The sequence below is a fragment of the Leptodactylus fuscus genome, unplaced genomic scaffold (genome assembly GCF_031893055.1).
Source record: "Leptodactylus fuscus isolate aLepFus1 unplaced genomic scaffold, aLepFus1.hap2 HAP2_SCAFFOLD_222, whole genome shotgun sequence".
Lineage (NCBI taxonomy): Eukaryota > Metazoa > Chordata > Amphibia > Anura > Leptodactylidae > Leptodactylus > Leptodactylus fuscus.
In genome coordinates, this window is record NW_027440245.1 from 20,508 (window position 1) to 164,686 (window position 144,179).

Sequence of the window (144,179 nt, forward strand, 5' to 3'; positions counted from 1 at the left end):
GTGCAGGGGCCACTATGGGGCATAATACAGTGTGTAGGGGCCACTATGGGGCATAATACTGTGTGCAGGGGCCACTATGGGGCATAATACTGTGTGCAGGGGCCACTATGGGGTATAATACTGTGTGCAGGGGTCACTATGGGACATAATACTGTGTGCAGGGGGCCACTATGGGGGATAATACTGTGTGCAGGGGCCACTATGGGGCATAATACTGTGTGCAGGGCCACTATGAGGCATAATACTGTGTGCAGGGGCCACTATGGGGCATAATACTGTGTGCAGGGGCCACTATGGGGTATAATACTGTGTGCAGGGGCCACTATGGGGCATTATACTGTGTGCAGGGGCCACTATGGGGGATAATACTGTGTGCAGGGGCCACTATTGGGCATAATACTGTGTGCAGGGGTCACTATGGGGCATAATACTGTGTACTGGAGCCACTATGGTGCATAATACTGTGTGCAGGGGCCACTATGGGGCATAATACTGTGTGCAGGGGCCACTATGGGGCATAATACTTTGTGCAGGGGCCACTATAGGGTATAATATTGTGTGCAGGGGGTCACTATGGGGGATAATACTGTGTGCAGGGGCCACTATGGGGCATAATACTGTGTGCAGGGGCCACTATGGGGCATAATACTTTGTGCAGGGGCCACGCCACTATGGGGAATAATACTGTGTGCAGGGGCCACTATCGGGGATAATACTGTGTGCAGGGGCCACTATGGGTCATAATACTGTATGCAGGGGCCACTATGGGGGATAATACTGTGTGCAGGGGCCACTATGGGGCATAATACTGTGTGCAGGGGCCACTATGAGGCATAATACTGGTGCAGGGGCCACTATGGGGCATAATACTGTGTGCAGGGGCCACTATGGGGTATAATACTGTGTGCAGGGGCCACTATGGGGGATAATACTGTGTGCAGGGGCCACTATGGGGGATAATACTGTGTGCAGGGGCCACTATGGGGCATAATACTGTGTGCAGGGGTCACTATGGGGGATAATACTGTGTGCAGGGGGCCACTATGGGGGATAATACTGTGTGCAGGGGCCACTATGGGGCATAATACTGTGTGCAGGGGCCACTATGAGGCATAATACTGTGTGCAGGGGGCCACTATGGGGGATAATACTGTGTGCAGGGGGCCACTATGGGGGATAATACTGTGTGCAGGGGCCACTATGGGGCATAATACTGTGTGCAGGGGCCACTATGAGGCATAATACTGTGTGCAGGGGGCCACTATGGGGGATAATACTGTGTGCAGGGGCCACTATGGGGACATAATACTGTGTGCAGGGGCCAGCAAAGGACATAATACTGTGCAGGAGCCACTATGGGACATAATACTGTGTGCAGGGGCCACTATGGGACATAATACTGTGTGTAGAGGCCACTATGGGACATAATACTGTGTGCAGGAGCCACTATGGGACATAATACTGTGTGCAGGGGGCCACTATGGGGCATAATACTGTGTGCAGGGGGCCACTATGGGGGATAATACTGTGTGCAGGGGGCCACTATGGGGGATAATACTGTGTGCAGGGGCCACTATGGGGCATAATACTGTGTGCAGGGGCCACTATGAGGCATAATACTGTGTGCAGGGGGCCACTATGGGGGATAATACTGTGTGCAGGGGGCCACTATGGGGGATAATACTGTGTGCAGGGGCCACTATGGGGCATAATACTGTGTGCAGGGGCCACTATGAGGCATAATACTGTGTGCAGGGGGCCACTATGGAGGATAATACTGTGTGCAGGGGCCACTATGGGGCATAATACTGTGTGCAAGGGCCACTATGAGGCATAATACTGTGTGCAGGGGGCCACTATGGGGGATAATACTGTGTGCAGGGGCCACTATGGGGCATAATACTGTGTGCAGGGGCCACTATGGGACATAATACTGTGTGCAGAGGGCCACTATGGGGGATAATACTGTGTGCAGGGGCCACTATGGGGCATAATACTGTGTGCAGGGGGCCACTATGGGGGATAATACTGTGTGCAGGGGCCACTATGGGGCATAATACTGTGTGCAGGGGCCACTATGGGGCATAATACTGTGTGCAGGGATCACTATGGGGGATAATACTGTGTGCAGGGGCCACTATCGGGGATAATACTGTGTGCAGGGGCCGCTATGGGTCATAATACTGTGTGCAGGGGCCACTATGGAGCATAATACTGTGTGCAGGGGTCACTATGGGGGATAATACTGTGTGCAGGGGCCACTATGGGGCATAATACTGTGTGCAGGGGTCACTATGGGGGATAATACTGTGTGCAGGGGCCACTATGGGGCATAATACTGTGTGCAGGGGTCACTATGGGGGATAATACTGTGTGCAGGGGCCACTATGGGGCATAATACTTTGTGCAGGGGCCACGCCACTATGGGGCATAATACTGTGTGCAGGGGCCACTATGGGACATAATACTGTGTGCAGGGGCCACTATCGGGGATAAAACTGTGTGCAGGGGCCACTATGGGTCATAATACTGTGTGCAGGGGCCACTATGGGGTATAATACTGTGTGCAGGGGCCACTATGGGGCATAATACTGTGTGCAGGGGCCACTGAGGGACATAATACTGTGTGCAGGGGCCACTATGGGGCATAATACTGTGTGCAGGGGCCACTGAGGGACATAATACTGTGTGCAGGGGCCACTATGGGGCATAATGCTGTGTGCAGGGGCCACTATGGGGTATAATACTGTGTGAAGGGGCCGCTATGGGGGATAATACTGTGTGCAGGGGCCGCTATGGGACATAATACTGTGTGCAGGGGCCGCTATGGGACATAATACTGTGTGCAGGGGCCACTGAGGGACATAATACTGTGTGCAGGGGCCACTATGGGGCATAATACTTTGTGCAGGGGCCACGCCACTATGGGGCATAATACTGTGTGCAGGGGCCACTATGGGACATAATACTGTGTGCAGGGGCCACTATGGGTCATAATACTGTATGCAGGGGCCACTATGGGGTATAATACTGTGTGCAGGAGCCACTATGGGGCATAATACAGTGTGTAGGGGCCACTATGGGGCATAATACTGTGTGCAGGGGCCACTATGGGGCATAATACTGTGTGCAGGGGCCACTATGGGGTATAATACTGTGTGCAGGGGTCACTATGGGGCATAATACTGTGTGCAGGGGGCCACTATGGGGGATAATACTGTGTGCAGGGGCCACTATGGGGCATAATACTGTGTGTAGGGGCCACTATGAGGCATAATACTGTGTGCAGGGGCCACAATGGGGCATAATACTGTGTGCAGGGGCCACTATGGGGTATAATACTGTGTGCAGGGGCCACTATGGGGCATTATACTGTGTGCAGGGGCCACTATGGGGGATAATACTGTGTGCAGGGGCCACTATGGGGCATAATACTGTGTGCAGGGGTTACTATGGGGGATAATACTGTGTGCAGGGGCCACTATGGGGCATAATACTGTGTGCAGGGGCCACTATGGGGCATAATACTGTGTGCAGGGGCCACTATGGGGCATAATACTTTGTGCAGGGGCCACTATGGGGAATAATACTGTGTGCAGGGGCCACTATCGGGGATAATACTGTGTGCAGGGGCCACTATGGGTCATAATACTGTGTGCAGGGGCCACTATGCGGTATAATACTGTGTGCAGGGGCCACTATGGGGCATAATACTGTGTGTAGGGGCCACTATGGGGCATAATACTGTGTGCAGGGGCCACTATGGGGCATAATACTGTGTGCAGGGGCCACTATGGGGTATAATACTGTGTGCAGGGGTCACTATGGGACATAATACTGTGTGCAGGGGGCCACTATGGGGGATAATACTGTGTGCAGGAGCCACTATGGGGCATAATACTGTGTGCAGGGGCCAATATGAGGCATAATACTGTGTGCAGGGGCCACTATGGGGCATAATACTGTGTGCAGGGGCCACTATGGGGTATAATACTGTGTGCAGGGGCCACTATGGGGCATTATACTGTGTGCAGGGGCCACTATGGGGCATAATACTGTGTGCAGGGGCCACTATGGGGTATAATACTGTGTGCAGGGGCCACTATGGGGCATTATACTGTGTGCAGGGGCCACTATGGGGGATAATACTGTGTGCAGGGGTCACTATGGGACATAATACTGTGTGCAGGGGGCCACTATGGGGGATAATACTGTGTGCAGGGGCCACTATGGGGCATAATACTGTGTGCAGGGGCCACTATGGGGTATAATACTGTGTGCAGGGGCCGCTATGGGGGATAATACTGTGTGCAGGGGCCGCTATGGGACATAATACTGTGTGCAGGGGCCACTGAGGGACATAATACTGTGTGCAGGGGCCACTATGGGGCATAATACTTTGTGCAGGGGCCACGCCACTATGGGGCATAATACTGTGTGCAGGGACCACTATCGGGGATAATACTGTGTGCAGGGGCCACTATGGGTCATAATACTGTGTGCAGGGGCCACTATGGGGCATAATACAGTGTGTAGGGGCCACTATGGGGCATAATACTGTGTGCAGGGGCCACTATGGGGCATAATACTGTGTGCAGGGGCCACTATGGGGTATAATACTGTGTGCAGGGGTCACTATGGGACATAATACTGTGTGCAGGGGGCCACTATGGGGGATAATACTGTGTGCAGGGGCCACTATGGGGCATAATACTGTGTGCAGGGCCACTATGAGGCATAATACTGTGTGCAGGGGCCACTATGGGGCATAATACTGTGTGCAGGGGCCACTATGGGGTATAATACTGTGTGCAGGGGCCACTATGGGGCATTATACTGTGTGCAGGGGCCACTATGGGGGATAATACTGTGTGCAGGGGCCACTATTGGGCATAATACTGTGTGCAGGGGTCACTATGGGGCATAATACTGTGTACTGGAGCCACTATGGTGCATAATACTGTGTGCAGGGGCCACTATGGGGCATAATACTGTGTGCAGGGGCCACTATGGGGCATAATACTTTGTGCAGGGGCCACTATAGGGTATAATATTGTGTGCAGGGGGTCACTATGGGGGATAATACTGTGTGCAGGGGCCACTATGGGGCATAATACTGTGTGCAGGGGCCACTATGGGGCATAATACTTTGTGCAGGGGCCACGCCACTATGGGGAATAATACTGTGTGCAGGGGCCACTATCGGGGATAATACTGTGTGCAGGGGCCACTATGGGTCATAATACTGTATGCAGGGGCCACTATGGGGGATAATACTGTGTGCAGGGGCCACTATGGGGCATAATACTGTGTGCAGGGGCCACTATGAGGCATAATACTGGTGCAGGGGCCACTATGGGGCATAATACTGTGTGCAGGGGCCACTATGGGGTATAATACTGTGTGCAGGGGCCACTATGGGGGATAATACTGTGTGCAGGGGCCACTATGGGGGATAATACTGTGTGCAGGGGCCACTATGGGGCATAATACTGTGTGCAGGGGTCACTATGGGGGATAATACTGTGTGCAGGGGCCACTATGGGGCATAATACTATGTGCAGGGGCCACTATGGGGCATAATACTGTGTGCAGGGGGCCACTATGGGGGATAATACTGTGTGCAGGGGGCCACTATGGGGGATAATACTGTGTGCAGGGGCCACTATGGGGCATAATACTGTGTGCAGGGGCCACTATGAGGCATAATACTGTGTGCAGGGGGCCACTATGGGGGATAATACTGTGTGCAGGGGGCCACTATGGGGGATAATACTGTGTGCAGGGGCCACTATGGGGCATAATACTGTGTGCAGGGGCCACTATGAGGCATAATACTGTGTGCAGGGGGCCACTATGGGGGATAATACTGTGTGCAGGGGCCACTATGGGGCATAATACTGTGTGCAGGGGCCACTATGAGGCATAATACTGTGTGCAGGGGGCCACTATGGGGGATAATACTGTGTGCAGGGGCCACTATGGGGCATAATACTGTGTGCAGGGGCCACTATGGGACATAATACTGTGTGCAGGGGGCCACTATGGGGGATAATACTGTGTGCAGGGGCCACTATGGGGCATAATACTGTGTGCAGGGGGCCACTATGGGGGATAATACTGTGTGCAGGGGCCACTATGGGGCATAATACTGTGTGCAGGGGTCACTATGGGGGATAATACTGTGTGCAGGGGCCACTATCGGGGATAATACTGTGTGCAGGGGCCACTATGGGTCATAATACTGTGTGCAGGGGCCACTATGGAGCATAATACTGTGTGCAGGGGTCACTATGGGGGATAATACTGTGTGCAGGGGGCCACTATGGGGCATAATACTGTGTGCAGGGGTCACTATGGGGGATAATACTGTGTGCAGGGGCCACTATGGGGCATAATACTGTGTGCAGGGGTCACTATGGGGGGATAATACTGTGTGCAGGGGCCACTATGGGGCATAATACTTTGTGCAGGGGCCACGCCACTATGGGGGCATAATACTGTGTGCAGGGGCCACTATGGGACATAATACTGTGTGCAGGGGCCACTATCGGGGATAAAACTGTGTGCAGGGGCCACTATGGGTCATAATACTGTGTGCAGGGGCCACTATGGGGTATAATACTGTGTGCAGGGGGCCACTATGGGGCATAATACTGTGTGCAGGGGCCACTGAGGGACATAATACTGTGTGCAGGGGCCACTATGGGGCATAATACTGTGTGCAGGGGCCACTGAGGGACATAATACTGTGTGCAGGGGCCACTATGGGGCATAATACTGTGTGCAGGGGCCACTATGGGGTATAATACTGTGTGAAGGGGCCGCTATGGGGATAATACTGTGTGCAGGGGCCGCTATGGGACATAATACTGTGTGCAGGGGCCACTGAGGGACATAATACTGTGTGCAGGGGCCACTATGGGGCATAATACTTTGTGCAGGGGCCACGCCACTATGGGGCATAATACTGTGTGCAGGGGCCACTATGGGACATAATACTGTGTGCAGGGGCCACTATGGGTCATAATACTGTGTGCAGGGGCCACTATGGGGTATAATACTGTGTGCAGGAGCCACTATGGGGCATAATACAGTGTGTAGGGGCCACTATGGGGCATAATACTGTGTGCAGGGGCCACTATGGGGCATAATACTGTGTGCAGGGGCCACTATGGGGTATAATACTGTGTGCAGGGGTCACTATGGGACATAATACTGTGTGCAGGGGGCCACTATGGTGGATAATACTGTGTGCAGGGGCCACTATGGGGCATAATACTGTGTGCAGGGGCCACTATGAGGCATAATACTGTGTGCAGGGGCCACAATGGGGCATAATACTGTGTGCAGGGGCCACTATGGGGTATAATACTGTGTGCAGGGGCCACTATGGGGCATTATACTGTGTGCAGGGGCCACTATGGGGGATAATACTGTGTGCAGGGGTCACTATGGGGCATAATACTGTGTGCAGGGGCCACTATGGGGGATAATACTGTGTGCAGGGGCCACTATGGGGCATAATACTGTGTGCAGGGGCCACTATGGGACATAATACTGTGTGCAGGGGCCACTATGGGACATAATACTGTGTGCAGGAGCCACTATGGGACATAATACTGTTTGCAGGGGCCACTATGGGACATAATACTGTGTGCAGGGGCCACTATGGGGCATAATACTGTGTGCAGGGGCCACTATGGGGCATAATACTTTGTGCAGGGGCCACGCCACTATGGGGAATAATACTGTGTGCAGGGGCCACTATCGGGGATAATACTGTGTGCAGGGGCCACTATGGGTCATAATACTGTGTGCAGGGGCCACTATGCGGTATAATACTGTGTGCAGGGGCCACTATGGGGCATAATACTGTGTGTAGGGGCCACTATGGGGCATAATACTGTGTGCAGGGGCCACTATGGGGCATAATACTGTGTGCAGGGGCCACTATGGGGTATAATACTGTGTGCAGGGGTCACTATGGGACATAATACTGTGTGCAGGGGGCCACTATGGGGGATAATACTGTGTGCAGGAGCCACTATGGGGCATAATACTGTGTGCAGGGGCCACTATGAGGCATAATACTGTGTGCAGGGGCCACTATGGGGCATAATACTGTGTGCAGGGGCCACTATGGGGTATAATACTGTGTGCAGGGGCCACTATGGGGCATTATACTGTGTGCAGGGGCCACTATGGGGCATAATACTGTGTGCAGGGGCCACTATGGGGTATAATACTGTGTGCAGGGGCCACTATGGGGCATTATACTGTGTGCAGGGGCCACTATGGGGGATAATACTGTGTGCAGGGGCCACTATGGGGCATAATACTGTATGCAGGGGCCACTATGGGGTATAATACTGTGTGCAGGGGTCACTATGGGACATAATACTGTGTGCAGGGGGCCACTATGGGGGATAATACTGTGTGCAGGGGCCACTATGGGGCATAATACTGTGTGCAGGGGCCACTATGGGGTATAATACTGTGTGCAGGGGCCGCTATGGGGGATAATACTGTGTGCAGGGGCCGCTATGGGACATAATACTGTGTGCAGGGGCCACTATGGGGCATAATACTTTGTGCAGGGGCCACGCCACTATGGGGCATAATACTGTGTGCAGGGGCCACTATCGGGGATAATACTGTGTGCAGGGGCCACTATGGGTCATAATACTGTGTGCAGGGGCCACTATGGGGTATAATACTGTGTGCAGGGGCCAGTATGGGCATAATACAGTGTGTAGGGGCCACTATGGGGCATAATACTGTGTGCAGGGGTCACTATGGGACATAATACTGTGTGCAGGGGGCCACTATGGGGGATAATACTGTGTGCAGGAGCCACTATGGGGCATAATACTGTGTGCAGGGGCCACTATGAGGCATAATACTGTGTGCAGGGGCCACTATGGGGCATAATACTGTGTGCAGGGGCCACTATGGGGTATAATACTGTGTGCAGGGGCCACTATGGGGCATTATACTGTGTGCAGGGGCCACTATGGGGCATAATACTGTGTGCAGGGGCCACTATGGGGTATAATACTGTGTGCAGGGGCCACTATGGGGCATTATACTGTGTGCAGGGGCCACTATGGGGGATAATACTGTGTGCAGGGGCCACTATGGGGCATAATACTGTATGCAGGGGCCACTATGGGGTATAATACTGTGTGCAGGGGTCACTATGGGACATAATACTGTGTGCAGGGGGCCACTATGGGGGATAATACTGTGTGCAGGGGGCCACTATGGGGCATAGTACTGTGTGCAGGGGCCACTATGGGGTATAATACTGTGTGCAGGGGCCGCTATGGGGGATAATACTGTGTGCAGGGGCCGCTATGGGACATAATACTGTGTGCAGGGGCCACTATGGGGCATAATACTTTGTGCAGGGGCCACGCCACTATGGGGCATAATACTGTGTGCAGGGGCCACTATCGGGGATAATACTGTGTGCAGGGGCCACTATGGGTCATAATACTGTGTGCAGGGGCCACTATGGGGTATAATACTGTGTGCAGGGGCCAGTATGGGGCATAATACAGTGTGTAGGGGCCACTATGGGGCATAATACTGTGTGCAGGGCCACTATGGGGCATAATACTGTGTGCAGGGGCCACTATGGGGTATAATACTGTGTGCAGGGGTCACTATGGGACATAATACTGTGTGCAGGGGGCCACTATGGGGGATAATACTGTGTGCAGGGGCCACTATGGGGCATAATACTGTGTGCAGGGCCACTATGAGGCATAATACTGTGTGCAGGGGCCACTATGGGGCATTATACTGTGTGCAGGGGCCACTATGGGGGATAATACTGTGTGCAGGGCCACTATGGGGCATTATACTGTGTGCAGGGGCCACTATGGGGGATATTACTGTGTGCAGGGGCCACTATTGGGCATAATACTGTGTGCAGGGGTCACTATGGGGGATAATACTGTGTGCAGGGGCCACTATTGGGCATAATACTGTGTGCAGGGGCCACTATGGGGCATAATACTGTGTACTGGAGCCACTATGGTGCATAATACTGTGTGCAGGGGCCACTATGGGGCATAATACTGTGTGCAGGGGCCACTATGGGGCATAATACTTTGTGCAGGGGCCACTATAGGGTATAATATTGTGTGCAGGGGGTCACTATGGGGGATAATACTGTGTGCAGGGGCCACTATGGGGCATAATACTGTGTGCAGGGGCCACTATGGGGCATAATACTTTGTGCAGGGGCCACGCCACTATGGGGAATAATACTGTGTGCAGGGGCCACTATCGGGGATAATACTGTGTGCAGGGGCCACTATGGGTCATAATACTGTGTGCAGGGGCCACTATGGGGGATAATACTGTGTGCAGGGGCCACTATGGGGCATAATACTGTGTGCAGGGGCCACTATGAGGCATAATACTGGTGCAGGGGCCACTATGGGGCATAATACTGTGTGCAGGGGGCCACTATGGGGTATAATACTGTGTGCAGGGGCCACTATGGGGGATAATACTGTGTGCAGGGGCCACTATGGGGGATAATACTGTGTGCAGGGGCCACTATGGGGCATAATACTGTGTGCAGGGGTCACTATGGGGGATAATACTGTGTGCAGGGGCCACTATGGGGCATAATACTATGTGCAGGGGCCACTATGGGGCATAATACTGTGTGCAGGGGCCACTATGGGGTATAATACTGTGTGCAGGGGCCACTATGGGGTATAATACTGTGTGCAGGGGTCACTATGGGACATAATACTGTATACAGGGGCCACTATGAGGGATAATACTGTGTGCAGGGGCCACTGTGGTACATAATACTGTGTGCAGGGACTACTATGGGATATAATACTGTGTGCAGGGGCCACTATGGGTCATAATACTGTGTGCAGGGGCCACTATGGGGCATAATACTGTGTGCAGGGGCCACTATGGGACATAATACTGTGTGCAGGGGCCACTATGGGACATAATACTGTGTGCAGGGGCCACTATGGGAGATAATACTGTGTGCAGGGGCCACTATGGGGGATAATACTGTGTGCAGGGGCCACTATGGGGCATAATACTGTGTGCAGGGGCCACTATGGGGCATAATACTGTGTGCAGGGGCCACTATGGGGTATAATACTGTGTGCAGGGGCCACTATGGGGCATAATACTGTGTGCAGGGGCCACTATGGGGGATAATACTGTGTGCAGGGGCCACTATGGGGGATAATACTGTGTGCAGGGGCCACTATGGGGGATAATACTGTGTGCAGGGGCCACTATGGGGCATAATACTGTGTGCAGGGGTCACTATGGGGGATAATACTGTGTGCAGGGGCCGCTATGGGGCATAATACTATGTGCAGGGGCCACTATGGGGCATAATAAGGCCCATAATAAAAAGGCCCAAGCAATGCGCCTGCCTAGAGTGTGGCTGCATGTGTTTACAGCTGCTGAAACTAAACTGATCTTTCTCTATCCCGTCCTTTTTTCTTCACTTTTTTCTATTACTATAAGGAGTATTAGTATAAGAACTTACCATGGGCTGGAATTTGATGCAGAAACTCTTATAAAGAAATCCTTTTTGAGCCTTTTTGTCTGAAGCATGCCTCCACACAGACAAGGAAGACTGGTTTACACTAAGGAGACACTATTACACCTTAGAAGCATGCTGCAGGACAAGCTGGACAAGCATGCTCTTACCATCCCCCACAAACTAATAAGGAGACTTAGAAAACGCGGAAAACGAGCCGGCATACTGAGACGCGAAGGAAGAAAACGCAAAAAGCATGTGATCCCGTCCATCATTATGGGGAATGTGAGATCAATTGTGAATAAGATGGATGAACTGACAGCACTGACCAGACATCAACAGGAGTTTCGTGAGTGCAGTATGATGCTGTTTACAGAGACTTGGCTTACTGAAATCACTCCGGACATACTTGCCTCCGTGGAGGGCTTCAAACTTCTTCGGGCGGACAGAACACTGGAGAGCGGTAAGCGAATAGGCGGAGGAATTGCAATATTTGTCAATGAGAGATGGTGTAATCCAGGACATATTGTGGTTAAGAAACAATTGTGTGGAAAGGATATTGAACTGCTAGCCGTGGGCATGAGACCTTTTTACCTGCCAAGGGAACTATCACATGTTATTGTACTAGCTGCCTATGTCCCCCCCTCTGCTAAAGCTAACGCTGCCTGTGAAGTCCTCCATGCTGTTGTGAGTGAGCTGCAATCATCTCACCCCCATGCCCTGCTCCTAGTGTCTGGAGACTTCAACCATGTCTCAGCATCCACTCTACCAGGCTTCACACAGTATGTAACCTGCCATACAAGAGACAACAAGACGCTGGACTTGCTCTTTGCCAATGTAAGGGATGCATATAACTCATCTGCCCTACCACCCCTAGGCAGATCAGATCACAACCTGGTACATCTGCGACCCACATACATTCCACTGGTGCGCAGAGAACCGGCGGTTACCCGTACCGTGAAGATTTGGTCAGAGGGAAGTGTCGAGTCTCTAAGGGACTGCTTTGATATAACTTTATGGGAAGTGTTTCAAGACTCATTTCCAGAGGACATTGAGGGACTCACACATTGCATAACGGACTACATTAATTTCTGTGTGGACAGCACGGTACCAACTAGGAAGGTGAGGTGTTTCTCCAATAACAAACCATGGATTAACTCTGAGATTAAAACTCTCCTCAAGCAAAAAAAGAGAATTTTTAGGTCTGGGGACAAAGATGGCCTGGGAGCGGTGCAGAAACAGCTGAGACAATTGATCAGGGAAGGGAAAGCCAACTACAGACGGAAGATGGAGCTACAGATGGGGGAGGGTAGAATCTCTGAGGTGTGGGACAGCCTTAAGGCAATTTCAGGACACAAGGAAAAGACAAGGCACCGAACAGTAGGGGACAGGAAGTGGCTTAACGAGCTTAATCTATTCTTCAATAGATTCGACTCCAAGCAAATGCTCCCTCCACCAGCATGTCAGCCAACCGCCCTCCCCTCACACACCAAGACCCAACCCCCACCGACCTGCGGTCAACTGCAATCTGACTATCTGATCCTGCAGGAGTCTCAAGTGTGTAAGGAAATGAAGAACATTAGAGCGAACAAAGCGGGGGGACCTGATGGTATAAGCGCAAGAGTTCTTAAAATGTGCAGTGACCAGCTGTGTGGTATTATAACGCACATGTACAATATGAGCCTGAAGCTGGGGGTGGTACCTCAACTGTGGAAAACATCTTGCGTGGTACCAGTCCCAAAGAAACCCAACCCGATGGGCTACAATGACTACCGACCTGTAGCACTGACATCACACCTAATGAAGGTCCTAGAGAGACTGGTCCTGACACACCTACGCCCCCTAGTGAGCTCCGCTCTGGACCCCCTCCAGTTTGCCTACCGGCCAGGCATTGGGGTAGATGACGCCATCATCCACCTTCTTCACAGAGCTCTCTCTCACCTGGAGAAACCCGGGAACACTGTGAGAATAATGTTCTTTGATTTCTCCAGTGCGTTCAACACCATTCAGCCAGGACTACTGAGGGAGAAGCTGAACCTTGGTGGTGTGGACCATCACCTGTCCAACTGGATCCTAGACTACCTGACAAACCGCCCTCAGTATGTGAGAGCCCAGGACTGTGTGTCTGACCCTGTGATCTGTAGTACGGGGGCACCTCAAGGTCCAGTTCTTGCCCCATTCCTCTTCACACTGTACACTGCTGACTTTAGGCACAACTCATCCAGCTGTTACTTACAGAAGTACTCCGATGACTCTGCTATAGTCGGCCTTATCACTGATGGCGATGATAGGGAATACAGAGACTTAAACCGGGATTTTGTTGAATGGTGCCAGCAGAACCAGCTCAGGATTAATGCTGGGAAGACCAAGGAGATGGTGGTGGACTTTAGTAAACGGAGAGGTGCTCCGACCCCGGTGGAGATCCAAGGAACATGTATTGAGATAGTCAGGACCTATAAGTACCTGGGCGTGCTCCTCAATAATAAACTAGACTGGGCTGATCACCTGGAGGCGCTGCACAGAAAGGGCCACAGCAGACTCTACCTGCTCAGGAGGCTGAGGGCCTTCGGAGTCCAGGGGACACTTCTTAGGGCCTTCTTCAACTCTGTGGTTGCCTCAGCCATCTTTTTCGGTGTGGCCTGCTGGGGAAGCAGTATATCAACCAGGGACAGAAATAGACTTGACAGGCTGATCAGGAGGGCCAGCTCTGTCCTGGGGAGCCCCTTGGACCCAGTACAGGTGGTGGGTGACAGAAGGATACTGTCTGTGGTGACCTCCATGCGGGAGAACAAATCCCACCCCATGTATGGGACCCTGATGGGACTTGGCAGCACTGTAAGCGACCGTCTGCTTCACCCCAAGTGTGAGAAGGAGCGCTATCGCAGGTCCTTCCTTCCAACCATGACCAGGCTGTATAATCTACATCAGACCAAGCGAAGATCACTCCGCACAGAGAACTAATGATTATGAGGATGACCATGAGGTCTTCCTCTTTCTCTTCTGTTTTTCCTTAGCTGCCATGGACTCCTAGTATATCTTCTCTTCTCAGCTTATCTGTGTCTACGTCTGTAACATATTACTCTGTATTATCCTGTATCTGTATTACTAGGCTGCTGTAACACGCTGAAATTTCCCCAAGGTGGGACTATTAAAGGATTATCTTATCTTATCTCTTAATACTGTGTGCAGGGGCCACTATGGGGTATAATACTGTGTGCAGGGGCCACTATGGGGTATAATACTGTGTGCAGGGGCCACTATGGGGCATAATACTGTGTGCAGGGGTCACTATGGGACATAATACTGTGTGCAGGGGCCACTATGGGGTATAATACTGTGTGCAGGGGCCACTATGGGGCATAATACTGTGTGCAGGGGTCACTATGGGACATAATACTGTATACAGGGGCCACTATGAGGGATAATACTGTGTGCAGGGGCCACTGTGGTACATAATACTGTGTGCAGGGACTACTATGGGACATAATACTGTGTGCAGGGGCCACTATGGGGCATAATACTGTGTGCAGGGGCCACTATGGGAGATAATAGAGTGCGGAGGAGGGGGCCGGTCGAGGTCTTCGATGTCTGCGCCGGTTTGGGGGGGGGGGGGGGGCGCCCATTTCAAAAGTTCGCCACGGGTCCCCGCCATTCCTAGTTACGCCACTGCACACTATACACTCACCCTACACACAGAATATATACACAGACAAAGTATACACACAAACTATACACACACTATATCCACAGACTGCCCCACAGTGACCTTTGCCCTGTCTGTATACCAGCACACCAGACACTCTCCCTGTGACTCGCACTCTGCACTCACAGGCTGGATAATGTGACGAGGTTTGTCCCTTGCGCCTCCCTGTAGTGTGTGACGTCACCAGGAGAGGCCTCCATAACACAGAGAGAGAGAGAGAGAAAGAGAGAGAGCAGCGAAGAGAAGATATAGAGAGACCCCGGGAGAGCGACCGTATACTGTGAGTAGTGACGTCATCAGCACCTATACATTGTATCCACAGAGTCTGCAACATTGTAACAATCCGGCTGTCAGTCATCGGAGGCAGCAAAACAAGGAGGAGGGGACAGAGACAAGAGATCTACAGCCCAGCATTGAGAGAACTACAAGCCCCAGCAGTACAGGGGGAGGGGGCAGATGCCACAATGCCTGAGAGATGGCCTGCACTTCCCTCACTGCATGCTGGGACTAGTAGTCCTACAGGGACAGGAGAGTCAGAGATTCTGTTTCCCTTTAGTCTTCTGTGAGTGTGGCGGACACACGGACCCTTCACCCTTTGCAAATGGAACTACATCCCCCACCGTGTACTGCTGAGACTTTTAGTCCGGCCCCATGTAGGGCTCACCATGCAAACGCCCCCTCTATCAGTAGAACATAATCCTCACCCCGTCCTGTAACGCTCTTATGACTATGTCACTGATTGTCTCCGATGTTCTCCTGAGACGTTGCGGTGCGTTGGATGAGACTTCTCTTCCTTACACTTGTCAGTAGGGACTTCTTGGTTTGGTGCAGGAATATTTTGGGGTTATTCTCTCCCACACGTATCTCCTGTAGAGCCTTCAGAGCAGGTAAAAAGTAAAACCTCCCCTACCATAGACTGGTGCCGGCATCGGGAGCCTCCCTGCTGACGGTCTCCTCTGCTGCCTGAATGGCAGGTTCGGAAATGGCCTCATATACACTTCCATAATTCATCGTGTTACATTTTTTGTTCTATTCCGTTCTCATCTAGTTTCCACCATGGGCAAGTCGTATTCTCACATGCCGCAGCATACGGCAAAGGACGGGCTGAGCGAGGGCGGTCTGCCCTCTGAAGATACCAGCGCTCTGGTCCAGTCGGACACTCACGAGGACAGCAGGAATGGAGACGTCTCCCATTTCCCGTATGTGGAGTTCACCGGGAAGGACAGTGTGACCTGCGCCACGTGCCAAGGAACAGGACGCATCCCGAGAGGTAGGATGTGGGGGTCATTCACTGCGGGAAACACTTAAAGGAGTAGATGGGTAAACTGGAAAACCCAGAAGGGGTCGAAGGAAGGGGCAAAATGAGAAGGATTTTGGGATTATTGCTTCTCCCAATCCATCCCTTATAGGCACTGACTGGGCCGGAAATGAAGCAGCTTCAATGGCCGCCATGGCTGATGGTCAGAGGTCACATCTTAGATACCAGTGATGTCATCGGTACCCAACACGTGACCACTGAGGGCAGCGACTGGCTGCATTTACCTATGGCCTGGCCCTTTGTCACCATAGAATGGGGGTCCCATCGCCATAATGGAGGACCGTGGGTAGTCGAGTATTGTACTCTAGTCACAGCCAAAGCTGCATTCGGAATTCTACCAACACAAGTTGTTATATTGCAAACAAGTGTCAGACTTTCCGGGCGACCAATGCCATATTGTAGGAGTTTCAGCGTATTTGTGGAAGTTCTATTTAACCCTTGTGTTGCTTTCTCTTAAGCAACGTTGCAACTTCCTTTAAATATTGTGTTTGCTGATTGAGTAACTTTTTGCAAAATTGCTGTTTCTTGTTTGTACAGAAATCCAAAACACTTGGTGAGAAGTTACTGTAAAGTAGAAGGCTTTGATGGTTTTTGTGAATATAGGTGCGGCGGTCCCCCCTTCAGGACCCTAGTGTGTGGAGAGTGTCTGCCGCAAAACCACGGCCGCAAAATAACGCGGCGTATACGATCCAGGCTCCCATTGAAATCAATGGGAGCGTATACGGCGTTCAAAATCTCACACGGCGTATACATGCCAGGTCACGCGGCACGTTACTCCGTGTGAATGCACCACATAGGCAGCTCTTGCTTTAGTCAATGAACGGTGTAATAATTCCTTTCCCCACTGGTGGCGCTGCAGCTGTGACAGATATGAGCTGTCCATATATTACATAGACAGAAATGGCAGGCTGTGGGACCCCAATGCTATTTTCCTAGTAGGTCCTTCTACTATGATAACATAAGGAAACCCAGTGTCTATATGACCTACTAGCATCTGTCGCGACGTCGTCTGCGGGTTGGTGTTGGCGCTGAGCCGCTTATATTTAGCCAATTGCTGTTGTGGATGATCCGCCTGCTCCCGCGTCTCGGCTCTGCTACATCGCAGCATATGCACAGCATACTCAGTTGTATGTACATCTCTGCATATGGAGAGCGTACTCAGCTGTGCTACAGCGCAGCCTAAGCTCTGCTACATCTGCCCATTTGGATTATAGGAGTGTTCTTATGTTAGTGTCTGAGCAGCTTCTGTGTTGTAAACAGCTGAACGGATGTTGCAGAAATTGGCCAGAGTTCGATCAGCCTGCTCCCGCGTGTTGGCTCTGCTACATCGCTGCATATGCATAGGATACCCAGCTGTATGTACATGTTTGCATATGGAGAGCCTACAGAGGTGTGCTACAGCACTGCCTAAACTCTGCTACATCGGGCAATTGTGATTACAGGGGTTTGGTTATGTGACTGAGCAGCTTCTGTGTTACAAAGGGCTGAACGGATGTTGCTGAAATGTGCCAAAGTTCTCTTCCCCCTCTCCCATCAGAGGCAGCACAACACATTCCCCGTCTTACTCACTGAAACTCTCCACCCGATATACTCCTCTTGCCCACACACAGCCTGCATGTTCTGTAGTCTCCTGATCTTCTATGAGACTCCAATTTCTTCAGTTTCACAGCTTCATCCTATATAGCTCCGCCCACCAAATAGTGTGTAGCTCCGCCCACTGCCTAGCATGATCCTATCTGAGAATGGCTCAAGGACCTGTGATGATGTCATCACAGGTCCTTTAGTGCTGTGTGAACCTAAATTCCTTCACTGCGGTCGTGTAGTGACGTCATTTACCGGGATAAAAAGTAGCTTATGTTTTAATAGGGGTTCCTATCTATGTATGTTGCAAATTTCATGCAAATCCGTTCAGCCATTTTTGCATGATTGAGGAATAAACATCCGAACTCACAAGCATCCAAACAGAAAAACTTATTTATAATATTAGTAGGATAGGATAGGATTAGGACTTGTGAACATTATATGGGGATCTTAAAATTTTCCATTTCACTATTTACAAAAAAAAAAAATTAAAAATCCTGCAATTTTCACTCTGACCACTAAGCCTAGTCATGAATCAATACTCTCCAATTGTATGGGGGCGTTCTTTGCAGTAGTCACTCATTTACATCACAAGCTGGATTACAGTAGAAGATAACACCTGTATAGATAACACCTCTGAGCCCTCATTACATCACTACTGACAATAGATGATGTCACAGCTTATCTCCTCCCTGGTCAGCAATCAGGTGATTTCCCATATACCCCACCAGGAGAAGGTGGAGATCCCAGAGGTCCGCCATAACAATACCCCTTTAAATTCAGATCTGCCCTCCTGCACCTTGTATAGGTCCCTACTGCTGACTTCCAGATTGCATATACATTGAATGGCGTGTAAGTAAATTTGGGCAGTGAATTATTGGAACAAGCGTGCTGTGAAGATTGGGTTTCACGGGAGTAATAAGATTAGAAATGCTTATCAGGGTGTGATCAGATGTGATGAATGAGCAGAGCCGGGAATGTTAATACGATGTGATTTGTGACCGTGTCACATGTGCCTGATACTTGCAGCGACATGAATGCTGCTCTGTTTATCACACTGGACTAATACAGTAAAATTCCACTAAAGGCGTTTTGCATTAAAGGAACAATGCTTTCTCCTATAAACAGCGCCACACCTGTTCACTGGTTGTGTCTGGTATTGCAGTTTAGTTCCATTACTGTAGGTGGGGCTGTGCTGCAGTACTACAAATAAGCTGTGGATAGGGACGGCGGTTTTGGAGATAAGCAGCCATGTTTTGTAATCTGGTGCAATCCGTGTCATGGCGGATATGTGCAAGATTATCAAATATTCTGGATCTGGGGTCCTCAAACTACGGCCTGCGGGACACATGCGGCCCGCCGAGGACAATTTTCGGGCCTGCCGGCAGGGGTGTGCCATCACCTGGATCGCTCACTAAATGGGAATCTGGTACAGGGTTCCCCATTAGTGAGCGATCGCAGCTTTCACTAGTATGTGCAATTGTACATGCCACTGAATGCTGTCAACATAAGCTGTGGTCCACGCGGACGCGGCCTACACTGACTACAGAGTGACCTCTGACCCAACGCAAGCGCAATGACATAAGTCATGTGTGTGTGAGGATATACTGAGGAGCATATAATACTGTGTGTGTGAGGATATACTGAGGAGCATATAATGTGTGTGGGGATATACTGAGGAGCATATAATACTGTGTGTGGGGGTGGGTGTACTAAAGAGCATATAATACTGTGTGTGGGTGTGTACTTAGGAGCATATAATACTGTGTGTGGGGGTGTACTGGGGAGCATATAATACTGTGTGTGGGTGTGTACTGAGGAGCATATAATACTGTGTGTGGGGGTGGGTGTACTAAAGAGCATATAATACTGTGTGTGGGTGTGTACTGAGGAGCATATAATACTGTGTGTGGGTGTGTACTGAGGAGCATATAATACTGTGTGTGGGGGTGGGTGTACTAAAGAGCATATAATACTGTGTGTGTGAGGATATACTGAGGAGCATATAATACTGTGTATGGGGATATACTGAGGAGCATATAATACTGTGTGTGGGGATGGGTGTACTAAAGAGCATATAATACTGTGTGGGGGGTGTACTGATGAGCATATAATACTGTGTGGGGAGTGTACTGAGGAGCATATAATACTGTGTGTGAGGGGGTGTACTGGGGAACATATAATACTGTGTGTGAGGGGGTGTACTGGGGAGCATATAATACTGTGTGTGGGGGTGTACTGGGGAGCATATAATACTGTGTGTGGGGGTGTACTGGGGAGCATATAATACTGTGTGTGGGGGTGTACTGGGGAGCATATAATACTGTGTGTGAGGGGGTGTACTGAGGAGCATATAATGCTGTGTGTGAGGGGGTGTACTGAGGAGCATATAATGCTGTGTGTGAGGGGGTGTACTGAGGAGCATATAATACTGTGTGTGGGGGGTGTACTGAGGAACATATAAAACTGTTTGTAGGATGAGTACTGAGGAGCATATAATACTGTGTGGGGGGTGTACTGAGGAGCGTATAATTCTGTGGGGGGGTGTACCGAGGAACATATAATACTGTGTGTGGGGGGTGTACTGAAGAACATATAAGGGTCATTCCGTGTCAAGTGAACCAATGATTTTTCCCTCTATATTTTTAATTCTTTTGAGATTTTGTTATTTGGTAATAGTGTGTCAGAGAATGCAAAATGTGAAGAAAAAAAAATTCTAGAAATTTTTTTGGATTTTTAATTGATTTTCAAAGTTCAGAAAAAGTGCGAATTTCTGTGTTGCCTGCCTTTACATTTCTCCTCATAACTTAAGCTAGAAAAAAGATAGAGAAACAAAATAAACGCCATTCTACTCAGAACTATACAGGCTTTCACCAAATATGTCACAAGAGTATCTTTGTTAATATTTTACCCATGTGAACGCAAACGCAAAATTTTAAAACGCATTTCCGAAAAAAAACGTTTTATTTAAAAATTTCAAAAAAATGCACATGGGCCTGCTATGCCCTTAGCCACATCTGTACCAAAATTCAAGCTGGGATTGCGATGGGATAATATTTTAAAATATAACTATTACAGTGTCATTCCGAAGATCTTGAATTCAGATCTGTTCAGCCTGTGGTCTAAAAGTGTGGGGTCTATATGTGAGATATGTACAGAGAATGATCCACCTCACAAAATGTTAATGTTACCTAGTGTCAGACTAGCAGTATACAGATCCTGTAATATGACACTGGAGTGGGACCATCTCTCTCAGAGGTGTGTTTCTGGTAGGACACTTATTGTAGTTCACCTCAGATAACCACAAGACGGGAGGTTCCAATCTTCATGTTTGATGCATGTCCCTTATTATTAAAGGTAGAATAGAGTAATTAATACAGAAGTCATGTTGTTATGTTCTCATATTGCATTGCTCAGTACAGTGGGGCAAAAAAGTATTTAGTCAGTCACCAATAGTGCAAGTTCCACCACTTATAAAGATGAGAGGCGTTTTCCACCATATTTTCCACCATAATTTGCAAATAAATTCTTACAAAATCAGACAATGTGATTTTCTGGATTTGTTTTCTCATTTTGTCTCTCATAGTTGAGGTCTACCTATGATGTAAATTACAGACGCCTCTCATCTTTTTAAGTGGTGGATCTTGCACTATTGGTGACTGACTAAATACTTTTTTGCCCCACTGTATATGTTGATGCAGTCACTGATGTAAGGAATGACTGAGGACTTGATGCTAATGTACAATTACTAGGTAGTATGGAAGGACACTTATTGTAGTGCACCTCAGATAACAAGAAGAAGGGAGGGTCCTAATCTCCATGTTTGATGCATGTCCCTTATTATTATAGATGAATGTTAATAAAGAATATAACATATATTATAATATATATATATATATATATATATATATATATATATATATATATATATATATCTTAATAAATTACATGTTTAGTGATATAATAAAAAACAATTGTTACATGTAGAAATAGGTGTTATAAATATTGGTTCTTGTACTCTTGTTAACATATAATTAGGATGAGACTATATCGCACTTGAGGATATGAACAGCTTTTTTCTTTTGGTTTGTTCAATGCATTCAGGTTGAAAATGCTTATGTTTTTTTATTGTTGCATATAAATGTTGAATTCAGCAAGTTGTGAAATTTGAAAAGAAAAAAGGAAGAAGCTCACACAAACAGAAAATCAGATGATTCAAGGCTTAAAAAAAAAATTGATCCCAATTTGGACCCAAGTTGAAAACCTGTACAAATATAACCAAGAACACAAGTAACACAAATGCACTTTTTCACAATTTTAAAACATACGTTTTTTTCACAATTGCGCATCAAAATTTTGAATTTGATTTCTCCAAAACAAAATATAAAGAAACATCGTCTTGTGACATATCAAATGAAAGCCGGTACCGCTCTGAGAAAAATGATGCCTCTCTCACCTATTTATCTTAATTCTAGCCCAAGATATGTTAAAAAATGTAAAGCCATACCAGGCCAAAATTCACACTTTTTCAAAACTTTAGAAGTCTATAAAAAATTAACTGATGAAGAAAAAAATTCAAAACTTTTTATTTGTAATTAACTTAAGTTGTACTTCATAAAAAATAAAAATAAAAAAAATCTAAAGACGTCAGGTAAAAAAAATATTCCTATTTGGATCACTTGATATGGAATGACCCATAATACTGTGTGTAGGATGAGTACTGAGGAGCATATAATACTGTGTGGGGGGTGTACTGAGGAGCGTATAATTCTGTGGGGGGGGTGTACCGAGCAGTGTATAATACTGTGTGTGGGATGCGTACTGATGAGCATATAATACTGGGGGCGGCCTGCTGTGGAGCATATACTACTGTGGGGGGGAGCTACTGTGGAGCATATAATCTTAAATTTTGTAAAAAGTTTGAGGACCTCTGTTCTGGATTTTTGTATGTTCATAGGTACATCGGAGGGAATTATCATGTTTCGTAGGCGAGGGATTAAAAAATTCTAAAAAAATTTGGGTCAAGTTCTTTTTTTTAATGTTAGATTTTTCTGAGAGGGGTTGGGTTTGGATGTGTGGACGGAGCCTCCGATCCCTTCAGATTTACAGCAATTTACCACCATGAACGATTCCTGACGCGTCAGCTATGATCGAAGAGATTGAAGAAATGTTACTGTCTATACAATATCTTTATTACATTATTTAGAAAGAATATTTTTTGGGGTGGCTTCTTCTGATTGGCTCCTTCATATTCGCACAAGCCCTGCCGGAAGTGAATACCTGGAGAGAGTCTAAATTACAGACTATAAATGACCTAGAACCCAAACTCCAGGGACGTAAGGAAGAGTCACAAACATGCCGAAACCATTGAGGGGGAGGAGCTTCAGTAAGGGGAGGAGCCTATATATGGAGGTGTTGACAGTGGGGCATTGAGAAATTTGTCATCGTCCCGGCTCATGATGTTTTAAGGATCTTCTATAACCGTCTCTTCTTGCTTTGACTTGTATTACAGGTCGGGAAAACCAGCTTGTGGCCCTGATCCCCTACAGCGATCAAAGGTTACGCCCCAGAAGAACGTAAGTGACATTGCAACATTTTATTTACTTATTTTTCATGTTTTATTTATTTTTCCTCCCAGGCATACACCTAAGGTAGCTCACATAACCAAAAATTTTAAAAAGTAGATGTAGGATGGTTCACACCCAGGGACCATAGTGGGCACGCACATGGGGCTACTGGTTTGATCTACTTAGATGAGTTCTGTAGATGTTGGGTTGCCATGCTATTGTTTCAGTGTCTCTGTCGCCGCCCTTGTGGTTCACAGATTGTAAGGTTGTTTCCCTTCGTTCATTACAGAAAGCTGTACGTCACCGTATCGGTCATCGTCTGCTTGCTCCTTTCTGGCCTGGCGGTATTTTTCCTCTTCCCGCGCTCGGTAGACGTGCAGTATGTCGGCGTCAAGTCTGTCTTTGTGACTTATGATGAGAGCGGGCCATCCGTGTATCTTAACATCACGGTGAGTATCTGTAGGGTAGTGGTACTTCTTAAACCCGCTGGGCCAATAACATCACAAGGCACTATATGTAAGGGGGACATTTTTACATGGCCAAAAATCCCAGTAATGAAAAAAATTATCATTTATTAGAATTTTTGGCCATCAGGAAATATTAAAAATTCTAAAACAATGTTTAATATTTCCAACTCTTGGCCACTAGAGGGAGTATTTTCTATGTACTGTTGTATGTCAGTACACAACACAGTAGATGGTACACAACATCATCAAAGGTCCTTAAGCAATCACAGGGCCACATATACGCGCCAGCTTATGAAAAGATAAGACTGCCATTCTAGTTGCTCTAGTTCATATAAACTGCAATTTATCAGCTATAAATGTGGCCGTGCAGACCTGTATTTATATCACTACTGCTGCTTAAGGACCCGTAATGATACCATCAAAGGTCCTTAAGCAACTAGATAGGCAGCAGCATAGGAGATGGAGCTCCTAGGGGCTGTGTACATTGACACAGTACACAGATGCTCCCCCTAGTGGCCTACAAGTGGTAATTATTATTATTATTATTAAAATATATATTTTTAATATTTCCTGAAATGTGGGAAAAATAAATACCGTATAAGCTGAGTTTTTCAGCACAGTTTTTGTGCTGAAAAAGTGCGCCTCGGGTTATACTCGCGTCAATACGGTAATTGAAAATGTCACATGACTGGTCCGCAGTGAAAGACATCTGTGGGAGGCCTCTGGAGCAGCAATAGGTGGTCGGTGAGGCAGAGTTGTCTCCAGGACCGTCCAAAGATGTTTCCAGGGCATCTTCTCTGCCTTGGAGACAGCGCTGCCTCACCATGCACCTATTGCTGCTCCAGCGGACTCCCACCAATGTCTTTCACTGCGGACCAGTTCAATTACCACTCGATTCAATACGGTAATTGACTCGACTGTATGGACTCGGCTGCAGCGGGCCTCCGCTCCAGTCCCGGCCCCCTTCCCAGGATACATCACACGCTGGGTGACGTGGCCACGTTAGCTCAGGCACGCACCTGGCGTGTGTTGATTACATCTTACTGCGTCTCAGCACAGGCGGCGTCATCACGCCCCCTATGCTGAGACGCAGGAGCATCCGCGGGAGAAGATGAGCAGTGGCGGCAGCGAGAGCAGCAGTGCGAGGTTGGTAAGTATCAGAACTTAATGTTTGTTTGTTTTATAATAGGCCGCTACCTGCTGAAGTATCTCCAGCAGGTATCGGCCTATTTACCAACCTCTCCAGGCCTGCTCACTGCCGCTCCCGCTTCCCCTTGTACTATAGGCTGCGGAGGCCGGCAGTGAGTAGGCCCGAGCCCCGGCCGTGATCCCACTGCCACTATTATTATTCTCGGGGGGTCTTTTCAGACCCCTGAGTATAATAATCGGAGACCCAGGGGAGGTGAGAGAACATAATAAACAGTGTTACTCACCTCTGATTTTAATCCTAGCAGGCTTCGGGCCTATATGGTAATATCCCAGACATCATGTGGTCTGAGATATTACCATATAGGCCCAAAGCCTGTGCTAGCAGTACTATATAGGCCTAAAGCCTGTGGTAGTAATAATAGCCTGTTACCGCTAGCACAGGCTATGGGCCTGTATGTCAACAGGCTGCTACTGCTACCATAAGGCTTTGGGCCTGTATGATAAAACCCCAGACATCTGGGCATTACCATATAGGCCCGAAGCTGGCTAGGATTAACATGGGCTCAAACAGAATGTCATGCATTTCCCCCCTCGGCTTATACTCGAGTCAATAGGTTTTCCGTTTTTTGTGGTAAAATTAGGGGGGTCGACTTATACTTGAGTATATACAGTAAGTTTAAAAAAATCCTATAATTAATGAACAGAAACTTACATTAATCTAAGAAAAAGTTGGGTTTTTTTTGTTTTTTTATGGCGTCACATCCCCCTTAAGAATTGATTTGTGAAAAGTTCATCAACTTTCTGCTTTAATTTCTCATCATGTTCAACATTTGTATTATCCTCCAAAGGCTAAAAAATCCCCCAAATCTCTGGACCCATCTGCAGGTCCTACCAATATGGCCTCTCTGGCATTGACTGGACTTCTCTTTTGCTTTTCCCAGAACACATTGAATATAACCAACAACAACTTCTACCCTATAGAGGTGGAGAACGTCACCGGGCAGGTGCAGTATTATAAAACCGTCATCGGCAAGTCAAAGTTAAACAACGTGACCAAGATCGGGCCCCTGGATACAAAACAAGTAAGATGGGCCGAGTAGTCAGAGGGTTTGGGGCTTTGTCCTGTACTGTGTATGGTGATTGGGGATTGAGTAATATTCATGTTGAAATTTCAGATTGACTACACCGTGCCCACCAAGATCGGGAAGGAGTTCGACTACATGTAGTAAGTATATTGTGTGTGTGACCCAAGTCATAAGGTGTCTCCGAGTAGCTTCTGGGTTATTCATTGTGGCCTGTGAACTGGGACCCCACTGATCCCTACATGCCAAACTTCTATTATGTATGTATATGTAATAGTGTTCTATAATATTCACATACAATGTTTTATTTACTTCTCAGCACGTACTGCACACTGCCAAGTATCAAGGTCCACAATATTGTGGTGAATATGCAGTAAGTATAAGACAGTGATATATACAAAGACATAACTGCTATAATACTGCTCCTATGTACAAGAATATAACTACTATAATACTGCTCCTATGTACAGAATATAACTGCTATAATACTGCTCCTATGTACAAGAATATAACTACTATAATACTACTCCTATGTACAAGAATATAACTACTATAATACTACTGCTATGTACAAGAATATAACTACTATAATACTACTCCTATGTACAAGAATATAACTACTATAATACTGCTCCTATGTACAAGAATATAACTACTATAATACTACTCCTATGTACAAGAATATAACTACTATAATACTACTCCTATGTACAAGAATATAACTACTATAATACTGCTCCTATGTACAAGAATATAACTACTATAATACTACCTCCTACGTACAAGAATATAACTACTATAATACTACTCCTATGTACAAGAATATAACTACTATAATACTACTCCTATGTACAAGAATATAACTACTATAATACTGTTCCTATGTACAAGAATATAACTAGTATAATACTACCTCCCATATACAAGAATATAACTACTATAATACTACCTCCTATGTATAAGAATATAACTACTATAATACTACTCCTATGTACAAGAATATAACTACTATAATACTGCCCCTATGTACAAGAATATAACTACTATAATACTGCTCCTATGTACAAGAATATAACTACTATAATACTGCCCCATATGTACTAGAATATAACTACTATAATACTGCTCCTATGTATAAGAATATAACTACTATAATACTACTCCTATGTACAAGAATATAACTACTATAATACTGCCCCTATGTACAAGAATATAACTACTATAATACTGCTCCTATGTACAAGAATATAACTACTATAATACTGCCCCTATGTACAAGAATATAACTACTATAATACTACTCCTATGTACAAGAATATAACTACTATAATACTACTCCTATGTACAAAAATATAACTACTATAATACTGCTCCTATGTACAAGAATATAACTACTATAATACTACTCCTATGTACAAGAATATAACTACTATAATACTGCTCCTATGTACAAGAATATAACTACTATAATACTGCTCCTATGTACAAGAATATAACTACTATAATACTACTCCTATGTACAAGAATATAACTACTATAATACTACTCCTATGTACAAGAATATAACTACTATAATACTGCCCCTATGTACAAGAATATAACTACTATAATACTGCTCCTATGTACAAGAATATAACTACTATAATACTGCTCCTATGTACAAGAATATAACTACTATAATACTACTCCTATGTACAAGAATATAACAACTATAATACTGCTCCTATGTACAAGAATATAACTACTATAATACTGCTCCTATGTACAAGAATATAACTACTATAATACTGCCCCTATGTACAAGAATATAACTACTATAATACTACTCCTATGTACAAGAATATAACTACTATAATACTACTCCTATGTACAAAAATATAACTACTATAATACTGCTCCTATGTACAAGAATATAACTACTATAATACTACTCCTATGTACAAGAATATAACTACTATAATACTGCTCCTATGTACAAGAATATAACCACTATAATACTACTCCTATGTACAAGAATATAACAACTATAATACTGCTCCTATGTACAAGAATATAACTACTATAATACTGCTCCTATGTACAAGAATATAACTACTATAATACTGCCCCTATGTAAAAGAATATAACTACTATAATACTACTCCTATGTACAAGAATATAACTACTATAATACTACTCCTATGTACAAAAATATAACTACTATAATACTGCTCCTATGTACAAGAATATAACTACTATAATACTACTCCTATGTACAAGAATATAACTACTATAATACTGCTCCTATGTACAAGAATATAACTACTATAATACTGCTCCTATGTACAAGAATATAACTACTATAATACTACTCCTATGTACAAGAATATAACTACTATAATACTACTCCTATGTACAAGAATATAACTACTATAATACTGCCCCTATGTACAAGAATATAACTACTATAATACTACTCCTATGTACAAGAATATAACTACTATAATACTACTCCTATGTACAAGAATATAACTACTATAATACTACCCCCTATGTGTATAAGTATGAATATATTACCTTCTTCATGACCTCCTTATATATAGGTGTATTATTCTTTCCCGCTCTCTATAGGGTTACGGTGACTATTTCGTACCTGGGTCATCCTGAGCAGCTTTCCCAAGAAGTATACCAGTACGTAGACTGTGGCGGTAACGCCACCTACCACATCGGCCAGTCCAGCCGCACCATCTTCAAGCAGCCGTAACGTGAATAATTTTGGAGAAGAGGCGAGTGCGGTGTTTCTGCAGCCGTCTGTACGATTTGGCGGTTTCTGTGCACTTGGAGCAGACCGCTCATGCTGGTGCATCTAGACTAGGATCTAACCCTGAAATCTAAGGCCGCGGCCTGTCATACAGTATACTGGTCATGTCATGAGGCCCATCCCTCAGACCACATGTACATATGTCTGTATATAGTAACGTGTTCTCTATGTGTCTAGCAGCGCAGTAATATACAGTGTAAATTTTCCCTTGTTTTGAAATCAGGCGCATTTTAAGTTATTTTTATGGTTTTCTTTTTAGTTTTATGTTCTAGTGTGATCTGGATTTTTGCTTTACTTTTTTTTTTTTTTAGAATTTAGTTTTGTTTGCAAGGAATTCAGTGGTCAAAAAGTTTTATTTCACTATATTGTAATATACACAGTATCTGTTCCTGTGAAAGCTGGGTGACAAGCAATGTAGCTGCCATCAATAGGTTAATAGCAAGAAAAGGAGTCAACATTCATATCCTCAAGGAGCTTGGCGGAGGCTCTCAGTGCTGAGGGAATAGATAGAACCAATGACTTAAATACTGCCATCCTTCATAGCTGCTTTGTGACATTGACAAGATGGACAATTCCAAGGGAGGGTCTGAAACACCTACTACTCATTACATCTGTATCCGCCAACATGTTCTGTGTCAAAATTGACCCAAAAAGTCTTAAATTTAAAAGGAGTGTATAAAATTATAAAAAAACATGGCTGCTTACTTCTTGAAACAGTTGCCACTGTTGTAGTACTGCCCCTATGTACAAGAATATACCTACTATAATCCTGTCCCTATGTACAAGAATATAACTACTATAATACTGCCCCTTATGTGTAAGAATATAACTACTATAATACTGCCCCTTATGTGTAAGAATATAACTACTATGATACTGCCCTCTATGTACAAGAATATAACTACTATAATACTACTCCTATGTACAAGAATATAACTACAATAATACTGCTCCTATGTACAAGAATATAACTACTATAATACTACTCCTATGTACAAGAATATAACTACTATAATACTGCTCCTATGTACAAGAATATAACTACTATAATACTACCTCCTATGTACAAGAATATAACTACTATAATACTGCCCCTATGAACAAGAATATAACTACTATAATACTGCCCCTATGTACAAGAATATACCTACTATAATCCTGTTCCTATGTACAAGAATATAACTAGTATAATACTGCCCCCTATGTGTAAGAATATAACTACTATAATACTACTCCTATGTACAAGAATATAACTACTATAATACTGTCCCTATGTACAAGAATATAACTACTATAATACTGCTCCTATGTACAAGAATATAACTACTATAATACTACCTCCTATGTACAAGAATATAACTACTATAATACTGCCCCTATGTACAAGAATATAACTACTATAATACTGCCCCTATGAACAAGAATATAACTACTATAATACTGCCCCTATGTACTAGAATATAACTACTATAATACTACTCCTATGTACAAGAATATAACTACTATAATACTGCCCCTATGTACAAGAATATAACTACTATAATACTACCTCCTATGTACAAGAATATAACTACTATAATACTACTCCTATGTACAAGAATATAACTACTATAATACTGCTCCCATGTTCAAGAATATAACTACTATAATACTACTCCTATGTACAAGAATATAACTACTATAATACTGCCCCTATATACAAAAATATAACTACTATAATACTGCTACTATCTGCAAGAATATAACTACTATAATACTGCTCCTATGTACAAGAATATAACTACTATAATACTACTCCTATGTACAAGAATATAACTACTATAATACTGCTCCTATGTACAAGAATATAACTACTATAATACTGCCCCCTATGGCAATGTCAGGTTTTGTAGCCTTCCCTCACTCAAGTTAATTAAATAATAAACAAGGATGGCGCTGTTTCCTGAACAAAGCAGTAATTTTTAAATTATCTTCTACATTCCATATATACCTGCTCATCTATATACTCTGCACTGTCAATCAGCAGGTTTATCATTCAGGAGACAGGAAAAGCGGAGTTTAGGACCCTGTAATATCTGACCTTATTGCTTGCCACCCAGTCCTCCCAGAAGGAGATAAATATTCTGGTCACAGATATAGTTAGATACAACTTGACAGCATTAGATTCCGTCTTCTTGGTAATTTCTGTGCTTTTTGTCTTCTTCAGGGTTTAGGAGCTTTTAACACCTTATGATTATTTTTTATGAAAGTCGCCGTTTTTTGTGGTAATTTTAGTTATCTTGTTTGGGTTCCTCTGTAGTTGGTTTTGCCCACAGTGCCTGTTAACCAGTGTAATGATCACTGCACCCTCTGACCACTTTGTATTTCGCCCTCTGACCACTTTACTATTTCGCCCTCTGACCACTTTACTTCGCCCTCTGACCACTTTTCTATTTTGCCCTCTGTCCACTTTATTTGTCCCTCTGACCACTTTACTTCGCCCTCTGACCACTTTATTTCGCCCTCTGACCACTTTATTTCTCCCTCTGACCACTTTACTTCACCCTCTGACCACTTTTTTCTCCCTCTGACCACTTTACTTCACCCTCTGACCACTTTTTTCTCCCTCTGACCACTTTACTTCGCCCTCTGACCACTTTTTTTCTCCCTCTGACCACTTTACTTCGCCCTCTGACCACTTTGTTATTTCTCCCTCTGACCACTTTTCTTCACCCTCTGACCACTTTGCTATTTCGCCCTCTCACCACTTTGTTACATTCACCCTCTCACCACTTTGTTACTTTCCTGATGATGTCACTTCTTTCTACTTGAGTTAACTCTTTGTCTTCGTATGAAGGAGACTTACAAGATGTCCTGTGTATCATGCCCTCTGCAGTGGGTTGTGTGCACTTGTTGCTGAATAACAAGACACAGCACGGTCCGTCAACTCCGCTTACTACGGCCTGTACCTCAGCAAGCTGAACACTTGTTACTTTAATGGGTGGGGAGATAAGTTGCCAATGTACAGGCGCCGCTGATCTCTGATAGGCCCTATAACCACGTGTAGATTAGTCTCCTGGGTCTATGAGCTCATTTCCCCCTAGGTCCACCTTCATCAGAAGCCTCTTATCTATAGGGCGAGTAAATTCTTCTCATGCTCCTTTAATTTTTGCACTACTTTTTCTAGTGCCTTTCCAAAAATATCCATTATTCAGCTCCTCGGAGGGGTAACATTCATAAGGGAATTGACCCCACCCCTCACCCCTCCATAAATGACCATCACCCACTCCTTTGTCTCTCATCCCACCATTGGCAAGGAAGTACAGGCGGAGCTGATGGCAGGCATTATGCCCTTAAAGGGAGTTTACACCCAACCCCAGCATATCATCCCAGCCCTGCAGATAGATAGGTTCGGGTCACCTGAGTCAGACAATGGTTTCCCCTTGTGAATCGCTGCTTCGGTTGCGGAGATATCGCTGGTTTTGTCCATATGCAAATGAGTTCCTTGAAGCAACAAAATAATGGCCGCTCATTCAAAAACAGCAATATCTCCGCAATGGAGGCAGCGAATCACAAGGGGGAAACTCTGTCTGACTCAGGTGACCCTAACCTATCTATCTGCAGGGCTGGGGTGATCAGATGGATTCTGGTCTTGACTCCCTTTAAGACCACAAGGGGTTGTGAACCTAAATTTAGAAAAGTATAATAAAATGTTTTTGGATAGATTCCATGTTCTATATAAAAGCCTGACTAAAACCTTGAGAAACTCCTGTCCCTTCTGTGCACCAGGTGGCGCTGCGCTGCTACTATAAACCCGCCATCTGGTAGCACAGAAGACCGAAACACCATGTCACTTTTTGTAATGACGTTTATATATGGCGCTAGTCTGGAGGTGTGGTTTAGGGTCAAAGGGGGATGTTTTTGGTATGTTTTGGCCTGGCAATAGAACTGGACTTAAAGAGGTTTGTCCTGGAATTATAGGAAACAAAAAAAAAGTCATACACCCCATACTGTCCCCGACAATCCGTTATATAGTCCCAATTCCAATTTTGCTCCTATGCTGGGGCAAAAGCAGCGAGGCCCATACGACCATTGAGACCAGACAGGGTGACATCACCGGTTCCTCTCCCTCCAACTTAGTGATTGGTCTTGGTGGTCGTGTGAGTATCTCTACTTCGGGCCCACGGCACGGGAGGGAAAGGGGACCAGCACTGCAGAGTCGGGGATAGGTGAGACTTTAAGACTCCTGTTTACAGTAATTTCTTAAAAGTAGAGACGTTTACCCCAGCCCTGCCCAAAGGGCGTGTAGACTCCGCCATCTTTATACCATTGGGGTCGGAGTAGTGACCAGTTGTCACTGTACTATTTGCACAATTTAAAAAAAAAATTCTAACTGGGCAAAAATTGGAGGGTTGGAAGAAAATTTTTGAAAAAAAAAATGAGATGTTTCCCATTAAATGACTTGCCCGTTAGGTAAAGCTGCAACTTTTTGAAGGTTTTTGTGAATAAGACGGTCGCACTTGTATTATGTAAAGTGTGAATTGTGCACTGAAAATAGAAAATAGAAAAACGCTTGAAGGAAATATTTTGAAAAAAAATTTTTTGCAATGATTTTTTTGTTAGTGTTTTTGATCCGCTCTGAATAAGGCTCCTTTTTTTAATTATTTTTAATAAAATCTGATTAATAAAGCAAATTTGGGCGATGAACAGCCAGGCGTGATGACTGTCGGAGAAAACTGCCTATTAACCAGTCAGTTATCAAGAAGCATGCCCATCGCAACCAGTCTGTGTTAGATTCCTGTGGTCTTCAGCTCTTTGGCGCTATATTGAGGGCAGTGAGGAGCCAAGGATGCCTAGTAGGGCCTACCCCATGGCTTATCACTCACGTTACCACCCCCATTACCATCTATTTGTCAATTTTGCAGAAGAGCCCCTTTAAGTAATATGGCTGCCATTGAGGCCCTGCCCACTATGTAGTATATGGAAGGAGATGACTGACTGCCCCAATTATTCTCTATGTAAATAGTCGGATCGCGGCTCATGTGTTCGGTCACGTGACTCATGTCTTACGCCACTAATTATTTAACAACACTAATGAGCTTGTGTGTTTGGTAATTGCTCTTTTTGTTTCTATGGCACAAGTAACAATAAAGATTGTTGAAAAGTGACATCTGTGTGTCTTGTTTGTTACCTACGGGCGGCGCCGGATCCGGCTATAAGGGGCGCTGTATATGTCTGCTCTCCATGGGCCGCGGAGACATCAGACTGGGGGAGACATGGAATTTTTTTTTTCTTGTTAATAAAAGTTTCCATAAATTTCAGGCTGATCCCACATCCATTTATTATTTCACTATCTAGTATCTATCTATCTCCTATCTATCTATTTATCTCCTATCTATCTATCTATCTACTATCTATCTATCTATCTATCTATCTATCTATCTCCTATCTATCTATCTATCTCCTATCTATCTATCTATCTCCTATCTATCTATCTATCTACTATCTATCTATCTATCTATCTATCTATCTATCTATCTCCTATCTATCTATCTATCTATCTCCTATCTATCTATCTATCTATCTATCTATCTATCTCCTATCTATCTATCTATCTATCTATCTCCTATCTATCTATCTATCTCCTATCTATCTATCTATCTATCTATCTATCTATCTATCTATCTGTCTATCTCCTATCTATCTATCTATCTCCTATCTATCTATCTCCTATCTATCTATCTATCTATCTATCTCCTATCTATCTATCTATCTATCTATCTCCTATCTATCTATCTATCTATCTATCTATCTATCTATCTATCTCCTATCTATCTATCTATCTATCTATCTCCTATTTATCTATCTCCTATCTATCTATCTATCTATCTATCTATCTATCTCCTATCTATCTATCTATCTATCTATCTCCTATCTATCTATCTATCTATCTATCTATCTCCTATCTATCTATCTATCTATCTATCTATCTATCTATCTATCTGTCTATCTCCTATCTATCTATCTCCTATCTATCTATCTCCTATCTATCTATCTATCTATCTATCTATCTATCTATCTATCTCCTATCTATCTATCTATCTATCTCCTATCTATCTATCTATCTATCTATCTATCTATCTATCTATCTCCTATTTATCTATCTCCTATCTATCTATCTATCTATCTATCTATCTATCTATCTATCTATCTATCTCCTATCTATCTATCTATCTATCTATCTCCTATTTATCTATCTCCTATCTATCTCCTATCTATCTATCTATCTATCTATCTATCTATCTATCTATCTCCTATCTATCTATCTATCTATCTATCTATCTCCTATCTATCTATCTATCTATCTATCTCCTATCTATCTATCTATCTATCTATCTATCTCCTATCTATCTATCTATCTATCTATCTATCTCCTATCTATCTATCTATCTATCTATCTATCTATCTATCTCCTATCTATCTATCTATCTATCTATCTATCTATCTATCTATCTGTCTATCTCCTATCTATCTATCTCCTATCTATCTATCTATCTATCTATCTATCTATCTCCTATTTATCTATCTCCTATCTATCTATCTATCTATCTATCTATCTATCTATCTATCTATCTATCTCCTATCTATCTATCTATCTATCTATCTATCTATCTATCTCCTATTTATCTATCTCCTATCTATCTCCTATCTATCTATCTATCTATCTATCTATCTATCTATCTATCTCCTATCTATCTATCTATCTATCTATCTATCTATCTATCTATCTATCTCCTATCTATCTATCTATCTATCTATCTATCTATCTCCTATCTATCTATCTATCTATCTATCTCCTATCTATCTATCTATCTATCTATCTATCTATCTATCTATCTCCTATCTATCTATCTATCTCCTATCTATCTATCTATCTATCTATCTATCTATCTCCTATTTATCTATCTCCTATCTATCTATCTATCTATCTATCTCCTATCTATCTATCTATCTATCTATCTCCTATTTATCTATCTCCTATCTATCTCCTATCTATCTATCTATCTATCTATCTATCTATCTATCTATCTATCTCCTATCTATCTATCTATCTATCTCCTATCTATCTATCTATCTATCTATCTATCTATCTATCTATCTATCTCCTATCTATCTATCTATCTATCTATCTATCTATCTATCTGTCTATCTCCTATCTATCTATCTATCTCCTATCTATCTATCTATCTATCTATCTATCTATCTATCTATCTATCTCCTATCTATCTATCTATCTATCTATCTATCTATCTATCTATCTCCTATCTATCTATCTATCTCCTATCTATCTATCTATCTATCTATCTATCTATCTATCTATCTATCTCCTATTTATCTATCTCCTATCTATCTATCTATCTATCTATCTATCTATCTATCTATCTATCTCCTATCTATCTATCTATCTATCTATCTATCTATCTATCTCCTATCTATCTATCTATCTATCTATCTATCTCCTATTTATCTATCTCCTATCTATCTATCTATCTATCTATCTATCTATCTATCTATCTCCTATCTATCTATCTATCTATCTACTTTTCTATGCATACATTTACATGGAACTGAGTTGCAATACCAGACACAACCTGTACACATCAGTGGCGCTGTTTGTAGTCTTATATTTTTTTTGGTGGACCCAGTGAATGTATCCCAAACCAACATGGTGTTTCCTCCAACCAAGAGTCCACAGCAGAATCTTATCTGGTTTGGTTAAAAAACATTTATTATATCTTTCCCATGGAATTATATACATCTTCTCCAGACATGGCAGTGCGGCAGGAAAATGTACAGAGAGACATCACTAATAATCTCCTCTCTGATTATGGTTATTTTACCACAATGGTGAGTGCAGATGTAGCAGAGCTGAGTGTGTCATCTATACATGGACTCCAGCACACATTCAGCTCTGCTACATCGGATCAGCTGACATGCTTCCTCTTCTTGTTTACAAGGCTTCATCTTTGTGACCTGTCAGTTCTGGAAATGCCCATTTATATAGATAAATAAAGGGATCGGCGTTCTCTGTCACAGTGATAATATCTCGCTCTGTCCTGGTAACATCTCAAATACTACTAAATATAATCTCCTCCTCCACCCGATCTGCCAAGACATCTTCATTCGCTGCGTCTGCTTGACGTGCTGTGGGATCATCTTGTATCACATGTTCTTCTAAGATACAGTTCTGTGGTTTATTAGTAATGTCTGAAGTTGTCAGAACAATCCGGCGTGTAGTCAATAAATATACAGAGTCATCCTCGTAGTGCCTAAGAAGAAAAAGAAAATTGTACTGTGACATCACTGTGTGTATTATCCTGTACTGTGACATCACTGTGTGTATTATCCCTGTACTATGACATCACTGTGTGTATTATCCTGTACTGTGACATCACTGTGTGTATTATCTCTGTACTGTGACATCACTGTGTGTATTATCCTGTACTGTGACATCACTGTGTGTATTATCCCTGTACTGTGACATCACTGTGTGTATTATCTCTGTACTGTGACATCACTGTGTGTATTATCCTGTACTGTGACATCACTGTGTGTATTATCTCTGTACTGTGACATCACTGTGTGTATTATCCTGTACTGTGACATCACTGTGTGTATTATCCCTGTACTGTGACATCACTGTGTGTATTATCTCTGTACTGTGACATCACTGTGTGTATTATCCTGTACTGTGACATCACTGTGTGTATTATCTCTGTACTGTGACATCACTGTGTGTATTATCCTGTACTGTGACATCACTGTGTGTATTATCCCTGTACTGTGACATCACTGTGTGTATTATCTCTGTACTGTGACATCACTGTGTGTATTATCTCTGTACTGTGACATCACTGTATGTATTATCTCTGTACTGTGACATCACTGTGTGTATTATCCCTGTACTGTGACATCACTGTGTGTATTATCCTGTACTGTGACATCACTGTGTGTATTATCCTGTACTGTGACATCACTGTGTGTATTATCTCTGTACTGTGACATCACTGTGTGTATTATCTCTGTACTGTGACATCACTGTATGTATTATCTCTGTACTGTGACATCACTGTGTGTATTATCCTGTACTGTGACATCACTGTGTGTATTATCCCTGTACTGTGACATCACTGTGTGTATTATCCTGTACTGTGACATCACTGTGTGTATTATCTCTGTACTGTGACATCGCTGTGTGTATTATCCCTGTACTGTGACATCACTGTGTGTATTGTCCTGTACTGTGACATCACTGTGTGTATTATCCTGTACTGTGACATCACTGTGTGTATTATCCTGTACTGTGACATCACTGTGTGTATTATCCTGTACTGTGACATCACTGTGTGTATTATCCCTGTACTGTGACATCACTGTGTGTATTATCTCTGTACTGTGACATCACTGTGTGTATTATCTCTGTACTGTGACATCACTGTGTGTATTATCTCTGTACTGTGACATCACTGTGTGTATTATCTCTGTACTGTGACATCACTGTGTGTATTATCCCTGTACTGTGACATCACTGTGTGTATTATCCCTGTACTGTGACATCACTGTGTGTATTATCTCTGTACTGTGACATCACTGTGTGTATTATCTCTGTACTGTGACATCACTGTATGTATTATCTCTGTACTGTGACATCACTGTGTGTATTATCTCTGTACTGTGACATCACTGTGTGTATTATCTCTGTACTGTGACATCACTGTATGTATTATCTCTGTACTGTGACATCACTGTGTGTATTCTCTGTACTGTGACATCACTGTGTGTATTATCTCTGTACTGTGACATCACTGTGTGTATTATCCTGTACTGTGACATCACTGTGTGTATTATCTCTGTACTGTGACATCACTGTGTGTATTATCTCTGTACTATGACATCACTGTGTGTATTATTCTGTACTGTGACATCACTGTGTGTATTATCTCTGTACTGTGACATCACTGTGTGTATTATCTCTGTACTGTGACATCACTGTGTGTATTATCCTGTACTGTGACATCACTGTGTGTATTATCTCTGTACTGTGACATCACTGTGTGTATTATCTCTGTACTGTGACATCACTGTGTGTATTATCCCTGTACTGTGACATCACTGTGTGTATTATCCTGTACTGTGACATCACTGTGTGTATTATCCCTGTACTGTGACATCACTGTGTGTATTATCTCTGTACTGTGACATCACTGTGTGTATTCTCTGTACTGTGACATCACTGTGTGTATTATCCCTGTACTGTGACATCACTGTGTGTATTATCCTGTACTGTGACATCACTGTGTGTATTATCCTGTACTGTGACATCCCTGTGTGTATTATCTCTGTACTGTGACATCACTGTGTGTATTATTCTGTACTGTGACATCACTGTGTGTATTATCTCTGTACTGTGACATCACTGTGTGTATTATCTCTGTACTGTGACATCGCTGTGTGTATTATCCCTGTACTGTGACATCACAGTGTGTATTGTCCTGTACTGTGACATCACAGTGTGTATTATCTCTGTACTGTGACATCACTGTGTGTATTATCCTGTACTGTGACATCACTGTGTGTATTATCCTGTACTGTGACATCACTGTGTGTATTATCTCTGTACTGTGACATCACTGTGTGTATTATCTCTGTACTGTGACATCACTGTGTGTATTATCTCTGTACTGTGACATCACTGTGTGTATTATCTCTGTACTGTGACATCACTGTGTGTATTATCTCTGTACTGTGACATCACTGTATGTATTATCTCTGTACTGTGACATCACTGTGTGTATTCTCTGTACTGTGACATCACTGTGTGTATTATCCTGTACTGTGACATCACTGTGTGTATTATCTCTGTACTGTGACATCACTGTGTGTATTATCTCTGTACTATGACATCACTATGTGTATTATCTCTGTACTGTGACATCACTGTGTGTATTATCCTGTACTGTGACATCACTGTGTGTATTATCTCTGTACTGTGACATCACTGTGTGTATTATCCTGTACTGTGACATCACTGTGTGTATTATCTCTGTACTGTGACATCACTGTGTGTATTATCTCTGTACTGTGACATCACTGTGTGTATTATCCCTGTACTGTGACATCACTGTGTGTATTATCCTGTACTGTGACATCACTGTGTGTATTATCCCTGTACTGTGACATCACTGTGTGTATTATCTCTGTACTGTGACATCACTGTGTGTATTATTCTGTACTGTGACATCACTGTGTGTATTATCCCTGTACTGTGACATCACTGTGTGTATTATCTCTGTACTGTGACATCACTGTGTGTATTATCTCTGTACTGTGACATCACTGTGTGTATTATCCTGTACTGTGACATCACTGTGTGTATTATCCTGTACTGTGACATCACTGTGTGTATTATCCTGTACTGTGACATCACTGTATGTATTATCTCTGTACTGTGACATCACTGTGTGTATTATCCCTGTACTGTGACATCACTGTGTGTATTATCCTGTACTGTGACATCACTGTGTGTATTATCCTGTACTGTGACATCACTGTGTGTATTATCTCTGTACTGTGACATCACTGTGTGTATTATCTCTGTACTGTGACATCACTGTATGTATTATCTCTGTACTGTGACATCACTGTGTGTATTATCCTGTACTGTGACATCACTGTGTGTATTATCTCTGTACTGTGACATCACTGTGTGTATTATCTCTGTACTGTGACATCACTGTGTGTATTATCCTGTACTGTGACATCACTGTGTGTATTATCCCTGTACTGTGACATCACTGTGTGTATTATCCTGTACTGTGACATCACTGTGTGTATTATCTCTGTACTGTGACATCACTGTGTGTATTATCCCTGTACTGTGACATCACTGTGTGTATTGTCCTGTACTGTGACATCACTGTGTGTATTATCCTGTACTGTGACATCACTGTGTGTATTATCCTGTACTGTGACATCACTGTGTGTATTATCCTGTACTGTGACATCACTGTGTGTATTATCTCTGTACTGTGACATCACTGTGTGTATTCTCTGTACTGTGACATCACTGTGTGTATTATCCCTGTACTGTGACATCACTGTGTGTATTATCCTGTACTGTGACATCACTGTGTGTATTATCCTGTACTGTGACATCCCTGTGTGTATTATCTCTGTACTGTGACATCACTGTGTGTATTATTCTGTACTGTGACATCACTGTGTGTATTATCTCTGTACTGTGACATCACTGTGTGTATTATCTCTGTACTGTGACATCGCTGTGTGTATTATCCCTGTACTGTGACATCACTGTGTGTATTGTCCTGTACTGTGACATCACAGTGTGTATTATCTCTGTACTGTGACATCACTGTGTGTATTATCCTGTACTGTGACATCACTGTGTGTATTATCCTGTACTGTGACATCACTGTGTGTATTATCCTGTACTGTGACATCACTGTGTGTATTATCTCTGTACTGTGACATCACTGTGTGTATTATCTCTGTACTGTGACATCACTGTGTGTATTATCCTGTACTGTGACATCACTGTGTGTATTATCTCTGTACTGTGACATCACTGTGTGTATTATCTCTGTACTGTGACATCACTGTGTGTATTATCTCTGTACTGTGACATCACTGTATGTATTATCTCTGTACTGTGACATCACTGTGTGTATTCTCTGTACTGTGACATCACTGTGTGTATTATCCTGTACTGTGACATCACTGTGTGTATTATCTCTGTACTGTGACATCACTGTGTGTATTATCTCTGTACTGTGACATCACTATGTGTATTATCTCTGTACTGTGACATCACTGTGTGTATTATCCTGTACTGTGACATCACTGTGTGTATTATCTCTGTACTGTGACATCACTGTGTGTATTATCCTGTACTGTGACATCACTGTGTGTATTATCTCTGTACTGTGACATCACTGTGTGTATTATCTCTGTACTGTGACATCACTGTGTGTATTATCCCTGTACTGTGACATCACTGTGTGTATTATCCTGTACTGTGACATCACTGTGTGTATTATCCCTGTACTGTGACATCACTGTGTGTATTATCTCTGTACTGTGACATCACTGTGTGTATTATTCTGTACTGTGACATCACTGTGTGTATTATCCCTGTACTGTGACATCACTGTGTGTATTATCTCTGTACTGTGACATCACTGTGTGTATTATCTCTGTACTGTGACATCACTGTATGTATTATCTCTGTACTGTGACATCACTGTGTGTATTATCCCTGTACTGTGACATCACTGTGTGTATTATCCTGTACTGTGACATCACTGTGTGTATTATCTCTGTACTGTGACATCACTGTGTGTATTATCTCTGTACTGTGACATCACTGTATGTATTATCTCTGTACTGTGACATCACTGTGTGTATTATCCTGTACTGTGACATCACTGTGTGTATTATCTCTGTACTGTGACATCACTGTGTGTATTATCTCTGTACTGTGACATCACTGTGTGTATTATCCTGTACTGTGACATCACTGTGTGTATTATCCCTGTACTGTGACATCACTGTGTGTATTATCCTGTACTGTGACATCACTGTGTGTATTATCTCTGTACTGTGACATCGCTGTGTGTATTATCCCTGTACTGTGACATCACTGTGTGTATTGTCCTGTACTGTGACATCACTGTGTGTATTATCCTGTACTGTGACATCACTGTGTGTATTATCCTGTACTGTGACATCACTGTGTGTATTATCCTGTACTGTGACATCACTGTGTGTATTATCCCTGTACTGTGACATCACTGTGTGTATTATCTCTGTACTGTGACATCACTGTGTGTATTATCTCTGTACTGTGACATCACTGTGTGTATTATCTCTGTACTGTGACATCACTGTGTGTATTATCCTGTACTGTGACATCACTGTGTGTATTATCTCTGTACTGTGACATCACTGTGTGTATTATCTCTGTACTGTGACATCACTGTGTGTATTATCTCTGTACTGTGACATCACTGTATGTATTATCTCTGTACTGTGACATCACTGTGTGTATTATCTCTGTACTGTGACATCACTGTGTGTATTATCTCTGTACTGTGACATCACTGTGTGTATTATCTCTGTACTGTGACATCACTGTATGTATTATCTCTGTACTGTGACATCACTGTGTGTATTATCTCTGTACTGTGACATCACTGTGTGTATTATCTCTGTACTGTGACATCACTGTATGTATTATCTCTGTACTGTGACATCACTGTGTGTATTCTCTGTACTGTGACATCACTGTGTGTATTATCCTGTACTGTGATATCACTGTGTGTATTATCTCTGTACTGTGACATCACTGTGTGTATTATCCTGTACTGTGACATCACTGTGTGTATTATCTCTGTACTGTGACATCACTGTGTGTATTATCCTGTACTGTGACATCACTGTGTGTATTATCTCTGTACTGTGACATCACTGTGTGTATTATCCCTGTACTGTGACATCACTGTGTGTATTATCCCTGTACTGTGACATCACTGTGTGTATTATCCTGTACTGTGACATCACTGTGTGTATTATCCCTGTACTGTGACATCACTGTGTGTATTATCTCTGTACTGTGACATCACTGTGTGTATTCTCTGTACTGTGACATCACTGTGTGTATTATCCCTGTACTGTGACATCACTGTGTGTATTATCCTGTACTGTGACATCACTGTGTGTATTATCCTGTACTGTGACATCCCTGTGTGTATTATCTCTGTACTGTGACATCACTGTGTGTATTATTCTGTACTGTGACATCACTGTGTGTATTATCTCTGTACTGTGACATCACTGTGTGTATTATCTCTGTACTGTGACATCGCTGTGTGTATTATCCCTGTACTGTGACATCACTGTGTGTATTGTCCTGTACTGTGACATCACAGTGTGTATTATCTCTGTACTGTGACATCACTGTGTGTATTATCCTGTACTGTGACATCACTGTGTGTATTATCCTGTACTGTGACATCACTGTGTGTATTATCCTGTACTGTGACATCACTGTGTGTATTATCTCTGTACTGTGACATCACTGTGTGTATTATCCCTGTACTGTGACATCACTGTGTGTATTATCTCTGTACTGTGACATCACTGTGTGTATTATCTCTGTACTGTGACATCACTGTGTGTATTATTTCTGTACTGTGACATCACTGTGTGTATTATCCTGTACTGTGACATCACTGTGTGTATTATCTCTGTACTGTGACATCACTGTGTGTATTATCTCTGTACTGTGACATCACTGTGTGTATTATCTCTGTACTGTGACATCACTGTATGTATTATCTCTGTACTGTGACATCACTGTGTGTATTCTCTGTACTGTGACATCACTGTGTGTATTATCCTGTACTGTGACATCACTGTGTGTATTATCTCTGTACTGTGACATCACTGTGTGTATTATCTCTGTACTATGACATCACTATGTGTATTATCTCTGTACTGTGACATCACTGTGTGTATTATCCTGTACTGTGACATCACTGTGTGTATTATCTCTGTACTGTGACATCACTGTGTGTATTATCCTGTACTGTGACATCACTGTGTGTATTATCCTGTACTGTGACATCACTGTGTGTATTATCTCTGTACTGTGACATCACTGTGTGTATTATCTCTGTACTGTGACATCACTGTGTGTATTATCCTGTACTGTGACATCACTGTGTGTATTATCCCTGTACTGTGACATCACTGTGTGTATTATCTCTGTACTGTGACATCACTGTGTGTATTATTCTGTACTGTGACATCACTGTGTGTATTATCCCTGTACTGTGACATCACTGTGTGTATTATCCTGTACTGTGACATCACTGTGTGTATTATCCTGTACTGTGACATCCCTGTGTGTATTATCTCTGTACTGTGACATCACTGTGTGTATTATTCTGTACTGTGACATCACTGTGTGTATTATCTCTGTACTGTGACATCACTGTATATATTATCTCTGTACTGTGACATCACTGTGTGTATTCTCTGTACTGTGACATCACTGTGTGTATTGTCCTGTACTGTGACATCACTGTGTGTATTATCCTGTACTGTGACATCACTGTGTGTATTATCCTGTACTGTGACATCCCTGTGTGTATTATCTCTGTACTGTGACATCACTGTGTGTATTATTCTGTACTGTGACATCACTGTGTGTATTATCTCTGTACTGTGACATCACTGTATATATTATCTCTGTACTGTGACATCACTGTATGTATTATCTCTGTACTGTGACATCACTGTGTGTATTATCTCTGTACTGTGACATCACTGTGTGTATTATCTCTGTACTGTGACATCACTGTGTGTATTCTCTGTACTGTGACATCACTGTGTGTATTATCCTGTACTGTGACATCACTGTGTGTATTATCTCTGTACTGTGACATCACTGTGTGTATTATCTCTGTACTGTGACATCACTGTATGTATTATCCCTGTACTGTGACATCACTGTGTGTATTCTCTGTACTGTGACATCACTGTGTGTATTATCCTGTACTGTGACATCACTGTGTGTATTATCTCTGTACTGTGACATCACTGTGTGTATTCTCTGTACTGTGACATCACTGTGTGTATTATCCTGTACTGTGACATCACTGTGTGTATTATCTCTGTACTGTGACATCACTGTGTGTATTATCCCTGTACTGTGACATCACTGTGTGTATTATCCCGTACTGTGACATCACTGTGTGTATTATCTCTGTACTGTGACATCACTGTGTGTATTATCTCTGTACTGTGACATCATTTTGTGTATTATCTCTGTACTGTGACATCACTGTGTGTATTATCCCTGTACTGTGACATCACTGTGTGTATTATCCTGTACTGTGACATCACTGTGTGTATTATCCTGTACTGTGACATCACTGTGTGTATTATCCTGTACTGTGACATCACTGTGTGTATTATCTCTGTACTGTGACATCACTGTGTGTATTATCCTGTACTGTGACATCACTGTGTGTATTATCTCTGTACTGTGACATCACTGTGTGTATTATTCTGTACTGTGACATCACTGTGTGTATTATCTCTGTACTGTGACATCACTGTATGTATTATCTCTGTACTGTGACATCACTGTATGTATTATCTCTGTACTGTGACATCACTGTATGTATTATCTCTGTACTGTGACATCACTGTATGTATTACCTCTGTACTGTGACATCACTGTGTGTATTACCCCTGTACTGTGACATCACTGTGTGTATTATCTCTGTACTGTGACATCACTGTGTGTATTATCTCTATACTGTGACATCACTGTGTGTATTATCTCTGTACTGTGACATCACGGTGTGTATTATCCTGTACTGTGACATCACTGTGTGTATTATCTCTGTACTGTGACATCACTGTGTGTATTATCTCTGTACTGTGACATCACTGTGTGTATTATCTCTGTACTGTGACATCACTGTGTGTATTATCCCTGTACTGTGACATCACTGTGTGTATTATCCTGTACTGTGACATCACTGTGTGTATTATCCTGTACTGTGACATCACTGTGTGTATTATCTCTGTACTGTGACATCACTGTGTGTATTATCCCTGTACTGTGACATCACTGTGTGTATTATCTCTGTACTGTGACATCACTGTGTGTATTATCCTGTACTGTGACATCACTGTGTGTATTATCCCTGTACTGTGACATCACTGTGTGTATTATCCTGTACTGTGACATCACGGTGTGTATTATCCTGTACTGTGACATCACTGTGTGTATTATCTCTGTACTGTGACATCACTGTGTGTATTATCTCTGTACTGTGACATCACTGTGTGTATTATCTCTGTACTGTGACATCACTGTGTGTATTATCTCTGTACTGTGACATCACTGTGTGTATTATCTCTGTACTGTGACATCATTTTGTGTATTATCTCTGTACTGTGACATCACTGTGTGTATTATCCCTGTACTGTGACATCACTGTGTGTATTATCTCTGTACTGTGACATCACTGTGTGTATTATCCTGTACTGTGACATCACTGTGTGTATTATCTCTGTACTGTGACATCACTGTGTGTATTATCCTGTACTGTGACATCACTGTGTGTATTATCCTGTACTGTGACATCACTGTGTGTATTATCTCTGTACTGTGACATCACTGTGTGTATTATCTCTGTACTGTGACATCACTGTGTGTATTATCTCTGTACTGTGACATCACTGTGTGTATTATCTCTGTACTGTGACATCATTTTGTGTATTATCTCTGTACTGTGACATCACTGTGTGTATTATCCCTGTACTGTGACATCACTGTGTGTATTATCTCTGTACTGTGACATCACTGTGTGTATTATCCTGTACTGTGACATCACTGTGTGTATTATCTCTGTACTGTGACATCACTGTGTTTATTATCCTGTACTGTGACATCACTGTGTGTATTATCCTGTACTGTGACATCACTGTGTGTATTATCTCTGTACTGTGACATCACTGTGTGTATTATCCTGTACTGTGACATCACTGTGTGTATTATCCCTGTACTGTGACATCACTGTGTGTATTATCTCTGTACTGTGACGTCACTGTGTGTATTATCTCTGTACTGTGACGTCACTGTGTGTATTATCCCTGTACTGTGACATCACTGTGTGTATTATCCTGTACTGTGACATCACTGTGTGTATTATCTCTGTACTGTGACATCACTGTGTGTATTATCCTGTACTGTGACATCACTGTGTGTATTATCCCTGTACTGTGACATCACTGTGTGTATTATCCTGTACTGTGACATCACTGTGTGTATTATCTCTGTACTGTGACATCACTGTGTGTATTATCCTGTACTGTGACATCACTGTGTGTATTATCTCTGTACTGTGACATCACTGTGTGTATTATCCTGTACTGTGACATCACTGTGTGTATTATCTCTGTACTGTGACATCACTGTGTGTATTATCCTGTACTGTGACATCACTGTGTGTATTATCCCTGTACTGTGACATCACTGTGTGTATTATCTCTGTACTGTGACATCACTGTGTGTATTATCTCTGTACTGTGACATCACTGTGTGTATTATCTCTGTACTGTGACATCACTGTGTGTATTATCCTGTACTGTGACATCACTGTGTGTATTATCCTGTACTGTGACATCACTGTGTGTATTATCCCTGTACTGTGACATCACTGTGTGTATTATCTCTGTACTGTGACATCACTGTGTGTATTATCCCTGTACTGTGACATCACTGTGTGTATTATCTCTGTACTGTGACATCACTGTGTGTATTATCTCTGTACTGTGACATCACTGTGTGTATTATCCCTGTCCTGTGACATCACTGTGTGTATTATCTCTGTACTGTGACATCACTGTGTGTATTATCTCTGTACTGTGACATCACTGTATGTATTATCTCTGTACTGTTACATCACTGTGTGTATTATCCTGTACTGTGACATCACTGTGTGTATTATCTCTGTACTGTGACATCACTGTGTGTATTATCCTGTACTGTGACATCACTGTGTGTATTATCTCTGTACTGTGACATCACTGTGTGTATTATCTCTGTACTGTGACATCACTGTGTATATTATCTCTGTACTGTGACATCACTGTGTGTATTATCCCTGTACTGTGACATCACTGTGTGTATTATCCTGTACTGTGACATCACTGTGTGTATTATCTCTGTACTGTGACATCACTGTGTGTATTATCCCTGTACTGTGACATCACTGTGTGTATTATCCTGTATTGTGACATCACTGTGTGTATTATTCTGTACTGTGACATCATTGTGTGTATTATCCCTGTACTGTGACATCACTGTGTGTATTATCCTGTACTGTGACATCACTGTGTGTATTATCTCTGTACTGTGACATCACTGTGTGTAATATTCTGTACTGTGACATCACTGTGTGTATTATCTCTGTACTGTGACATCACTGTGTGTATTATCTCTGTACTGTGACATCACTGTGTGTATTATCTCTGTACTGTGACATCACTGTGTGTAATATTCTGTACTGTGACATCACTGTGTGTATTATCTCTGTACTGTGACATCACTGTGTGTATTATCTCTGTACTGTGACATCACTGTGTGTATTATCCCTGTACTGTGACATCACTGTGTGTATTATCCTGTATTGTGACATCACTGTGTGTATTATTCTGTACTGTGACATCACTGTGTGTATTACCCCTGTACTGTGACATCACTGTGTGTATTATCTCTGTACTGTGACATCACTGTGTGTATTATCTCTGTACTGTGACATCACTGTGTGTATTATCTCTGTACTGTGACATCACTGTGTGTATTATCCCTGTACTGTGACATCACTGTGTGTATTATCCCTGTACAATAACATAGTATACCTCCCCCCCCTTTCTATCCTAGAGCCGTTACCTGTGATCTGTGACTACATGTGACTCCGGTATATCCGGGGCGGCAGGCGCACACATTCGGGGCGGTGCAGCGCCCTCCATATAAACACTTGTAATTGCAGACGGCTGAATAAATAGTAAAAACTCATTAAACACAGAAACATTTTATTTCAGAACCTTCTGTAGATATAAACAGTCCCTGTAATGGCGCAGATCACATATCACTTACGCGTCTGGCACTGCGCCCCTTCCCACTCCGCCGGGCACTGGCAGGTATTTGGGCCGATACAGTCGCCCCCGTTCTTGCACTTCTGGAGACAGATTGCTGGAGGAAAGCAAACGCACAATTAATTATCAAAATAGACAAAGTGCAAAGACTTCACATAAACTCGCACTGTACTGAGCGCAAGATGGATGAGCCTTGATATCAGGGGCCACCGATGATCCCACAGGGCCCGATCTGGCACCATATACACCAGACAAGTTACAATAGTCTTAGGCTTCTGTTCACATAGGTAGAAGAAAACATATTCAAAGAAGTTTTCCTAAGTGGAGATGTTGTGGTTTGGCTTATACCCCGTATCATGTCACAAGCCTTCTAGAAAGCTGGTCATCAATTTACCTAATTTTTTTTTAATTAAACATATGTTTCAGGATTTTTTTAATTTTCAATGTCATTATCTAGATTTTACAAAAAGTACTAAATCCTGCATTTTCAACTCTGGCCACTAAGCCTAATTATAGAGTGACACTTGTCAATTCTGTTGAAATTTTCTTTGCAGCCGTCACCTGATGTACATAAAAGATAGATAACACCGCTATAGATAAAACCACTAATCTAACATTACAGCACTACTAACAATAGATGAGGTCACAGCTCAGGCAACATGGCCACCCCCATAATCATGTACAGAAAATAAAAATCTACCATCCTCCATGTTAATGATACAAGTGTATGATGGGTGTCACATTGACTCTCTCACGTGTGTTGCATCGCTTTCCTTTCCAGCCCGATGGACAGGAGCAGATATTGGGTCCCACGCATTTCCCTCCATTCATACAGGTCGGGTCACAGACACCTGGGAAGCAAATTGTTAACACTCCCAATTACAATGAGGTCAGACAGTGGCACCTGCTCTTCTATATAAACCTGCAGCGCTCCATAATGAACTTGCATTTCTCCCTGAGCAGGTGGGTGGAGACTAGCTGCCATTCACTGCATACAGTAAGAAAAGGAGAGTCTGCTCCATTACTGTCTATGTCACACTCACAAATGGCCTGAACTGAGGTGAGTAAAGTGCTTTGGTTGTGATAGAAAGCTCCTATTTGGCTCCAGCATCAGTCTTTCTTCTCTTATCTCCTCCACTTCCTGCTCTCATCCCCTCCGCCTCTCCATAGACATGTTATATGAGTCATGTGACCTTTAGTCTGTCTCGAGATAGGTAGGTAGATAGATAGATAGATAGATAGATAGGAGATAGATTCAGTCCTAACGCTTCTCACATCTGCATTCTTGTCACAGTTGTATCGAGGCTAGTCAATTCTGTGAATACATTACCTGCACAAACCTCGGCTCTGTCCTGAGATCTTGTTACAATTAGAGATGAGCGAACAGTGTTCTATCGAACACATGTTCGATCGGATATCAGGGTGTTCGCCATGTTCGAATCGAATCGAACACCACGTGGTAAAGTGCGCCAAAACTCGATTCCCCTCCCACCTTCCCTGGCGCCTTTTTTGCACCAATAACAGCGCAGGGGAGGTGGGACAGGAACTACGACACCGGGGGCATTGAAAAAAATTGGAAAAAGTCATTGGCTGCCGAAATCAGGTGACCTCCATTTTAGACGAATAGTGGATTTCAAATCCGGGTCATATGAGAATGTGAACTTTGTGACTATGAGACAGGGATAGCTGTACAGGCAGGGATAGCTAGGGATAACCTTTATTTAGGGGGGAATGTTATTAAAAATAACTTTTTGGGGCTCTATCGGGTGTGTAATTGTGATTTTTGTGAGATAAACTTTTTCCCATAGGGATGCATTGGCCAGCGCTGATTGGCCGAATTCCGTACTCTGGCCAATCAGTGCTGGCCAATGCATTCTATTAGCTTGATGAAGCAGAGTGTGCACAAGGGTTCAAGCGCACCCTCGGCTCTGATGTAGCAGAGCCGAGGCTGCACAAGGGTTCAAGCGCACCCTCGGCTCTGATGTAGGAGAGCCGAGGGTGCACTTGAACCCTTGTGCACCCTCAGCTCTGCTACATCAGAGCCGAGGGTGCGCTTGAACCCTTGTGCACACTCTGCTTCATCAAGCTAATAGAATGCATTGGCCAGCGCTGATTGGCCAATGTATTCTATTAGCCTGATGAAGTAGAGCTGAATGTGTGTGCTAAGCACACACATTCAGCTCTACTTCATCGGGCTAATAGAATGCATTGGCCAGCGCTGATTGGCCAGAGTACGGAACTCGACCAATCAGCGCTGGCTCTGCTGGAGGAGGCGGAGTCTAAGATCGCTCCACACCAGTCTCCATTCAGGTCCGACCTTAGACTCCGCCTCCTCCAGCAGAGCCAGCGCTGATTGGCCGAATTCCGTACTCTGGCCAATCAGCACTGGCTAATGCATTGTATTGGCTTGATGAAGCAGTGCTGAATGTGTGTGCTTAGCACACACATTCAGCTCTACTTCATCGGGCTAATAGAATGCATTGGCCAATCAGCGCTGGCCAATGCATTCTATTAGCGTGAACTGAGTTTGCACAGGGGTTCTAGTGCACCCTCGGCTCTGCTACATCAGATTGCTACATCTGATGTAGCAGTGCCGAGTGTGCATCAGATGTGTAGTTGAGCAAAACTGACTCAGCACTGCTAAGTCTGCATTCGCATAGGAATGCATTGGCCAGCCTTCGGCCAATCAGCGCTGGCTCTGCCGGAGGAGGCGGAGTCTAAGGTCGGACCTGAATGGAGACTGGTGTGGAGCGACCTTAGACTCCGCCTCCTCCAGCAGAGCCAGCGCTGATTGGTCGAGTTCCGTACTCTGGCCAATCAGCACTGGCCAATGCATTTCTATGGGGAAAAGTTAGCTTGCGAAAATCGCAAACTGACAGGGATTTCCATGAAATAAAGTGACTTTTATGCCCCCAGACATGCTTCCCCTGCTGTCCCAGTGTCATTCCAGGGTGTTGGTATCATTTCCTGGGGTGTCATAGTGGACTTGGTGACCCTCCAGACACGGATTTGGGTTTCCCCCTTAACGAGTTTATGTTCCCCATAGACTATAATGGGGTTCGAAACCCATTCGAACACTCGAACAGTGAGCGGCTGTTCGAATCGAATTTCGAACCTCGAACATTTTAGTGTTCGCTCATCTCTAGTTACAATGTATCAATAAGGATAAAATGTATCAGTTTGATGCCCAACCCTGAGAATGTTTATGTGTTTTGTATCAGTATTTTACTTGACAGAGGAGAGATAAGACGTCTGTCCTCCACATGAATGGGCTGCAAGACTGACTGCACCACACTGACCTGCTGCCCAATATTGGTAACAATTTTTCAAAAAACTCTGGTCGGCACCGCACAAAGACTCGGCTTATCTGACCAGCAATTCTTCACTAATGACACACGGGGGCACTTACTTGTCTGACATCTTTTTCCAGTGTAGCCTTCAGGACAGCTGCAGATATTATTCCTCATACACTGACCGCCATTCTTACATGGAGGACTGCAGATGGCTGAAATATCATCAGACACTTACTGGCAAATCATATACGATGTCACAAAGAAAATATCTATTTCTGGTCACAAATTTATTTAATTAAGTCACTTTACTTATCATGTATTATACTCCAGAGCTGCACTCTCTATTCTGCTGATACAGCCACTGTGTACATACATTAAATTACTTATCCTGTATTATACTCCAGAGCTGCGCTCACTATTCTGCTGGTACAGTCACTGTGTACATACATTACATTACTTATCCTGTATTATACTCCAGAGCTGCGCTCACTATTCTGCTGGTACAGTCACTGTGTACATACATTACATTACTGATCCTGTATTATACTCCAGAGCTGCGCTCACTATTCTGCTGGTACAGTCACTGTGTACATACATTACATTACTTATCCTGTATTATACTCCAGAGCTGCGCTCACTATTCTGCTGGTGCAGTCACTGTGTACATACATTACATTACTTATCCTGTATTATACTCCAGAGCTGCCCTCACTATTCTGCTGGTACAGTCACTGTGTACATACATTACATTACTTATCCTGTATTATACTCCAGAGCTGCGCTCACTATTCTGCTGGTGCAGTCACTGTGTACATACATTACATTACTTATCCTGTATTATACTCCAGAGCTGCGCTCACTATTCTGCTGGTACAGTCACTGTGTACATACATTACATTACTTATCCTGTATTATACTCCAGAGCGGCGTTCAGTATTCTGCTGGTGCAGTCACTGTGTACATTACATTACATTACTTATCCTGTATTATACTCCAGAGCTGCACTCTCTATTCTGCTGATACAGTCACTGTGTACATACATTACATTACTTATCCTGTATTATACTCCAGAGCTGCGCTCACTATTCTGCTGGTACAGTCACTGTGTACATACATTACATTACTTATCCTGTATTATACTCCAGAGCTGCGCTCACTATTCTGCTGGTGCAGTCACTCTGTACATACATTACATTACTTATCCTGTATTATACTCCAGAGCTGCGCTCACTATTCTGCTGGTACAGTCACTGTGTACATACATTACATTACTTATCCTGTATTATACTCCAGAGCTGCGCTCACTATTCTGCTGGTACAGTCACTGTGTACATACATTACATTACTTATCCTGTATTATGCTCCAGAGCTGCGCTCACTATTCTGCTGGTACAGTCACTGTGTACATACATTACATTACTTATCCTGTATTATACTCCAGAGCTGCCCTCACTATTCTGCTGGTACAGTCACTGTGTACATACATTACTTATCCTGTATTATACTGCAGAGCTGCACTCACTATTCTGCTGGTACAGTCACTGTGTACATAGATTACATTACTTATCCTGTATTATACTCCAGAGCTGCGCTCACTATTCTGCTGGTACAGTCACTGTGTACATACATTACTTATCCTGTATTATACTGCAGAGCTGCACTCACTATTCTGCTGGTCCAGTCACTGTGTACATAGATTACATTACTTATCCTGTATTATACTCCAGAGCTGCGCTCACTATTCTGCTGGTACAGTCACTGTGTACATACATTACATTACTTATCCTGTATTATAGTCCAGAGCTGCGCTCACTATTCTGCTGGTGCAGTCACTGTGTACATATATTACATTACTTATCCTGTATTATACTCCAGAGCTGCGCTCACTATTCTGCTGGTACAGTCACTGTGTACATACATTACATTACTTATCCTGTATTATACTCCAGAGCTGCGCTCACTATTCTGCTGGTACAGTCACTGTGTACATACATTACATTACTTATCCCGTATTATACTCCAGAGCTGCGCTCACTATTCTGCTGGTGCAGTCACTGTGTACATACATTACATTACTGATCCTGTATTATACTACAGAGCTGCACTCACTATTCTGCTGGTGCAGTCACTGTGTACATACATTACATTACTTATCCTGTATTATACTCCAGAGCGGCGCTCACTATTCTGCTGGTATAGTCACTGTGTACATACATTACATTACTTATCCTGTATTATACTCCAGAGCTGCGCTCACTATTCTGCTGGTGCAGTCACTGTGTACATACATTACATTACTTATCCTGTATTATACTCCAGAGCTGCACTCACTATTCTGCTGGTACAGTCACTGTGTACATACATTACATTACTTATTCTGTATTATACTCCAGAGCGGCGTTCAGTATTCTGCTGGTGCAGTCACTGTGTACATACATTACATTACTTATCCTGTATTATACTCCAGAGCTGCGCTCACTATTCTGCTGGTGCAGTCACTGTGTACATACATTACATTACTTATCCTGTATTATACTCCAGAGCTGCACTCACTATTCTGCTGGTACAGTCACTGTGTACATACATTACATTACTTATCCTGTATTATACTCCAGAGCTGCGCTCACTATTCTGCTGGTGCAGTCACTGTGTACATACATTACATTACTGATCCTGTATTATACTCCAGAGCTGCGCTCACTATTCTGCTGGTACAGTCACTGTGTACATACATTACATTACTTATCCTGTATTATACTGCAGAGCTGCGCTCACTATTCTGCTGGTACAGTCACTGTGTACATACATTACATTACTTATCCTGTATTATACACCAGAGCTGCGCTCACTATTCTGCTGGTACAGTCACTGTGTACATACATTACATTACTTATCCTGTATTATACCCCAGAGCTGCGCTCACTATTCTGCTGGTACAGTCACTGTGTACATACATTACATTACTTATCCTGTATTATACTCCAGAGCTGCGCTCACTATTCTGCTGGTACAGTCACTGTGTACATACATTACATTACTGATCCTGTATTATACTCCAGAGCTGCGCTCACTATTCTGTTGGTACAGTCACTGTGTACATACATTACATTACTTATCCTGTATTATACTCCAGAGCTGCGCTCACTATTCTGCTGGTGCAGTCACTGTGTACATACATTACATTACTGATCCTGTATTATACTCCAGAGCTGCGCTCACTATTCTGCTGGTACAGTCACTGTGTACATACATTACATTACTTATCCTGTATTATACTCCAGAGCTGCGCTCACTATTCTGCTGGTACAGTCACTGTGTGCATACATTACATTACTTATCCTGTATTATACTCCAGAGCTGCGCTCACTATTCTGCTGGTACAGTCACTGTGTACATACATTACATTACTTATCCTGTATTATACTCCAGAGCTGCGCTCACTATTCTGCTGGTACAGTCACTGTGTACATACATTACATTACTTATCCTGTATTATACTCCAGAGCTGCGCTCACTATTCTGCTGGTGCAGTCACTGTGTACATACATTACATTACTTATCCTGTATTATACTCCAGAGCTGCGCTCACTATTCTGCTGGTATACACCAATAGTAGGTTTATATGTATTACATTTTGGGTCTCACCATTCTGACACTGAGCACCATAAAATCCATTTGGACATAGACAGATATTGGACTTCAGGCAGGTTCCACCATTCAGACACACAGGCTGGCACACGGCTGGAAAAAAATCCAGTGAATTATTAATCATATATATATATACTGTATACATAGAGAAACAAAATGCACAGCGATTAGAGATGAGCGAACATCTCGTTATTCGTTTCGAATAGCCGCTCAATATTGGAGTAGCCCAAGATGTTCCCTCTTCTAGCCACCTGAGAGAAACTTCCCCATCAAGGCCACGTTCCTCGATGGTGTGGAGATTTTTCAATATATACGCAGAGGACAAATTTAGTGGGGTTTGCACACTTTGCAAGTCTAAACTGAATAGGGGCTCTGAAAAGAGTAACCTTACCACCTCTGGCATGTGCCGTCATTTGGAAGCCAAGCCCTGGGCTCAGTGGCAGAGAGCAAACGCAGGACAATCGTCGGTCAGCATTGCCAACACTGACTCTTCCACAGTTTCCAGTGCTGGAGCTGCAGTCCAGACCACCAGCCAGGACACCTCAACATCTGCCTCTGACACTTTGGGGAGTTCACCCTCATCTGCACCTTTTCTGGCCTTTGCTCCTTTTGCCTGCACCATCATGAGCCTCTTCCCAGCAACTCCCCATCTCCCAGGCGTTTCATTGCAGGCAGAAGTACAGCGCAACCCACCCACATGCCCAAGCCTTCAACGGGCTCATCTCAAAACTGCTGGCCCTGGAGATGTTGGCGTTCCTGCTAGTGGAGACTCAGGCCTTCAGTGCATCCAATACTGAATTTTTGTCATCCTCGACCCCTGGTATAAGAAAAAAATCTCGTCTTTCGTTCTGGTAGGGGAGAGTTAAAATCACATAAATGATTGCCACAAGCACCTGGTGCAGAATATGATGGAAATGTTTCCGTAAACCCTGGCTGGCGGCAGAGAGGAGATTTCCTCCAAAAGGCTAACAACTGCCATCTGGTCCACAACCACCAGGGGAACACTCTCCAAGGTCTAGGACACGGTAATGCCCCCCCCTCCCCCTGAGCAAACTACTGCCACTGAGGGGCCTAGTGTCACCAGGAGGGCACAGTATAGGCGCATGTTGCCTGAGTACCTGGTCAACCCCAGCCCTGTCCTCTCCGATCCCTCTGCGCCTTACAGGTATTGGGTGTAGAAGTTGGACCTGTGGCCCTTGGGGTGAGTGGAGGCTTCCCCCAGCTGAGGTTTGGGTGAGCTTGGTGTGGGGGTGCAAGTACGCCCCCCAGTTAGCCTTTTGGTGGCATAGAGTGTACACAATGAACCCCAACTGTCACTTGCTGAGCCGCTCTTCTACTTGTAACCACATGATAGCACCTGCGTGTCTAGGCTCTCTTGAGTTAGAGACAGATTGGGGCCCCCCCTGCATTATAAGTTTATGCCCCGTTCAGCCTCAGCCCATAAACAGAGATGTTATTTTATATTTAGCTGTATACCACTTTTATCTGAGAGTGGAATACAACCAGGAAAGCTGCATTCAGCGTATATATACACTATACACAGATTTGCTGTATACCACTTAGGTTTTTTCAGGGGTATACACCGAGGAAAGCTGGATTGAGCGTATATGGGATCCTATATACCCTATGAGAGTATACAGGTTACCTACTCACTGTCAGGCTGTTTTGGGGGATCTTTTCCTTGGAATCTTTTTCTTCAAGACAAATATTACCCAGCACAGAACTATAAGACTCACGTGTGCCGCAGGTGGGTCCGCTCCAGCCTGGCTTGCACTTGCACACGTCGGGGGCCACACATTCACCTCCATTCTCGCAGTGACGGTTGCAGACCACTAAGAATAGAAATAAACTGGGCTGATGATGTCATCAGTGTCACTTGCAAATAATAAAGAAGAGGTGCAAGAAGCTGAATGAAAGAGAAAGTGACGAACATTGCTTTGTGAAGTAACTTTTTCTCTACAGAATACTCCAGTCACATACAAAGCTGCACTCAAGGTTTCTGGTTATTTCTCAGGCTCTGAGCTACTTGCAGCCTCCTAACATAGCTTCTCTCTATGACAATGAGCCTGTGTGTAGTGTAATGTAACTGAATAACTGACTGGCAGCTTTATTGTAAGGTTATGTGCTCCCCTCTGGAGCGCTGATCTCCTCTCTGCTCCTCTGATACACACAGTACAAATATATATATGAAGATATATTCAATACCAGTCTTCATACCCCTGCTGGAGAATGTGCCCAATTTATAACAAGGTACATTTGATATCTTTGCCAGCTGGGGTCGTGACTACACTTTTTTCAGGGAAGTGGCATGGGTGGCACAAAAATGGAAAAACTGCAACTTTTTCATGCTTGGCCTACAAGGCATAAGAAATCTGCCCCATTATTTCCTGTATGAACATGGAAGTGTATCAGAGGCTCAGCCTGACTCCTGCAGACTATACTGTGCGCATCTTAGGAGCAGAGCAGGTGAGTGCTCCAGAGGGGATCATATAACTAGACAGGCTCCTATTCAAACAAGAGCTCATCTTTGCAATCACTTTCTCTGCGGTGGGTGCGGGGAACAAGAAAAGGGATCACTGTGTCAGAGGGATGTGATTAGTAGTTTATGCCACTAGAGGGCGCTCACTGCATATGGATTTAGTTTGTTACAGTATTTTTATTTATAGAAAAAAACACATTACATTTGATTTTTTTTTTCTGTGGTCTGAAAAGACTTACTTGTTTCACATCGGGGTCCAACGTAACCGAAGGGGCAGGAGCAGACGTTCCTAGCCTGACAGGCGCCTCCATGCTCACAGGGCGGATCACAGAAGGCTGAAATAGTAATAAAAATACAAATAAAAAAATAATAAAATATAAAATAACAGAGAATAATAAAATATTCATGTGTGACAGCTGCACCTTAATGGCTGGAATGAATCCATATTTAGTAGAGATGAGCGAGTAGGTACTCGATCGAGTAGGTATTCGAAATACTCGTACTCGTTCGAATACTATCGCCATTCGCAGTAAAGATTCGATTCAGAACTGCGTTGATTTGCCCAATGGTATACACTGTATAGCATTCGGCCAATCAATGCTGGTTCTGCCGGAGGCTCGTCTGTGAGGAGGCGGAGTCTAAGATTGAACCACAATGGAGACTGCTGTGGTCCTGATCTTAGACTCCGCCTCCTCACAGACAAGCCTTCGGCAGAACCAGCGTTGATTGGCCGAATGCTGTACACTGGCCAATCAACGCTGGTCAATTCCTTCCTAAGAGAAAAAGTAAGCTCCCTCGTAACAGCAAGCTGCCAGCTCTCCTGACTAGCAAGGACGAGCCTGCTGCAAAACCAACATTGATTTGCCGCAGGCTCGTCTTTGCTAGTCGGGAGAGCTGGCAGCTTGCGGTTATGAGGGAGCTTACTTTTTATCAGCGCAACTGCAAGCACTGTGCTGTTAAAGCACACGGACCCCATAGACTATAATGGGGTCCTTGCTGCAGAACCAGCGTTGATTGACCGAATGCTGTACACTGGCCAATCAACGCTGGTCAATTCCTTCCTATGAGAAAAAGTAAGCTCCCTCGTAACAGCAAACTGCCAGCTCTCTTGACTAGCAAGGACGAGCCTGCTGCAGAACCAGCGTTGATTTGCTGAATGCTGTACACTGTATAGCATTTGGCTAATCAATGCTGGTTCTGCAGGATGAGTATCAATCGAGTAGTCTAATATTGAGGCTTTACTCAAAATGAACATCGAATCTCGAACATCTCAGTACTCGCTCATCTCTAATATTTAGTAATAGAGCTGACCTATCAGGGGTCAGGGCTGGTAGGAAAAGGTTAGTGTAGCCGGGAACAATTCAGGTCAGAACCAAGTGTGTAATAGAATAACAGGGAGTGTGGCCAGGATGTGTTGTCATAGGGGCAGAAATAAATAGTGATAGTTAGGCTGAGCAAACTTATTATAAGGCACGCTGGCCCTTTAAGGACTATACTGGAAGGATGACTGACAGTAGATGTGGACATAGTCACCGGTGGGGGTCCAGAATCCCCATTGCGGTTCCTAGGATAGGCTCAAATTTTTGCAACCCATCCTGGTAAACTTGGACACATCCAAGCCTGAAACGAGAAGTGGTTTACCCATCTCACTCCAAAGTGGTTAGCCTCACTTGGTTTGGGGGCAGGAGGGGTTGTTTTGGGCGTGGACCCGTCAAGGGGTCACTGTATGACCAAAGGCTATGCAAGTATAACTCAGGGGTGTAACTACTGAGGGTGCACTCAGGTGTCTGAGGGTTCCAAGGTCTATGCTGGACCATAAGGAGACCCCATAAATAACACATAGTAGGTGGAGCCCCCATTATAGATTTTGCACCTGGGCCACCAGCTTCATGTTCTCTGTGTGTTACATTGTAACAACATACTGTATGATAAGGCCACGTTCACATCTGCATCACAGAGTCCATCAGGAATCCTGGACCAAAAAGTCCTGCAAACCCAACGTTTTCTCATCTGGCGATAACTAATGGACTACAGTCAATGGGATCCTTTGGGATCTGTTGTTCGTCATCAGATGGACCATTTTTCAGTTCTTCTGGTCCCTTGATACAGATGTGAACGTTCCCTTTGAGATGAGATGGTACGATATAGTACATGGGGGTTGGCGGTCACCTTCCTCGCAGGTGGCCCCTCCGTAGCCCGGCGCGCACTCGCACACGTTGGGTTTGGCGCACTTCCCACGGTTCCTGCAGTCCGGGCGGCACACAGCTGTAGGAGATCAAGTCTCATTAGAAGGAAGCAGAAAGTCCTCAGCTGTAAACATTTAGTGGGACAAATGACCGTGTGCGGCCGCTCACCCGCCTGACAGTTGTATCCAGAGTAGCCCGGCTTACATTTACAAACATTCGGAGCGCTGCATTCCATATTTCTTCCGCATGGATGGCGGCAAATTGCTGAGTTACGGAAAGATAATTAATGGGTGAATTAGCGTAATACAAACAGAAGGCGGACGACTAAACAGGGGAGAGGGGGAGCGGAATCATCTAGAAAAGTAACGTAGGGGTTTCCTACAGGCTTTACTACATATTGTCATTATCCAAAAATTTTGGGATGATTCCAAAATTTTGGGGGGGTTTCCACATGCTTACAATACATTCCCAGTTTGTTATTATTATCATACCTTTGCAGGTCACTCCATCTCCATAATATCCATAGGGACACCTTCCACATTTGAAGCCTCCGTCTGCTCGGGGTTCACAAGTAACACCCCGGAAACATGGAAGGTCTGCGCAGGTCAATTTCTCTGGAGCCGCAGTAAAGCTTTTCAGCTCCCCTCGATCTTCTGACCTGTTCCCCAGAGAGGTGATATCTTCCAGTTCTTGGTCACCATTGGTGTTCAGTATTTCATTGACTTCATTCTTCTTATTAGCGTGGACCTTGTCTTCTACAGTTGTCCTCTGCTGAGAGATGGAAGTTACCCCTCTGCCCATAGGAAACTCATTGGTCGTTCCTCGGTATCCAGACCTTGACATGTGACTGGTGACCCAACCATTGCGGAGTAGATGAGGAGTTGTTCTGCGCCCGTTCAGTATCTTGGAGAAGGTTGTCCTCTTTGGATCGTTGGCCGTCATAAGGGATGGAAGGTTTTGGGTCGTTGGTACAATGGAGGTTTTTGGTCTTTTGCTACTTTCTGTAGGGCTTGGAGCGTCAGGAAGATCTACAGTCAAAAAGATATATACAGTAGTTACTTGTTGATGTACAAGAGGAACTGGTTTTTGCAAGGTGGCCATACAAATGAGGAAAACATTGGATGAACCTGGTGTTTTTGGTGGGTTTGGTCGACAATCACAAAAATATGGGGAGAAACATCATCTCTCTCCTATATGTTAGAGAAAACGGTTAGGGATGATCAGCATGAGTGATACTTTGTTCATATTAACTCTGGCTGAGGTGTCTGGTGGTATCTTGTTCCCCTCTACCCATTCAGATACATGAGCTGAGCTTGGAGGTGTAGAAGGAAGTAGCGGAGAATAGCTACTGGCCAACATAACTCAATAGATAGATATATAAAGCCACCTCTCCTTTATGGCTGGTGGCCAAGACTTCCACAAAAGAGAAGTTGAAGATAGAAGATCCAGATCATAGGAATAGTCAACTAATATTCCCTCGAAAAGGCAATTGTGTAAAGTAAAGATGAACGGAAGAGAAGAAGAAGACGACCAAGAAAGAAACAAATTTACAAACATTAATCTTAACACTGACTGATCGTAAAAAGAAGAAAAGTAGGAGAAGAGAAGAATATGAAATCAATGAATTAGGAATGAAGAAGAAATAGAGTGAGATGGGAAGGAACAAGGAGGAGAAGGAGGAGAAGAAGGAGAAGAAGGAGAAGGTTAAGAAGAATAAGAAGGAGAAGAAGGAGGAGAAGAAGGAGAAGAAAGAGAAGAAGAAGAAGGAGGAGAAGAAAGAGAAGAAGAAGGAGAAAAAGAGGAAGAAGGAGGAGGAGGAGAAGGAGAAGAAAGAAGGAGGAGAAGTAGAAGAAGGTGAAGGAGAATAAGAAGGAGAAGAAGGAGGAGAAAAATGAGAAGAAAGAGAAGGAGAAGAAGAAGGAGAAGAAGAGGAAGAAGGAGGAGGAGAAGGAGTAGAAGAAGGAGAAGAAGAGGAAGAAGGAGGAGGAGAAGGAGAAGAAAGAGAAGGAGGAGAAGGAGAAGAAGGTGAAGGAGAATAAGAAGGAGGAGAAGAATGAGAAGAAAGAGAAGAAGAAGAAGAAGAAGGAGTAGAAGACGGAGAAGAAGGAGGAGGAGGAGAAGAAGGAGAGAAAGATAAAGAAGAAGATACAATGGAAAATAGAAGAAGAGGAAAAGGAAGGGAAGAGAAAAGGAGCAAGAGGGAGCACAGAAGAAGGAAGAAGATACGAATTGTAGAAAAGGAAGATGACAAAATGTACTTAGGAAATGGAAGAAGATGAATAAAAGGAACAGAAGGGAAAAAGAAGAAAGAGAAGAAGATGATGTAGAATAGAAGAATAACAATTAAGAGGCTGTAGAGAAGTGGGAGAGAAGGAAGAGGAGAATGCCATAGAAAATAGGAAGAGAAAGCAAAGAAGAAAAAGCAATAGTATGATTAAGAATCAAAGAAACTAAAGGAGGAGGAATAAGACAAAGGAGAAAGAGGAAAAATCTACGAGGAAGCAGAATGAGAAAGAAGAACAAAAATAAATTACAAAATGGAACAGAAAGAAGAAGTAGCAGCGTAGGATGAGATGGAAGACGATGGAGATGTGTGACCGCTCTATAGTGTTCTCCATCTGCAGCTTGTGCTCTTATTGTAGCCATCACTTGTATGTTCTTGGTGACTCCTTCACTTCCTTCTGCCTCCTCTTCCTCTCGGCGGTGACTACATTACATCTATACATTAGATTCCTGATTGTTCCATGGATTCCTGCGCGTTCCCTCAGAATAGCGGCCATTTTTCTCCAGGACTTGGATCAAATAAACACACGCGGCTCCACTTTACAGCATTGGGGAGGAATGTGGGGAAACATTCGGCTGGTGGACCTGATATAATTCATTAACCGCTTCAGTAAATTATCTTATTACTAGTCTGTTATTACATGACGGCTCTGGCTAATTGTCCCGCTAAATGGTGCGTGGCGTCCTGGTCAGCAGCTACTCGGCACAGCGCGGCGGTGCTTACATTACGGATGAGGCACCATTATACTTCCATTACTATGGGTAGGTCTCCTCCAGGACGCTCCAGCATGGGGAAGGGGATCATATAGCAAGTCATGAGATAGCGATACGACAATACATAAGGTTTATCTGTAGTCTGTAACGATGGATACACATAGTCCTGTGTAAGAGCTGTATACACAAAACGGTAAGATATAAAGATAAGGTTCTATACATTGTAGCACACCCGCCAGGCTGGTTACTCACCTTTTGGATATGACGGGTGTAGAATACTTTCATCTTTTTCTTCACTTGTTTGTTCTCGGTCACTTGTGTGGATATTATATTTCGCTGGGGTCTCGGTCCTGGGGGTCCGTGTGGTCACAATAACTTGCACTGGGTGATAAAAGAGAACAGCAGCATGCAGGGGACATTACCGGATTATCAAGTCTCTGGTTGTATTTGCAGATTTTTCCAGACCTGTCAGTGAATAGAAGTATCCTGGTGTATGTCTAGAGGGGGCGAATGCGCCGATCACACAGGTGAGGGGTTGTTACAATGTATCAGGATGGTTACTATTCACTGATCTCACAGATGAGGGGTTGTTACAATGTATCAGAACGGTTAATATTCATTGATCTCACAGATGTGGGGCTGCTACAATGTATCAAAACGGTTACTATTCACTGACAGAAAGTGGAGGTCCTGACAATGGGGAGGAGCTGATACACAAAGTATATAAGAAATCGGGAGAACGTGCTATTTACATAAATCTGAAATATCCCTTTAACAAAATGCAGATGTTACAGCAGCCACAACACCCCCTGCAGGCAGATAGCGGGATATATATATATATATATATATATATACTTACCACATATTCTTCCGTCTCCTTCATAACCATCTGGACATGAAGCGCAGGTGTATGAGCCCAATGTATTGGTGCAGGACACTCCAGGGTAACAGGGGGCGGACAGACACTCATCCACATCCTCCTCACAGGCTTTACCTAGGGACAAGACAATGATTGAAATATCTTCATAGATGTAACCATTTAAGGGGGTCGTCCTCCTTTACAGTCCCTTTTTGTCAGATGGGTCCCCATTAAGAGGCAGATTAGACAACGTGCTCATTGCTAGGACTCTCAGCGATCAGCTGTAATCTTCAGCAAGTGTTCACTTTCCCTTCAGCGCCCCCACTGGGTATTTTAAGTATTACACAGTTGGGTCCTCCAGATAGAGAGAGATGCTTCCATGTGTTCCCTTTGGTGCTGTTGGGAGTGGAATCCATCCCCCCCCCCCCACAGGCTTACAATATATTTCTATCTTATTATTTATTCTTATCTATACTGCCCCCTACTGTACAGTCTCCACTTCTCTCCTGAGCTTTTTCTATTGGCTGTGTGGATTTCTACTGGCTGTGTGGAGAATGAGAACTGAGCATGTGTGTCCACCAGTACTCAGCTCATCAGGTGGACGTGCACATTGCTACACACTGTGAACTAAAGGTGGCGCCATTCCATGTAAGTAAGCGCATCATGTTTCACTAGATGTTTTTCTATAGCACCATGTTCGAGATGATCTATACAATGACTATGATACTGTATGGTGGTGCAACGTCTTTAACGTCCAGTGTCCTGAAGATGATCTGCCAGTCCTAGTACATCCCATTGAGATACTGCACAGGATGACTATATTTCCCCATTGTGGGACTATTAAAGGATTATCTTATCTTATCTTATCTCTCTTATTAGCCTATAGTGTATTCTATTGCTCAGTTTTGGAATCTGACCCTCGGATATTTCTCACAATCTTACTATGAGAATGTTTTGCTTCCTATCTTTGACTCTCTACCTTTTAGACCAGCAGGACATTCGCAGTGATGGCCGTTGACCTGGTCCACACATCGTCCAGCACGGCACGGGTTAGGCTGACAGTCATCTATGTCTCTTTCACAGCTGTCTCCTTCATATCCCGCTGCACAGACACAGAGATATTCCCCTTTCCCTGGTGGGAAATTGACATTTGCCGTACACGATCCCCCATTCAGGCATCCGCAGGCTTTAACCGACACCTAAAAAGAGAATAATAAGGATCTATCAATAGGTCATAATGTAGATTTCTAGCGGACCTGTCACCACCTCCTCCTTTTATTCTTTAATAGGCTCCTCTCCATTGACTCCAGCACAGTTGGAATTATTTCTCTATCCCCGACCGTTCCCGAGCAATCAGTGCAGTTAGTTTTGGTGTCTGAGATCCTAACTAGACTCCCTAATGCAAGTGGGTGGTGTCAGGCAGGAGCAGGTAAGGGGGCGTGACTCAGCGCTCCAATTAGAGGAGACAGTGTCTGAGCTCAGAAACACGCCCCCTTGCCTTGTCCTGCCTAACACCATCCTCTTGCCATTAGGGAGTCTAGTTAGTATATCAGACACCAAAACTAACAGCACTGATTGCTCAGGAACGGTGGGGGCTAGAGAAAAAATTCCAACTGTGCTGAAATCAGTGGAGGGGTGGCTATGAAAAGTGCTCAGGTTGGTGGAAGTGGTGAAAGGTCCCCCTTTAATATCTTTTGAGATCATTGGTGCCCCTTTCTGAGTAATGTTACAGGTTTTGCACACATACGACAGGAGAATGTTTCTATTTGCCTTGAGTTGCTCTTTAGTTTATTCCAGGTCATGGGGTTAGGGGGGTTTGCGGTGGGGGTCTTTGTGGGTCACAGAATAACAAATTGCAGCCTGAAGTCTCACAAAGCCTATAATGATACTTGACACAAGGTATATAACTCCTGTCCCTGTTATCTGAGGATCAAGCACTCTCATCGGAAGTGTCGGAGACTTTCATGTCCAGGAGATGTTTCCACATCTTGTGAACTTCAAAGAGATCTTATCTGTGATTCCAGGGACTCTGGAGCTGACAGGAGACACTTCAGACCCTCACAAAGGGAAATGAGTGTGGAGGGTGAACGACAGCCCCCGGCCTCCAAATCCTCCCATATACACTCACCGGCCACTTTATTAGGTACACCATGCTAGTAACGGGTTGGACCCCCTTTTGCCTTCAGAACTGCCTCAATTCTTCGTGGCATAGATACAACAAGGTGCTGGAAGCATTCCTCAGAGATTTTGGTCCATATTGACATGATGGCATCACACAGTTGCCGCAGATTTGTCGGCTGCACATCCATGATGCGAATCTCCTGTTCCACCACATCCCAAAGATGCTCCTCTATTGGATTGAGATCTGGTGACTGTGGAGGCCATTGGAGTACAGTGAACTCATTGTCATGTTCAAGAAACCAGTCTGAGATGATTCCAGCTTTATGACATGGCATTGCATTATCCTGCTGAAAGTAGCCATCAGATGTTGGATACATTGTGGTCATAAAGGGATGGACATGGTCAGCAACAATACTCAGGTAGGCTTTGGCGTTGCAACGATGCTCAATTGGTACCAAGGGGCCCAAAGAGTGCCAAGAAAATATTCCCCATACCATGACACCACCACCACCAGCCTGAACCGTCCATGCATTTCATGTTGTTGACGCCAAATTCTGACCCTACCATCCGAATGTCGCAGCAGAAATCGAGAACTCATCAGACCAGGCAACGTTTTTCCAATCTTCAATTGTCCAATTTCGATGAGCTTGTGCAAATTGTAGCCTCAGTTTCCTGTTCTTAGCTGAAAGGAGTGGCACCCGGTGTGGTCTTCTGCTGCTGTAGCCCATCTGTAGCCTCAAAGTTGGACGTACTGTGCGGCGTTCAGAGATGCTCTTCTGGCTACCTTGGTTGTAACGGGTGGCTATTTGAGTCACTGTTGCCCTTTCTATCAGCTCGAAACCAGTCTGGCCATTCTCCTCTGACCTCTGGCATCAACAAGGCATTTCCGCCCCCCACAGAACTGCCGCTCACTGGATGTTTTTTCTTTTTCGGACCATTCTCTGTAAAACCTAGAGATGGTTGTGCGTGAAAAATCCCAGTAGATCAGCAGTTTCTGAAATACTCAGACCAGCCCTTCTGGCACCAACAACCATGCCACGTTCACAAGGCACTCAAATCACCTTTCTTCCCCATACTGATGCTCGGTTTGAACTGCAGGAGATTGTCTTGACCATGTCTACATGCCTAAATGCACTGAGTTGCCGCCATGTGTATTGGCTGATTAGAAATTAAGTGTTAACGAGCAGTTGGACAGGTGTACCTAATAAAGTGGAATACATACGCGATTAAAGCAGGAGCTGTGAGTTCAGCTCCTACTTTAAAGCTCCGGCCCGGCTTGCGTGTGTAGGCGCGGATGACGTCACCACATCACGCTTACACACGCAAAGCCGGTCCGGAGCTAATCAGGAGCTGAACTCACAGCTCCTGCATCGCGTATGTGACTGGAGAGAGGAGCGTTGGGGGATCGATGGAAAGTGAGTGATAGAAGGTGAGTGATGGAAGGTGAGTGTAAGTGTTTTGTTTGTATTACATATTAAGGTGTGAAACATTAATGAAGGGGGCCCATGAAACTGGGGGGCAAATGAAGGGGAAGGGGGGAACGGCATGACACTTGGGAAGATGAAGGTGGGTGGGGAAGAGAACGGCATGAAACTGGGGACAAAGATGGAGGGGGCCCAATGAAACTGGGGGGGCAAATTAAGGGGAGGGGTGGGAACGGCATGACACTGGGGCAGAGATGGGGGGGGTGGAACAGCATGACACTGGGGCAGAGACGGGGGACATGAAACTGTGGGCAGATGAAGGGGGAGAACGTGATGAACACTGGGGACAGAGATGGAGGGGGGACATGAAACTGGGGGCAAAGGAAGGGTGTATATGAAACTGGGGGAGAGATGGAGGGGGGGGCATATAATTTACAGGTGACTGCTAGGAGGATTGTACTGTGTGGGAGCACATGATAAATGAACGAGAATGGGTGGAATTCCAACAAAAGTGGGTGGAGCCAAATTTGCCGCACATTTTGCTCCTCTTTCTTCTCTTTAAAAATTGGGAGGTATGGCGGTTGGTGACGCCACACTCCTGCATGACATCACTCGCTTCATCTGCGACGCACAGTGTCTCAACTCCCCCGCCCCTCCTTTACAAGGGGGCCCACTGAGGCTCTGTCGCCCAAGGGCCCATAAAAACCTGGAGCCGGCCCTGATAAGAAACATTGTAATATCTTATTGTAGCAATCTGTTTCTTTAGCCGCTTCTTAGATTGCTCTCCTCCCCCTTACCTTCACTCTTACATATTGTCTTACCTATAATACTCTAGCTCATACAAAGATGTCTATGGAGAGGGGAGTGGGAGGAGGAGACTGTTAATTGATTTATTGCTTCATTCTGTGCAGTATGCTGAAGATACAGCAGTGTCAGAAGAGCTCTCACTCAGTGTAGCAGCTGTAGGTATTTGTTCCTTTCCCCCACTCCATAGACTTCTATGTAATAACTAACATATTCTTTTAATAAGAGATATTACATAATTTCCTACATTCACCTGCACTATTCATTTATGAAAAGTTGTTTTATACCTGGAGGTGAACCCATCACCTCTATCGTCGTACCCCATAGGCATAATTCCCGGCAGTCACCACTAGAGGGAGCTGATTAGATAACTCCATACTGTATATACAGTGAGCTCTATAGTAAGCAGTATGCAGTAAGCTCCTGAGCTCCCTCTAGTGGCAGGCAGAATTATATTACTTATCTCTATATCATATGCTATGGTATTGGAAGGTGGACACTACATTATCCTACATGTGACTTACCTCCACTGTTACCGTCGTCTTGGCATTACAGTCATCCAAGACTGAGAACGCGACCTTCTCTGTAGTCAGTGACATCACCTTCCAGATCAGTAATCCTGCCGGGGACAGACTGGCCCCTTCTGGACCAGACTGTAACGTGAACAGGATTGCCGAACCTTCTGGATCTGACCCCACAAACTGGTAGACAAAGTTCTCGCTGTGAAATGTCTGCAGCTGTTCTGGTAAGGAGTGAAGCTCTGGAGGCTGATTATCTGGAAGAGAAAGGATTGTCTTAGAAGAAGATGGGGTAGGGGAGGGGAAAGAAGAGAGGTGACCGAGGATGGAGGGGAAAGAGGCGATTCGACAGGGACTATGATAATAAACTTTCCGTTTTGTGACCATTGCTGATGGTGGTTCTCGTGACATGAGGGCCCCTTATAAGTTTACTGTTGGGGTCACGAGTTAACCTGTTACCAATCATCATTTATGTATCAATGCAGGTAAAATATGGCTTCTTCATTATCTTCATATGGCATTAAGGAGTATCCAGGCCTAGCACAAGGTTAAAGTCTTCCTACCTGGTGGTCTAGGGTAGTGAAGGGTTAATGTTAATGCTCCTGGTGGTCTTGGGCAGAGTGGGGATATTACATCTACATTCCCTGGTGGTCTACGCAACTTTCTGTTTCCTCTCTGCACTGCTCATAGAAAGGAGTACAGGGGATAAAGAGAACCGCGCAGCTGTAACTGTCTGACTGCACAGTTCTCTCTATGATCAGACTGAGATTGAAGAGCGCTCTACCCGATCATTAAGCCAGGGCTCTGGCACACTTATCCAGAGCATGCGTAGATCCTATTTTAACTATTTAACGGCCCCCTGATAACCTGATAACCATATACAGAACATAAAAACAGCTGAACTGGCAAAGTTTAAGGGGATGACCTAACCCTCCTCTGGTGCTCAATGTCAGGGAAAGAGGGGGATTGGGCATGTTGTATTTCAGCATGTCCAGTCCTTTGTTCCCATGGAAGATATGATGCTGCTAGAGGTTTCTAGAAGTGGATTACTTTGCATACACATGCACACATGACCTTGCTAAGCATGCATGTGCAAGGAGAGTTGGAAGGAATAGCTCTTGGCTGGAACATTAGGTATAAGGAGAGCTTGAGAGATGGTGTCCAATGTTCTAGTTCCCCAGTCTGGTACTCAAGGAGCAGGAATCAGTCTTGACAATGGGGACCTTCCTTTTTGGGGTACCTAACCTTCATGCTATTGAGGAATGAAGTGTCCCTATAAACGATTGGACTGTAAATGACGAGATCTTACTGTCCGCGATGGACCAGGTCATCTTGGAGACACTCGGCTTGCACATTAAGCAGGGACTTGTCGGGTTGATGTCTCCTTCGGCATAGCAGAGCCCATCAATGTTGCACGTCTTCTCCTGGAAAAGAACGAAAATGATCTTCACATCGAGGACGGAGCAGAAGGATCGTTCCCATTAGTCGGGGGACAAAGTCGCTCCCACCCTGTGACAACATCAGAACGGTAAGAGACCAGTTGTCAGGCAGCCATGACATCACCCGCCGTTATGGCCAAGTGTCCTTGGATCACAATGTCAAGGGACTCATTTTGTACTTACAGTCGGGTGGAGGGATCTCCAGTTTGAGTTTAATAAATCTTCCTTGTGTCACATTGTATCCAGGTGATAGGGGGACACCATGTGATCAGATTGAGGATGGCCAGCATAGACCCTACTATAACTTACCTTTAGTGTACACAGCCCGTCGGACAGGGGGTCACAGGTCTGGCAGGCGCCGTCATATAAGGTCATGGACTTGAAGTTACTGAATATCTCGCCATCATTGGACACCTGCGGGTAACAGAGAGAATTGGGAATTACTTGGTGTGGTGGTGCTGGAGGACCGACCACTAGGGGCGCCAATGATCACTAAGACAAGGTCAACAAAGTTCTGGTAAAGGGTCCAGTTTTGATGGTTGGAGGTCCCAGCAGTGAAGCCCCCAGGATGAGAAAGTCATGACATGTCCCAGTGACATTATTTCAGGCTTGTAATACTCCCATATAGTACTGTACACTATGATCATGATATGGTCATACAGTGCTGAAAATGACACCACTAAGTGCTATACACTGTGAAAAGGCTATTGCCATATAGTGCTATACACCATTGTAATGATATTGTCATATAGTGCTGTACACCATAATATTGATGCCATACAGTGCTCTATATCATCATAATAATACTGCCATACAGTACAGTATCCCATAATAGTAATACTGACATATGGTATTGTACACTGTGATTAGAATATCGCCATATAGTGCTGTACACAATAATAATAATAATAATACTGTATTCCTTCCAGCAAAACATAAAATGAAATCCTCTACCTTAACTCTCCAGCGTGCGATGGGTTTCTCATCTACAGGATCCATCCCATCAGTCTGCGCCACATCGACAGGAATCTGACAGTCCACAGCTCTGGGGTTCCTGAATGTGGCGTCTGTAAGTACTGGCTCAAGAAGGGTCCATCTGCCTCCACTATACTGGGAGCATGGGAAACACCGCAGCACATAGGGAGGTTTAGTTAGAAAGCACATAGGGGGCAGTATTATATACTAACAAATGTGCACAATATAAAGAGCAATAGAGAGCGGTCACCATACAATTCTAAGTAATGTATGTACACAGTGACTGTACCAGCAGAATAGTGAGCGCAGCTCTGGAGTATAATACAGGATAAGTAATGTAATGTATGTACACAGTGACCGTACCAGCAGAATAGTGAGTGCAGCTCTGGAGTATAATACAGGATAAGTAACGTAATGTATGTACACAGTGACTGTACCAGCAGAATAGTGAGCGCAGCTCTGGAGTATAATACAGGATAAGTAATGTAATGTATGTACACAGTGACTGTACCAGCAGAATAGTGAGCGCAGCTCTGGAGTATAATACAGGATAAGTAATGTAATGTATGTACACAGTGACTGTACCAGCAGAATAGTGAGCGCAGCTCTGGAGTATAATACAGGATAAGTAATGTAATGTATGCACACAGTGACTGTACCAGCAGAATAGTGAGCGCAGCTCTGGAGTATAATACAGGATAAGTAATGTAATGTATGTACACAGTGACTGCACCAGCAGAATAGTGAGCGCAGCTCTGGAGTATTATACAGGATAAGTAATGTATGTACACAGTGACTGCACCAGCAGAATAGTGAGCGCAGCTCTGGAGTATAATACAGGATAAGTAATGTAATGTATGTACACAGTGACTGTACCAGCAGAATAGTGAGCGCAGCTCTGGAGTATAATACAGGATAAGTAATATAATGTATGTACACAGTGACTGCACCAGCAGAATAGTGAGCGCAGCTCTGGAGTATAATACAGGATAAGCAATGTAATGTATGTACACAGGGACTGCACCAGCAGAATAGTGAGCGCAGCTCTGGAGTATAATGCAGGATAAGTAATGTAATGTATGTACACAGTGACTGTACCAGCAGAATAGTGAGCGCAGCTCTGGAGTATAATACAGGATAAGTAATGTAATGTATGTACACAGTGACTGTACCAGCAGAATAGTGAGCGCAGCTCTGGAGTATAATACAGGATAAGTAATGTAATGTATGTACACAGTGACTGTACCAGCAGAATAGTGAGCGCAGCTCTGGGGTATAATACAGGATAAGTAATGTAATGTATGTACACAGCGACTGTACCAGCAGAATAGTGAGTGCAGCTCTGGAGTATAATACAGGATAAGTAATGTAATGTATGTACACAGTGACTGTACCAGCAGAATAGTGAGAGCAGCTCTGGGGTATAATACAGGATAAGTAATGTAATGTATGTACACAGTGACTGTACCAGCAGAATAGTGAGTGCAGCTCTGGAGTATAATACAGGATAAGTAATGTAATGTATGTACACAGTGACTGTACCAGCAGAATAGTGAGCACAGCTCTGGAGTATAATACAGGATAAGTAATGTAATGTATGTACACAGTGACTGTACCAGCAGAATAGTGAGCGCAGCTCTGGAGTATAATACAGGATAAGTAATGTAATGTATGTACACAGTGACTGTACCAGCAGAATAGTGAGCACAGCTCTGGAGTATAATACAGGATAAGTAATGTAATGTATGTACACAGTGACTGTACCAGCAGAATAGTGAGCGCAGCTCTGGAGTATAATACAGGATAAGTAATATAATGTATGTACACAGTGACTGCACCAGCAGAATAGTGAGCGCAGCTCTGGAGTATAATACAGGATAAGCAATGTAATGTATGTACACAGGGACTGCACCAGCAGAATAGTGAGCGCAGCTCTGGAGTATAATGCAGGATAAGTAATGTAATGTATGTACACAGTGACTGTACCAGCAGAATAGTGAGCGCAGCTCTGGAGTATAATACAGGATAAGTAATGTAATGTATGTACACAGTGACTGTACCAGCAGAATAGTGAGCGCAGCTCTGGAGTATAATACAGGATAAGTAATGTAATGTATGTACACAGTGACTGTACCAGCAGAATAGTGAGCGCAGCTCTGGGGTATAATACAGGATAAGTAATGTAATGTATGTACACAGCGACTGTACCAGCAGAATAGTGAGTGCAGCTCTGGAGTATAATACAGGATAAGTAATGTAATGTATGTACACAGTGACTGTACCAGCAGAATAGTGAGAGCAGCTCTGGGGTATAATACAGGATAAGTAATGTAATGTATGTACACAGTGACTGTACCAGCAGAATAGTGAGTGCAGCTCTGGAGTATAATACAGGATAAGTAATGTAATGTATGTACACAGTGACTGTACCAGCAGAATAGTGAGCACAGCTCTGGAGTATAATACAGGATAAGTAATGTAATGTATGTACACAGTGACTGTACCAGCAGAATAGTGAGCGCAGCTCTGGAGTATAATACAGGATAAGTAATGTAATGTATGTACACAGTGACTGTACCAGCAGAATAGTGAGCACAGCTCTGGAGTATAATACAGGATAAGTAATGTAATGTATGTACACAGCGACTGTACCAGTAGAATAGTGAGTGCAGCTCTGGAGTATAATACAGGATAAGTAATGTAATGTATGTACACAGTGACTGTACCAGCAGAATAGTGAGAGCAGCTCTGGGGTATAATACAGGATAAGTAATGTAATGTATGTACACAGTGACTGCACCAGCAGAATAGTGAGCGCAGCTCTGGGGTATAATACAGGATAAGTAATGTAATGTATGTACACAGTGACTGTACCAGCAGAATAGTGAGCGCAGCTCTGGAGTATAATACAGGATAAGTAATGTAATGTATGTACACAGTGATTGTACCAGCAGAATAGTGAGCGCAGCTCTGGAGTATAATACAGGATAAGTAATGTAATGTATGTACACAGTGACTATACCAGCAGAATAGTGAGTGCAGCTCTGGAGTATAATACAGGATAAGTAATGTATGTACACAGTGACTATACCAGCAGTATAGTGAGTGCAGCTCTGGAGTATAATACAGGATAAGTAATGTAATGTATGTACACAGTGACTGTACCAGCAGAATAGTGAGCGCAGCTCTGGAGTATAATACAAGATAAGTAATGTAATGTATGTACACAGTGACTGCACCAGCAGAATAGTGAGCGCAGCTCTGGAGTATAATACAGGATAAGCAATGTAATGTATGTACACAGTGACTGTACCAGCAGAATAGTGAGCGCAGCTCTGGGGTATAATACAGGATAAGTAATGTAATGTATGTACACAGTGACTGCACAAGCAGAATAGTGAGCGCAGCTCTGGAGTATAATACAGGATAAGTAATGTAATGTATGTACACAGTGACTGCACAAGCAGAATAGTGAGCGCAGCTCTGGAGTATAATACAGGATAAGTGATGTAATGTATGTACACAGTGACTGTACCAGCAAAATAGTGAGCGCAGCTCTGGAGTATAATACAGGATAAGTAATGTAATGTATGTACACAGTGACTGCACCAGCAGAATAGTGAGCGCAGCTCTGGAGTATAATACAGGATAAGTAATGTAATGTATGTACACAGTGACTGCACCAGCAGAATAGTGAGCGCAGCTCTGGGGTATAATACAGGATAAGTAATGTAATGTATGTACACAGTGACTATACCAGCAGAATAGTGAGTGCAGCTCTGGAGTATAATACAGGATAAGTAATGTAATGTATGTACACAGTGACTGCACCAGCAGAATATTGAGCGCAGCTCTGGAGTATAATACAGGATAAGTAATGTAATGTATGTACACAGTGACTATACCAGCAGTATAGTGAGTGCAGCTCTGGAGTATAATACAGGATAAGTAATGTAATGTATGTACACAGTGACTGTACCAGCAGAATAGTGAGCGCAGCTCTGGAGTATAATACAGGATAAGTAATGTAATGTATGTACACAGGGACTGCACCAGCAGAATAGTGAGCGCAGCTCTGGAGTATAATACAGGATAAGTAATGTAATGTATGTACACAGTGACTGTACCAGCAGAATAGTGAGCGCAGCTCTGGAGTATAATACAAGATAAGTAATGTAATGTATGTACACAGTGACTGCACCAGCAGAATAGTGAGCGCAGCTCTGGAGTATAATACAGGATAAGCAATGTAATGTATGTACACAGTGACTGTACCAGCAGAATAGTGAGCGCAGCTCTGGGGTATAATACAGGATAAGTAATGTCATGTATGTACACAGTGACTGCACAAGCAGAATAGTGAGCGCAGCTCTGGAGTATAATACAGGATAAGTAATGTAATGTATGTACACAGTGACTGCACCAGCAGAATAGTGAGCGCAGCTCTGGAGTATAATACAGGATAAGTAATGTAATGTATGTACACAGTGACTGCACCAGCAGAATAGTGAGCGCAGCTCTGGGGTATAATACAGGATAAGTAATGTAATGTATGTACACAGTGACTATACCAGCAGAATAGTGAGTGCAGCTCTGGAGTATAATACAGGATAAGTAATGTAATGTATGTACACAGTGACTGCACCAGCAGAATATTGAGCGCAGCTCTGGAGTATAATACAGGATAAGTAATGTAATGTATGTACACAGTGACTATACCAGCAGTATAGTGAGTGCAGCTCTGGAGTATAATACAGGATAAGTAATGTAATGTATGTACACAGTGACTGTACCAGCAGAATAGTGAGCGCAGCTCTGGAGTATAATACAGGATAAGTAATGTAATGTATGTACACAGGGACTGCACCAGCAGAATAGTGAGCGCAGCTCTGGAGTATAATACAGGATAAGTAATGTAATGTATGTACACAGTGACTGTACCAGCAGAATAGTGAGCGCAGCTCTGGAGTATAATACAAGATAAGTAATGTAATGTATGTACACAGTGACTGTACCAGCAGAATAGTGAGCACAGCTCTGGAGTATAATACAGGATAAGTAATGTAATGTATGTACACAGTGACTGCACCAGCAGAATAGTGAGCGCAGCTCTGGAGTATAATACAGGATAAGTAATGTAATGTATGTACACAGTGACTGCACCAGCAGAATAGTGAGCGCAGCTCTGGGGTATAATACAGGATAAGTAATGTAATGTATGTACACAGTGACTATACCAGCAGAATAGTGAGTGCAGCTCTGGAGTATAATACAGGATAAGTAATGTAATGTATGTACACAGTGACTGCACCAGCAGAATATTGAGCGCAGCTCTGGAGTATAATACAGGATAAGTAATGTAATGTATGTACACAGTGACTATACCAGCAGTATAGTGAGTGCAGCTCTGGAGTATAATACAGGATAAGTAATGTAATGTATGTACACAGTGACTGTACCAGCAGAATAGTGAGCGCAGCTCTGGAGTATAATACAGGATAAGTAATGTAATGTATGTACACAGGGACTGCACCAGCAGAATAGTGAGCGCAGCTCTGGAGTATAATACAGGATAAGTAATGTAATGTATGTACACAGTGACTGTACCAGCAGAATAGTGAGCGCAGCTCTGGAGTATAATACAAGATAAGTAATGTAATGTATGTACACAGTGACTGCACCAGCAGAATAGTGAGCGCAGCTCTGGAGTATAATACAGGATAAGCAATGTAATGTATGTACACAGTGACTGTACCAGCAGAATAGTGAGCGCAGCTCTGGGGTATAATACAGGATAAGTAATGTCATGTATGTACACAGTGACTGCACAAGCAGAATAGTGAGCGCAGCTCTGGAGTATAATACAGGATAAGTAATGTAATGTATGTACACAGTGACTGCACCAGCAGAATAGTGAGCGCAGCTCTGGAGTATAATACAGGATAAGTAATGTAATGTATGTACACAGTGACTGCACCAGCAGAATAGTGAGCGCAGCTCTGGGGTATAATACAGGATAAGTAATGTAATGTATGTACACAGTGACTATACCAGCAGAATAGTGAGTGCAGCTCTGGAGTATAATACAGGATAAGTAATGTAATGTATGTACACAGTGACTGCACCAGCAGAATATTGAGCGCAGCTCTGGAGTATAATACAGGATAAGTAATGTAATGTATGTACACAGTGACTATACCAGCAGTATAGTGAGTGCAGCTCTGGAGTATAATACAGGATAAGTAATGTAATGTATGTACACAGTGACTGTACCAGCAGAATAGTGAGCGCAGCTCTGGAGTATAATACAGGATAAGTAATGTAATGTATGTACACAGGGACTGCACCAGCAGAATAGTGAGCGCAGCTCTGGAGTATAATACAGGATAAGTAATGTAATGTATGTACACAGTGACTGTACCAGCAGAATAGTGAGCGCAGCTCTGGAGTATAATACAAGATAAGTAATGTAATGTATGTACACAGTGACTGCACCAGCAGAATAGTGAGCGCAGCTCTGGAGTATAATACAGGATAAGCAATGTAATGTATGTACACAGTGACTGTACCAGCAGAATAGTGAGCGCAGCTCTGGGGTATAATACAGGATAAGTAATGTCATGTATGTACACAGTGACTGCACAAGCAGAATAGTGAGCGCAGCTCTGGAGTATAATACAGGATAAGTAATGTAATGTATGTACACAGTGACTGCACAAGCAGAATAGTGAGCGCAGCTCTGGAGTATAATACAGGATAAGTGATGTAATGTATGTACACAGTGACTGTACCAGCAAAATAGTGAGCGCAGCTCTGGAGTATAATACAGGATAAGTAATGTAATGTATGTACACAGTGACTGCACCAGCAGAATAGTGAGCGCAGCTCTGGAGTATAATACAGGATAAGTAATGTAATGTATGTACACAGTGACTGCACAAGCAGAATAGTGAGCGCAGCTCTGGAGTATAATACAGGATAAGTGATGTAATGTATGTACACAGTGACTGTACCAGCAAAATAGTGAGCGCAGCTCTGGAGTATAATACAGGATAAGTAATGTAATGTATGTACACAGTGACTGCACCAGCAGAATAGTGAGCGCAGCTCTGGAGTATAATACAGGATAAGTAATGTAATGTATGTACACAGTGACTGCACCAGCAGAATAGTGAGCGCAGCTCTGGGGTATAATACAGGATAAGTAATGTAATGTATGTACACAGTGACTATACCAGCAGAATAGTGAGTGCAGCTCTGGAGTATAATACAGGATAAGTAATGTAATGTATGTACACAGTGACTGCACCAGCAGAATATTGAGCGCAGCTCTGGAGTATAATACAGGATAAGTAATGTAATGTATGTACACAGTGACTATACCAGCAGTATAGTGAGTGCAGCTCTGGAGTATAATACAGGATAAGTAATGTAATGTATGTACACAGTGACTGTACCAGCAGAATAGTGAGCGCAGCTCTGGAGTATAATACAGGATAAGTAATGTAATGTATGTACACAGGGACTGCACCAGCAGAATAGTGAGCGCAGCTCTGGAGTATAATACAGGATAAGTAATGTAATGTATGTACACAGTGACTGTACCAGCAGAATAGTGAGCGCAGCTCTGGAGTATAATACAAGATAAGTAATGTAATGTATGTACACAGTGACTGCACCAGCAGAATAGTGAGCGCAGCTCTGGAGTATAATACAGGATAAGCAATGTAATGTATGTACACAGTGACTGTACCAGCAGAATAGTGAGCGCAGCTCTGGGGTATAATACAGGATAAGTAATGTCATGTATGTACACAGTGACTGCACAAGCAGAATAGTGAGCGCAGCTCTGGAGTATAATACAGGATAAGTAATGTAATGTATGTACACAGTGACTGCACCAGCAGAATAGTGAGCGCAGCTCTGGAGTATAATACAGGATAAGTAATGTAATGTATGTACACAGTGACTGCACCAGCAGAATAGTGAGCGCAGCTCTGGGGTATAATACAGGATAAGTAATGTAATGTATGTACACAGTGACTATACCAGCAGAATAGTGAGTGCAGCTCTGGAGTATAATACAGGATAAGTAATGTAATGTATGTACACAGTGACTGCACCAGCAGAATATTGAGCGCAGCTCTGGAGTATAATACAGGATAAGTAATGTAATGTATGTACACAGTGACTATACCAGCAGTATAGTGAGTGCAGCTCTGGAGTATAATACAGGATAAGTAATGTAATGTATGTACACAGTGACTGTACCAGCAGAATAGTGAGCGCAGCTCTGGAGTATAATACAGGATAAGTAATGTAATGTATGTACACAGGGACTGCACCAGCAGAATAGTGAGCGCAGCTCTGGAGTATAATACAGGATAAGTAATGTAATGTATGTACACAGTGACTGTACCAGCAGAATAGTGAGCGCAGCTCTGGAGTATAATACAAGATAAGTAATGTAATGTATGTACACAGTGACTGTACCAGCAGAATAGTGAGCACAGCTCTGGAGTATAATACAGGATAAGTAATGTAATGTATGTACACAGTGACTGCACCAGCAGAATAGTGAGCGCAGCTCTGGAGTATAATACAGGATAAGTAATGTAATGTATGTACACAGTGACTGCACCAGCAGAATAGTGAGCGCAGCTCTGGGGTATAATACAGGATAAGTAATGTAATGTATGTACACAGTGACTATACCAGCAGAATAGTGAGTGCAGCTCTGGAGTATAATACAGGATAAGTAATGTAATGTATGTACACAGTGACTGCACCAGCAGAATATTGAGCGCAGCTCTGGAGTATAATACAGGATAAGTAATGTAATGTATGTACACAGTGACTATACCAGCAGTATAGTGAGTGCAGCTCTGGAGTATAATACAGGATAAGTAATGTAATGTATGTACACAGTGACTGTACCAGCAGAATAGTGAGCGCAGCTCTGGAGTATAATACAGGATAAGTAATGTAATGTATGTACACAGGGACTGCACCAGCAGAATAGTGAGCGCAGCTCTGGAGTATAATACAGGATAAGTAATGTAATGTATGTACACAGTGACTGTACCAGCAGAATAGTGAGCGCAGCTCTGGAGTATAATACAAGATAAGTAATGTAATGTATGTACACAGTGACTGCACCAGCAGAATAGTGAGCGCAGCTCTGGAGTATAATACAGGATAAGCAATGTAATGTATGTACACAGTGACTGTACCAGCAGAATAGTGAGCGCAGCTCTGGGGTATAATACAGGATAAGTAATGTCATGTATGTACACAGTGACTGCACAAGCAGAATAGTGAGCGCAGCTCTGGAGTATAATACAGGATAAGTAATGTAATGTATGTACACAGTGACTGCACCAGCAGAATAGTGAGCGCAGCTCTGGAGTATAATACAGGATAAGTAATGTAATGTATGTACACAGTGACTGCACCAGCAGAATAGTGAGCGCAGCTCTGGGGTATAATACAGGATAAGTAATGTAATGTATGTACACAGTGACTATACCAGCAGAATAGTGAGTGCAGCTCTGGAGTATAATACAGGATAAGTAATGTAATGTATGTACACAGTGACTGCACCAGCAGAATATTGAGCGCAGCTCTGGAGTATAATACAGGATAAGTAATGTAATGTATGTACACAGTGACTATACCAGCAGTATAGTGAGTGCAGCTCTGGAGTATAATACAGGATAAGTAATGTAATGTATGTACACAGTGACTGTACCAGCAGAATAGTGAGCGCAGCTCTGGAGTATAATACAGGATAAGTAATGTAATGTATGTACACAGGGACTGCACCAGCAGAATAGTGAGCGCAGCTCTGGAGTATAATACAGGATAAGTAATGTAATGTATGTACACAGTGACTGTACCAGCAGAATAGTGAGCGCAGCTCTGGAGTATAATACAAGATAAGTAATGTAATGTATGTACACAGTGACTGCACCAGCAGAATAGTGAGCGCAGCTCTGGAGTATAATACAGGATAAGCAATGTAATGTATGTACACAGTGACTGTACCAGCAGAATAGTGAGCGCAGCTCTGGGGTATAATACAGGATAAGTAATGTCATGTATGTACACAGTGACTGCACAAGCAGAATAGTGAGCGCAGCTCTGGAGTATAATACAGGATAAGTAATGTAATGTATGTACACAGTGACTGCACAAGCAGAATAGTGAGCGCAGCTCTGGAGTATAATACAGGATAAGTGATGTAATGTATGTACACAGTGACTGTACCAGCAAAATAGTGAGCGCAGCTCTGGAGTATAATACAGGATAAGTAATGTAATGTATGTACACAGTGACTGCACCAGCAGAATAGTGAGCGCAGCTCTGGAGTATAATACAGGATAAGTAATGTAATGTATGTACACAGTGACTGCACAAGCAGAATAGTGAGCGCAGCTCTGGAGTATAATACAGGATAAGTGATGTAATGTATGTACACAGTGACTGTACCAGCAAAATAGTGAGCGCAGCTCTGGAGTATAATACAGGATAAGTAATGTAATGTATGTACACAGTGACTGCACCAGCAGAATAGTGAGCGCAGCTCTGGAGTATAATACAGGATAAGTAATGTAATGTATGTACACAGTGACTGCACCAGCAGAATAGTGAGCGCAGCTCTGGGGTATAATACAGGATAAGTACTGTAATGTATGTACACAGTGACTGCACCAGCAGAATAGTGAGCGCAGCTCTGGGGTATAATACAGGATAAGTAATGTAATGTATGTACACAGTGACTGCACCAGCAGAATAGTGAGTGCAGCTCTGGAGTATAATACAGGATAAGTAATGTAATGTATGTACACAGTGACTGTACCAGCAGAATAGTGAGCGCAGCTCTGGAGTATAATACAGGATAAGTAATGTAATGTATGTACACAGTGACTGCACCAGCAGAATAGTGAGCGCAGCTCTGGAGTATAATACAGGATAAGTAATGTGATGTATGTACACAGTGAGTTACATAAACAATTGCATATAACATTATTATTTCATGTCATTAGTATGAAGTAAAACTTCCACATCTACATACCTGTTGCTTTGTAAATTCACATTTCAGATTTTCTACCTCCTTGAAGCCCAGCCCAAATACTCTTACAGAAGAGCAGTCATACTTTCGAACATCACAAAGACCAAAATTTTCAAGCTCCGAAATTTCAGGCACCTGGTCTTTACAAGAGTGAGAATAGAACAAGTCATTGATACGTTGTCACCTACTGAGCAAACACGTGATAACCAAACTTACCAGACAAGATACTACAGTCATAGGAGCTATAGCCATCGAAGCAGGCGCAGCCCCACTCCATACACTGCCCATTGGAGCTGCAGAGGTTGGGACATCTCAGTTCTAAGACAATCTTCTCTATAGGGATCTGGAAGGTTCTTGCTTGGTCGTATCTTAAGTCCAATATTTTTCTTTCACACTCATTCTCCAGGAGGGCTAATCCGGCTTCGGTCCATCCTAGGTCATCCTTCAATACTATGTCTGTAATACACATGTCAATCACATCCATGAGACGTTTCTCCAAGAATCCAGCGCACAGTTTTCCAATACTGGAGTTGAAGACCGCCTGCTGGCAAACTGCTGAAGCATATGAATGAGTCAACCCTGAGGGAGTTGGCCAAGAAGGCAGAAGATCAGGAAGGGTGTATGTCGAGTGATCTTCAGGGAAGAAGTAGCTGAATCCTTCCAAGTCTGTTTGGCTCAGACTTTGATAGGGGAACGTTGAGAGATCTTCATAATAATTCTGACGTTTAGCTCGGTTCTTAGTAACATTCTCTTTGCTTGGTCTTCCCATGTGTTGTGGTGGCCTCCTTGAGATGACATTTGTCCTCGATACATTCTTGAAAGAGTTGGTGACCATTCCTTGGAGGCCAACCTCAGTGGATAAGGGATCATACTCTTGGAGACCATCCAGCGAGCGCTTCTTGAGGTCCCGAGTGGTCTCGGTTGAGAAGACATACTCATTGGTAACATCCAAGACTGGTATTAATGTCAGAAACCTCACATTCTCATCGCTGGTGCAGGTGAGGACATCTTGTGGAGCATTGTGGAGAGTGTTTGGTGATTGTTGTGTGGGGTTACTCTCCGGCCTGGATGAACAACCACAATACTTAGTCTTCTCGATAGTTTGGGGAACAGAAATTGGGATTTTGTCGAACAAACTTTCTCCTGCAGGAATCCTGTAAGGACAAGGAACATTTCAGCCAAAATATTTTATGGAGTTCATGTGAAAGGGGTTATTGACTCTGGACTAGGGTTGAGCGATCGGGATCGGAAAAGATCGGATCCTGATTGGGATCGAGCAAATTTCACAATCGGGATCGGCTGGAAAATGGTCGGAAATCGGATTTTGAAATCTCAAGATCAGCTCAACCCTAAAAGTGACTTTTACCATAGAGAAGCATTGACTAGGGTTCAGCGATTGGGATCGGGAAAGATCGGATCCCGATCGGCGATCGAGCAAATTTCACGATCGGGATCGGCTGGTAAATGATCAGAAATCAGATTTTAAAATGGATCCTGAAATCTCAACCCCACACTGGACAATTCCTACTTGTTGACCCAGTAAGCTAAGTGTCCTCCTGCTGGGGTATCCAGTGACGAGCTGTGATCTTGGGGGAAATCTGAGAATAAGTATTCAATTTCCCTGCAGCGCCACCACAGGTGAATGTGAGCATTACACAGTATCCAATTGAATCTATGTAAAGCGGGACAGGACAGGTCCTCCAGAGCGAGAGACACTCTTTGTAATCCCTCTACACTATGATCGAGAGATTCATATCTCCTATAGGCCTCATGCACATGAACATGCCCGCTTGTCATCCATTTTTAACTGGACCAGTCATGGTCCATGATAGAAGTGTGTCTATATCCATTGACTTTCATTGTTCTAACAATGGACATGTTATAGATGTTACAAAACATAGGCCTTTGTCTTGATTTCTGATGTGTACAGGGTCATAAAGTTTTTGTTGACATTGGGGTGTATTTGCCCCATATGGTCCATTGACATAAGGCTCGTTCTAGATTCGCTTCTGTCCCCCCATCTATTGGTTTATGGTCATTCATGAAAATGAGAACCATGACAATAAATTTGACTTCTTACTTCCACTGGTTGATGAAATAAAGGCGCCCGTGTGACGTCTCCTCCAGCTGAACTCCTTTCTTGTCGTGGAAGTCGTTGTTTGGGTTTCCATCGAATGTCCCACAAAGTCCCAGCGTCTTCTGATAGTCCATACTGGACACCCTGAGGGTCAGACTCATCCCCCAGTCACTGACATCAGCCCGGATGAAGGCGCCAGACGAGAACAAAATCTGCAACCAAACACGGAAAATGACGTTTATCTTGTGATATAAAACCTATTCACTGCTCCTGCAGATCAGTGTGTTATTTAAAGGGGAACTCTAGTCCAGTAAATCCATTGCTATACACTGGGGTCCCCCATCCATGAGCCAGAGTAAGGAGTGTCTCTCTGCCTGGAGGACCTGTCCTGTCCTACATTGCTCAGACACATGATTGGACACTGTGTAATACTTCATTTCCCCAGTGGTGGCACTGCAGGGAAACTGAACACTAATGGAGAGATTTCCCTACAGATCACATCTGATCACAGAGGAAATTTTATTGTCAAGGGACCTTTCTAACAAAAAAGGGGTTGTCCAAAGTGGGGAACCCCTTTAAAGAGAACCTTTCACTATTAAAATAAGGGACCTGAGTGTGATACACAAATATCTGTGGATACGACTAACGGCCAGACATAGAAAAGAAGCATCTAATAGTCTTGTGAAGTCAGGGACTCTCTATATAATGCTTGTAAGTAGGGTTGAGCGATCGGGATCGGGAAAGATTGGATCCGGATCGGTGATCGAGCAAAATTTACGATCGGGATCGGCTGGAAAATGATCGGAAATCGGATTTTGAAATCTCAAGATCGGCTCAACCCTAAAAGTGGCTTTCTCTTATAGAGAAGCATTGACTAGGGTTGAGCAATCCTGATTGGCGATCATGTAAATTTCATGATCAGAATCGGGATTGGCTGGAAAATGATCGGAAATCGGATTTTAAAATCGATCCTGAAATCTCAAGATCGGCTCAACCCTACTTGTAAGCAGTAAGAAGGTGGAATGATCCCTGCTGGGACTCACGAGACACAATTGAAGGTCTAGCACCCACTTTGATTTCCTAGCAAGCAGGTCGAAAAATTAAGAAAGGGTCACATCATTGCCACATTTTTTAGGGTAGAGGACCATGTGCCAAAAATGCCCTACTACTGCCCAGAAAACTGGGTATGAGGTCTAAAAAGTAGGGGCTAAGTTTTTGAGGAGGAGAGACTGTTAGGAAGTAAGCTCGAGAGGATAGGGGCAGCTTGAGAGAAGGGGGAAGCCTAACACATGTGATAGAGGGCGCTATTGCTGTTTCTATTGCTTGCATGCCCCCGTATTCCTCTTTGTTACATTGTTGGCATATAGGGGTGCTATAATTTGGTTCTAGAATTTGTACAAAGCTTTACAGAAACATTGTTTCACTTTAAGAATTTCTTCAGTTACCAATGTAACACATTGTAATCTGCCCCATTACCAATCCCCTAAACATCCCTGCACACTGCGAACAGATGGGCCATCTCAGGAATGATTTCATACAACATATCTGGCCTGGAACACTATATCCATGACTCAAGTGATCCCCGATCCAGTATTAGCCTTACATTACATTATTGGCAGGGAACGGCTCGCGCTCTCCAACACAATGGCCTTACAGTCTGAGAGCCCGAGCGTCTCCAATGTGACTCGGATACATTTGCTACAATGTAAATATTACAATCGCCTTGGCCTCGCTCTCCAGCAATTTCCAATAAGTATCTTTACTGCGACCATCTGAGAACATCTGGCAAGTGGATTCCTACTTTCCCACAGGCCAATGAGTTAACCCCTTCGTCGCCATGAATCACATTTCAAAGTCCCATGTTTTTTCCCCTACAGCCATAAGACTGGTAATAAATCACGGAGGGATTCTGAAGCGTTTGGGGGGCCAATAGGTGGGGGGGAAGGCAAAGATGACTAACCTATAGATGTAAGTTGAACATATGGGGCCAAATGAGTGATAATAGCTTACATGAACCTTATGAAAAGCAGACGTATCTGGAATAATAAAATACAGGGTTAATCTCTTATGTAAAGTAAGTCCGCGGTGATTGACAGTTCGTGACCTTTCTGATGACATCACCGAGGTGTATAAAAGTGCCTCATTATCGACATGACGGAAAAATTGCTCAGTTGATGAGTGATGAAGATGAATATAGATAGACAATCTTAAAGGGGTGAGGATGTAAGGGATGGTTAAACAATAGGGAACGTCTATCTGGGTGAGGAAGCAAATTCTAGACAATAGGGGCAGCTGGAGAGGAGTTTTCTGTGCATGAAAGGAGATTGTGAGTTATAGGGAGTCTTGCTGGCAAAATTATCTTTCCAACAGAGATGGAAAACCATCTCTCTAGCGCCACCTATAGGCAGATACACTGCCTGTCAACGTCTAATTCATTGAGGAGCCTTGAAACATGACCGATCCTGAAATCCTGAAATCCCGGGAAAGGGTAGCTACCGAGAGACAGCTCCTTCTGGAGGAGAGCCTCATAGTTGTGTATCGTACTTACCGTCATCTTCCTCCCATGATAAGACTCAGTAATCCTAAAGTTGGGCTCCGATGATTCCTGAGTCTTGACGGCCAGGTGAGGCTGAGATTCGTGGAGCTGACCGCTGCACATGTCAAAGGTGATGATATCTCCTCCTTCCTTGGCTACAAAGCCACAATTGCACGAAGCCGGGTGTTCAACGCTTCCACAATCCCACTGCCGGACGTGAATTTCGAAGTCACGAGATGCGCTCTTATACAGAACAAAGGTCCCCGTGTTAAAGTTATCATAAACTCTGCAAAGACAAAGACGTGTTGTGTTACCTGGGGTTAATAGTGAGGTGTTTCGGATCTGAGATCTGCATCACAAACCTGGACTGACTATAAAGAGTGTCTCTATCACTGGAGGACCCAACATGTCCATGGCTTACACACAGTCCATGTATTTCAATGGGCACGGTGTTATACCTCCCTTCGCCTGTGGGTGTGCTGCAGAGTTAGCAGCACTTCCTTCCAGCTTTCCTTGTACACTATACCCAATGGTTCTATCAAGCTTCTAATATCTAATGCCTTCCTTAGTCTTAAAGGGACCCATATTTTTTATCAATTGGTAAATGCCCATTTTTTTGTAACGGACACCAATATAACATTGAGATCTTGGCACTGTACAGTACATTGTTATACATCACCACCATGTACATTCAATAGGCCCATACAGAACCACTGACTACAGCCCGTCACCTCTGCAGTATAACATGGCGTGAGGTCGTCTGTCAATCACATCTGGTCAAGAAATACCTAAGACGTTGCGAGATGTATAAGATATTACCTGCCATCAAAGGTGATGATATGGGGGTCAGTAAATGAGTAGCAGTACGCAGTAGGGATATCCTTCACTGTGATCTAAATGGAGAATACAGACATTTTCTGCTTAGTATTGTCTTTATATAGGAGCTTTGTTTCCCAGATACAGAGCTCCAAACCCCCAGCACGAAGAGTTAAAGGGTAACCCACCATTCACTTTATATTTCATACATGTATAGTAGAGGAAAAGATAAGAAACGTTGTATTTAGGAAAAATGTATCTTCACTTATTTCCTTCTTTACCATGATCAAATCAGAAGTAACCAATAGAAGTCTATGGAGAGGGGAGAGGGGGAGGAGGAGGATAGTTCCTTGAGACACAATCCAGCCAAGGACTGGATAAATCAGGTGAATTATGATTCAGCTCTTTGTGGCTATGGACAGATCTCTTCATCTCTACGTCCTCAGTCTCACTTCTGCAATCCTTCTCTCTCCATAGACTTCATTTTTTAGCTGATCTGTTTGTGTAATTGTTTATAGACAGAGCATTGAATTCAATGCTAAGGCCAGAGATAAGAGGAGGGAAATAGGAAATGGGAATTTTCCTTTAATTAAATCTATTACAACATTTTTACCATTGATGTAGAAAATAAACCGTAAAATCTGAAATATTATAAATAAATATAAATTATAATATTTCAGCTGTCTGTTTCGGCTCATCACAATAGGCAGAGGACTCCTGAACCCCCTCTAGAATTTTATGGATGTCTCAGTTACAGAGGTGTCAAGATGATCAGCTTATCAAAACAACATGGTTTTGCAATATTGTATCACGAGATGTCTGTATCTATGTGAGGCCATCTAGTGGTTATGTTGGGAATTTCAGTCTGTCAATGGTATGGTTAGCATGTCATGATATTGTATTGAATTGGTTTCATGAGACATTTTAATCCTAAAGTAAGGGAGGAGACATCAGTACAATAATATAACTATGTATACATGCTGATAACATGTCACCTACATATGTGAGGGATAGGGAGCCCCTTTATATAAAGAACAACTATGTAACTATAGCACCTGTACTGGCTCTGGCACGTAACCGTTCCACAGGAAATTGGTGCTAACAATGGGGTCAACTTCAATGCTGGTCACTGTGTCCCCATCCGATGCAAAGTCCATCACTGCGGTATAATAGAGGGCAGCCTGACCGCACGTTCCGTTTTGGCAGCTCGACTGCGGGAGATTCACATCACAAGAGGAAAGTGCCAAATCTGAGTCATGCTTCTCCTCAGCTGTGAAAAACAAAATCATACGAGGTTTTATTATAGCCAAAGCCATTGCTCATCAAATAGACACAGCCAAGACAAACACTGAGCAGTATGTACTGACACCGAATATTCTCCAATACAGTGATACAGCTCATAATAGAAGTCATCATAATAGAGAAGTAGTCTGCCAAAGCAGAAGCCGCCAATGTACAAGATAAGCCACTCAGCAGACTAGGAAAGAGGCAGTATTATAGTAGTTATATATTAGTACATAGGAGCAGTATTATAGTAGTTATATTCTTGTGCATAGGAGCAGTATTATAGTAGTTATATTCTTGTGCATAGGAGCAGTATTATAGTAGTTATATTCTTGTGCATAGGAGCGGTATTATAGTAGTTATATTCTTGTACATAGGAGTAGTATTATAGTAGTTATATTCTTGTACATAAGAGCAGTATTATAGTAGTTATATTCTTGTACATAAGAGCAGTATTATAGTAGTTATATTCTTGTACATAGGAGCAGTATTATAGTAGTTATATTCTTGTACATAGGAGTAGTATTATAGTAGTTATATTCTTGTACATAGGAGCAGTATTATAGTAGTTATATTCTTGTACATAGGAGTAGTATTATAGTAGTTATATTCTTGTACATAGGAGTAGTATTATAGTAGTTATATTCTTGTACATAAGAGCAGTATTATAGTAGTTATATTCTTGTACATAGGAGCAGTATTATGGTAGTTATATTCTTGTACATAGGAGCAGTATTATAGTAGTTATATTCTTGTACATAGGTAGTATTATAGTAGTTATATTCTTGTACATAGGAGAAGTATTATAGTAGTTATATTCTTGTACATAGGAGGTAGTATTATAGTAGTTATATTCTTGTATATAGGAGTAGTATTATAGTAGTTATATTCTTGTACATAGGAGTAGTATTATAGTAGTTATATTCTTGTACATAGGAGTAGTATTATAGTAGTTATATTCTTGTACATAGGAGTAGTATTATACTAGTTATATATTAGTACATAGGAGTAGTATTATAGTAGTTATATTCTTGTACATAGGAGGTAGTATTATAGTAGTTATATTCTTGTACATAGGAGTAGTATTATAGTAGTTATATTCTTGTACATAGGAGTAGTATTATACTAGTTATATTCTTATACATAGGAGGTAGTATTATAGTAGTTATATTCTTGTACATAGGAGCAGTATTATATAACTAGTATAATACTACTCCTATGTACAAGAATATAACTACTATAATACTACCTCCTATGTACAAGAATATAACTACTATAATACTACTCCTATGTACAAGAATATAACTACTATAATACTACTCCTATGTACAAGAATATAACTACTATAATACTACCTCCTATGTACAAGAATATAACTACTATAATACTACTCCTATGTACAAGAATATAACTACTATAATACTACTCCTATGTACAAGAATATAACTACTATAATACTACTCCTATGTACAAGAATATAACTACTATAATACTGCTCCTATGTACAAGAATATAACTACTATAATACTACTCCTATGTACACAGGGCCGCCGATAGGCCAGTACTACTGCTACTGGCGTCAGGGGCCCGGCCAAATTTAAAAATGGGGGGGGCCCGGTTTTGGCCCGCCACCGTGTGCCGGCCCCCTGGCGCCCACAGCAGTCATTCTATGTCTGCTGTTTCAACTCAGATCTGCATCCAGAGGACGCAGATCTGAGTTGCAGACATACGCGGCTGAAGCAAGGAGCTGACCTGTGTCAGCTGCTCTCTTCGCTGCTGCCGCCTCTCTCGCTGACACATATGCGGCTGAAGCGAGGAGCTGACACAGGTCAGCTCCTCGCTTCAGCCGCATATGTGTCAGCGAGACCGGCGGCAGCAGCGAAGAGAGGAGCTGACACAGGTCAGCTCCTCGCTTCAGCCGCATATGTGTCAGCGAGACCGGCGGCAGCAGCGAAGAGAGGAGCTGACACAGGTCAGCTCCTCGCTTCAGCGCTGCCGCCGGCTACCCGGCAGTGTAGACGCGATGTGATGACGTCACATCGCGTCTACAACTGTCCGCCAGTAAGAGAGAGAGGCGCCGAGAGAGCAGCGGGGGAACGAAGGAGAAGGTAAGTCTAATGTGGAACGTGAAACTGGGGGCAGATGAAGGAGAGGACGGCATGACACTGGGGGCAGAGATGGAGGGACATGAATCTGGGGGCAGAGATGGGGGGACATGAATCTGGGGGCAGAGATGGGGGGCATGAATCTGGGGGCAGAGATGGGGGGCACATGAATCTGGGGGCAGAGATGGGGGACATGAATCTGGGGGCAGAGCTGTGGAGACATGAATCTGGGGGCAGAGATGGGGGGCACAAGAATCTGGGGGCAGAGATGGGGGGCACATGAATCTGGGGGCAGAGATGTGGGGACATGAATCTGGGGGCAGAGATGGGGGACATGAATCTGGGGGCAGAGCTGTGGAGACATGAATCTGGGGGCAGAGATGGAGGGGACATGAATCTGGGGGCAGAGATGGGGGGACATGAATCTGGGGGCAGAGATGGGGGGACATGAATCTGGGGGCAGAGATGGGGGGGCATGAATCTGGGGGCAGAGATGGGGGGCATGAATCTGGGGGCAGAGCTGTGTAGACATGAATCTGGGGGCAGAGATGGGGGGCACATGAATCTGGGGGCAGAGATGTGGGGACATGAATCTGGGGGCAGAGATGGGGGACATGAATCTGGGGGCAGAGCTGTGGAGACATGAATCTGGGGGCAGAGATGGAGGGGACATGAATCTGGGGGCAGAGCTGTGGAGACATGAATCTGGGGGCAGAGATGGAGAGGACATGAATCTGGGGGCAGAGATGGGGGGACATGAATCTGGGGGCAGAGATGGGGGGACATGAATCTGGGGGCAGAGATGGAGGGGACATGAATCTGGGGGCAGAGTTGGGGGGACATGAATCTGGGGGCAGAGATGGGGGACATGAATCTGGGGGCAGAGATGGGGGGGACATGAATCTGGGGGCAGAGATGGGGGGACATGAATCTGGGGGCAGAGATGGGGGGACATGAATCTGGGGGCAGAGTTGGGGGGGACATGAATCTGGGGGCAGAGATGGAGGGACATGAATCTGGGGGCAGAGATGGAGGGGGGACATGAATCTGGGGGCAGAGATGGAGGGGGGACATGAATCTGGGGGCAGAGATGGAGGGGGGACATGAATCTGGTGGCAGAGATGGAAGGGGGACATGAATCTGGAGGCAGAGATGGAGGGGACATGAATCTGGAGGCAGATGAAGGGTGTATATGAAGCTGGGGGAGAGACGGAGGGGGGACATATAGTTTACAGGTGACTGTAGGAGGATTATACTGTGTGCGGGCACATGAAAAATTAATGAGTTGTCGGAGTCAACATAACAGTGGGTGGGGCTAAAATTCCCACGGCGCGCAAAGCGCGCCGCACATTTTGTCCCTCTTTTGGTTCTTCAAAAGTTGGGAGATATGGGTACTGGGGGCAATGGAAAGATGTTAGAGGGTGGTCGGGGGGGGGGAGGGGGATTGTTGGGGCATCGGGTGTGCGGCACTGCGGAGAGGAAGCTGGGGCAATAATATATAATATATAAGTTTTTAGCTGGAGAACTACAAAGCACACAATACCTCCAAAGGTATGTGTGCTTTGTATTAATAATGATGTAGGCTGCTATGCTACTACATAGCAGCCTGTTTGGGGGTGGGACTTTCACTTTAAAGGAGTGTTCACATTGCGTTTTTGGCCTCCCTTGCCGGGATACGTTGGTAACCAGTCACAATCAGCTACCCACTTATCCCTGTACGGAGAACTGCAGGCCCCCTTTTTTTAATGGCCAGTTCTTCGTGCAGGGATAAGTTGACAGCTGATTCTGACTGGTTACCAACGTATCCCAGCAAGGGAGGCCAAAAACGCAATGTGAATAAGCCCTGAGGATTTATTAGGAGGGCTCTTATAAATGGTGTTGGCTCTCTATAGGGGCTGTCACACGGAGCAGATTATACCTGCAAATAGAATCTGATTAAGCCTTGTAATGCTGCTAAATAAAGGGAAATGTAATACAGAATGGGTATGTCGCAAAATAAGGTAGTTTTAAAATGGCGGGGGGGGGGGCAGACACTTAGGCTGTATGGGGCCCCAAAATTCCTGATGGCGGCCCTGTATGTACAATAATACAACTACAATAACACTACCTCCTATGTACAAGAATATAACTACTATAATACTACCTCCTATGTACAAGAATATAACTACTATAATACTGCTCCTATGTACAAGAATATAACTACTATAATACTACTCCTATGTACAAGAATATAACTACTATAATACTGGTCCTATATACAAGAATATAACTACTATAATACTGCCCCTATGTACAAGAATATAACTACTATAATACTGCCCCTATGTACAAGAATATAACTACTATAATACTACTCCTATGTACAAGAATATAACTACTATAATACTGCCCCTATGTACAAGAATATAACTACTATAATACTACTCCTATGTACAAGAATATAACTACTATAATACTGCCCCTATGTACAAGAATATAACTACTATAATACTGCCCCTATGCACAAGAATATAACTACTATAATACTGGTCCTATGTACAAGAATATAACTACTATAATACTGCTCCTATGTACAAGAATATAACTACTATTACTACTAGTTATATTCTTGTACATAGGAGTAGTATTATAATAGTTATATTCTTGTACATAGGAGTAGTATTATAGTAGTTTATATTCTTGTACATAGGAGCAGTATTATAGTAGTTATATTCTTGTACATAGGAGTACTATTATAGTAGTTATATATTAGTACATAGGAGTAGTATTATAGTGGTTATATTCTTATACATAGGAGTAGTATTATAGTAGTTATATTCTTGTACATAGGGGTAGTATTATAGTAGTTATATTCTTGTACATAGGACCAGTATTATAGTAGGAGTAGTATTATAGTAGTTATATTCTTGTACATAGGAGTAGTATTATAGTAGGAGCAGTATTATAGTAGTTATATTCTTGTACATAGGAGGTAGTATTATAGTAGTTATATTCTTGTACATAGGAGCAGTATTATAGTAGTTATATTCTTGTACATAGGAGTAGTATTATAGTAGTTATATTCTTGTACATAGGAGGTAGTATTATAGTAGTTATATTCTTGTACATAGGGTCAGTATTATAGTAGTTATATTCTTGTACATAGGGGCAGTATTATAGTAGTTATATTCTTGTACATAGGAGGTAGTATTATAGTAGTTATATTCTTGTGCATAGGAGTAGTATTATAGTAGTTATATTCTTGTACATAGGAGGTAGTATTATAGTAGTTATATTCTCGTACATAGGAGTAGTATTATAGTAGTTATATTCTTGTACATAGGAGGTAGTATTATAGTAGTTATATTCTTGTACATAGGAGTAATATTATAGTAGTTATATTCTTGTACATAGGAGCAGTATTATAGTAGTTATATTCTTGTACATAGGGGCAGTATTATAGTAGTTATATTCTTGTACATAGGGGCAGTATTATAGTAGTTATATTCTTGTACATAGGAGGTAGTATTATAGTAGTTTTATTCTTGTACATAGGAGTAGTATTATAGTAGCTATGTTCTTGTACATAGGAGTAGTATTATAGTAGTTATATTCTTGTACATAGGAGGTAGTATTATAGTAGTTATATTCTTGTACATAGGAGTAGTATTATAGTAGTTATATTCTTGTACATAGGAGCAGTATTATAGTAGTTATGTTCTTGTACATAGGAGCAGTATTATAGTAGTTATGTTCTTGTACATAGGAGTAGTTTTATACTAGTTATATAATACTGCTTCTATGTACAAGAATATAACTACTATAATACTACTCCTATGTACAAGAATATAACTACTATAATACTACTCCTATATACAAGAATATAACTACTATAATACTGCTCCTATGTACAAGAATATAACTACTATAATACTACTCCTATGTACAAGAATATAACTACTATAATACTACTCCTATATACAAGAATATAACTACTATAATACTGCTCCTATGTACAAGAATATAACTACTATAATACTACTCCTATGTACAAGAATATAACTACTATAATACTACTCCTATGTACAAGAATATAACTACTATAATACTGCTCCAATGTACAAGAATATAACTACTATAATACTGCTCCTATGTACAAGAATATAACTACTATAATACTACTCCTATGTACAAGAATATAACTACTATAATACTGCTCCTATGTACAAGAATATAACTACTATAATACTACTCCTATGTACAAGAATATAACTACTATAATACTACTCCTATGTACAAGAATATAACTACTATAATACTACCTCCTATGTACAAGAATATAACTACTATAATACTACTCCTATGTACAAGAATATAACTACTATAATACTACCTCCTATGTACAAGAATATAACTACTATAATACTACTCCTATGTACAAGAATATAACTACTATAATACTGCTCCAATGTACAAGAATATAACTACTATAATACTGCTCCTATGTACATAGGTGCAGTATTATAGTAGTATTATTAGTATTTTAGTCTCTGGCTGCTGAAATTTTTAGAATTTTTTGTTATTCACCCCTTTACAATTGATTACATACAATTTTGCTTTCCATCTCACAGTAATCCCCATTGGTATAATATTCTTCTGTACCGCTATAATGTGTAATCACCAGAATGTTACAGGATACAGATAAGTAGACGCTCAGACTTGGAGCAGACGCCTGTGGCACAAACATGACTAAAGTCGCCAATTTTTTTTTTCAACCTTTAGCAGGAACAATTTATTTCTAGGCTTTGTGGAATTGCTGATGTTCTTGTTGAAAGACAAATCTTTTTGCCCCGAGGATCGCTTTGATCTTTGTAATCACAAACGACGAGTGAAAAAAATGGAAAAGAAACTCCGCACTTGACTTATCTGGTTTTTTTTTATGATAATGAAATGATTTTTATTGCATTCAATCTTCTTACAAGTGGTTATTGGAGTCTAAACTGACAAATCACGTAGATATTTGAGGCCGGCGTTTATTCGGACATGAATGTTTGTTTAACATATGGATTTTATATATAGGGCATCAATTCCACGATATTATTTTTATGGACTTTCAATAGGATTATATGATGTGTGGAAGGTCAGTTTGACGCCATCATGTTATGTAGGACCTCCGAGGTGCCATCTCCGACCTACCTGCATTCATTGTATTGAACCGTAGTGAGATTCTACAATCATTTGACAATTGACTTGTATCTGAACATGATATCGGGATTGTGCTCGTCACCTCCATCTTGTATTCTCTTCCGTCTTCTGAGATGGTGAAAGATTCTGGATCCAGCTGTGAGGACGATAGAGATACCATGAGGACATCCGTTTGTGGAATGAGTTTGGGGACAAATAAACATCTCATCGAAGTTCCAAGAAAATAGACAAAAAAATAAGCATTTTGTTTATTCGCCTTGGTTTACAGAACACAAACATATCAGCAGCGTTGTACACAGTCAGGAATACACAGGGGGTCGTGTCTTTGGTGACCCATCAATTTAAATCAAGTTTTTTGAGATTGAAAGGAAACCTGGGATACGTTGGCGTCCTACTACACGTTCGCACTCACTACTGAAGCCTCGCTGGGTCTCTGTATTCTTTACAGCAATCCAGTCCAAAACTAAGCCCCATATTCAAGATGAAGCCTTATAAGAGGGGCAGTATTGTATTTGGATCAGATTTCTTTTAATGCAGCCCAAATTTGTATTTGCCTTTGAGGCAGCTACTTGGCATTGAGTGTTACTGCTGAGCTTACTGTTAATCGGTATACCTAAGTCCGTATTGTATGTAACTCTGACAGTTCATGACCGCTGCCGTTTTGCTACTCACGGTGGCCGGGGCTGCCTAAATAATTATTGCCTCCTCCACCTACTTCTGTGTATGCCCATAGGACTTCCTTGGCAGAGCTTAAAGGGCTAGCACAGTTTTTTTACTTTCCCAAGCCAATTCACTGTGTTCTCTGTGTATACAAGGCACTACCCCCACAGGGAGGTGTCTGAGCAAGTTGGTATCCTATCTTGCTAAATCCTGCAAAAATATACCAGTTATTGTATTTCTGATTACATGTTCAACATCTGCACATTATCTGACTCTAAATTTGTTCTGCCTGTCCTGACCTCAGCCTGATTACCATATTAATCCTGTGCCACCTGTCCTGACCTCAGCCTGATTACCATATTAATCCTGTGCCACCTGTCCTGACCTCAGCCTGATTACCATATTGATCCTGTGCCACCTGTCCTGACCTCAGCCTGATTTCTGTATCTATCCTGTGCTGCCTGTCCTGACCTCAGCTTGATTACCATATTGATCCTGTGATGCCTGTCCTGACCTCAGCCTGATTTCTGTATCTATACTGTGCTGCCTGTCCTGACCTCAGCTTGATTACCAAATTGATCCTGTTCTGCCTGTCCTGACCTCAGGCTGATTACCATAATTTTCCTGTGCTACCTGTCCTGACCTCAGCCTGATTACCATATTGATCCAGTGCCACCTGTCCTGACCTCAGCCTGATTACCATATTGATCCAGTGCCACCTGTCCTGACCTCAGCCTGATTACTATATTGATCCTGTGCCACATTTCCTATCCTCAGCCTGATTACCATATTGATCCTGTGCCACCTGTCCTGAGCTCAGCCTGATTAACATATTGAACCTGTGCCACCTGTCCTGACCTCAGCCTGATTACCGTATTGTTCCTGTGCCAAGTGTCCTGTCCTCAGCCTGATTACCATATTGATCCATTGCCACCTGTCCAGACCTCAGCCTGATTACCATATTGATCCTGTGCCGTCTGTCCAGACCTCAGCCTGATTACCATATTGATCCTGTGCCACCTGTCCTGACCTCAGCCTTATTACCGTATTGTTCCTGTGCCACGTGTCCTGTCCTCAGCCTCATTATCATATTGATCCAGTGCTGCCTGTCCTGACCTCAGCTTGATTACCATATTGATCCTGTTCCACCTGTCCTGACCTCAGCCTGATTAACATATTGATCCTGTGCCGCCTGTCCTGACCTCAGCCTGATTACCAAATTGATCCTGTGCCACCTGTCCTGACCTCAGCCCGATTACCATATTAATCCTGTGCCGTCTGCCCTGACCTCCGCCTGATTACCATATTGATCCTGTGCCACCTGCCCTTACCTCTGCCTGATTTAACATACTGCACAAACCCAACCTGTCCTGACTGCAGATTGTCCTCTTCTTTGTCAGCCCCCTTGGTGCCACACTCCAGCTTGATATGAGATTAGGTGACATATTACAATCACAATGACCCTATTTCTATCTGAATAGCATCATTTACATTGGCAGCAGGAAAGATTAGAAAGAGTTAAGGCATTAGAGAGATCAGACTACTCAGTGTTGGTTTGTAGTCTGTAACCATTGAGATACACAGGTCTTCATAGGAACTGTAGACATCAAATTTTACATTTCCAATCTAGGCTTTTTGCAAAGTTGTCAATGCTTGAGATCAATAAAATACTACAAAAAGTAATCTTATCCCTAAAGAGGAAGAATTCATTTTAAGACATTTTATTTCTTGCCGTGACTTGATCCTGAGAAGCCACCAACATGTCCAGAAGAAGGAATGTTATCTTAAGCTTGTAATCTACCCAAGAACAAAGGCTATTTTGGACAGTGTATTCCCGGTAATAACAGGCCATAAAAGATTACTTTACTATTTACCTTAATGCCAGCAAAAAATTCTTGGCTCTCCAGAGTCAGGCTGAGAACATCTGGTTGTTCCAGGTTAAAGCTGGAGACGCTGCAGTAGATCTGTAATACAATGCGATGATGGAGTGAGGTGGGACAATAATGAGAAGTCTGATAGTAATATATCAGCATCAAAGCACATGAGAATCCTGGGGATGCGCAAGGGGTAACAGAGGTGAACACAGATTAAGACTGAAGAACCTTGAGAAGATCTTGAGATGGGATCTATGACATGGTGACCTCTTATGGATGGGAAAGACAAACTATAAATATGATAGGACAGGCTTTAATACCTTTAAACGTTAGTCTTTTAGAAGGAATTTAGGCTAGGTTCACTGGGGGTCCCGAATGACGGAGACTCCAGAATAGACGTGAACGTTAGATGGTAACAAAAACGAAGTCTTTCACCAAGTCAATCTTCCAATAGGACTCCAAATTACCATTGAAGTGGCCATTGATATTAGTGAAATGTTGTCCAGATTAGACAATGTGTCCTGACTCATCTTTGGTGCCAGATGTTGGGGTAAGAAGAGTCAAACTGTTGATCCTGGTAGGTGGTTTGGTCTACTCTAACCATCAATATGCATGCAAGTATATGTTGGGACCAGGAGTTGTCAGTTGACCATGAATTTGGTTAACAGTTACCAAAAATGTATTGCCAGCTTTAGACCAGTTTCAGAAGACTAGTGGCGTAAACAGAAGAAGTGGAATCTCCATAAGGTTCAAGGTTTTTCTACCTGTGACAAAAGTGCCTGGTGTTGGTTTCCCCATCTACCCTTTACCAAGACCCTTAGGCTCATTCTACACCTCATGCTTGATAACAATGTAATTCTTGCCCTGGTCCTTGCCACCCAATAGGAAGAGCAATAGAACAAACCAGGGCTGCTTCCCCCATCCAGGTCATCAAAAGATAAAATGTGACTTGGTGGCAAATTCTATTACTATTCTGATTTGTATCCACATTTTGAATAACCAGAACCAAGGTGAAGTATCTTAAACCAAAAGTCGAGTAGTAGCCTTGGCCAAAAATCAAATAGAAGAAATAATTTTCTTACCCGATCTCCAAGTCTGACATTGATGCCATCCAACTCTATGATAGAAAATGTCTGCACTACAGCTTCTTGTCTAAGTTCTTCCTTCTGTCCACCACTCGATAGTCTGGACCATCGTACGATGAACCCTAGAGAGCTGTTCATAGAAGGAGCTTCAAAAGAGCACTTGAGATGAACGCTGGTGCCCACCATTTCTGGCACGATTTCCAGGGTAGATGGAGATTCAGGTAGAAGACTTTGAGAGTTTGATTCACCTAGAAATAAATATTCCAAAAATAATCAGATAAAAATCCCAATAAAATAACTCCATATGATCATTCACCAAATTTACCTGTACATACACCATTGACTTCTATCTCGCCATCATCACATTGGGATCTGGATTCTGGAACCACTGGGAAAAAAAAAGAAATTGTAACAAAAATGTAACAAAAATTTAAATTTTGAATAACGTTCTCCTCTGAAAGATACAACTTTTATGAACTTCTTCAATGGAATTTTCCATAGAATTTTCCTAAAATCTAAGTAAATACATTTCAAGGAGTTGTCGATTGAGAATGGACAGGGATTGGTTCCATTTACATGACTTGGGGCTCGGAATGCCCAGGTCCAGCTTTATAAAATAAATTGAATTTCCCGGACAACCCCTTTAACTTTCTTCTGGATCAACAGAAGGGTTGAAATTAGACACCAATTATGGTCCACTATTTGGTCAAAATATTGATCTGCAGGACATCTCCGCTGCTACATCCATTATGTTCGAATGGCAACCCTAGTCTTAAAAAATTATTTTTTCAAGGACGCGAATGTCATATGGCCATAGTCCTTGGTGCACATACAACTTGACCCAGATACATATTGTCTCTCGTCACAGTCTATAACTAGCTACCCACTCTGTATTCTGTTTCTACACTATATGGCCCCACATACTCACTGGAGGACTGGTTCATGCAAGAACATAACATTTAGATGATGTCATACTCAATCAAATCAACGCTCGTTTCTTAAAGACTATGGAAAATTTTCCAAAATGGAAATGATGCATTATGTCAACATTTCCAAGCCTAATCATCAATGACCTCTCACGAGGAGTCAGAACTCTATGACCTGACTTGGGTTTTTCCCTTTGAGTGCCATGAGTCTCTCCATGTCTCTCCATGTTGTCAGATGCAACTTTTTGTTTAATAAACTTTACCAAATTGTGTAGGATCTGCATTCAATCTGTACCCATGGATGGAGGGGTGGTGATGGAGTAGATGAAGAGGGCTCAGTCCTCCAACCCAACAGTGTCAAATACCCACCATTCACGATTTGTCTCTTCTCCTGTATTGATGACCTTGACCAAATTCCCAAACCGACTATGGATTCAGGGACAAGGATACTCTGCCACCCTTACTGTTCCTCACCACCAGTAGCAGGACTTACCCTCTGCACAGTAGCCCATACACCCCTGGGTAGGCTGCAACAAATACACAAAAAAGTCTCCACAATTTCTAACAGTCACTGGGATCCGGAAGAGGCAACAATCCTTGGTGCTACTGAAGAAGAACTGCCACGTGGCACAAGCTGTGAGCTGCCTCACCTCCCCCGGGGTTGGCAGAGATTCGGATTCCCTTAGAGACAACCATACCGGAGCTTGTGTGCCACAGTGGTTCATCTGCCAGAGGAAACAAGAGAGTGGGGTCAGCTTATTCAGTGTACTAAATACATCATCTTACATAGCCGGCCTATAGATAGGTCACCACTGCTCATGGTCATCTCTTATCCTACGTTTTAGTTATTTCTCAGGTTTTCTATCCTTATATTTGAGTTCTATGTAATTTTTTATGACTTTCTGATCATTAAAAATATTTCTTAACTAGAATCTTCCAGATCCTACTATTACACCCACAAGAAGATATCAAGTACATGGACCATTAGAGAATGGGTGCACTGGAATTACATTGCAGTTCCCTACAAACATGGTGACAGAAGCCCCACTACTCAAACTAATGATGTCATAAAGACAACCATCCTGCGACTTATAATACACTGAAAGATGTTCTAATGTATCTATAACATGGGAAATAATTGGATCAAATATTTATAAATAATGATGATGATGGCAAATATTGGTGAACCGTCATATAATAACCACAAAGATCTAACACACAGTCATATATGAATACATAGTATAGTAGTTATATTCTTGTACATAGGAGTAGTATTATATAATAGGAATAATATGCAAATCTGTCTTCCATGATGTAATTAGGAAGTCAGCTGCTGCCTCAGTGTTGCAAACCAATAGAGGGCGCTCACTGGAATGTGCAAGCCTGTCTTCCCTGATGTAATTAGGAAGACAGAATTTCAGTGAAATAACCCAATAAAGGTTTGCTCCCTTTATTGGGCTATCTCACTGAGATTCTGTCTTCCTAATTACATCAGGGAAGACAGGCTTGCATATTCCAGTGAGCGCCCTCTATTGGTTTGCAACACTGAGGCAGCAGCTGACTTCCTAATTACATCATGGAAGACAGATTTGCATATTCCAGTGAGCGCCCTCTATTGGTTTGCAACACTGAGGCAGCAGCTGACTTCCTAATTACATCATGGAAGACAGATTTGCATATTCTTCTCATGGTCCCTTGTGAAGTGGAGTGCTAAAGGCTTAATAAGTCTCCACACACCTATATGGTGGTCTCTCCCCAAGGAGTAACAATATCCCCTTAACCCTATTATATAATAGTGTATGTTAGTATTACAATAGTCAATATTACTATTCTTCATCTCTTTTGCTAATTCTTCCTATGTGTAACAAGATTGACAATACTAATACCTCCACGCACTTGGTTGGCATCTCAGCGGGCTTATCAAAGATCATAAATCTGTACCATCCAGATGTGAGAGAGTGGTCACATATCAGGTCATGAATAGCAGATTGCTGGAGTCTGGAGGAGTCAAAGTCCAGACTTCTGTAGGGATTCTGGAGGATGTTATGTCCCGTGGGCGAGCACTCCGGTGCTATGGGGGATATAATGAACCCTTGTTATATAGACTGAAATAATAACAATCATAAGAAACATTACACTTAGAATGTGTTACAATAAGAGACAGTGACCATCACTTAGATCATGTTCTACAAGTAATGCCATTAATTCTAAGTCTACGGCTGGATATCTTCAGATAGTAACATTTGGGATAAGCTTTGACACTGCCATGGCTAATATGGAGGTAGAGAATTAAAGGCATCATCTTAATATGGAACTATGGGAAGGACAATCCCTTTATGTATGTATGTTGCCTCTTGTATAGGTCGTGAACGTCTTGTAGGTTCCAATTTTGTTCCTTTCCTATGACACTTATTATGGCAATTGTCAAAGCAAGTCAATTATCTTAGCCGTATGTTTGTTGCATGTGGAAGGAAACTGGAGCAACACAAACACGGGAAGGACATGCTAACCACACGCAGATGATGCCCTGTAAGGCAGCCATTACTGTACCTCGGTCATCTTACAGTTCACTATCCGGGACGGCTGCAAACAGTTTAGTTACTTTTTAAAAGTCTTTGATAAGTTACATAACTGGAAACACATGGAGGAGACATCTGCTCGGGGTCACCATCCAATATATAATGTTCTTTACACGGATTGTGCAGTCACCTTGCAGAATAACAATGGCAGATAAGAACATTGCATCTGGTAACAATAATCTGTCTGCAAATTGGAAACATTCCCTGTGTTGTCCGTGTAACATCATGCATAGTAAATAGTAGGAATGCTGACATCTGTAATGTATGCAGAAGGATTGGTACACAATCCTAAGAATCCAACGTCAATGAAGTCTATCCTCCAAATACAGTTATCTGTAGAATGTCTGGGTCACAGCAGTCACGTCTCCATTTCTGCAACAGTTCTGCTGTCTTCTTCTCCATTGTCTCATAGATTCCTAAAATGTCCAGTGAGCCTCAGACCAATGGGGACAATTATAGGCAGGTCAACAGGTGGCAGCACATGATAGGAGGAAGAAAGAGAGGCTGGAGCCCCAAGGAGGGGGTGAGGGATGTTCTTATGGGGGACATGCGGATGCGCTGTGTATAGGGGGCACATGGCCACACTATCTATGAGATACATGTGGCTACACTGTTTATAGGGGACACATTGCTGTACTATATGTAAGGACATGTGGCTACACTGTATAAGAGGTATATGTACTTAAACTCTAAATCTCAGCATTTAGCTGCATTATACAGTATATGGAGGACATATGGCAGACCTATTTATAAGGGACAACAGGTTGCACTGTATATGGAGCACACCGGACTAATAACGACTGTCAGAAGAAACCAGTCTAAGAACAATATCACTGGCAGCAGATGCCGGGCTAAGAACAATATTACTGGCAGCAGACACCGGGCTAATAACAATATCACTGGCAGCAGACACCAGGCTAATAACAATATCACTGGCAGCATACACTGGGCTAATAACAATATCACTGGCAGCAGACACCAGGCTAATAACAATATCACTGGCAGCAGCCACTGGGCTAATAACAATATCACTGGCAGCAGCCACTGGGCTAATAACAATATCACTGTCAGCAGACACCAGGCTAATAACAATATCACTGTCAGCAGACACCAGGCTAATAACAATATCACTGGCAGCAGACACCGGGCTAATAATAATATCACTGGCAGCAGACACTGGGCTAATAACAATATCACTGGCAGCAGCCACTGGGCTAATAACAATATCACTGTCAGCAGACACCAGGCTAATAACAATATCACTGTCAGCAGATACCAGGCTAATAACAATATCACTGGCAGCAGACACTGGGCTAATAACAATATCACTGGCAGCAGACACTGGGCTGAGAACAATATCACTGGCAGCAGACACCAGGCTAATAACAATATCACTGGCAGAAGACACTGGGGTAATAACAATATCACTGGCAGCAGACACTGAGCTAATAACAATATCACTGGCAGCAGACACTGGGCTAATAACAATATCACTGGCAGCAGACACCAGGCTAATAACAATATCACTGGCAGCAAATACCGGGCTAATAATAATATCACTGGCAGCAGACACCGGGCTAATAACAATATCACTGGCAGCAGACACCAGGCTAATAATAATATCACTGGCAGCAAACACTGGGCTGAGAACAATATCACTGTCAGCAGACACCAGGCTAATAACAATATCACTGGCAGCAGACACTGGGCTAATAACAATATCACTGGCAGAAGACACTGGGCTAATAATAATATCACTGGCAGAAGACACTGGGCTAATAACAATATCACTGGCAGCAGACACTGGGCTAATAACAATATCACTGGCAGCAGACACTGGGCTGAGAACAATATCACTGGCAGCAGACACCAGGCTAATAACAATATCACTGGCAGAAGACACTGGGGTAATAACAATATCACTGGCAGCAGACACTGAGCTAATAACAATATCACTGGCAGCAGACACTGGGCTAATAACAATATCACTGGCAGCAGACACCAGGCTAATAACAATATCACTGGCAGCAAATACCGGGCTAATAATAATATCACTGGCAGCAGACACCGGGCTAATAACAATATCACTGGCAGCAGACACCAGGCTAATAATAATATCACTGGCAGCAAACACTGGGCTGAGAACAATATCACTGTCAGCAGACACCAGGCTAATAACAATATCACTGGCAGCAGACACTGGGCTGAGAACAATATCACTGGCAGAAGACACTGGGCTAATAATAATATCACTGGCAGCAGACACCAGGCTAATAACAATATCACTGACAGCAGACACCAGGCTAATAACAATATCACTGGCAGCAGACACTGAGCTAATAACAATATCACTGGCAGCAGACACTGGGCTAATAACAATATCACTGGCAGCAGACACTGGGCTAATAACAATATCACTGGCAGCAAATACCGGGCTAATAATAATATCACTGGCAGCAGACACCGGGCTAATAATAATATCACTGGCAGCAGACACTGGGCTGAGAACAAAATCACTGGCAGCAGACACCAGGCTAAGAACAATATCACTGGCAGCAGACACTGGGCTGATAACAATATCACTGGCCGCAGACACCGGGCTAATAACAATATCACTGGCAGAAGACACTGGGCTAATAACAATATCACTGGCAGCAGACACCAGGCTAATAATAATATCACTGGCAGCAGACACTGGGCTGATAACAATATCACTGGCCGCAGACACCGGGCTAATAACAATATCACTGACAGCAGACACCAGGCTAATAACAATATCACTGGCAGCAAACACCGGGCTAATAATAATATCACTGGCAGCAGACACCGGGCTAATAACAATATCACTGGCAGCAGACACCGGGCTAATAATAATATCACTGGCAGCAGACACCGGGCTAATAACAATATCACTGGCAGCAGACACCGGGCTAATAACAATATCACTGGCAGCAGACACCGGGCTAATAATAATATCACTGGCAGCAGACACTGGGCTAATAACAATATCACTGGCAGCAGACACTGGGCTAATAACAATATCACTGGCAGCAGACACCGGGCTAATAATAATATCACTGGCAGCATACACCGGGCTAATAACAATATCACTGGCAGCAGACACCAGGCTAATAACAATATCACTGGCAGCAGACACCAGGCTAATAACAATATCACTGGCAGCAAATACCGGGCTAATAATAATATCACTGGCAGCAGACACCGGGCTAATAATAATATCACTGGCAGCAGACACTGGGCTGAGAACAAAATCACTGGCAGCAGACACCAGGCTAAGAACAATATCACTGGCAGCAGACACTGGGCTAATAACAATATCACTGGCCGCAGACACCGGGCTAATAACAATATCACTGGCAGTAGACACCGGGCTAATAATAATATCACTGGCAGCAGACACCGGGCTAATAACAATATCACTGGCAGCAGACACCGGGCTAATAACAATATCACTGGCAGCAGACACCGGGCTAATAATAATATCACTGGCAGCAGACACTGGGCTAATAACAATATCACTGGCAGCAGACACTGGGCTAATAACAATATCACTGGCAGCAGACACCGGGCTAATAATAATATCACTGGCAGCATACACCGGGCTAATAACAATATCACTGGCAGCAGACACCAGGCTAATAACAATATCACTGGCAGCAGACACCAGGCTAATAATAATATCACTGGCAGCAGACACTGGGCTGAGAACAAAATCACTGGCAGCAGACACCGGGCTAATAATAATATCACTGGCAGCAGACACCAGGCTAAGAACAATATCACTGGCAGCAGACACCGGGCTAATAATAATATCACTGGCAGCAGACACCAGGCTGAGAACAATATCACTGGCAGCAGACACCATGCTAATAACAATATCACTGGCAGCAAACACCGGGCTAATAATAATATCACTGGCAGCAGACACTGGGCTAATAATAATATCACTGGCAGCAGACACTGGGCTAATAACAATATCACTGGCAGCAGACACCGGGCTAATAATAATATCACTGGCAGCAGACACCGGGCTAATAATAATATCACTGGCAGCAGACACTGGGCTAATAACAATATCACTGGCAGCAGACACTGGGCTAATAACAATATCACTGGCAGCAGACACCGGGCTAATAATAATATCACTGGCAGCAGACACCGGGCTAATAATAATATCACTGGCAGCAGACACTGGGCTAATAACAATATCACTGGCAGCAGACACCGGGCTAATAATAATATCACTGGCAGCATACACCGGGCTAATAACAATATCACTGGCAGCAGACACCGGGCTAATAATAATATCACTGGCAGCAGACACCGGGCTAATAATAATATCACTGGCAGCAGACACTGGGCTAATAACAATATCACTGGCAGCAGACACTGGGCTAATAACAATATCACTGGCAGCAGACACCGGGCTAATAATAATATCACTGGCAGCAGACACCGGGCTAATAATAATATCACTGGCAGCAGACACCGGGCTAATAATCAAATCTTTTACACTTTACTTCTAGGTCACTGGTTCTATATTGATAATATTAAATCTGTATTGTACTTGTTTTAGGTCACTTCAATGGCTTTGCATACACATAGGTTACCATGAGATTTACTTTACACCCTCATTGTATACATCGGCTTCAGCTGGGGTCAGTTTTACTTCTGGTCTCCACCTCACTGACATGTCAGCCATGAATACCCTTCTTGGGTCCCCCGTCTTGTAACAGCTGCTCAGCCTCAGCTTTATGTCCCATTTCCAATTGCATCAAAGTTCCAGGCTTGTGAACGCTCCGAGATTTATTTACCGGCCACTAATCCTCCTCATTGTGGGGATCCCAAGTGTTTAGCTCAGGATTCTGCGGTATATGGTGAAGGGCAACGAGACGCTACAGACGGATAAATCCCACATTAACATCAGTGCATTTGTGTACAAACACAGTGACTGATGGGTAATTCCAGCTGCTGGGTCAGTCTGTGTCCAGGAGAGGTCCAAGATGTATACAGCATGGCCTCTGTATATGAAGCCGTCTGCATCTGACTCTGTGCAGATATTAGCTGATCAGTGAGGGTGTCAGACCCCCGCTGATGTCATTGATGACCTAAGATGACTTAACCTGCCTACTTTTTATACTGGCTCATAAAGCAGTCTCCATAATTTGACAATTCCAGTTCTCTGACTTGTCAGCTTTGCTGTATAGACTGGGATGTCATAAACAGAGCCATCTCATTATAGAGATATTATAGATATACTATTTAAGGGTAGGTACTTAATGATTGCTCTATTGTATAGCTTGAGACTGGATAGTATACACCATACACATGCAGATAGGTCTCTCTATGCAATCTCCTGGTTATTCCCTGGTCTCTGGGGGGCGCTGTACTTCTGCTTCTCGTTTTCTTCTATTTCTTGCACATTCTCCAGTTGGTCTTGCTATAGTCGGTGGCATTCTGCAGATATTTTTACATTCTCCAGATCTGTTTCTTGCTCCCCCTCCCTCTGCTAAGCTGATTATCATTGTGAAAATCCTTGTTCTATCTATCTCAAGATGGGTTGCAGGTCACATGAATCATCTCTATAAAAGTTTTTGCAAAGGGGAGGGGGGTATTAACTAGGAAGTGCAGGAGATAACAGAAGAAGGGTGCTGAGTAGAAGCTTTCTATCACAACCAAAGCACACTGCTCACAGTCACATCAGTACATGTTAGTACTTCTCTATATATGTCCTGCATGGTACTGTAGTGTCTCCTGTGATAGAGAGAGACAGTTATAGAGCAGATTCTCTTGTACTCACTGTGTGCAGTGTATGGATGTGAGTCTCAATCGGGCTATAGAATGCAGAGGGGAAAACTGCTACAGATTATAGAATGTAAGATACATAATGACTATATAGTGTTACTCCTCATACACATATGGCCCATGGGTTATGTGTGATATTGCATTAAGCCTCATCCACCTGCACGGCCATGTTTTTCTGATCCTGGACGTATCGATGACATTAGATAATCACTTAGACTGGGTTCCCCTTTAAGGGTCTTGCAAGGTGGAGATCTGACATTCCACATTGTACAATAAAATCTGCTCCTCCTGCCCAAAACGGACTCTGGCCGCATAAACATAAGCTGTGGATGGGCCAATGGCTGGTTCTTCTTCACCATCACATTTGTTATTCATGTGATCGGAATGTCTCTCCAGAACAGACACACGAGAGGCGCAGCCAACGAAACGCAGGACGGACAACCTGTAAACATCCAGAGCGCCGCGGCCAGGACACAGATGTACAGCAGGAGCTTGGCCCAAGACTCTGCAAGTGCCTCATACACAGCATGGGGAGCTTAAAGGGGAACTCCACATTGTCTAACCTAAGTCATAGATCTCCGCTTTGGCACATGTTTATTTGACCCATGCCACCACTGTAGGGTGAGCCAGATTAATGGGACCCTCTATGGTCTCCACCATTTAGCCTGGTGATGGAGACCACCTCACCCCTCACTCTCGCTCTCTATGATCTCCCCATGGCCAGGAGGAAGAAGATCAATCAATTACTGTAGAGGGCAAGACAGGGGTCGGGAGGGGGGTGAAAGGTGAGACTCCTGAAAAAGCAGAGGAAATCTTCTAAACTGAAGAAGAGAACAATCCTACAAGCCAATGGGGCTTCCATAGACACATGCATGCTCAGCCTAGTGACTATGTGTACTAGATGGGAGAACAAGGGCTCAATCCTTCTCTTAATACCTGTTGCCATATCTTAGGAGGACCCCATAGACCAGTGGTTCTTAACCTTGTTTGAGGTACCGACCCCACCAGTCCCATCTGCACATTCACCGAACCCTTCTTTACTAATGAATCAAATATGATTTTTTTCCAAATTCACGGCATAGGTATATATTTTTTTACTGGTACACAAAATGAACCGTGCATAGGGCCTAGGGATCGATGAAACCCTGGTTAAGAACCACTGCCATATACATTAGGTAATCTAACGTGTATGGGCTGCTTAGGTGTAAAGCTGGTCATATATTAGAGAGCTCAGATGTCATTTAGGTTTTTTTTTGTTATGGTTGTCATCTTAGACACCCCTTAGTGAAAACAGTAAATCCCTGATAGTCTCTGCCATGGTCTGGTCTGGGGCATTGTTTGGTCTGTGGCATGGTCTGTGGTATGGTCTGGTCTGGGGCATGGTCTGTGGTATGGTATGGTCTGGGGCACGGTCTGGTCCGGGGCATAGTCTGGTCTGGGGCATGGTCTGGTCTGGGGCATGGTCTGGTCTGGGGCATGGTCTGGTCCGGGGCATAGTCTGGTCTGGGGCATGGTCTGGTCTGGGGCATGGTCTGGTCTGGGGCATGGTCTGGTCTGGGGCATTGTTTGGTCTGGGGCATGGTCTGGGGCATGGTCTGTGGTATGGTCTGGTCTGGGGCATAGTCTGGTCTAGGGCATAGTCTGGTCTGGGGCATGGTCTGGTCTGGGGCATTGTTTGGTCTGGGGCATGGTCTGGGGCATGGTCTGTGGTATGGTCTGGTCTGGGGCATAGTCTGGTCTAGGGCATAGTCTGGTCTGGGGCATAGTCTGGTCTGGGGCATAGTCTGGTCTGGGGCATAGTCTGGTCTGGGGCATAGTCTGGTCTGGGGCATAGTCTGGTCTGGGGCATGGTCTTGTCTGGGGCATGGTCTGGTCTGGGGCATAGTCTGGTCTGGGGCACAGTCTGGTCTGGGGCATAGTCTGGTCTGGGGCATGGTCTGGTCTGGGGCATGGTCTGGTCTGGGGCATAGTCTGGTCTGGGGCATAGTCTGGTCTGGGGCATAGTCTGGTCTGGGGCATGGTCTGGTCTGGGGCATGGTCTGGTCTGGGGCATAGTCTGGTCTGGGGCATAGTCTGGTCTGGGGCATAGTCTGGTCTGGGGCACAGTCTGGTCTGGGGCATGGTCTGGTTTGTGGCATAGTCTGGGGCCTGGTCTGTGGCATGGTCTGGTCTGGGGCATGGTCTGTGGAATGGCGTGGGGCCTGGTCTGTGGTATGGTCTGGTATGTGGCATGGTCTGGTCTGGGACATGGTCTGGTCTTGGGCATTGTCTGGTCTGGAGCATGGTCTGGTCTGGGACATGGTCTGGTCTTGGGCATTGTCTGGTCTGGAGCATGGTCTGGTCTGGGGCATGGTCAGGTCTGGGACATGTTCTTTTCTGTGGCATGGTCTGGTCTGGTGCATGGTCTGTGGCATGGTGTGGGGCCTGGTCTGTGGTATGGTCTGGTATGTGGCATGGTCTGGTCTGGGACATGGTCTGGTCTTGGGCATTGTCTGGTCTGGAGCATGGTCTGGTCTGGGACATGGTCTGGTCTTGGGCATTGTCTGGTCTGGAGCATGGTCTGATCTGGGGCATGGTCAGGTCTGGGACATGTTCTTTTCTGTGGCATGGTCTGGTCTGGTGCATGGTCTGTGGCATGGTGTGGGGCCTGGTCTGTGGTATGGTCTGGTATGTGGCATGGTCTGGTATGTGGCATGGTCAGGTCTGGGGCAGGACTGTGGCCTGTTTTAGTCTGTGGCATGGTCTGGTCTGTGGCATGGTCTGGGACCTAGTCTGCTCTGGGGTCTGGTCTGGGCTTCCATTGATCAGATGCAGATCTGCCACCTGGCACACAACATGGATCAACTACAGATATCTGTCTTTGGTCAGTATTCTCAATGATCAGCAGAAAGTAGTCTAAATTGACTTTTTACACTTTTGGCCGCCATATTTCACATGTAAAACTTTATGTATTAAAAAATGTAAAGCTACAGTTCATGGATCTAAGTGGAGCGTCTTCTGCCGCGTGTGCAGGGATTTCTGCAAGTAGAACAGAACAGCCGAGATCTCTGTAACAAATCTGCTGCATGTGAACAAACTCTTGGAGAAAGTAAGAATTGAGCTGCGGCCCATTGACCCGACATGATGTTTATAAGCAGATTATTGTCACTGTTATTATAGCGGGGGCGGGGGCAGTCATATCGCACATGGATCTGAAGATTCACCATGCACGTCTCCCCAGGACCCTGGAGGTTAGACTGCTGGTTACTATAGGCAGAAGAAGATCAAAGCGGCAGATAAATGGTCTGATAAGAGGCGGCGGCCGCGCGCGCGCGTGTGTGTGTGTGTGTGTGTGTGTGTGTGTGTGTGTGTGTGTATATGTATAGCCTGCAGTGTACACAAGGATACCATATACTCCTGCCCAATACTGTCTTACACATGGGCAGTAACCTATCCTGACGTCGCTCCTTCAAGTGTTTATAGCGAGCAATCTGCAGGGGATGAATACTTTTGCAACCATTTGCAAAGACCTTTCACCTCCTCCACCCCCTCCAGTTCTTTCCATCCTTCTACACTGATTCTGGCGCAGTTGGAATTTTCTCTCTAGCCCCCGCCATTCCTGAGTTATCCGTGTAGTTAGTTTCAGCACCTGATATGCTAATTAGGCTATCTACTGTCAGGTGGGTGGTCTTGGATTGGAGCAGACAGTCTGGAACCGCCCACTTGACAGTAGTGTGCCTCATTAGCATACTGGGTGATGAAACTAACTGCATGGATAACTCAGGAATGGCGGGGGCTAGAGAAAAAATTCCAACTGTGACGAAATCAGTGAAGGGGCAACTAAGGTAGGATGCAAAGAGTTGGAGGTGGTGAAAGGTTCCCTTTAAGTGGCTGCTACCTTCAAGCCATAGTTTGCATTTGCTTCCAGGCTATGTACCTTGTAGGTTCAGTAACGTGAGGATTGTACATGACATATGTGAATGTCATAAGCTGCTACTTTATCGCAGGCAACATCTGGTTCCCATTTTATGTCCCTTTAATTTACCTCTTCACCCCAGACCTGATATTACTGGAAGTCTCAGCAGAAAACAAGACGTTCTGTAAATGCATTGCAGGGGATTTCTGGTTTTGTGCAATTTGCCAAATTTCTAATTCATTTTGTCTTATATGTTCATCATTTTCAGGCTGTAAACCTCAGGTGACTACTTATACAGCTGAGGGTTTGCTACAATTGTATCCACTTGGGCAATATGGGAGGTACATCAGCTGTACAGATCGCTCTCCTGCCCTTACAGTTTGTTACAATGTATCAGTGCAGGTGAAATGTATCAGACTGGAATCCAGGTTATTAGGGGGCAGGATGAAAAGGAAGATTACATTTGGAAACAGCAGAAATAGCAATTCCTTTAGGGATTTTCCAGGACTTCTACATTGATCAGTGGGGTTCGGCACCCAGGACCACCACAGACCAGTTGGTTGATCACAATGATGTGATGATCACTGCGGCCTCTTCACAGCGCCATATATTGTATAGTGGTTGTGCTTGGTAATGCAGCTCAGCCCCATTCACTTGGATGGGACTGAGCTGCTGCTGTACCATGCAACTGATGAATGTGATGTGATCGATGCAGGAAGAGCAATGTGGTCTGTTCCAACAGCGGATCGGTGGGGGTGCCTGATATCAGACAAGCACCTTTCATATATTGATGACCGATCCTAATGATAGGATTTATATACTGTATAGTCCTGGAAATCCCCTTTAAATGAGCCAAATCCAGTCTGTCTGGACAATAGCGAGGAATCAAAATTTCTACAACACCTAACACATCCATACTCCAAACTGTGCAATACCTCATTTACCCTGTGGTGGCGCTGCAGGAGAGTTGAACCCTTACTGAATGTTTCCCCTACAAATGACATCTTATCGCTGGGGCTCCAGCAGAAGACACTTCGTGCAGGTAGGGAGAGAGAGTGCCCCTTTAAGTAAATTTAGATGTTTACATTACAATATTATACAATGTATCAAGTAACGTATCCAGACATCTCTAAATGGAACACAGTCAACAGCGTACAGCGCCATGGAGGATGAGGGCGCTATATACATCACTATGTATAGAAAGTACATGCGCATTATATACTGTGTATACAGGGAAATTCTCCCAATATATAAAGTTACTTTGACTTCTATTAATCACTATTGACTCGTTCTGGACATTAGACCTGCGCAGGGATGAGATTGGAGCCTTAGAGATTGGTGTATTAGAGAAAAATCCTAAAAGCTCCCCAGACCCCGATGATATTACTAGTCTGGGTCATCAGTCTTGGTCAGCCCAGGAATTTTCAGCCAGAATCCTTCTAGTCCAAACACAGCCAAAGGATACATGAAATACTAACTGCAACAATGTAACAATATAAGATAAATAAACAAATTCTTACCTTGCTGACAGTTTCCAGTCTTCCATACCATCAGTATAATCCAGATGGCAGTATATGTTTGTACAGCGATGACCCCCATAGTAACAGATGGGATTACAGCCTAACACAATGTCACGAATCTCCTGCAGTGAGGCTGGAGAGTATTCACAGTGCTGCGAGCTCCATCAGTTTCCATGTGAGGATCCGCACTCCAGTAACGCTGCGTAGCAGACAGAGCCCAGGACTGTGACAGTGTCCACCTCTGTAATACTAGCCGCAGGGCCGGCACGCCTACCGAGCCTCCACCGACCAGCAACAGCAGCAGGAGGAGCATCTGGGATGGAATTTCTTATGTGCTTCAATATTCCCATAAAGTCCCATTCACATGGGGGAATCCGGACTGGAAAATCTGCTCTGTACATCTGGTGGTCCCAACCTAGTCAGGAGACGGGACTGCTTGCATCATAGTGATCCCAGGACATGGGGAGTCCCTGCAGGGATCTGGAGCATCTTAGATCACCATCTTATGTCACTAGTAGGGTTGAGCTGATCTTGAGATTTCAGAATCAATTTTAAAATCCGATTTCCGATCATTTACCAGCTGATCGCGATCGTGAAATTTGCTCGATCACCAATCGGGATCCGATCTTTCCCAATCCCCCTAGTCACTAGTCGTCTCCTGACTTGGTTTGCACCAGGAGTTTATATAAGGACTGGATTTTCTGGGACAGGTTGGCCCTTGTGCTTGGACCCTAAAAGGGAAGTCCAAGACCCATGCAGAACCTTAGAAGGTTTCTTGTTCAATATATTTGTACAATTGAAATCCATTAATCTAGTAATCCAGAATATCTGATAATCCGGCACTAAACTGTTCTATATTCTGTTTATATTGGCATGTGTTGTGATAAAGGGGTAATCTATCTCTGGTACTCGCCATCACATCGGGGGCCCCTTCACAGTAGCATTGCCGGCCACCTACCTGCACATTTATATGTGTCCGGGATTGCTGTGCATGGCGCACACAGTGGAGGGGGTGCAGCGCTACACCGGGCCTGATCCATATTAGCAGGGGGTGCAAATTAACATACACAGATATCATAGGACCTCAGGGCCTCCGCATCACCATCTGTTTGATTCAGGTGCCCCTCACCTTCGGAGGCTGGGTTGATATTCTGGGGTCTTGTGACACACTCCCTTTAAGCCTATGTCATGCATATCCATTGGCCCTAATTTGGGGCTGTGGTCGTAGAGATCTGTTGGGTTCTGGGGTGGCCCATTATAGGGTCATAAGCTGGACCCACCACACAATATTCTGCTCATTTCATTGGAAACCCAACTTTTTAATGTTGTTCTTCTTTGGTTTACAAACTACAACTCCCAGCAAGTCCCGACACCCTAAATGTTACTATAAGTATCGGCTTCACTGTAAAGATGAAGGTTCTAATAATTACCATCCGTTCCTCCGACATTGAGCTTGTCCACATAGTCGTCTCCCAGTTCTTCCTCTTCGTGTGATCCGAGCAGACGACTACAACCCTCATTATCTCCAGTGTCATTATCTCCGCTCCCCTCTCATTATCTGTCTGTTCCCAGGCACTTGGTATTAGGACAAGATTCTGGTGCCAGAGATAAGAAACAAGACAACAGAGAAGATTCATAGTCGTGGGGGGTCCTAAAGGGGTTTTCTAGATATTTACTCCTAATGACTTCAGGATATAGGAGATCGTGGGAGGTCTGACAACCGACAACCACATCAATCAGCTTATTACAGGGACCGCCATACATCAGAACCAGGCATAGCTCAATGCACAAGGTATCAGCTTGGAGGACAGCGCCATTGACTTTCATTACACATTGCATTACTAAGCTGAGGACCTGCACAGGCATGGTCATGTGACTGCAGGTCCTTCTCACATACAACACATTGTAATACAGCTCAATAGATATCAGCAATGAGAAGAAACAACCACAGAAGTCAAGACATTGAAAAGCTTGATCAGAACCCAACCAGAAAGCACAACCTTCTGATGAAACCCAAATCATAGGTTGACCAGGAGTTAATACCAGGCACAGTTTATGGGTCTCCTCCAGTATGTGACACAGTTAATAAAATACTAGAAAGTTTCCAAGTGGAACAAACACTAAAGATCTCCACGGCATGAAGAACATTCATAGAGGTCTCCGATTCCTAGAAATATCTCCTCTAGGGGACAATCCACACAGGCCTGACCGTTTTACAACCTGGTTATAGACACATAGATATAGCGGAACTGAGATACTATGTAACAGGGTTTGGCCAGATGTAGCAGAGCCGGGATTGTTATGTTTTCATCATGTGGCGATTTCTGAAGTTATGAGATTTATCTCCTCTTATCTGACTCCTGTTCAGCTACAATGTCCAGTCCTAGTGAAAAAGAACTTTCCATAAATGAACAGTGAAGGTGAATATAAGAAACGTTGTAATGTATCTTAATAAGGAAAAATGTTTCTTTCTCCACTTATCAGGCTGAATTATGTTTTCCATAGACGTCTATGGAGAGGGGAGGAAAAGGAGGAAGACACTTCTGGAAAAGACCCACTGCTACACTCCGCTACGTTTCAAGATAAGACTCGGCACAGAATGAGACAATGAATCTATTCACAGCCTCCCCCCCCCCCCTCCCCTCCCCTCTCCATAGACTTGTGTGAGATACTGGGTATGAAGACTGATTCTATATAGATAAACAGTCTAAGTGAGGATAAGGAGCAGAAGAACCAGCTAAGAAGTGGGGAAAGAAGCATTCTCCTTTAACAAGATATATTACATACTTTCTTATATTCACCTGCTCTGTTCAGTTATGAAGTGTTATTTTATAGTTGGTGTTGTCTCTGCAGAGTCCTTACAACTGGCCGCACTATCCAGGGACACCTGCTGGAGGCAGCATTCGTCTCGTCGTCTACTGAGTGATCACTTGTTAAGCAATTGGCCATGCATTCCAGCGAGGAGAGGAGACCCCCGGGGAAGTCACGCTATATTACAGAGGGGCACACAGGAGAAAGACGCTGACAAGTTCATCACATTATGTCTATGTAGATGCCGGGCTACGAGAAAGACCCAACCTGAAGACAGAACCAAAAAACACACAAATGGGCTGTACCCCAAGACGTGGCATAGACATGTGGAGCCTGCTCATTTATATACGGTCTCAAGACCAGACCCCACTGTATACAGACCCCAGACCAGACCCCTAAACTAATACAGACCCCAGACCAGACCGCTAAACTAATACAGACCCCAGACCAGACCCCTAAACTAATACAGACCCCAGACCAGACCCCTAAACTAATACAGACCCCAGACCAGACCCCTAAACTAATATAGACCCCAGACCAGACCCCTAAACTAATACAGACCCCAGACCAGACCCCTAAACTAATACAGACCCCAGACCAGAGCCCTAAACTAATACAGACCCCAGACCAGACCCCTAAACTAATACAGACCCCAGACCAGACCCCTAAACTAATACAGACCCCAGACCAGACCCCTAAACTAATACAGACCCCAGACCAGACCCCTAAACTAATACAGACCCCAGACCAGACCCCTAAACTAATACAGACCCCAGATCAGACCCCTAAACTAATACAGACCCCAGACTAGACCCCTAAACTAATACAGACCCCAGACCAGACCCCTAAACTAATACAGACCCCAGACCAGACCCCTAAACTAATACAGACCCCAGACCAGACCCCTAAACTAATACAGACCCCAGACCAGAACCCTAAACTAATACAGACCCCAGACCAGACCCCTAAACTAATACAGACCCCTAAACTAATACAGACCCCAGACCAGACCCCTAAACTAATACAGACCCCAGACCAGAACCCTAAACTAATACAGACCCCAGACCAGACCCCTAAACTAATACAGACCCCAGACCAGACCCCTAAACTAATACAGACCCCTGACCAGACCCCTAAACTAATACAGACCCCAGACCAGACCCCTAAACTAATACAGACCCCAGACCAGACCCCTAAACTAATACAGACCCCTGACCAGACCCCTAAACTAATACAGACCCCAGACCAGACCCCTAAACTAATACAGACCCCAGACCAGACCCCTAAACTAATACAGACCGCGGACCAGACCCCTAAACTAATACAGACCCCAGACCAGACCCCTAAACTAATACAGACCCCAGACCAGACCCCTAAACTAATACAGACCCCTGACCAGACCCCTAAACTAATACAGACCCCAGACCAGACCCCTAAACTAATACAGACCGCGGACCAGACCCCTAAACTAATACAGACCCCAGACCAGACCCCTAAACTAATACAGACCCCAGACCAGACCCCTAAACTAATACAGACCCCTGACCAGACCCCTAAACTAATACAGACCCCTGACCAGACCCCTAAACTAATACAGACCCCAGACCAGACCCCTAAACTAATACAGACCCCTGACCAGACCCCTAAACTAATACAGACCCCAGACCAGACCCCTAAACTAATACAGACCGCGGACCAGACCCCTAAACTAATACAGACCCCAGACCAGACCCCTAAACTAATACAGACCCCAGACCAGACCCCTAAACTAATACAGACCCCTGACCAGACCCCTAAACTAATACAGACCCCAGACCAGACCCCTAAACTAATACAGACCGCGGACCAGACCCCTAAACTAATACAGACCCCAGACCAGACCCCTAAACTAATACAGACCGCGGACCAGACCCCTAAACTAATACAGACCCCAGACCAGACCCCTAAACTAATACAGACCCCAGACCAGACCCCTAAACTAATACAGACCCCAGACCAGACCCCTAAACTAATACAGACCCCTGACCAGACCCCTAAACTAATACAGACCCCAGACCAGACCCCTAAACTAATACAGACCCCGGACCAGACCCCTAAACTAATACAGACCCCAGACCAGACCCCTAAACTAATACAGACCCCAGAGCAGACCCCTAAACTAATACAGACCCCAGACCAGACCCCTAAACTAATACAGACCCCAGACCAGACCCCACTGTATAGAGATCCCAGACCAGACCCCTAAACTAATACAGACCCCAGACCAGACCCCTAAACTAATACAGACCCCAGACCAGACCCCACTGTATAGAGATCCCAGCCCAGCCCCCGCTGTATACAGACCCCAGGCCAGACCCCACTGTATAGAGACCTTAGACTAGACCCCACTATACACAGACCCCACACCAAACTCCATTGTATACAGTCCTTAGATCAGACTCCAATGTATATAAACTCCAGACTAGACCCCACTATACACAGACCCACACCAAACCCACTGCATACAGTCCCTAGACCAGATCCCACTGTATACATACACAACCTAGACCCCACTGTATGTAGACCCCAGACCAGACTAGATCAGATTTCACCATAAACAGAAGGAAAATTCATAAAGATAATTTGGGGCCCCTGGATGTAGAATGATGGAGGAGGGGGTGCAGATTGGTGCAGAATAGATGAAAAAATTGTCACTCAATCATAACATGTAATGACTTGTCAGAGCATCATATCAGAGAGTACAGCGCCATCACCCCACCAACATCTGCAAATACAACAGGACCTTGAGGTCATTTCTCTGATGGAGGGTCTTTGTGTTAGGGACCACCCTAATCTTCTTATATCAAGCTAGAAGTTAAAGATTTCTATAAAAATATGCCCAGTGTTTAGCACCATGCATGTGTAGAGTAATTTCATTACATATCTTCATAGCAGTCGTAGTTATTCATCTCTCCAAATCCTCTACATGAACCTAATACTCAATGATAACATTTTGCTGCTGCCACCACTAGAGGGAGCTCAAAGACTGACTGCATACTGTGTCACCATTAACTTCAATGTATAGACAGTATGCAGTAAACGCACCAGCTCCATCTAGTGGCAGACTCAATATTAGTTACCTCTAGGTCATTGCATGGGATTACGATCCCCATATAAAAGTATATAACGTTATAACAACAAATACATTAGTGCAAAACTTTGGACCTGGAAATGTCATGAGGATAAAATGTGGACATTGACAGCCCATAGAAGGTCTAGGTAGAAATGTAAAGGGGTTTGCAGTCTCCTTCCTTAATCTCCATCCAAGACAACCCTGAGGCAGCCATAACCTGACTGCACATGCACCCTGTGAGCTTTGCACTTGGCGTTCAGTAATGGGCGAGGGGCAGAAGTCATTCTCACATCCCCGCTATTTACTAAGCTATGACTCTGCTCATTTTACGCCTCTGTGAGAGGTCAAAGTTGCTGAAGTTTATTGTCCTGTCTGGAAGGAGACTGTGTTGTGTCTTGTAGTGTAAATCCTGAGCATCGCTTTATATCAGCCGTATACTAAGGAGACTAATGTCTTACAGAGCGACCTGGAATTTATTAAGTAAATATCAAGTCTCAGGGATTATTTTCTGCTTCACATTGTATAAAAGTGAGAAAGAACCGAACAAAGTCATAAAAACACTTCTGGGAATCTGCAAAAAAAACCTGCCTGTTCCATGTCATTGTGATGTTTTACCTATTGTATTCATATGTTATACTAAGAATTCCTTAATTCTATCTGTACATTCTGTATTATACTCCAGAGCTGCGCTCACTATTCTGCTGGTGCAGTCACTGTGTACATACATTACATTACTTATCCTGTATTATACTCCAGAGCTGCGCTCACTATTCTGCTGGTACAGTCACTGTGTACATACATTACATTACTTATCCTGTATAATACTCCAGAGCTGCGCTCACTATTCTGCTGGTGCAGTCACTGTATACATACATTACATTACTTAACCTGTATTATACTCCAGAGCTGCGCTCACTACTCTGCTGGTGCAGTCACTGTGTACATACATTACATTACTTAACCTGTATTATACTCCAGAGCTGCGCTCACTATTCTGCTGGTGCAGTCACTGTGTACATACATTACATTACTTATCCTGTATTATACTTCAGAGCTGCGCTCACTATTCTGCTGATACAGTCACTGTGTACATACATTACATTACTTATCCTGTATTATACTCCAGAGCTGCGCTCACTATACTGCTGGTGCAGTCACTGTGTACACACATTACATTACTTATCCTGTATTATACTCCAGAGCTGCGCTCACTATTCTGCTGGTACAGTCACTGTGTACATACATTACATTACTTATCCTGTATTATACTCCAGAGCTGCGCTCACTATTCTGCTGGTGCAGTCACTGTGTACATACATTACATTACTTATCCTGTATTATACTCCAGAGCTGCGCTCACTATTCTGCTGGTACAGTCACTGTGTACATACATTACATTACTTAACCTGTATTATACTCCAGAGCTGCGCTCACTATTCTGCTGGTGCAGTCACTGTGTACATACATTACATTACTTATCCTGTATTATACTCCAGAGCTGCGCTCACTATTCTGCTGGTGCAGTCACTGTGTACATACATTACATTACTTATCCTGTATTATACTTCAGAGCTGCGCTCACTATTCTGCTGATACAGTCACTGTGTACATACATTACATTACTTATCCTGTATTATACTCCAGAGCTGTGCTCACTATACTGCTGGTGCAGTCACTGTGTACACACATTACATTACTTATCCTGTATTATACTCCAGAGCTGCGCTCACTATTCTGCTGGTACAGTCACTGTGTACATACATTACATTACTTATCCTGTATTATACTCCAGAGCTGCGCTCACTATTCTGCTGGTGCAGTCACTGTGTACATACATTACATTACTTATCCTGTATTATACTCCAGAGCTGCGCTCACTATTCTGCTGGTACAGTCACTGTGTACATACATTACTTATCCTGTATTATACCCCAGAGCTGCGCTCTCTATTCTGCTGGTGCAGTCACTGTGTACATACATTACATTACTTATCCTGTATTATACTCCAGAGCTGCACTCACTATTCTGCTGGTACAGTTACTGTGTACATACATTACATTACTTATCCTGTATTATACTCCAGAGCTGCGCTCACTATTCTGCTATACATTACATTACGTATCTGATCTGTTATTCTGACCAGGTGTTTCAGGTTTCTTGTGTAGATTACAGTTATATACAGACTATCTTGTATAGATTTGCGCTCCAGCTTTATATTATCACATTGATGATATTTTGTGTTTTATTTCGTCTAATTTCGGTTCAAGCTTTGAAATTGCAGTTAAATCTGTAATAAAATTGATGCCAGACGTGCGGCGCGCTTTACATCAGGGCAGGTTATTTTTACATTAAGTGACGGGTCAAGTGTAATAAACGCCATCTGCTTGGAAATAACTAGAAACGGATCATGTTGGGGGTCATTGCGGTAACACCGAGCACCAGCTGCCTGAGACTATAAACATCAGTCCTATATGGCAAATAAGACTCCTAACTAAGATGACAACAAGAGGGCGCTCAGGGTCTCAGCAGACTGGAATAGGCGAACTGGAGATGACCAACAGGGGAGCGCTAATGGGTGGGGGGTCTTGTGTTTACTGATACGTTACTATGTGTTGCCACTAGGGGGACCTCACTTCTGTCTCTAGTTTAAAGGTTACTCCACCAAGGCTAATAGAGGAGGGTTCTTCTAAGTAGGTAGGGATATCCTCTATCTGGTATATGAGAGTATATAGGAAGAGATTGTGGAAGGAGAGTCAAGGATTGTCAGCAGGAACACCAATGGAATCCTAATAATATAATAAATGTGAAGGTTTTTGTGTTGTTTGGATGTTTGTTCCTCAATCATGCAAAAACGGCTGAACGGGTGAATGAAATTTGGCACATAGATAGTTTGTAACCTGGAGTGACACATTGGCTACATTCTATCCCAGACTTCACGACTGTTATGAATTTATGGTCACATACTATATTACACTACTTCTACAGCAGCTTATCTCAGGTCCCAGGTCTGTTATTTCTCTATGTAAACACTCAGCTAACCCTCAGTGGATTGTGTACATGCATTTGCATATTATCTGATCTGCTCCAGGCAGTGCTGACACACTGGATCGGAAAACACATTTAATCCATATTGGCAGTTTGCTACTTTTAAACAAATTAGGAAAAAGAAAATATAATTTGTTGCAAAATTCTAAAACAATTAGAGCTATGCAGGAAGCCAGAAGTCACAGAGCTCTCCTCAAGCGGAGCTGATGGGGATCATTGACACCAACAACACGCTCATTATATGGCGTCGCAGCAAGCTGCTGAGATGCCGGAACAATCACAGGCACAATGCGAGGAACGATTTCAGCGGCAGGCCAACTTGAGAGCTGCCGAAACGCCGGAGCAGGTGGATCATCAACGCCAACAACACGCTCATTATATGGCATCCTCGCGAGCTGTTGAGATGCTGGAACAATCACAGGCACGTTGTGAGAAACAGGTTCAGCAGCAGGACAGCTACTGCTGTCAAGCTAGCTGCTGAAATGTCGGAGCAGACAAACCATCGACAGCAGCAATTTGCTGAATATTGGCGGATTATCAACGTCAACAACCCACAAAAGTTAGTGGTAGCATAAATTTGTCATGAAGTAGAAGTAGTGGTGTGGATAGTAGTGGTAGAGGTAATGGTACCAATAGCAATCGTAGAGGGAGTGAGGTGGTAGAAGTAGTAGTAGTGTGTCTGGTAGTTGTAATAATGATAGTATAGCAGTAGTAGTGGTAGAGGTGATGGTGGTAGTAGTAGTGCTAGTATTAGTAGTAATAATGGTATTGGTGCTGGTTGTGGTAGTAATTGTAATGCTTCTGGTTAATTTACTGGTGGTGCTGGTAGTATTGGTAGTTGTGCTGATGGTAGTAGACATAGTAGTGCTAGTAGTTATATAAGTAGTATTGGTAGTGCTGGTGGTAATACTAATAGTAGTAGTAGTAATTGTGCTTGTTGTAGTAGTAGTGATATACAGTAGTAGTAGTAGTGGTGGTGTTGGTAGTAGTAGTATTGCAGGTAGTAGTAGTAGTGATATATTAGTAGTAGTAGTAGTGATATATTAGTAGTAGTAGTAGTGATATATTAGTAGTAATAGTATTAGTAGTAGTGATATATTAGTAGTAGTATTAGTAGTAGTGGTGGTGTTGATAGTAGTAGTATTGCAGGTAGTAGTAGTAGTAGTAGTGATATATTAGAAGAGTATTAGTAGTAGTTGTGGTGTTGGTAGTAGACGTAGTAGTGGTAGTAGTTATTTAAGTAGTATTGGTAGTGCTGGTGGTAATACTAATCGTAGTAGTAGTAGTAGTAGTAGTAGTAGTTGTAGTAATTGTGCAGGTAGTAGTAGTAGTAGTGATATATTATTATTAGTAGTGATATATTAGTAGTAGTAATAGTAGTAGTAATGATATATTAGTAGTAGTATTAGTAGTAGTGGTGGTGTTGGTAGTAGTATTGCAGGTAGTAGTGATATATTAGTAGTAGTATTAGTAGTAGTAGTGATATATTAGTAGTAGTAGTATTAGTAGTAGTAGTAGTTATATATTAGTAGTAGTAGTAGTAGTAGTAGTGATATATTAGTAATAGTAGTATTAGTAGTAGTAGTGATATATTAGTAGTAGTATTAGTAGTAGTGGTGGTGTTGATAGTAGTATTGCAGGTAGTAGTAGTAATGATATATTAGTAGTAGTAGTGATATAATAGTAGTAGTAGTAGTAGTAGTAGTAGTGATATATTAGAAGAGTATTAGTAGTAGCTGTGGTGTTGGTAGTAGAGGTAGTAGTGGTAGTAGTTATATAAGTAGTATTGGTAGTGCTGTTGGTAATACTAATCATAGTAGTAGTAGTAGTTGTTGTAGTAATTGTGCAGATAGTAGTAGTAGTTATATATTATTAGTAGTAGTGCTATATTTGTAGTAGTAGTAATAGTAGTAGTAGTGATATATTAGTAGTAGAATTAGTAGTAGTGGTGGTGTTGGTAGTAGTAGTAGTATTGCAGGTAGTAGTGATATATTAGTAGTAGTAATATTAGTAGTAGTAGTGATATATTAGTAGTAGTATTAGTAGTAGTGGTGGTGTTGGTAGTAGTAGTATTGCAGGTAGTAGTAGTAGTGATATATTAGTAGTAGTAGTAGTATTAGTAGTAGTAGTTATATATTAGTAGTAGTAGTAGTGATATATTAGTAATAGTAGTATTAGTAGTAGTAGTGATATATTAGTAGTAGTATTAGTAGTAGTGGTGGTGTTGATAGTAGTAGTATTGCAGGTAGTAGTAGTAATGATATATTAGTAGTAGTAGTGATATAATAGTAGTAGTAGTAGTAGTAGTAGTAGTAGTAGTAGTAGTGATATATTAGAAGAGTATTAGTAGTAGCTGTGGTGTTGGTAGTAGAGGTAGTAGTGGTAGTAGTTATATAAGTAGTATTGGTAGTGCTGTTGGTAATACTAATCATAGTAGTAGTAGTAGTTGTTGTAGTAATTGTGCAGATAGTAGTAGTAGTTATATATTATTAGTAGTAGTGCTATATTTGTAGTAGTAGTAATAGTAGTAGTAGTGATATATTAGTAGTAGAATTAGTAGTAGTGATGGTGTTGGTAGTAGTAGTAGTATTGCAGGTAGTAGTGATATATTAGTAGTAGAATTAGTAGTAGTGATGGTGTTGGTAGTAGTAGTAGTATTGCAGGTAGTAGTGATATATTAGTAGTAGTATTAGTAGTAGTAGTGATATATTAGTAGTAGTATTAGTAGTAGTGGTGGTGTTGGTAGTAGTAGTATTGCAGGTAGTAGTAGTAGTGATATATTATAGTAGTATTAGTAGTAGTAGTGATATATTAGTAGTAGTATTGCAGGTAGTAGTAGTAGAAGTGATATATTAGTAGCAGTATTATTAGTAGTGGTGGTGTTGGTAGTAGTAGTAGTATTGCAGGTAGTAGTGATATATTAGTAGTAGTATTAGTAGTAGTAGTGATATATTAGTAGTAGTATTAGTAGTAGTGGTGGTGCTGGTAGTAGTAGTATTGCAGGTAGTAGTAGTAGTGATATATTGTAGTAGTATTAGTAGTAGTGATATATTAGTAGTAGTATTGCAGGTAGTAGTAGTAGAAGTGATATATTAGTAGCAGTATTATTAGTAGTGGTGGTGTTGGTAGTAGTAGTAGTATTGCAGGTAGTAGTGGTAATGATTAGAGATGAGTGAATACTATTTGATACTCCAGTACCTCGCTGCCATAGGAATGAATGGGAGTGGGCGAACTACAAGGGGTAAAGCGCCGGCCTCTGACGCCGGCCAATGCACGGCCGCTCCCATTCATTCCTATGGAACTGCATTTTCGAATACTATTCGCTCATCTCTAGTGTGATATATTGGTAGTAGAGGTGCTGGTGCTGGAGTTAGTAGGCGTTTAATAATGATAAGTTACGTTTCTCAGCTTCCCCGTTGCTCAGCCCCATCCAGGATTATCTCGGCTGACATGACCATCACAATGTCCTGAGCATCCAGATAAAAGAGCAGTAATGAGGGATTTCCTTCCGCAGCCTCCCAGGGATGAGACCACATCACATAACATGTAAGTCACTGATCTCGTTGGTTTAGGGAAATAGACAAATAGAATTCCCATATCTGATAATTTACCAATTAGTGACAATGCAACAAACCACTGCTGTAATTACATGTAATGGTGGGAAAATATTCAGAAATGATCAGACAAACCCAAAATAAACCAAAATAGATGTACATTACCGCGATGGAGCCCTATAAATTACTGGGCACTGCCTACAGCATAGAGAAGTAACACCAGAACCAGATCTCACTCTGTACCCAAAAATACATGATCGGCAATGGAAGAAAAATAATTTAGAGGGAGAAAATAACACAGAAATTAGTGACAGTTTCCTAATAAGACGTCTCCTATATAAGATGTCCTGCAAAACACCTTGTAAGGTTAGACAAAAAAAATCACATAAAATGGCTCAGATTCACTTCAAAGGTCTGAGAACATTTACTATGTACATTACTATTTGATGGTCACAAGGAGTAAACATCTGTTTCTTAAATATAAGAGTATGAGACAGAACAGATGGAGAAACGTCACCAATTATATAGTATTGTTCAGACATCGAGGATTGTAACAACAAAGATGTAAGGTAAGTTGTACCAAAATAACAAAAACTAATAATGCTCCTATGTACAAGAATATAACTACTATAATACTACCTCCTATGTACAAGAATATAACTACTATAATACTACTCCTATGTACAAGAATATAACTACTATAATACTGCTCCTATGTACAAGAATATAACTACTATAATACTGCTACAAAGTACAAGAATATAACTACTATAATACTACTCCTATGTACAAGAATATAACTACTATAATACTGCTCCTATGTACAAGAATATAACTACTATAATACTACTCCTATGTACAAGAATATAACTACTATAATACTACTCCTATGTACAAGAATATAACTACTATAATACTGCTCCTATGTACAAGAATATAACTACTATAATACTACTACTATGTACAAGAATATAACTACTATAATACCGCTCCTATGTACAAGAATATAACTACTATAATACTACTCCTATGTAAAAGAATATAACTACTATAATACTACCTCCTATGTACAAGAATATAACTACTATAATACTACCTCCTATGTACAAGAATATAACCACTATAATACTACTCCTATGTACAAGAATATAACTACTATAATACTGCTCCTATGTACAAGAATATAACTACTATAATACTACTACTATGTACAAGAATATAACTACTATAATACCGCTCCTATGTACAAGAATATAACTACTATAATACTACTCCTATGTACAAGAATATAACTACTATAATACTACCTCCTATGTACAAGAATATAACTACTATAATACTACCTCCTATGTACAAGAATATAACTACTATAATACTGCCCCCTATGTACAAGAATATAACTACTATAATACTACTCCTATGTACAAGAATATAACTACTATAATACTACTCCTATGTACAAGAATATAACTACTATAATACTACTCCTATGTACAAGAATATAACTACTATAATACTGCTCCTATGTACAAGAATATAACTACTATAATACTGCTACAAAGTACAAGAATATAACTACTATAATACTACTCCTATGTACAAGAATATAACTACTATAATACTGCTCCTATGTACAAGAATATAACTACTATAATACTACCTCCTATGTACAAGAATATAACCACTATAATACTACTCCTATGTACAAGAATATAACTACTATAATACTGCTCCTATGTACAAGAATATAACTACTATAATACTACTACTATGTACAAGAATATAACTACTATAATACCGCTCCTATGTACAAGAATATAACTACTATAATACTACTCCTATGTACAAGAATATAACTACTATAATACTACCTCCTATGTACAAGAATATAACTACTATAATACTACCTCCTATGTACAAGAATATAACTACTATAATACTGCCCCCTATGTACAAGAATATAACTACTATAATACTACTCCTATGTACAAGAATATAACTACTATAATACTACTCCTATGTACAAGAATATAACTACTATAATACTACTCCTATGTACAAGAATATAACTACTATAATACTGCTCCTATGTACAAGAATATAACTACTATAATACTGCTACAAAGTACAAGAATATAACTACTATAATACTACTCCTATGTACAAGAATATAACTACTATAATACTGCTCCTATGTACAAGAATATAACTACTATAATACTACTCCTATGTACAAGAATATAACTACTATAATACTACTCCTATGTACAAGAATATAACTACTATAATACTGCTCCTATGTACAAGAATATAACTACTATAATACTACTACTATGTACAAGAATATAACTACTATAATACCGCTCCTATGTACAAGAATATAACTACTATAATACTACTCCTATGTAAAAGAATATAACTACTATAATACTACCTCCTATGTACAAGAATATAACTACTATAATACTACCTCCTATGTACAAGAATATAACCACTATAATACTACTCCTATGTACAAGAATATAACTACTATAATACTGCTCCTATGTACAAGAATATAACTACTATAATACTACTACTATGTACAAGAATATAACTACTATAATACCGCTCCTATGTACAAGAATATAACTACTATAATACTACTCCTATGTACAAGAATATAACTACTATAATACTACCTCCTATGTACAAGAATATAACTACTATAATACTACCTCCTATGTACAAGAATATAACTACTATAATACTACTGCTATGTACAAGAATATAACTACTATAATACCACTCCTATGTACAAGAATATAACTACTATAATACTACCTCCTATGTACAAGAATATAACTACTATAATACTGCTCCTATGTACAAGAATATAACTACTATAATACTGCTCCTATGTACAAGAATATAACTACTATAATACTACCTCCTATGTACAAGAATATAACTACTATAATACCACTCCTATGTACAAGAATATAACTACTATAATACTACTCCTATATACAAGAATATAACTACTATAATACTGCTCCTATGTACAAGAATATAACTACTATAATACTACCTCCTATGTACAAGAATATAACTACTATAATACTGCCCCCTATGTACAAGAATATAACTACTATAATACTACTCCTATGTACAAGAATATAACTACTATAATACTACTCCTATATACAAGAATATAACTACTATAATACTGCTCCTATGTACAAGAATATAACTACTATAATACCACTCCTATGTACAAGAATATAACTACTATAATACTACCTCCTATGTACAAGAATATAACTACTATAATACTGCCCCCTATGTACAAGAATATAACTACTATAATACTACCTCCTATGTACGAGAATATAACTACTATAATACTACCTCCTATGTACAAGAATATAACTACTATAATACTGCCCCCTATGTACAAGAATATAACTACTATAATACTACCTCCTATGTACAAGAATATAACTACTATAATACTACTCCTATGTACAAGAATATAACTACTATAATACTGCTCCTATGTACAAGAATATAACTACTATAATACCACTCCTATGTACAAGAATATAACTACTATAATACTACCTCCTATGTACAAGAATATAACTACTATAATACTACCTCCTATGTACAAGAATATAACTACTATAATACTGCTCCTATGTACAAGAATATAACTACTATAATACCACTCCTATGTACAAGAATATAACTACTATAATACTACCTCCTATGTACAAGAATATAACTACTATAATACCACTCCTATGTACAAGAATATAACTACTATAATACTACTCCTATATACAAGAATATAACTACTATAATACTGCTCCTATGTACAAGAATATAACTACTATAATACCACTCCTATGTACAAGAATATAACTACTATAATACTACTCCTATGTACAAGAATATAACTACTATAATACTACTCCTATATACAAGAATATAACTACTATAATACTGCTCCTATGTACAAGAATATAACTACTATAATACCACTCCTATGTACAAGAATATAACTACTATAATACTACCTCCTATGTACAAGAATATAACTACTATAATACTACCTCCTATGTACGAGAATATAACTACTATAATACTACCTCCTATGTACAAGAATATAACTACTATAATACTGCCCCCTATGTACAAGAATATAACTACTATAATACTACCTCCTATGTACAAGAATATAACTACTATAATACTACTCCTATGTACAAGAATATAACTACTATAATACTACTCCTATATACAAGAATATAACTACTATAATACCACTCCTATGTACAAGAATATAACTACTATAATACTACCTCCTATGTACAAGAATATAACTACTATAATACTGCCCCCTATGTACAAGAATATAACTACTATAATACTACCTCCTATGTACGAGAATATAACTACTATAATACTACCTCCTATGTACAAGAATATAACTACTATAATACTGCCCCCTATGTACAAGAATATAACTACTATAATACTACCTCCTATGTACAAGAATATAACTACTATAATACTACTCCTATGTACAAGAATATAACTACTATAATACTACTCCTATGTACAAGAATATAACTACTATAATACTACTCCTATGTACAAGAATATAACTACTATAATACTACCTCCTATGTACAAGAATATAACTGCTATAATACTGCTCCTATGTACAAGAATATAACTACTACAATACTGCTCCTATGTACAAGAATATAACTACTATAATACTACTCCTATGTACAAGAATATAACTACTATAATACTGCTCCTATGTATAAGAATATAACTACTATAATACTACTCCTATGTACAAGAATATAACTACTATAATACTACTCCTATGTACAAGAATATAACTACTATAATACTACTCCTATGTACAAGAATATAACTACTATAATACTACCTCCTATGTACAAGAATATAACTGCTATAATACTGCTCCTATGTACAAGAATATAACTACTACAATACTGCTCCTATGTACAAGAATATAACTACTATAATACTACTCCTATGTACAAGAATATAACTACTACAATACTGCTCCTATGTACAAGAATATAACTACTATAATACTACTCCTATGTACAAGAATATAACTACTATAATACTATTCCTATGTACAAGAATATAACTACTATAATACTACCTCCTATGTACAAGAATATAACTACTATATTACTGCTCCTACGTACAAGAATATAACTACTATAATACTACCTCCTATGTACAAGAATATAACTACTATAATACTACTCCTATGTACAAGAATATAACTACTATAATACTACTCCTATGTACAAGAATATAACTACTATAATACTACCTCCTATGTACAAGAATATAACTACTATAATACTACTCCTATGTACAAGAATATAACTACTATAATACTGCTCCTATGTATAAGAATATAACTACTATAATACTACTCCTATGTACAAGAATATAACTACTATAATACTACCTTCTATGTACAAGAATATAACTACTATAATACTACTACTATGTACAGGAATATAACTACTATATTACTGCTCCTATGTACACGAATATAACTACTATAATACTACTCCTATGTACAAGAATATAACTACTATAATACTACTCCTATGTACAAGAATATAACTACTATAATACTACTCCTATGTACAAGAATATAACTACTATAATACTACCTCCTATGTACAAGAATATAACTACTATAATACTACTCCTATGTACAAGAATATAACTACTATAATGCTACTCCTATGTACAAGAATATAACTACTATAATACTACCTTCTATGTACAAGAATATAACTACTATAATACTGCTCCTATGTATAAGAATATAACTACTATAATACTACTCCTATGTACAAGAATATAACTACTATAATACTACCTTCTATGTACAAGAATATAACTACTATAATACTACTACTATGTACAGGAATATAACTACTATATTACTGCTCCTATGTACACGAATATAACTACTATAATACTACTCCTATGTACAAGAATATAACTACTATAATACTACTCCTATGTACAAGAATATAACTACTATAATACTACCTTCTATGTACAAGAATATAACTACTATAATACTACTACTATGTACAGGAATATAACTACTATATTACTGCTCCTATGTACACGAATATAACTACTATAATACTACTCCTATGTACAAGAATATAACTACTATAATACTGCTCCTATGTACAAGAATATAACTACTATAATACTACTCCTATGTACAAGAATATAACTACTATAATACTACCTCCTATGTACAAGAATATAACTACTATAATACTGCCTCCTATGTACAAGAATATAACTACTATAATACTACTCCTATGTACAAGAATATAACTACTATAATACTACCTCCTATGTACAAGAATATAACTACTATAATACTACCTCCTATGTACAAGAATATAACTACTATAATACTACTCCTATGTACAAGAATATAACTACTATAGTACTACTCCTATGTACAAGAATATAACTACTATAATACTACCTCCTATGTACAAGAATATAACTACTATAATACTACCTCCTATGTACAAGAATATAACTACTATAATACTGTATTTCCCCATTACAGGTGCACTTTATAGCAGTTTTCTCAGGTGTTGCAGATTGTTACTCCTTGTGTACATAACATCCCACTATGCAGTCTCGTGCACTATTTCGGTTGTCCTGGCCTCCTGGTGTGCAGTCACTTAATAAGGGGTACAATCGGTCCCTTCCCTCCTCTTCCATTGTATGGCGGTTTCTTGCGCCTTACACTATAGGACGGGCTTCATCCTGTGCAGGACATCTATTAGGATCAGTCATTCAGGTTTTTGGTGTTTGAGGCTTCTGATCTGGAGAAGGTGAAGATTTCCTTAGTGTAAATTCTAAGTTAAATGAGAAGTTTAACCCCTTTGTGTCCTGTTGCTTTTCACATCAGACAATGGCTGCAGCTTGTTACACCGCACACTCGGCTCTGCTACACTTAGTAGGATTATTCAGTCCATCTTGTCTTTTTGGCTGAACATTCTTAGATTTTCTGAGACTCAATGCAGATCTTTATCTGGGGTCACTAATGTAGATAACAATCAGCCAGAGGGTGGCGCTAAGACGATATTGTCCTAATACAGACTCGATGTTCTCTGTGTATTCCCCATTGTTGTGCACATGGACCCTCAATCTATAAAGTATCAGTCATGTCTACAATGTATCGAAATGTTTCCGTGTCAGCACCTCCATGATAGACGTGTCCAGTGTCCGGCGGTGATGGGTCTGATATCAGGGAGGTGCACACGTCTAGTTAGTGAGAATGGCGCCCCCCAGGGAGAAAGGATCCAGAATGTGTTTGATTTGGAGAAAGTTACTTGTCAGGAGATCTAAAGGTCAGACAGAGAGAGCGGAGACTTGTATCCAGATACAGAGAAGGTTACAGGGGAATATTCTGCACATTCTCCTCTATTATCCAGATATATAGAAAAATGGTTTAACCCCTCATGATCCATCGGTCTAGTCAGAAGCACCAAAGCCAGCTAAGAAACTCATGAAATAGGGGGCGCTCTAGATGGAATTTGTTCTGGGTATTGAAGGAACCATCCCATTACACAGGAGAAGACTTGTACACGTTCTCAAACCTTCTACTCCTAATCTGAAGACCTCTGGCCTGAGGACTTGTATCTGATGGATGGAGTAGCGATGATGACTTTGAGAAGCCTCATGAATCCCGGCCCCTCCATCATGTGCCCATCAACGTGGACCCCTGATGGATAATGTGTTGAGACCTTCTCTCTATTTCTTACACATTCCAGGCTGGATCTTTGTGGAACGTTCCCTCAACCATATGAAAGAACAGGAAATGTCAATCAGAAGATAATAATAGGGTCTTCAAGGAGGCGCGAGGTGTCTGCGGTAACCTCATATCTCTGATATCTACTCCCACCAGTAATAGTCATATACTACATGATTTATGGCTTGTCCCCAGGAGCTTACAATCTAATCGCATACTGTCCAAATCTATATCAAGCCAATGAGGAGGTTTCCTATCTTTGGGTCGCCCTGGCCTTTGGATTTCCAGAAGTTGGACCTTCTGGTTGGCCCAGCGTAAGGAAATATTTTTAGACCTAGAACTTGTAAATGTTGCTCCTGATTTCAACTCTTGACCCCAAGCTCTGCTCTACTGAAGGAGATTCATCTCACCAGGCTTTGGGTTTCCAGACCTTGGACCTTCATTGACCACACGTTGGCTACCATTCATACAGGAGATATTTTGACCAGCACATGTTATCTTTGAGTTCAATTCATGACCCCCCGGCCTTTTGGGTTTCCAGAGGTTGGACCTTCATTGATCCCATAGTGTTGGCTGTTCATAAGTAAAAAATTTTGACCTCAAACTTGTAAATGTCATTGATTTTAACTCTTGACCTCAAGAATTACTCTAGTGAAGGAGCTTCATCTTACCAGGCTTTGGGTTTTCAGATGTTGGACCTTCATTGACCACACATTGGTCACCATTCATGTGGGATATATTTTGACCAGTATATGTTGACCCTGATTCCAAAATTGGTAAGGGAATATGTCCACAGAGAACATTGAAGGGCTGCTACATGACCCTTGAACAGAGCTTTGGTTGACTCCATCCCCTGGTCTATTGGGTGGCAAGTTTTAGCACCCAACGTCCAAGGAGAGGGTAAACAGGGTAGTAAACACCAGACCCATCTGTACTTGGGGCAAAGCCTTGTACCATTGTGAGTGACCCAGTTTGAGCTGTTGGGTTACCTGTCTTCTTCATATGCTATAGAGCGGTGGTTTCGGTACCAGTGTCCTCCTCCCCATTGCTCAGAGGTGGCCTCCCATACATTAGAGGGGTCTTCAGGTGCCAAGGATAAAGGTCTAGCTGGTGGTGACCCATCTTACTCTAGAATTTTTTGAATCTGTTCACCAAGCACAGATCTTGTAGGGCTTCCTAAAGCCCAGAGTCCCTCTTGATCATTTTTCCTTTGCCTTGTTCCTACTTCTTGCAGTAGCATAGTCTATGGTGGGAACATTGCAGCCTTCATCTATTCCCAAAATCTGATGCAGAGACTGCAGGCCAGGTGTTGTGGGGCCTCCAGTCCATTTATGATAGTCTGTGGAGACCTATAATTAGTCTGGAGTCACTGCGGGGAGGTTTATAGCCTGGTGTCTGCAGGTATGTAGTCAGAGGAGGAGGGGTCCGGCTTCATGGGATCAATCACCTTGGGTTTTCCATAAAGTTGTCTCGTGTCCTTCTCTATTACAAAAAAAATCCCATGAGCGGATAAAGGATTGTGTGTAAGATAAGAGACCAGTGATGGTAATGGGGCAGTCCAGGGTCACCATGTCCCTTCTTCAGGCCCAGGATAAAGGGAAACCAGATGTCTCCAGGAAAGTAACATCCCAAACGAGCGGCCGTGACAGTCAATGAGACGCCTGAAGAAGGGTCAGAGAGACCGTGAGACGTGCAGGGCACAAGGTGGAGGATAAGTCTTATTGTACGGAGTCCAGAGGTTACATCTGCACCTGGTTCTGAGGTCTCCAGAGATCTGACCCCTGGGCCATGTTAGAAGATGGCAGGATCTTAAAGGGGTGGTCTGGGATTAAAAAATTACCTGCAGTTGATGTTTGGTGGCCTTGGTCCACAGGATGGAGGAGGAGGGTGGAGGTGATGAGTGAATATTTATTTTATAGCCCCCCTCCCCATTTTTTAATCCTGGACAACCCCTTTAAATGTCACATGTAGGATCGGCCCCCATTACACATTTTATTTTTGGGGTCCTGGAGCGTCACCTTTGCACCCTTCATTGCACTAGTTATTCCTTACACTGCATCTTATGTAAGGGGCAGGGGCTGCACCAAAGACCTCAGAGCATCGGACCTGGACTTTATCAGGCTGTTCCCTGCTCATTCTGATGGATTTCTCTCTGCACAGCACATTCAACTCTGCTACATCACTACTACCAATCCTGGGGGTCCTTGACTCTACTCTTCTGACCACTGCTTCTGTACTGCATAGTCAGCTCGGCTACATTGTCTGCATCATACAGGACTGCTTAGCTGCACATATATCACATATCCCACTCTGCTATATTACTAATACTACACCCAGCATTATCACACTGCCTCGTCTCTGCTGTGCGCTCAGCTCTGCTACATCTATATTAGGACCTCTTTCCCACACACCCGGCTCTGCTTCTTCCCCATGACTTCCTGACCATACGAATCTCTCTCCTCTGTGGTTCCTGCATCGTCCTGAGGCCTCCATGTGAGTCAGGTCATGTGACAGGGGGCGCTATAGGTGAAATTGTGTCCACTAGTTGGCCCTGTCTGGGACCAGATCAATAGACTGTGACCCCCCCCCAACCTCCAGCTACAACCCCTACCATGCCATGAAAGGCAGGACCCCGACACCCTGACATTGGGGGTTGTTCTACAGATTTTTGTCTTCCCCCGATTTCCTTGTTGTCCACTTGGGAGTTCCGGGAGTCGATGAATTTCCGATAAACCGCAGGATATTTCCTCCATGTCTCCACTTCTTAAAAAAAAAGGAGTGAAATGAATATTGTGCGGGGTCCCCGGAGACCCCCAGAGACCCCCATGTCACAGACTCAGGAGCTGCAGTCAATTAAAGGGGTTTCCAGCTCTATCCAAACAAAGCTTAAAGGGAACATCGTGCTTTATAAAATCTAGATGGAAAATGTAAATTTATATAAATGAAATTCTAAAAATTTGTTTAACATAAAAACTTGATTTAAAAAAAAATTGTTATTTTTATTCTATGATAAAATTCTGGACACCTGCAATGACCACTAGAGGGAGTAATCTGTGGATGGAATTTAATGAGAGCTGTAAAACTCTGTATGCTGTGAGCGCCCCCTAGTGGCACGGCAGGGAAAGGACCTGACACTATCTCTGGGGGGGTCTCCCTCTATGACATGTATGTGATTGTTCCCGGAGCCCCCCGAATTATTCGACTAGTTACAGAGCAGTCCCATACGATGTCTGCACCCCCTGCCTGCTCGGCCTCATCTGCACCCCAGTAATCCCCCATAGGGACCCCAATAGATGAGGTGCAGCGGATTAGCACATCTATAAGGCGGGAGGAGATCAGAAGACGCCTCAGATCTGACGGATATCTCTGACCAGAGACAGATGTGACTTCAAAGAGCGAACCGCACCGGCCCCGAAATAACAGGAGGGGGAACATAAGGAGGAGAATGACAGCTGGAGGTATCACACAGGATAGGATTAGATACCGCTCAGTATACAGTATCACACAGGATAGGATTAGATACAGCTCAGTATACAGTATCACACAGGATAGGATTAGATACAGCTCAGTATACAGTATCACACAGGATAGGATTAGATACAGCTCAGTATACAGTATCACACAGGATAGGATTAGATACAGCTCAGTATACAGTATCACACGGGATAGGATTAGATACACAGCTCAGTATACAGTATCACACGGGATAGGATTAGATACACAGCTCAGTATACAGTATCACACAGGATAGGATTAGATACACAGCTCAGTATACAGTATCACACGGGATAGGATTAGATACACAGCTCAGTATACAGTATCACACGGGATAGGATTAGATACACAGCTCAGTATACAGTATCACACAGGATAGGATTAGATACAGCTCAGTATACAGTATCACACAGGATAGGATTAGATACAGCTCAGTATACAGTATCACACAGGATAGGATTAGATACAGCTCAGTATACAGTATCACACAGGATAGGATTAGATACACAGCTCAGTATACAGTATCACACGGGATAGGATTAGATACACAGCTCAGTATACAGTATCACACAGGATAGGATTAGATACAGCTCAGTATACAGTATCACACAGGGTAGGATTAGATACACAGCTCAGTATACAGTATCACACAGGATAGGATTAGATACACAGCTCAGTATACAGTATCACAGGATAGGATTAGATACACAGCTCAGTATACAGTATCACACAGGATAGGATTAGATACACAGCTCAGTATACAGTATCACACAGGATAGGATTAGATACACAGCTCGGTATACAGTATCACACAGGATAGGATTAGATACACAGCTCAGTATACAGTATCACACAGGATAGGATTAGATACACAGCTCAGTATACAGTATCACACAGGATAGGATTAGATACAGCTCAGTATACAGTATCACACAGGATAGGATTAGATACACAGCTCAGTATACAGTATCACACAGGATAGGATTAGATACAGCTCAGTATACAGTATCACACAGGATAGGATTAGATACACAGCTCAGTATACAGTATCACACAGGATAGGATTAGATACAGCTCAGTATACAGTATCACACAGGATAGGATGAGATACACAGCTCAGTATACAGTATCACACAGGATAGGATTAGATACACAGCTCAGTATACAGTATCACACAGGATAGGATTAGATACACAGCTCGGTATACAGTATCACACAGGATAGGATTAGATACACAGCTCGGTATACAGTATCACACAGGATAGGATTAGATACACAGCTCGGTATACAGTATCACACAGGATAGGATTAGATACACAGCTCGGTATACAGTATCACACAGGATAGGATTAGATACACAGCTCAGTGTACAGTATCACACAGGATAGGATTAGATACACAGCTCAGTATACAGTATCACACAGGATAGGATTAGATACACAGCTCAGTATACAGTATCACACAGGATAGGATTAGATACACAGCTCAGTATACAGTATCACACGGGATAGGATTAGATACACAGCTCAGTATACAGTATCACACAGGATAGGATTAGATACACAGCTCGGTATACAGTATCACACAGGATAGGATTAGATACACAGCTCAGTATACAGTATCACACAGGATAGGATTAGATACACAGCTCAGTATACAGTATCACAGGATAGGATTAGATACACAGCTGATTATACAGTATCACACAGGATAGGATTAGATACACAGCTCAGTATACAGTATCACACAGGATAGGATTAGATACACAGCTCAGTATACAGTATCACACAGGATAGGATTAGATACACAGCTCAGTATACAGTATCACACAGGATAGGATTAGATACACAGCTCAGTATACAGTATCACACGGGATAGGATTAGATACACAGCTCAGTATACAGTATCACACAGGATAGGATTAGATACACAACTCAGTATACAGTATCACACAGGATAGGATTAGATACAGCTCAGTATACAGTATCACACAGGATAGGATTAGATAAACAGCTCAGTATACAGTATCACACAGGATAGGATTAGATACACAGCTCAGTATACAGTATCACACAGGATAGGATTAGATACACAGCTGATTATACAGTATCACACAGGATAGGATTAGATACACAGCTCAGTATACAGTATCACACAGGATAGGATTAGATACAGCTCAGTATACAGTATCACACAGGATAGGATTAGATACAGCTCAGTATACAGTATCACACAGGATAGGATTAGATACACAGCTCAGTATACAGTATCACACAGGATAGGATTAGATACACAGCTCGGTATACAGTATCACACAGGATAGGATTAGATACACAGCTCAGTATACAGTATCACACAGGATAGGATTAGATACACAGCTGATTATACAGTATCACACAGGATAGGATTAGATACACAGCTCGGTATACAGTATCACACAGGATAGGATTAGATACACAGCTCAGTATACAGTATCACACAGGATAGGATTAGATACACAGCTCAGTATACAGTATCACACAGGATAGGATTAGATACACAGCTCGGTATACAGTATCACACAGGATAGGATTAGATACACAGCTCAGTATACAGTATCACACGGGATAGGATTAGATACACAGCTCAGTATGCAGTATCACACAGGGTAGGATTAGATACACAGCTCAGCAGACTGTATCACACAGGATAGGATTAGATACAGCTCAGTATACAGTATCACACAGGATAGGATTAGATACACAGCTCAGTATACAGTATCACACAGGATAGGATTAGATACACAGCTCAGTATACAGTATCACACAGGATAGGATTAGATACACAGCTCAGTATACAGTATCACACAGGATAGGATTAGATACAGCTCAGTATACAGTATCACACAGGATAGGATTAGATACAGCTCAGTATACAATATCACACAGGATAGGATTAGATACACAGCTCAGTATACAGTATCACACATGATAGGATTAGATACACAGCTCAGTATACAGTATCACACAGGATAGGATTAGATACAGCTCAGTATACAGTATCACACAGGATAGGATTAGATACACAGCTCAGTATACAGTATCACACATGATAGGATTAGATACACAGCTCAGTATACAGTATCACACAGGATAGGATTAGATACAGCTCAGTATACAGTATCACACAGGATAGGATTAGATACACAGCTCAGTATACAGTATCACACATGATAGGATTAGATACACAGCTCAGTATACAGTATCACACAGGATAGGATTAGATACACAGCTCAGTATACAGTATCACACAGGATAGGATTAGATACACAGCTCAGTGTACAGTATCACACAGGATAGGATTAGATACACAGCTCAGTATACAGTATCACACAGGATAGGATTAGATACACAGCTCAGTATACAGTATCACACAGGATAGGATTAGATACACAGCTCAGTATACAGTATCACACGGGATAGGATTAGATACACAGCTCAGTATACAGTATCACACGGGATAGGATTAGATACACAGCTCAGTATACAGTATCACACAGGATAGGATTAGATACACAGCTCAGTATACAGTATCACACAGGATAGGATTAGATACACAGCTGATTATACAGTATCACACAGGATAGGATTAGATACACAGCTCAGTATACAGTATCACACAGGATAGGATTAGATACACAGCTCAGTATACAGTATCACACAGGATAGGATTAGATACACAGCTCAGTGTACAGTATCACACAGGATAGGATTAGATACACAGCTCAGTATACAGTATCACACAGGATAGGATTAGATACACAGCTCAGTATACAGTATCACACAGGATAGGATTAGATACACAGCTCAGTATACAGTATCACACAGGATAGGATTAGATACACAGCTCGGTATACAGTATCACACAGGATAGGATTAGATACACAGCTCAGTATACAGTATCACACGGGATAGGATTAGATACACAGCTCAGTATGCAGTATCACACAGGGTAGGATTAGATACACAGCTCAGCAGACTGTATCACACAGGATAGGATTAGATACACAGCTCAGTATACAGTATTACACAGGATAGGATTAGATACACAGCTCAGTATACAGTATCACACAGGATAGGATTAGATACACAGCTGATTATACAGTATCACACAGGATAGGATTAGATACACAGCTCAGTATA

The 144,179-nt window shown here is 42.7% G+C and overlaps 2 protein-coding genes across 2 annotated transcripts; one reads left to right on the top strand and one right to left on the bottom strand.

The window, feature by feature from the left end:
- The first annotated feature begins 15,417 nt into the window (after nt 1-15,417).
- Nucleotides 15,418-34,351, top strand: TMEM106B (transmembrane protein 106B). Its single transcript, XM_075261586.1, has 8 exons — nt 15,418-15,525; nt 16,294-16,515; nt 23,657-23,720; nt 24,001-24,160; nt 26,269-26,409; nt 26,503-26,552; nt 26,729-26,782; nt 29,020-34,351. The coding sequence occupies exons 2-8, from the start codon at nt 16,302-16,304 to the stop codon at nt 29,150-29,152; spliced, it is 816 nt and encodes a 271-aa protein (XP_075117687.1). The 5' UTR covers nt 15,418-15,525; nt 16,294-16,301; the 3' UTR covers nt 29,153-34,351.
- Nucleotides 34,352-37,073: 2,722 nt separating this feature from the next.
- Nucleotides 37,074-116,361, bottom strand: VWDE (von Willebrand factor D and EGF domains). The gene is made up of 31 exons (XM_075261585.1): nt 116,133-116,361; nt 104,199-104,383; nt 102,806-103,037; nt 101,712-101,774; nt 101,384-101,634; nt 100,302-100,391; nt 97,759-97,903; nt 90,250-90,464; nt 89,198-89,271; nt 88,391-88,664; nt 85,846-86,054; nt 83,982-84,919; nt 83,769-83,905; nt 72,671-72,826; nt 72,026-72,130; nt 71,587-71,701; nt 70,284-70,534; nt 66,390-66,609; nt 65,411-65,545; nt 64,804-64,932; nt 62,046-62,582; nt 61,723-61,818; nt 61,538-61,633; nt 59,608-59,703; nt 58,626-58,721; nt 56,887-56,982; nt 53,358-53,453; nt 50,704-50,799; nt 49,950-50,045; nt 49,743-49,846; nt 37,074-37,518 (listed from the first exon to the last, which is right to left on the bottom strand). The coding sequence occupies exons 1-31, from the start codon at nt 116,209-116,211 to the stop codon at nt 37,504-37,506; spliced, it is 5,427 nt and encodes a 1,808-aa protein (XP_075117686.1). The 5' UTR covers nt 116,212-116,361; the 3' UTR covers nt 37,074-37,503.
- Between the last annotated feature and the right edge of the window lie 27,818 nt (nt 116,362-144,179).

Bases quoted from the DNA above. Each gene is read 5' to 3' on its own strand.
- TMEM106B (XM_075261586.1), top strand. From the start codon at position 16,302: ATGGGCAAGTCGTATTCTCACATGCCGCAGCATACGGCAAAGGACGGG. The intron at 16,516-23,656 runs GTAGGATGTGGG...CTTGTATTACAG, and splicing joins AACAGGACGCATCCCGAGAG to GTCGGGAAAACCAGCTTGTG. The intron at 26,553-26,728 runs GTAAGTATATTG...TTTACTTCTCAG, and splicing joins AAGGAGTTCGACTACATGTA to CACGTACTGCACACTGCCAA.
- VWDE (XM_075261585.1), bottom strand. From the start codon at position 116,211: ATGGGGGTCATCGCTGTACAAACATATACTGCCATCTGGATTATACTG. The intron at 97,904-100,301 runs GTAAATAGTAAA...TCGTCCTCACAG, and splicing joins AATTTTTTGCTGGCATTAAG to CTGGATCCAGAATCTTTCAC. The intron at 72,131-72,670 runs GTAGAGGATTTC...TGTTACCCGCAG, and splicing joins TCGCACGCTGGAGAGTTAAG to GTGTCCAATGATGGCGAGAT.